We start from the raw sequence: 144,179 nt of genomic DNA, 5'->3' as shown, positions 1-144,179 counted from the left end.
TCTGCTTCTTCTAGGACTGTTGTTTAGAAGGAATTTCCTCTCCCTCCTTGGGGAGAGGAAAGTGTATGTTGTATAGGGTCCTTTGGCTGTAGTTCTGGGTGTTTTCAGTGGTAAAGATTCTTTATAAATTCCTTGGTTATATGTACCCTCTGTGTTATATCTTTTAAAAATGCTAGTTGTAATAGTGATGTACTGAGAATGAAAGCAGACTCAGTGGCTCCTATGAGGAGGGGCAAACATTTGAAGTCTCAGGAAGCTTATATCAATCCCCAGTGCTGTTCACTTGTGTCAGCACATTTTCTATTGGGTTTTGAAGATCAGTCCTCAGGCAAGTAGGTGATGCTTGCAGATAAGTCTGCTGAAGCAGACTTAGATTGGTATATGCTTGATCATTATTTATCAGGAGAATCTCCTTGTTGCTTCAAGCAATGGGCTGATGTTCAAAATGCACTGTGGTATTATCTCTCTGCTCACCCCAGGATGTGGGGAACAAGTTGGGAGGGCCAGGTGGGATAGGCCTGCCCACAGGTTCCCTATTGGCAGGTGCAAGCATCAGCTCAGTGGAAGTTTCAGGGTTATGACATGAAGTACCCAGAGATATATCTGAGCATGGAGTGGAGAAACTTCTACTGCCACAATTGTCTGCACAGAAAGGGATGGGCAGCATATCCTTCTAATCTAGAAGCATAGGTGCTCCAAATGCCTAAAGATATGTCTGGACATGCAGTGGAGAGTGTATTACTGCACCAAGTTCTCTGTGTGAAAAGAAAAGGGTAGCTCAGGCTTCTAACCCAGGTGAGCATGTGTGTTGAATGGCTGGAAATATGTCTAGTCATGGAACAAAGGAAGCACCACTGCACCAAGTTCTTTGCAAGGGAGGGAAAGTGTGGTCCAAAGTCCCAATCCAGGTGAGCAAGAGTGATATCTGCCAACCTCTTACTTCTCAGAGTAAGTTCAGCTAACTCCTCTGTTTTACCAGAGTAGCAGCCTGGAACATTCAACAATGACACATGTAGACTGCTCCCAGGTTGCAAAGCTGGACCTGGCTGCAAATCTTACCACCCAAGAGAAACCATGTCTCCAGCAGCTCTCTTCCTACGGCAGTTGTGTTATGAGAGTGAGCCCAATTTTACCCCAGTCCCAGCATATTCCATACTCACCACTCAATTCTGCCTGAGGGGGGGTCTCTTTTCTAGAGCAACTTCTCCAAACTCTGGGCCAAGGCTAAAATGCCTAAGGTGGCCACCACTCCTAGGTTCCCAAACAATGACTTACTTTGTATGAGCCTGGATGAAAAATGTCATTCTCTTTTTCATCCCTGGACTGTGAAAATGTCTTCATCTTTTCCCAGTATGTTTCACTCTCACTGTATTTCTGCCTCTCCCTAAGGCAGCTCCAAGGCTTGGGAGAAACAAGGTGCTCTCCTACGACTTAGGTTGTATAAATCAAGAGTGTAAAGGTGAATCACAGCGGGAGACTATCTGCCTCCCTCAGATCCTGGGGTTTCACTTACTCTTCTTTGCAAATTAATAAATTGTTTTTGGTTAGTTGAGATTTTCCGGCATTCTTACTCTCAGTATCTAATGGCTCAGCAAGGCATTTCTTCTGAATTCATAAGGGCTTATCCTAAGAGGAATTACAATGAGTCCATGTTTCTGTCCTGTTACACAGTAGTGCCCTCTTCTCTCTTTCAATCTTTGCTTTTTGAGATCATTATGGGCCTTGTTTTTATTTTATTTTACTGTTTTTCTCATATATATCGATGGTCCATAACTTTTTCTAAATAATAAGGCAATTTTCACTCTTTACAAAAGCGTTATAAATATATATTCTTGGCGCTTTGTTTTTGTGAGTCAGTAGATTGATTTTGGTGAATTATCACAGAGTCATGGATTAATCTACATTCCCTACTAGCCCTAAATTATGCTATTATATGACTGAAAAATGTGAAATAAAAATAAGTAAACTTTATTTCATTCTTGTCCATGTAGCTACTAAATACCATGCCACAAAATAGTATGTTCTCCAGTGACTATTGTTGACAAGAGAGTATCTGTAGTATCTTTTGTCTTTCTTCTTTTTAGTTTGTTCTGGTCTATGGTCATATCAGTGGATGGTAATTATTTCATCTTTAACTATAATAAAAAGACAGACTGAATGGAACTGTACAGCCAGTGCAGTGATAAAAAAAGTCTTTGCTTTGGATACTAATGCCTAGTACTATAGAGAGAACAGTAGTAATCAGGTATATGAGAGCAAGGGTTGCACTCCCCAGGACTTCTGTTAATTGTCCCTATATTTTTCTCAGTATTAGTCAAGGCATTTATTAATCACTGTAAACTTAGTGTTCTGTCTACTCTGGTAAAAAAAAATAATAAATGCACACTGTGGCCTCTAGTTGCTTTGTTTTCCTTTCTTTATATTTTTAGAAAGAAGTAGCTCATTTAGGCAACTGAAATTCCCCTGATCTTTATATAGTGAGCAGATGCAGTAAAGGGCAATGCAAGGATGCAGAATTCATTTTGTTATTTCTAGTCTTATTTGGGGTTCAGAAACAGTATTTTAAAAACTGCTTTAAATTACTGTGCATGTGGAAGATTAAGACCATTTACACATTGATCACCTGAGACATAAGATGGAGGTTTATTGGTCATCTAATAGATAAGCTAACAATTATTGTATGATTACCATATACCGGTGCATAACATACATTTTTAATCTATTAACCTTTGTAATAATCTATGAAGTAGGTAGTTTTATTATCCTTTATTTATAGATGAGAAATAGGCTGAGTGATTATATAAAGATTTCAAAGTGAAATGTCTCATAAGTAGCAAGCAGAGCTGGAATTCAAGTCCAGGCAGCTCTTCTCCAAAGCCTGTATAGAACACAATGGACAAATCAATTTAGCTGCTGCATTGAAACTAGTGGCAGACTGAATGAATGGGTGTGATTAGCTGATTTCTAGGTGCCTACTTCTAACCAAAGGCAATAGCCTCTAGCACTTTGTAGGCCTGCATGCAATAAGTGCTTTCTCCATGTCCAGAGGTTTTCACTACCTCAGATTGCTTTCAAAGTTTATTTAGACTGCTCTCTACTTTCTTTCCACTTCTGTCCTTCTTGGAATGAACGTCTCATGTTCAGGACTATTTTATCAGCGGCCATGCGTCCTTTCTCCCCACTGTGTGAAACCTTTGAGATATTAGGAGAAAAAGGAAGAATGTATTAGATAATACAAGCAGGGTTTTTTTTGTTTGTTTTAGATGGAGTCTCGCTCAGTTGCCTAGGCTGGAGTGCAATGGTGCGATCTCCGCTCACTGCCACTTCCGCCTTTCCTGTTCAGGTTCAGGTTCAAGTGATTCTCCCACCTCAGCCTCCCGAGTAGCTGGGATTACAAGCGTGAGCCACCATGCCCAGCTAATTTTTATATTTTTAATAGAGATGGGGTTTCACCATGTTGGCCAGGCTGGCCTCAAACTCCTGATCTCAGGTGATCCACCCACCTCAGCCTCCAAAAGTGCTGGGATTACAGGAGTGAGCCACTGTGCCCAGCCTAGAAGCAGGTTTTAATCAAAAGTAGCTGCCTTTTATTAACTTCAGTAAAAGTCTGAAAGAAAACTATGCAGTAAGTAGTCAGCAGCCCACTGGAACCAGAGCCCTGTACTTAGAAAGACCTGTGATTTCCCAATGGCTAGACTATTTTAATTGGAAGGCTTGTTCAGTGCAAATGGCTTATAGCACCCAGCTGTGCCTGAACAGCTTTGATAGATACTTGAGTTATAAGTAAATGCACTGCTTTATGTGCAAATAATTAGCTTTACTCATTATTCCTTTTGATGGCTTACATTGCCAGAAATTGTCATGTTCTATTGTATTCTTTTGTTTTTAATAATATTTTGATTTAGTTTGGTCATGAAAGCCAAAAAATGGCCATTATGCTATTATTGATTTAAATTTAACATGTCCATATTATTTGGTGGGCCTTGTTATGTTTTTGTCTGTAGACTGCAGGTCAGAATCCTTGGATATTAATTTTTCTACTAGAATTTCAAGACTTTCTAAAATCTGGAAAACATAATAATGAGTATAGAAAATAATTGGAAATGTCTGCCTTTTGTTGTTGTTGTTGTTGTTGTCAGAATAAAAATCAACAACAATTGATGCTTTTACCGTGATATTAAACAGGATTAATTGTAACTCCATCAGAAATACAGGTGAACCCCAAAACAAATGATTACTTTGATTGAATCCATTTTGCTGTTTCTCTTAAATGGGAGCAGAAGGAGCGGTGCTGGCTGTTCAGATTACTGTGATCCTTATCTGCACAAGGTAGGAAGTGGGAGAACAGAGTGGTTAGGCACACTCATGCCAAGCCATGCTGCCTCTGTTTGAATCACAGCTCTGATATACACTAACTGTAAGATCAGAGCAAATTATTTAACCTTGCTGTTTTTAGTTTTCTATTCTGTACAATCAGGGCAATAAAAGAAATACCAAATAGCATGGTTATAATAATTAAACTAGATAATTCACAAGTAATTTTCTTTAAAGAGTTCCCAGAATATTGTAAGCATGCAATAACTTTTAAGCATATAGTAATAGTATGCAGAATAGTAATACGGAAACTGTATACAGGAACTGAATTCTTATATGTGCCATCATACCAATGCAATTCTAGGTGGATGGGTACAGAAGAAAATAGGGATAATAATTGTTACATATTTATTTTTAATTTTTTGGGTACATAGTAGGTATAAATATGCACGGAGTATATGAGATATTTTGATAGTTATACAGTGCATAATTATGTTATGTAAAATGAGGTATCCATCATCTCAAGCATGTATCCTTTGTATTATAAGCAATCCAATTGTACTCTAATCCAGTGTATTCGAATACAATTTTCCTCTTTGTTTATTCCAAAATGTGTAATTAAATTATTTTTTGACTATAGTCACCCTGTTGAGCTAGCAAATACTAGGTCTTACTTATTTTTTCTCACTATTTTTTTGTATCCATTAATTCTTCCTACAGCTGCCACCCCCTCTTACCTATTACATTTCCCAGCCTCTGGTAACAATCCTTCTACTCATTGTCTTCATGAATTCAATTGTTTTAATATTTAGCTCCAACAAATATGTGAGAACATGAGATGATTGTTATTCTGTGCCTGGTTTATTTCACTTAACATAATGACCTCCAATTCCATCCATGTTCTTGCAAAGGAGAAGATCTCATTCTTTTTTATGGTTAAATAGTACTCCATTGTGTATATGTACTGCATTTTATTTATTCATTCATTTGTTGATGGACATGTAGGTTGTTTTCAAATCTTAGTTATTGTGAATAGAGCTGCAATAAACATGGGAGTGCAGATATCTCTTAGATATACTGATTTCATTTATTTGGGGTGTATGCCTAGCAGTGGTATTGCTGGATCATATGGTAGCTCTATTTTTTGTTTTTGAGGATTCTCCAAACTGTTCTTCATAGTGGTTGTACTAATTTACATTCCAAAAACCAGTGTAAAATGTTCCCTTTTCTCTGCATTCTCACCAGCATTTGCTATTGCCTGACTTTTTGATAAAAGCCATTTTAACTGGGGTGAGATAATATCTCATTGTAGTTTTGATTTGCATTTCTTTGATAATCAATGATGTTAGTACATTTTCCAATACATATTTGCCATTTGTACATCTCTTGAGAAGTGTTTATTCAGATGTTATGCACATTTTAAAATCAGGCTATTAGATTTTTTTCTATTGAGCTGACTCCCTTATAAATTCTGCTTATTAATCCCTTGTCAGATGCATAGTTTGCAAACATTTTCTCCCATTTTGTGGATTTTCTCTTTACTTTGTTGTTTACTTTGCTGTGCAGAAGCTTTTTAATTTGATGTGATCCCATTTGTCCATTTTTGCTTTGGTTGCCTTTGCTTGTGGGGTATTACTCAAGAAATCTTTGCCCACTCCAATGTCCTGGAGAGCTTCCCCAATGTTTTCTTTTAGAAGTTTCCTAATTTAAGGTCTTACACTTAAGTATTTAATACATTTTGATTTGATTTTGTATATGGTGAGACATAGGTGTCGTTTCATTCTGCATATGGATATCCAGTTTTCCCAGCACTGTTTATTGAAGAGATTTTCTTTTCCTTAATATGTATTCTTGGCACCTATGTAAAAAATAAGTTCTGGAGATGTATGGATTTATCTTTGGGTTGTCTATTCTGTTTCACTGATCTATGTGTCTGTTTTTATATGCCATTACTATGCTGTTTTGGTTACTATAGTTCTGTAGTATAGTTTGGAGTCAGATAATGTTATTCTTCCATTCTTGTTCTTTTTGCTTTGGATAGCATTAGCTATTCTGGGTCTTCTATGGTTCCATATAAATTTTAGAATTTTTTTTTCTATTTTTGTGACAAATATAATTGGTATTTTGATAAAGGATGCATTAAATTTGTAGATTGCTTTGGATTGTATGAACATTTTAACAATAGTGGTTTTTCTAATTCCCGAATATGAACTACTTTTCTATTTGTATGTGTTGTCTTCAGTTTCTTATGTCAGTGTTTTATAGTTTCCATTGTGGAGAACGTTCACTTATTTGATTCATTCCCAGGTATTTAAAATATTTTGTAGTTACTGTAAATGGAATTACTTTTTGAATCAGTTTCTACAGGGTGTGTGTGTGTGAATCCTTTAGGTTTTGTCAAATATAAGATCATATAATCTTATCATAAACAATGATAATTTGACAACCTCTTTTCCAGTTTGTATAATCTTTATTTCTTTCTCTTCTCTGATTGCTCTAGCTAGGACTTCTACTAATATGCTAAATAACAGGGGTGAAAATGGGTATCATTATTGTGTTTCTGATCTTACAGGAAAGGCTTTCAGCTTTTTCCCATTCAATATGATACTAATTATGCATCTGTCATTTATGGCTTTTATTATTTTGGGATATGTTCCATTTATATTCAGTTATTTTAAAGGATTTTTATCATGAAAGAATGTTGAATTTTATCAAATACATTTTTACTATCAATTGAAATTATGAGGTTTTGCCCTTCCTTCTGTTGATATAATGTATAAAGTTAATTGGTTTGTGTATGTTACACCATCTTTGCATTATGAATATTACTTGGTCATGATAAATGATCTTTTTAATTTTAATTTTTAATTCAATTTTATTATATTTTATGTTCTGGGGTGCATGTGCAGAACATGCAAATTTGTTACACAGGTACACATGTGCCATGGTGGTTTGCTGCATACAACACCCTGTCATCTACATTAAATATTTCTACTAATGCTATCCCTCCCCTACCCCCCCACCACCCAACAGGCACCAGTGTGTGATGTTACCCCTGTGTCCATGTGTTCTCATTGTTCAATACCCAATTATGAGTGAGAACGTGAGGTGTTTGGCTTTCTGTTCTGTGTCAGCTTGCCCAGAATGATGGGCTTTATCCTTATCTCTGCAAAGGACACGAGCACATTCTTTTTATGACTGCATTGTATTCCATGGTGTATATGTGCCACATTTTCTTTATCTTATCTGTCATTCATGAGCATTTGGGTTGGTCTCAAGTCTTTGCTATTGTGAACAGTGGCCTAATAAACATACATGTGCATGTGTCTTTATACTAGAATAATTTATAATTTTCGTGTATATATTCAGAAATGGGATTGCTGGGTCAAATGTTATTTCTAGTGCTAAATCCCTGAGAAATCACCACATTCTCTTCCAAAAAGGTTGAACTAGTTTACACTCCCAACAACAGTGTAAAAGCATTCCTATTTCTCCACTTTCTCTCCAGCATCCATCACTATCAAGTCTGCTTCATCCCTGGGATGTAAGGCTGGTTCAAAATATGCAAATATATAAATTTAATCCATCACATGAAAAGAAAAAAGACAAAAATCACATGATTGTCTCAATAGATGCAGAGAAGGCCTTCAACAAAATTCAACATCCATTTATGCTAAAAACTTTCAAAAAAACTGGGTATCAATGGAATGTATATCTAAATAATAAAAGCTATTTACTACAAACCCACAGCCAATATCATACTGAATGGGCAAAAACTGGAAGCATTTTCTTTAAAAACCGGAAGAATACAAGGATGCCTTCTCTCACTCCTATTCAACATAGTATGGAAAGTTCTGGCCAGGGCAATTAGGCAAGAAAAAGAAATAAAGTGTATTCAGTTAGGAAAAGGGGAATTTTAGTTGTCATTATTTACAGGTGACATGACTGTATATTTAGAAGACATCATTATCCCAGCCCAAAATCTCTTTAAGCTGATAAACAACTTCGGCAAGCCTCTCAGAATACAAAATTAATATGAGAAAATCATAAACATCCCTATACACTAATAATAACAGACAAACAAAGCCAAATCTTGAGTGAACTCCCATTCACAATTGCTACAAAGAGAATAAAATTCCTAGAATTACAACTAACAAGGGATATGAAGAATGTTTTTAAGGAGAAAAACCACTGCTCAAGGAAATAAGAAAGGACACAAACAGATGGAAAAACATTCCCTGCTCATGGTTAGGAAGAATCAATATCGTGAAAATGGCCATACTGCTCGAAGCAATTTATAGATTCAATGCTATCCCCATCAATCTACCATTGACTTTCTTCACAGCATTGGGAAAAATCACCTTAAATTTCATATGACACCCAAAAGAGCTCATATAGCCAAGCGTATCGTAAGCAAAAAAAAAATCTAGCAGCATTATGCTACCTGCCTTCAAACTATACTACAAGGCTACAGTAATCAAAACAGCATGGTACTGGTACCAAAACAGAGATATAGACCAATGGGACAGAACAGAGGTCTCAGAAATAATGCCACACATCTACAACCATCTGATCTTTGACAAACCTCTCAAAAACAAGCAACGGGGAAAGAATTTTCTATTTAATAAATGGTGTTGGGAAAACTGGCTAGCTATATGCAGAAAGCTGAAACTAGATCCCTTCCTTACACCTGATACAAAAATTAACTCCAGATGGATTACAGATTTAAACATAAGACCTAATACCATAAAAACCCTAGAAGATAACCTAGGCAATACCATTCAGAACATAGGCATGGGCAAGAACTTTATGACTGAGCACTAAAAGCAATGGCAACAAAAGCCAAAATAGACAAATGGGATCTAATTAAAGAGCTTCTGCATGGCAAAAGAAACTATCAGTAGAGTAAACTGGCAACCAACAGAATAGAAAAAAATTTTTTTGCAATCTACCTATCTGACAAAGGGCTAAAATCCAGAATCCACAAAGAACTTAAATTTACAAGAAGAAAATAACGCCATCAAAAAGTGGGCAAAAGATATGAACAGACACTTCTCAAAAGAAGACATTTATTCAGCCAACAAACACATGAGAAAAAGCTCATCACTGGTCATTAGAAAAATGCAAATCAAAACCACATTGAGATACCATCTCACATCAGTTTGAATGGCAATTGATAAATGATCTTTTTAATGTGTTGTTGAATTCAGTTTGCTAGGGTTTTGTTGACAATTTATGCTCAATATTTATTGGCCTGTAGTTTTTATGGTTTTTTTTTTTTTTTAAATGTATTTGTCTGGTTTTATCATCAGAGTAGTACTGGATTTGTGGAATGAGTTTGGAAGTATTTCTTCCTTTTCTATTTTTTTTGGAATAGTTTGAGTAGTATTGGTGTTAGTTCTTTACATGTTTGGTAAATTTCAACAGTGAGGCCATTGGTTCCAAGCTTTTCTTTACTGGGAGACTTATTATGGCTTCAATCTCAGTACTTGTTACAGGCCTGTTCAGATTTTCTAGTTTTTCGTGGTCCAATCTTGGTAGATTTTATGTGTCTGGGGCTGTATCTATTTCTTTTCAATTTTCCAATTTATTGGCATATTGTTGCTCATTGTAGCCACTAATGATCCTTTGAATTTCTACAATATCAGTTATAAGGTCTTTTTTTATCTCTGATTTTATTTATTAAAGTCTTCTCTCTTCTTTTCTTAGCCTACCTAAATGTTTGTCAGTTTTCAAAAAGCCAACTTTTTGTTTTATTGATCCTTTGTATTGCTTTCTTCACTTCAAATTCATTTATTTTTGCCCTGACTTATTATTACTTATTTTCTTCTACTAATTTTGGGTTTGGTTTGCTCTTGATTTATTAGCTCTTTAAGATACATTCTCAGGTTGTTATTTTAATTATTTTTTAAATGTAGGCTCTTAGAGCTGTATATTTTCTTCTTAGTATTGCTTTTGCTGTATACCATAGGTTTTGGTATGTTGTATTTTCATTATAATTAGCCTAGAGAAAACTTTCAATTTTCTTCTTAATTTGTTTATTGATCCACTTGTCATTCAGGAACATATTAATTTCTATTAGTTTGCATAGTTTCCAAAATTTCTCTTGTTAGTTATTTCTAATTTCATTCTATTTTGGTCAGAGAAGATGCTTGGTATTATTTCAGTGTTTTAAATTTTAAAAGACTTGTTTCATATCCTAATATATGATGTATTTTTTAGAATAATCCATGTGCTGAGGAAAGAAATGGGTATTCTGCAGCCACTGGATAAAACCTTCTGTAAATATCTATTAGGTCCATTTGGCCTGTAATGAAGATTACATCAGATTTTTTATTTCTAGATTTTCTCTCTGGAAGATCTTTCTAATGCTGAAAGTGGGATGCTGAAATCTCCATTTTTAAATATTGTGGCCTCTCTCTTTCTCTTTAGCTTTAATACTATTTTTCTTATATATATGGGTGCTACAGTCATGAGTGCATACATATTTAAAATTGTTATAGTCTCTAGTTGAATTGGCCCCTTTATCATTACATAGTGACCTGCTTTGTCTCTGCTTATAGTTTTTGTCTTGAAATCTATTTTGTCTGTTAGAGGTATAACTATTCCTGCCTTTTTTTTTTTTTTTTTTTTTTTTTTACCATTGATATAGGATAAAGGGTATTTTCAAATACCCTTTCTTCAAGCTCACTATTTCTTCTTCTTAATCAGTTCTAGTATAAAGACTGTAATGGATTCTCAGTATGTTGGTTGCATTTTTTTCAGCTCCAGAATTAATGCCTGATCCTTTTTTATCTCAATCTATTTGTTAAATTCATCTGTAGAATTATGAATTCCTTCTCTGTGTTATCATGAATGTCTTTGACTTTTCTCAAAACAGCTATTTTGAATTCTCTGTCTGAAAGATCACACATCTCTCTTTCTCCAGGATCTGTCCCTTGTGAAATATTTATTTGGTGAGGTTATGTTTTCCTGGATGAGTTTGAAGCTTGTGGATATTTGTCTGTGTTTGGGATTGAAGAGTTAAGTATTTGTTGTAGCGTTTGCAGTCTGGGCTTGTTTGTACCCGTTCTCCTCAGTACGGCTTTCCAGATATTTGAAAGGACTTATCTGTTCTGATATATGTCTTATCAGCATTATAGTGTACTCCAAGCCCAGTAATGCTGTGGTTGTTGCAGAATTGTAGAGATACTGCCTTGTTGGTTTTGGACAAGATCTGGTAGAATTCTCTGGGTTACCAGAAAGAGGCACTTGTTCTCTTCTTTTACTTTCATCTAAGCAAATGGAGTCTCTATGTTCTGAGTTACCTGGATCTGGGGATGGGGTGATACAAAACCCCTATGGGCACCACCACTGGGAATATGCCGGGTCAGACCTGAAGCTAACACAGCACTGAGTCTTGCCCAAGGCCTACTGTAACCACTAGCTGGCAACTGCCTATGTTCTCTCAAGGTCTTGGTGCTCCACAATCAGCAGGCAGCAGATCCAGCCAGCCTTGTGTCCTTCTCTTCAGAATGGTGAACTCCTCCAGGCCCTGGGCAGGTTCAGAGGTGCCATCCAGGAGCCAGAGACTGCCGTCAAATACCTTAGACATTTACCGGGTATTCTGTTATACTTCAGCCAAACTGTCACTCAAACTATGAGATTCAGTACTTCCTATTCTTTCCTTCCCTTTCCACAGGTAGAGAAGCTTCTTCCCATGACCCCTACCAGCAAAGTCCCATAGGGAGTACTGTAAGGCTACCACTAATATTCCCTTAAAGCACAGAGTCTCTTCAGTCATTTTGTGGCAAATGATGCCTGGCCTGGAGCTCACCCTTGAGGGCAGTGTGCTTCCCTCTGGACCGGAACAGGTCTAGAAATGCCATTCAAGAGCCAAGGCCTGGAATCAGGGACTCCAAGAGCTCACTTGGTGCTCTACCCTCCTGTGGCTGAGCTAGTACCTAAGGTACAAGACAAATTAGCCTTTTCTCTCTGCTTTTTCTTCAGGCAGAAGGAATCTCTCCCTATAGCCACCACAGCTGGGAATGTGCTGAAGTTCACCTGAAGTCAACAAGTCTCTGAGTTTCACTGAGGAGCCACAGTATACTACCTGGGTATTACTGCTGGTTATTCAGGGCTCTTTAGTCAGCAGGTGATTGGTCCTGCTAGGACTGAGTCCTTTCAAGACATTGGGTTCCCTTTGATGTAAGGTGTGTCTGGAAATGTCATCTGAGAACTAGGGCTTGGAAAGACAGCCTCATTACTCTGACTAGTGCCCTATACTGCTGTGGCAGAGCTGGTATCCAAGATGCAAGAAAAAAAAATCCTCCTTACATTTTCCTCACCTCTCAAGTGAAAGGAAGGGGTCTCTTGTAGATCCATGAGCTGTTCAGTCTGTGGTTGGGGGAGGGGTGGGGTAAGCACTCCGTTAGCCACCCAGCTAGTAACTCAGTAGGTTGAATGCCCCCCAGTTTACTGGCTTGTAGCCTAGCTCAGCAGTAGAACTTATCTAGGAGTCACAGTCCTTGTGGCCTAGACTGCCTTTTAAGTTTATTTAGGGCCCCAGGGCACTTTGGCCCACGGTGGTGAGGCTTGCTGAAACTCAAGTTCTGACCACTGGGATGGGCAATTATTTTCTGGCCAGGGCTGGTTTAAATACTTCCTCTGTGGGCAGGCATTAGCTGAACTCAGCCTGGTTTTGCTTTCTGCAGTAACAAGCCAGCACTAAGTTCTCATAATCTTGTGCTTTTCCTCTCCCAAACACACAGCTTCTCTCTCTGTACAACACGGTCACAGCCAGTGGATGATGGAGAGGTGATATCCATGATTCAAGATTGTCTTTCTTACCCTTTTCCATTGTCTCTTTCAGCAATATTAAGTTAAAACCAGGTACCGTGAGTGCTCACCTGAATTTTTATTCTTTTGAATTGCTGTGTGTCTGTGTGTGTACGTGTGTACATTTGTGTGTGTGTAGAGAGAGAGAGAGTTGTTAAATTGATGTTCATGTGGGGACAATGATTGGTGGAGCCTTCTGTTTGGCCATCTTGCTCTGCCTCTCTCTCTCAGGGCTAATACATTTGGTACACACCTTTTATTGTGATAATGTGGGTTCTAACAAACAAATATTTATCAAACTGCCTGAAGAAAGTGCAGCTAATTGGATTACCCTCAGCAGGTAGTCAGTTAACAGGTAATGTAATTCTTGTTCATTCTTTCTCTAAGTCACTGCTAAAGACAATCATATAAATGTAGTTTTTTAAAAAAAAGAATCATATATTTATTTGTTTTGAACCCTGGCTGCCCATTGGAGTTACTTGGACAACTTTTAAATCTAGCCTTTTTTTTTTATTGTACTGGGAGTGATTTTAAATTGTGTCTGGTATTGGGAATCAGCAATGTGATACATTGCAGAGCCATATCTATATAAGTCTGGGTTATCTCCAGTTTCTGTACCTGGGTGAAAACAGCAAGGGCTTTATTGTAAGAGCTTCTGTTAGGCTGTCATTTTGGGAAGCTTTTTTTGAAATTGGTACAGATGGCATTTTTAGTACATGGATAAGATTTTTTGGTTTTCAAACTTTATTTTGTTATATGTTTGTTTATTTTGGTATGTATTAGAAAAGCTAACACCAGCTTTTCAAGAATGTCATTCAATGGATAGCACTGCCTAGGAATTGATTTAAAAGTTAGTTGGTTTAAAGAAAGTATTAAGTGACAAATATTAGGTTGGTACAAAAGTAATTGCAGGTTTTGTCATTATTTTGATTAAATTACTTTTAATGACAAAAAACACAATTACTTTTGAACTAACCCAATAATATAGATGGTTGTACTGGATAATTTCCTTCCCCCAAATTCATGTCATCCCCAAAATTTCAAAATGTGACCCTATTTGGAAACAATGCCTATGTAATTGACTAAGATGAGATCTTACAGGTGGAGGGTGGGCCTTTAATCCAATAAACACTTCAAATTCAATATGTCTTTATGAGAAAAGGAGAAGAAACACAGAGATAGAGACACCAGGGGAATGTTATGTGATTAATAATAAAAGCAGAGACTGGAGTGATGACTCTAAAAGTGTAGGAAAGCCGTTTCCAACAACAAACAGAAGCTAAGAAGAGGCAAGGAAGTATCTTCCCCTAGAAATTTCAGAGACAGCATGGCTTTGCTAGCACTTTTATTTTAGATTTCTAGCCTCTGAAGCTAACAAAGAATAGCGATTTGTTGTTTCAAGCCACCCAGTTACGGTACTTTGTTAAGGCAACCTGAGAAAACTAATATAGGGACAAGGCCAAATGATAAATTAGAAATGTGAATGATTAGAATTGAGGAAACATTGTCTTAGGGTAAAGTTTAAAGATTTCATTGTGGTTTAAAAAATATCTTCATCAAGTGGCTCATGATGACTTTCCCAATTACCCCTCTTGCCATTGTTCTCTTTGCACCTTATGCTCAGCCTTACTGAGCTTCCCTCCGATTCTGAATTTCTCTACTTTGAACAGTTGACAGGTGGTATTTTCTTTCACCAATGACCAGCTGTTTGTATCTTTCTGTACCCTTCTTGTCCTGCACATACCAACTAAACATGATTTCCTCCTTAGATGTCTTCCCCAAAGCCTATACTAGGTGAATTCTCTTGTTTTCTATAGTTTTCTTGTCATTATATTCATTCCCTTTTATTGTTGATAACTAGTGAATTGTCTATTTTCCTTGCTAGGCATATTTCATGACTTTTTTCATTATCACTACTTCTCCAATACCTAATACAGTGTCAAATGTTTAGGAGACACTTAATAAATATGCCAAATGAATATTTCATGTTCCATGTAAATGTTAGGAAGAGGTATACTTACCATTGCCCTTACCATGTATTAATGTATTATTTCTCTCTTTCTCTCTCTCTCTCTCTATATATATAAATATAAATATATATATTTTATATATGTATTTATATTTATTTATTTATTTATTTATATATACACATTTTTTTTTTTTTGAGACAGAGTCTTGCTCTGTCACCAGGCACCAGGCTGGAGTACAGTGGCGTGATCTTGGCTCACTGCAACCTCCGCCTCCCGGGTTCAAGCAATTCTCCTGACCCAGCCTCCTGAGTAGCTGGGACTACAGGTGTGTACCACCACAACCAGCAAATTTTTGTAATTTTTAAAGTAGAGACTGGGTTTCATCATGTTGGCTAGGATGGTCTCCATCTCTTGACCTCGTGATCCGCCTGCCTCAGCCTCCCAAAGTTCTGGGATTACAGGCATGAGCCACCGTGCCCAGCCCAATCTCTATATTTTTTATATGGCCAAATCTGGTGTTCAAATAATATTGTTATAATCTTTACTACTTGTTATCTCCTGAGGGAGTCCTGGAGTGATAAAAAGAGGACTGGACTAAGAATCAGACAATAGCATTTCTCTTTTTTGTTCTGATACTAATTAGTTCTGTGATATTAAGCAGCTAATATGTATCTATTGTTTTCAGTTTGTAAACTGAAAGAGATGCATTGGTGATTATTAATATCCTTTTCAGATCTGTGACCATGTCTCAAGGTGGGTCCTTGTGTTCACCTTGGCTTAGAATTCTAACAATAGTTTAGCCAAAAGAGCAGCTCTGTGAATATCGAAAATTGGAGCTTAATAGACATTTCACTTCCTGAACTGCAGAGGCTGGAAAGCCATAAGTTGCATTATTCAAAGTCCCTTGCAGCTATCATAATTAATGTGGTTGGGTTTGGCTGGTTACATGAGATTTGGAAGGCAGAAGAGGGGTTGAACCTCAGAGGTGAAGTTGAATCACTGATACTTCTAGTATTTCTACTGACAAGCACAGTTGTGAAGGTTTTGTTTTCCTGAGGTGGTGTTAGCAGAGGTCCCAGTAGCCAGTCCCCAGCTTTCTTCAAAATGGAGGGCATGGGCATCCATTGTGCTTCCATACATTATGGTGAGCACAGCTCATTTCGGAGCGGGCGGCAGTGACAGTGGCTCTTTTGACAACAATGGTTTTGTGATCATGGCAGCTGGATAAGATTCTGGATCTGGAGCTTCCTGACTGTAGAAGAACCAGCAACTCTTTGGTGGGTCTGTTCTGTAATATGGGTTAGTGGGTGAATGTTGAATCTTGAGTTTGTTTCTTCAGCCTTCTCAGAAATTTGTAAGCTATAAACTCTGATACAAACATTCATATTTATAAAACTTAAAAACAAAGTAATTTCAATAAGGCCTTATAATTTAATAAGATTATTTTCCTGTCTACTCCAAGCCCACCATTAAGTCCAAGGTAGAGACTTTGCCTATAAATGGTTCATGTTAGAATCATGAGATAATTTCCAATATTTAGGTCCCTGAGAGTTTTGTGCCTTATCACTATGGCACTGATACCCTCAGACAATGAGGTACCATTCTTTTTGTTCTGTTTATAATATGTTATAGCTTGCTTGACACATTCAAATATTAACAAATCAAGGTCTGTTACTTGTTAGAGAGACCTTAGGGAATTCTATCAGTGTGAATTATAAAATAAGCAAAAGGTCATTTTTAATCTTCTTCATGAGTCACCAAAGAAATCAAAGCTATAAACTCCACTTTAAATTACTCAGCTCTATAGCAAACGTCATTGCTATGTAGTTAATGGCCTGAAAATATATTTAATAGTTCAGCTTGAGGGTTTGATACACAGGTAAAAAATCCAAATTCTGCGCTTAAGCCAATTATGTGTGATTTTTCATGTAAATAAGGAAACTTGTTAAGAGGCTCACTGGGTCAGAAGAAAAGCTCTTTGAAAATGCAGAGAACATCTTATTCTTCTCATTGACAGTGTGTTTCTGGTCAGAAGTTAGGTTTTAGCAGGGCTGGGTGCAGTGACTCACACCTGTAATCCCAAAACTTTGGGAGGCTGAGGCAGGCAGATCACCTGAGGTTGGGAGTTTGAGGCCAGTCTGACCAACATGGAGAAACCCAGTCTCTACTAAAAACACAAAAAGTTAGCTGGGCGTGGTAGCACATGCCTGTAATTCCAACTATTCAGGAGACTGAGGCAGGAGAATCACTTGAACCTGGAAGGCAGAGGTTGTGGTGAGCTGAGATCATGCCATTGCACTCTAGCCTTGGCAACAAGAGCAAAACTGTCTCAAAACAATATATACAGGTTTATCATCATAGACTCAATGGTTATGATAAAATAAAAAAAGTAGATTTTATAGTTTAGGTGTTTCTGACCTAGCCAGTATCTTCCATGACTATGTTTTTGTTTTTGTTTTTTGTTTTGTTTTGTTTTGTTTTCTCAGAACAAATTTTTGGCCCTGAGAGAAAAAAAAAACACCCAAAACTAACAAACAATTCTTTATCCAATATAAATATGAGATTGGATCACTGGAATTTGAAAATACTGTATATTATAGCCCTAGGTGTTTCCTGATAAAGACATGTGCTTTACACTATATTTAAAGTATCTAGCTTCTCTTTTATATTGATTAATATATAATGGTGATATAGTTTGGATAATGGATATTTGTCCACTCTAAGTTTCATCTTAAAATTTGATCCCAATGTTGGAAGTAGGGCCTAATGGGAGATGTTTTGGTCATGGGGGCAGATACTGCATGAATGGCTTGGTGCTGTCCTCATGATAGTGAGTGAGTTTTTGTGAGACCTGGTTGTTTAAAAGTGTGTAGGCCCCACTTCCTCTCTCTCTCTTGCTCTTACTCCAGCCATGTGGTGTGTGTGCTCCCCTTCACCTTCCACCATGATTTTAAGATTCCTGAGGCCTCCCCAGAAACCAGGTAAATGCCAGTATCATGCTTCCTGTATAACCTGTAGGATCACGAGCCAATTCAACCTCTTTCCTTTATGAATTACCCAGTCTCAGGTATTTCTTTACAGCAATATGAAAATGGACTAACATAACAAGTGACCTGGATACTTTTTTTTTTTCCTTTGCTGATGATGAAGATGAGGTAAGAAAGAAGATGTTAACAGATGTTGCTTAGGTCCCCATAATTGACAAGTAGGTCTTCTGACTCAGATCTAAGACTTTTTCTGCTAGATCTTGCCATTTTCAAACCACATTCCACTGAGGTGTCTTGGGCTGTCACAACAGGCAGTATGTTGAGTGGTAATGGGGAAATGAAAAGGGAGAGGGTCTGGAGGGAGGGCTGAGCTGATGAATACTTTACCACCTTAGAGTTCCATTACTTTCATTCATGTTAGGTTACTAGGATTCCACAAAACTTTTATTTAAAAATGATTTCAGATTAAAAAAATGTTTAGATTAGACAACACTTTTAAAATATTTCTGTTTTATCCCTTCTTGCCTTCTCTCTCCTTTTACTATAAACTTAATTTTTTTTTCTCTTTATGGAAAAATAGGCAAAGGATGCCTTGTTGTATGTGAGTGGCCACAGGCATGTGTGGATTCAGTTTAGTTTGATAGACACTGGTTCAATATTCTTTTATTCAGTACATGTTTATGGAGTTCCTCTCATGTGCCAAGTTTTGTGATTTGGGCTAGGGGCACAAACATAAATGACATGTGCCTGTCCTTACCCTTTATGTGTGAGTTTGGGGTAAGAGTAAAGGGAGGGAACTTTAAGGCTACTGGGTTAGATATTTAGATTGAACACATTTGCTGTATACATTAACCCTATGGTGATGCAAATGACGTAAAGTTTGGTTTTATTGTCTGTCCATTCCTCTGTCAGCAGCCTTGCTTCTCAGATAGTTTGGCTGAAGGACAATTCTCTTCATTTAGGACATATCTCAAGATAAAATCAGCAAAGCTGGGAAGAAGGCTGTGACTTCCTGAGTGCATCTGAGTGTTGCCAAGAGAACAGGGCTGATCTATAAGTTGGATAAAATATTCCAATTTTAAATGTTTTCTAGCCTAATGTTTCCTCAGCAAGCTGGACTGAAGTAAAACAGTCCAGCTTTTTGGGGGGGCAGGAAAATTTGTATGTGAGCACTTAGAAACTATCAATATCCAATCTGGATTCAATGTGACTGATAAGTGGCCCATTATATTCAGACAGTATGGAGAGATGGTGCATAACCACCGGAAAAAAACACATGGAGTTAATGATACATCAGAACGCTCAATGCATACATTTTCTTCAAGATGCTATTGTTTCAGTATTATTATGTAGTTTCCTGCATTTTAGAGAAAAATATAGTCTGTAACAATTGCCTGCTTTATGTTCCAAAAATGATTAAATTTATCCTGCAATGTCACTTTAAACAGACCTGAATTCTCATCCTTCAGAATACAGGGGTAGTGTTGGCTGGGCTTCTATAGACATAATTGAAATTACTAATTTTTGACAGTTCTTCAATTTCTGGTGAGAATCATATTAGTAATGAGTAGGGACCTTCTCAGCAGTATATTGGAACTACTTAAAAATCAAGTCTTTGACTCAAGGTTTTGTCTTGGGTACTATGATATTAAGTTTTGGCTAGTAATATGGTATTGATCTGTTTCTGTCCAAATCTCATGCCTAATTGTAATCTCCAGTGTTGCATATGGGGCCTGATGTGAGGCAAGTAGCTAGAAGTTATGACTTAGACATTAGGATTTAGGCTTCCTCATGTCTAAGTTATAACTTCTAGCTACTTGCAGTTCCATCCTTATCATGAGTATATTAATTTGTTAAGGCTTCCATGACAAAGTATCACAGACTGGGTGGTTTGAACAACAGAAATTTGTCTTCTCACAATTCTGGAGGTTAGAAGTCCAAGATCAATGTGTTAGCAGTGTTGGTTTCTTATGAGGGCTGTGAGGGAAGAATTTATTCCAGGCTTTTTGCCCTGGCTTATTAATGCCATCTTCTCCTTATGTCTTTTCTTGCTCTTTCCTCCATGTGTGTCTGTGTCATAAACTCTTCTGAAAATACTAGTCATATTGGACTAGAGCTCACCCCAGTGACCTTATTTTACTTCAATTACCTCTTTAAAATCCTATTTCTAAATACAGTAACAATCTGAGGTACTGGACTTCAATATGAATTTTGAGAGGACGCAATTCAGACCATAATAGTGTGATTCGGGATAAGGCATCTGGATTAAAACATTTCATGTAGATATGAATTGGTGTACTTCTTTATTTAAACTTTGGCTTTCTTAATAGCATGGGGAAAACATAAAATAAGATTTTATTTTGGTGTATTATTTTGAGACTAAACACAGGTAATAGATATGGATACATGCAAATGTATCAAGAGCCATAAAATATTATAAATGGGAAAAGGAAGGTAAACCCTTGGTTACAGAACCTTGATAAAGGACATCACACAAATGCAGAACAAGATACTTAAGAGTATTTGATTATGTAGCATGAATAAAGAAGTGATGGACACAGTAACTATTTTAAACCTCAGCAATAGGTTTACATTGAGATTATTATAAGGCATTTAAAATTGCCTCATGCTTGTTGATTTTCAGGAATTAAGTATTATTATGGTAAATCAGTTTGTAAGACTTATAGGATTTGTTGAAGCCCAGGAGCTGCTTTATATTAAGTGGTTTGAAATTCTAAACCAGATAAGTACATATATTACTACAACACATGCCCCAGGGTAAAGCTACTTTCACCCACTAAAATGCCAGCCTGTTCTCTAGACTAGTTCCAATGTTGCACACTACCTGAAATTCCAGCAAAATGAAGATTTTTCTTGTAAAGTATAAATTTATTTATTTTACCAGTAGTCATATGGCACTTGCTGTGTGCCATGTGCTATTGTAACTACTTGACATCTGTTAGCTGATTTAATCTCTCTAATCACTCTATGTGGAAGACACCACTATGTAATTATTAACTCCTGGAAAATGAAAGGAAGGGACAGGTTAAGTTACTTTTCCATAGCCACACAGCAAGTCTTAGGACCAAATGGTCTGGGCTTTTGATGACTATGCTGTGCTACTAGGAAAGTAGCGAAAATGGTGGCAGATTGTGGTACCACACAGACAAGAAGAGTGTGGTCTTAAGTAAAGTCCACCCAAGTTAGTAGAGCAAAAGAGGATATATCAAGACATTAGAACGATACCCTTCTTCCCTGGGTCAGATGCTGTTTGAACTCTCTTTCCCATACCATAGCCCTCTTGGGCTACTGGCCCATTTAGCTGTTCTCTTTTGCAGTAAACCAACTAGACAGGCCTGTTTATATTCACAGTTTTCATGTCCTCTCCTCCTGTTCTCTTCAACCCACTCTAATCTTATTTCCATTCCTTCCGCTGATGAAGGTGATCTTGCCCTTGTCCTTCCCATCTTGTGACATTCAGAGTCTAGTCAGAGTCTATTTGTTTCTTATCTTAGCACATATTCAGAAGCATGCCATACAATAAGCACTTGTTTCTTTGCTTGGAACACTTTGTTCTCTTTGTATCATAACCCTCTCCAGAGTTTAGAACAGTGCCCAGCACATAGTCCAGCACAGATTGATTGCTGGAACTTGAAAGTTACAAAGCTACAAGGCAGTCAGTAAATCACTGTTGAATAGATAATACAGCTGTTCTTTATTTACCTTTTAAACTTCATTTCATGCTATTCTTAATTAATGAACTTCTAGCCATACTTGCCGCTCTCAGAACATATGAAATACTTCTGCCTCAGGGCCTTTGCACTTGCTGTGATTTCTAAAAGGAACTCATTTCCCAATATATCTGCATGACTGGCTCTTGATTACCATTCAGTTCTAATTTCAAGTGCTGCCTTCTCAGATTGCCTACCCTGACCTCTCTCCATTCCTTTTGCTATTACATTACCTCTGTATTTAGGTATGCCAAAATTAGAGATGCCCTCATCTTTCCTGGAATAGACTGTAATGACATAGAAATTGCATGGTACTCAGAGACAGAAAATAAAGAGTTTCATTCACCATTTGCTGTCAAGGTTGGATTCTTTGATATTCTGGACAAACAGTCCTGAACTAGGATTATTTCTAGGTGGTTCACTTAGTGACAGATGAAGACACCAGGCACAGCCCATATTCAAGCCTCTATGAGAAAGCTCAGAACCTATTCAAAGAAAGAAAGTAGTAGTAGATGAACCTGTAGTAGATGCTGGAGGGTGCCACACAGATCTACCCTTCAGTGCCTACCTTCATTCTCTCAGCTGATAGAAGGACTACTGCCAACAGTCACAGTAGACTCTTTCCCCAGAAACTGTCCTCCACCAAAGGCAGCTACCTTGCTCAAATATACTCACCCTAACCATGGGAGCCCTAATTCAAAGACTGATTTTTGGAATTTGAAAGTTACAAAGATCTTATTTCCTTGTCTTAATTTGGAACTTCTCTAAAATACCATCAGCTCCACCACTCTTTATAGGCTAGGCAACTACATTGAAGTTAAACTTTTCCCTCTATCCACTTCTACTTCCTCCATTTCCTCATAGGTGCTATATCTAAGAGCTTATCAAATAATTTATGTGTGCAAATCTCCATATCAGAGTTTATTTCTGGAGCATCTTGCCTATACAAATCCTTTCATATAGCCCAGAATAGAAGCTGTGAGCCTATGGGAACATAAAATCTACATTTTCCTTTCCTTAGTAGGGTTACAAAGAGAAATGCTGTTTCTGTAATTATCAATAGACATATATATCAAGGAAGCAAGCTCCCTAAACAAAAAAGCTGTAAGCTGGGGCTTTCTTTGGGGGAAATAGACATCCTATTTTAACCTTCTTTGCTTAGGAACAGTAAAAAATGGTTGCAGTTTGTTAAGCCCGCCAATTTTCTAGGATATATAAAGAGATTATTAAATGCATGATATTAGGGGTTCGAGGCACACATAGATGATTTTCCTGAGGCTCTGCCATAATCCCCTGTTTTATTTTTTCATAGTACTTATCATTATATGACAGCATCATTTTGATTTCATTTACTTATTGTCTTTCTCCCTTCACTAGAATATAAGTCTCTGAAGGCAGAGTTTGTCTTATTTCCCACTGTAGCCCAAGCTTTTGGAATCTTAGCATGCAAAAAATCCTAAATATCTGTCAAATAAATGCTGCTCTGTGTACTTTAAAAAAATTTTCTTATGTGTAGGTGGATGGTCAGGGGTTTTTAGCCTGTTATTTAGAGCCAGTGAGAACTCTGAATCTTGCAGGCTATAGGAAATATTGATTAAAACAGATATGGGAGATAGATCTCCTGTAAGGTTCTTACAAGCTGCTAAGAACAGAGCCATGGCAGGTAAGGTCTATAGTTTATCTCCATGGGAGGTTGCTGGTCATTTGCTAGCCAGAATGAACTGAAGTTGAGAAGTCAAGACAAAATGTGGATCATGCAGAAAACAGGAGAATTCAGAAGCCAGAGAGCAAGGTCAATATACACTACAGTGCTTCTGTGCTGGAACTGAATCCCAGCTTCATTGTTTCTGTGAGACATTGGCCATGTCACTCGATGTGCATAAGTAGTCCTTTGTTTGCATATCTATCAAATAAGGCTAATAATGGCACAGAAAAACTCTTTTCAAAAAGACTAAACAAGTTAAATTTTACACCTTAAACATATAATAAATATTAGTTCTTTTTAGCAAGCAAGCCTGTTGTCTAGCAGAGGAAGATAAAGCAGGAACTAGTTAGAGAAGCAAGTCTTGGGATTGGTGCACCCTCAGAATGAGTAACCAAGGCAGTTAGATTTCTTCCCATTGCTGGCTGCTGGAGTTTGCACTTTACCCTGGTCATAGGACCTGAAATGGTGACTCTTGCAGCTGTAGTAGAATCCCGTGACCCTTACCTATGAGCTCAGGGAAAGTTAGAAAGTCCCTTGCAAGTGAAATGTTGTACTTCTTATCCTCATGATGGAGAATAATTGGACATTCAGGAGCATAAAGGCAATAGCTTTGTAAAACAGCCTGTTCTGAGATCTCTTTGATTACAGAAAAGAAACAAGAAAGCCCTCCAGGATGTAGAGCCCAGTCTGTCCTAGTCTGAGAAGTGCTCTAGTTTTAAAACATACTCAAAATTTTGAACATTTAGTACAAAAAATGATGTAATATGTCTCAATAACTTTCATATTGGCTACATTTTGACATAATACTTGAATATATTGTGTTGAATAAAATATATTATTAGATTAACAGTATTTCACTGTTTCTTTTTTTTAAACAAAGCTACTAGAAATTTTAACAGTACATACGTAGTAAATTTGTTGCTTGCATTATGTTCCCATTGGACAGTGTTGGTCTGGCATTTGCTTTGCAGAGTCAGCTCTGCAGTCAGCATATTTGAGAAATAAAAGGTTCTTGCTCTACCACTCAGTCTTCAGTGTTTACTCTTATAAGTTCCCCTTAACTTAATAGGTGAGGTTTGGACATTGATAGTTGGAGGTTTGTGATTTGTGAGCCAGCAACAAAGTACAAGCTGTTAGTTTCAATCTCTGAGAGCAAATTTAGGTAAATGTTTGTTTTCTTTTAACTATTGAAAGCAAAAACTGATCCTGTTAAATTTAATGGCAATGCGTTAAATTAGTGAGTCATCATCCCTCTAAGATGAACTAAGTGTAATGGGCCACTAAGCCTTTCTGGCAGCCTGTATTCAAAATCATGATCCAATCTCTAATGGCTAAAATGCCTGGATACTCTATGCCTGTTACCTAAGAAGGTGGAATGGATTGAGCAATATCTGAAGGGTGCTTGAGATTAGATGGAACACAATACTTTTATTAGTCTTCCTCTCCTTTAAGTGAAGTTGTGAATTTATCTAAAATTTTGAAACTGTTTTTAGAAGTTACATAATTAAATTAGTAGTAGCAACACTTGCTGAAAGGAGCCAGACACAGTCAGATAATAGAAGACTAGGAATTGGTATAAAGTATAATATTATCTTGAGAGTCAGCTTGTTTTAAAAAAAGGAGGTTTAGAGTCTCAGAGATGCCATTCAGATGACTGACTAGAGATGCCCAGCACTTATCTCCTCCATGAAAAAGGACCAAAAAAGTGAGTAAATAACCACATGTCAAATAGGGGATATAAAGGAGTGCACTGGAATTCAGCAGAACAATGACAGTGACCCTCTGAGTCACGGAAACTTGAGATGGCAGAATAGACAGAAGTAAAACAGCCAGCTGGGGTTGTTTTGGAGCCAGTAGGGACTCCTGATTGTAGGGAACGGGAAAGACAGAGATCCCCAGCAATCCAGGTTCCCACCACAGATGCCTGCAATCCTAGCTATAGGAAAGCTCCTTTGCCCACACAGGCCCTGAGGCTAATACAGGAAGCTGCCTGGAGTCCATGTGACTATATTGTCCCAGAAAGGGAGTGTACATTGGATCCTACCCACTTCCTAGGACCCAAGCTGCTGCAGGACAGTACCATTTTGAGAACAGAGCCAACAACAAATTGCATCCTTCCTGGGGGTTCCAAAACCCCTGCATCTACACATACCTAAGGTGCTGACACCCCCCAAATTTACCCCAAAGGCTGCAGCAGTGAGACACTAGTTGAACTCAGAAGCATGGCCACATCCCTGGCACCTGAGTGCCCTACAACTCAGAAAACAGGCAGTCCAGCACATTAGGGAGACTGCCCTAAGACATAGGAAACTGAAGCATGGACTCCCTAAGGCCTGAGAGCTTTCTAACTGGGGCCACCACCACATACAGACATCTTGCCCTCTTTTGCAATAGGACCACTGCACACACAATCATGACACCTGAAGACCTGCCCAGGCTGCTGCTGCCACCATAGGTGTCTGCACAAGCTACTTGGGGATGCAGGGATTGGCTTTCCCAGACCCCACTGCCACCACCATGAGGGCCTCTGTGTGCCATTGAGGAGCCAGAAGACCTTCCTGCCTGGCCTGCCACTGCCATTCCCACTATCAGCACCTGTGCATGTTATCTGGGGACACAAGTACCAGCCTTCGCAGCCTTCCTGCACATGGCACCTGGGTACCTAAAGACTGGTCTACCCAGAACTGTGACTGCCACAACTGGCACTATGGGCACCAACTGGGCCACAAAGGATCAGTCCTCTTTAGGCCCACGGTCACCACAGCTGGTACCCATGCACACCATCCAGTGACTTCAGGACCAGCCCACCCAGCACCACAATCCCCAGCAAAGCCTCACCACAGCCTCCACAAAAAAACACAGTTGCAGCCACTGAATGGCAGATACTGCCAATGTTGATTACAGCTAAAGACACCATACAGAGATTACACTATGATATCCACCCAGAATCAAGACCAAAGTGCCCTACTCAACCAACACTAAGTATACATCTACAGGAAAAAGTTTTTCCCTATGAAAGGTACTGCATACATATGGAAGAAGTGCCTGTTAGACCAGATATGCAGCTATCAATGTAAGGATATAAGAAACACGAAAAAGCAAAGAAACATGAAATCTCTGAAGGCACATAATAATTTTCCAATAACAGGCCTCCTTCACAAAAGAAAATCTATGAAAAACCTGAAAAGAAATTCAACATAATCTTTTTATACTTTTAAGTTCAGGAGTACATGCACAAATTTGTCACATAGGTAAACTTGTGTCATACAGTTTGTTGTACGGAGTATTTCATCACCCAGGTATTAAGCCTAGTACCCATAGTTATTTTCCCTGATCCTTTCTCTCCTCCCACCCTCCATTCTCTGATATGGTTCAATGTGTAATTTTCTTGTCTATGCATCCATGTGTTTTCTTCATTTAGCTCCCAGTTAAACATGAAACCACACAGTATTTGTTTTTCTGTTTCTGTGTTAGTTTGCTAAGGAGAATGACCTCTAGCCCCATTCATGTCCCTGCAAAGAACATGATCTTGTTCTTTTTTATGATGGCATGGTATTGCATGGTGCATATTTAACCACATTTTCTTTATCCACTCTATCATTGATGGACATTTAGGTTGGTTCCATGTCCTTGCTATTGTGAATAGTGTTGTAACGAATATATGCATGCGTGTGTCTTTATAATAGAAAGAAGAAAGAAGAATGAAGAAAGCCAGTGAGACATAGGACACCAGCAGTGAAGAAATATTGATACATTGAGAGTTCCAGAAGGGGAGAAGATGGAAAAAGGCATATGTGTTAGTCAGGGTTCTTTAGAGGGATAGAACTGATAGGATACATGTATATATGAAGGGAGTTTATTAAGTAGAATTGACTCACATGATTACAAGGTGAAGTACCATGATAGGCCAACTCAAAGTTGAGGATCAAGGAAGCCAGTAGTGGCTCGGTTTGAGTCCCAAAGCCTCAAAAGAAGAGAAGCTGACAGTTCAGCCAAGAGTCTGTGGCAAAAGGCCCTAAAGTTCCCAGAAAACCACTGGTTTAAGTCCAAGAATCCAAAGGCTGAAAAATCTGATGTTCAAAGGCAGAAAGCATCCAGCGCGGGAGGAAGATGAAAGCCAGTGTATTCCACTTCTTCCATCTGCTATTTCTAGCCACACTGGAAGTTAGTTGGACGGTGCCCACCCACACTGAGGGTGGGTCTTCCTTTCCTACTCTACTGACTCAAATGTCAGTTTTCTCTGGCAACACCCTCACAGACACACCCAGAAACAATCATCATATCCTTCAATCCAATCAAGTTGACACTTAATCATCACAGCATAGAAAACATATTTAATGAAATAATAGCTGAGAACTCCCCAAGTTTTTAAAGAAATAGAATCAGCCAGACTCAAGAAGTTCAAAAAGCCACAAAGAGATTTAACCCAAAAGTATCCTCTCTGATTCACATTATATTCAAACTGTCAGAAGTCAAAGACAAACAGAATTCTAAATATGGCAAAAGAAAGGCATCAAGTCACATATAAAGGATTTACTATCAGTCTAACAGCAAATTTCTATGCAGAAACCTTACAGGCCAGGAGAGAATGAAATGATATAGTCAAAGTGCTGAAAGAAGACACACTTTTTAGTCAAGAATACACCCAACAATGCTATCCTTTGGAAATGAAGGAAAAGAAATTTTTTCCCCCAGAGAAGCAAAAATGGCGAAATCATCACCACAATGTGGACTCTACAAACATGCTTCATGGAATTCTACATCTGGAAGCAAAAGGATAATATATACCATTCTGAAAACACATGTTAAGTATAAAACTCACTAGTAGAGCAGATACACAAATGAGAAAGAGAAAGAAATCAAGTATTATTATAGAAAATCATCAAGTCACACAAATAACCAATAAGAGAAAAAGAAAGTAACAAAGAATATTCAAAGCAATCATAACTAGTTAAGAAAATGACAGGAGTAAGTCCTCACCTATCAATAGCAACTTTGAATGTAAACACTTTAAATACCCCAATGTAACAAGATAGTAGCTGGACGTGGTGGTGTACACCTGTGGTCTCACAAGTTATATCACTTGTGCCTAGCAGTTTTGGCATGTAGTGCTTTTTAATTGTGCCTGAGAATAGTCACTGCACTATAGTATGGGCAACATGGTGAAATCCCCATCTCTACCAAAAAAAAAAAAGTTTTAAACTGGCTACATGGATAAAAAATAAGACCCAACTATAAACTGCCTACCAGAAACTCACTTTGCCTGTAATGACACACATTGACTGAAAGTGAAGGAATGAAAAAAAAATATTCCACATAAATAAAAACCTGAAGCATGGAGGTGTTGCTATACTTACTTCAAATAAGATAGATTTTAAGGGCAAAAACATAAAAACAGGCAAAAATATCATTATATAATGATAAAGGAATTGATTCAGCAAGAGGATTTAACAATTGCAAATATATATGCTCCCAACACTGGGGCACTTAGATATATAAAGCAAGTATTGTCAAAGCTAATGAGACAGATAAATTTCAATTAAAAAAAAGATTTGGGGACTGTGTTCATTTACTTTCCTTTTTTTTTTTTGTACTTCAGGTTCTGGGGTACAAGTGCAAATTACGCAGGATTGTTGCATAAGTACATACATGGCAAGGTGGCTTTCTGCTTCCATCCTCCTGTCACCTATATCTGGCATTTCTCCCCATGTCATCCCTTCCCAACCTCCCAACTCCCCACTCTCTAGCAATAAGGGAGTCTTGTCACAGTCTGCCAGCAGAGGCATTGCTCCACTGTTGGCAGGCTCTTCCCAGCTGTTGTGTAAACTTCCTTGCGGTTTTGTTTACAGAGGCACAGTTAGGACTGCTTTAGTAATGGCAGACTGCCTGGGTAATGGCAGACGGCCTTGGTAGTGGTTGAATTCCTTGGTAATGGCAGATGCCCTTCCCCACCACAGAGTTCCACCATCCCAGGTTAAGTTCAAATTGCTCAGCGTGGTGTGAAATTCTCAGCCAGAGCATTTCAAATTGCTGGTCTTTGTGGTGGTGGGACCCTCCAAGCCAGATTACCTGGCTCCCTGCTTTCAGCCCCCTCTGTTTCAGTTGTATGGGTGGCTCTGTCTTCCAGGTGTTCCAGGCACCAGTTGAAATGGCCTCCCAGCTTTGTGTGAGTTTTTGCACAGAAACCACAGCCACGGTGCCAACTGAAACAGTCGTGCTGGAGACTTGCGGTACTTTTTGCCTGGAAATCTCCTGGTCTGTGTGTGGTAAAAACTGCAGTAGAAGTGCATTATCTGAACTGGAGTGCGAGAGTGTATGGAAAAGCCTCTGATGGCCTCTGGTGGGTAGGGAGGGATTCTCTGGGGATTGCACTTGCTGGGTGAGGCAGTGCCCCACCCTGCCTCAGCTCACACTTCTTGGGCTACACCCACTGTGCAGTCAGTCCCATTGAGATGCACTGGTACCTTGTTTGAAAATGTGGAGGTTACTTATCCCCTGTGTAGCTCTTGCTGGAAAGTGCAATTCAGAGTTGTTCCTATTTGGCCATCTTGATTTATCCCATTTTTTTTTTTTAAACAGGTTACCTAAAACTAAATAACTTGTAAAGGAAGGAAAATTTATTTCTTACAGTTCTGGAAGTGAGGGCATCTAAGATTGAAGGAAGAATCTAGTGAAGGAATTCTTCCTGGTGGGGACTCTCTGCAGGGTCTTGTAGGGATGCAGGGTATCATTGGAGACTGAGCATGCTACTCAGGTTTTTCTTTCTCTTCTTATAAAGTCAATAGTCCCATGTCAGTAAAAATCCATTAATTTATTAACTATTAATCCAAGAATGGATTAATTCATATGACAGCAGAATCTGCATGACTCAATCACTTTATGAAGGCTGCATCTCTCAACACTGCCATATTGAGAATTAAGTAGCAACATGAGTTTTGGAGAGGACAAACATTCAAATTATGGCAGGGACTGCAACATCCCACCTTCAGCATGGAATAAATAATCTAGGAAGATCAATACAGAAACATCAAACTAAAACTGCACTATAGACCAAGTAGACCTAAGAGATATTTACAGAACATTTCACCCAACATCTCCAGAATACAATTTTTCTCATCAGCACATGGAACATTCCCCAGGATAAACAATATGTTAGAACATAAAACAAATCTCAACAATTATAAAAAAATAAAATCAACTTAAGTATCTTCTTAGTCCACAATTGAATAAAACTAAAAATTTATTATAAGAGGAACTCTGGAAAATGTACAAATACATAAAAAATTAAATAACATGTCCCTAAACAACCACTGGATCAATGAAGAAATTAAGAGTGAAATAAAATTCTGGAAATGAATGGAATTGTAAACACAACATTCCAAAACGTGGAAAGCAGTAGTAGGAGGGAATTTTATAGCAATAAATTACTATATCATAAAAGTAGAAAGATTTCAAATAAATGGCTTAACAATTCACCTCAGGGAACTAGAAAGCAAAAACAAACTAACCCCTGCATTGGTAGAAAGAAATAAATAACAAAGATTAGAGCAGACAGAAACAAAATAGAGACTAAAAAATACAAAAGATAACGAAATAAAAAGTGTTTTTCTAAAATGATAAACAAAATGAAAAGCCCTTTAAGAAGAAAAAAGGAAGACTCAAAATAAAATCAGAAAAAAGGAAGACTCAAATAAATAAAAACAAGGAGGCAATACAACTGATACCACAGAAATAGTAAGAATCATGAGACTCTTATGAACAACTATATGTCAGCAAGTTGGAAAATCTAGATGAAATGAATGTTTCTTTACATAAATGATCTACCAAGATTTAACCAAGAAGAAATATAAAACAAACAAACCAGTAATGAGTTTTTTTTTTTTGTTTGTTTTTTTTTTTTTTTTTTTGAGACGGAGTTTCACTACTGTTACCCAGGCTGGAGTGCAATGGCGTGATCTCGGCTCACTGCAACCTCCGCCTCCTGGGTTCAGGCAATTCTCCTGCCTCAGCCTCCTGAGTAGCTGGGACTACAGGCACGCGCCACCATGCCCAGCTAATTTTTTGTAGTTTTTAGTAGAGACGGGGTTTCACCATGTTGACCAGGATGGTCTTGATCTCTTGACCTCGTGATCCACTCGCCTCGGCCTCCCAAAGTGCTGGGATTACAGGCGTGAGCCACCGCGCTCGGCACAAACCAGTAATGAGTAATGAGATTGAATCAGTAATAAAAATTCTTCTAGCAAAGAAAAGCCCAGGATTGGATGGCTATACTGCTGAATTCTAACAAACTTTTAAAGAACTGACACTAGCTCTTCTCAAAGGATTCCAAAAGTTAAAGAGGAGAGAATTCTGTCTAACTCATTTTACCAGGTCAGCATTACCAAGATACGAAAGTTAGACAAGGACACACACACCTATACACACACACACACACACACACACACACACACACAACACACAAACTACAGGCCAGTATTCGTGATTAAAATAAATGCAAAAATCCTCAATGAAATACTAGTAATGTGACTCCAGCAACATATTAAAAAGATACTACACTATGATAAAGTGAGATTTATCCCAGGAATGCATGATTGTTCAACACAGGCAATCAATTAATGTGATAAATCACATTAACAGAATAAAGACAAATGCCATATAATTATTTCATCATATGCAGAAAAAGTATTTGATAAAATCCAACATCTGTTTATGATAAAAATTCTGAACAAATTAGGTATAGAATAAATGTACCTCAACACAATAAATTCCATAAGAAAAATGCCTGCAGCTAACATCACACTTAATGGGAAAAAGCTGAAAGCATTTTCTGTAAAAACAGGAAAAAGACCAGACTGCCAACTTGTATTACTCTTATTGAACACAGTACCTGATGTCCTAGCCAAAACAATTAGGCAAGAGAAAAAAAACAAAGGACATACAAATTTGAAAGGATAATCTCAAATTGTTCCTTTTTTCAGGTGACATGATCTTATGTAGAGGAAAATCTAAGGACTCTATCAAAAAGCTCTTTAAGCTGCTAAGCAAATTCAACAAATTTGAAAGATACAAAATTAATATATAAAAATCAGTAGCATTTCTCCACACGTATAATGAACTAGTTGAAAAAGAAATAAAGTAACTCTATTTACAATAGCTATAAAAATCCCATCCAGAAATAAATTTAACAAAAGAGATGAAAGCTTTATCTGCAATGAAAGCGACAAAACACTGATGAAAGAAATTGAGGAACATACAAAAAATGGAAAGATATTTTGTACTCATAGATTAGAAGAATTAATATTATAAAAATGACTGATGAGGTTTGGATTTGTGTCCCCACCCAAATCTGAAGTCAAATTGTGATCTCCAGTGTTGGAGGCAGGGCCTGGTGGGAGGTAATTGGATCATAAAGGTGTTTCTCATGAATGGTTTTGCACCATCCTCTTGGTGCTATTCTTATGATAGTGAGAGAGTTCTTTTGAGATTAGGCTGTTTAAAAGTGTGTAGCACCCCCTCCTCTCTCTTGCTCCTGCTTCTACCATGTGAGACACTGTGCTCCCCTTTGCCTTCTGCCATGATTGGAAGTGGGGAAAGGACACCGTTTTCCAGAAATGGTGCTGGGATAATTCGCTAGTCACATGTAGGAGAATGAAACTTGATCCTCATCTCTCACCTTACACAAAAATCAACTCAAGATGGATCAAAGACTTAAATCTTAGGCTGAAACTAAAAAATGCTAGAAGATAACATCAAAAGTTTCTTCTAGACATTGGCTTCGGTAAGAATTTCATGACCAAGTACCCAAAAGCAAATGCAATAAATCAAAGATAAATAGCTGGGACTTAATCAAACTAAAGAGCATTTTTACAGCAAAAGTAACAGTCAGCAGAGTAAACAGACAACTCACAGAGTGAGAGAACATATTCACAATCTATACATCTGAAAAGGGATTAATATCCAGAATCTACAATAAACTCAAACAAATTAGCAAGAAAAAAAAATCTTATCCAAAAGCGTGCTAAGGACATGAGTAGAAAATTCTCAACAGATGATATAGAAATGACCAACAAACAAATGAGAAAATGCTCAACATCACTAATTATCAGGGAAATAAAAATCAAAAGCACAATGTGATACTACCTTACTCTTACAAGAATGGCCATAATAAAAAAATAATAGATGTTGGCATGGATATGGTGAACAGGGAACACTTCTACACTGCTGGTGGGAAAGTAAAGTAATACAAACAGTATGGGAAACAGTGTGGAGATTCCTTAAAGAATTACAAGTAGAACTACCATTTGATTCAGCAATCGCAGTACTGGGTATTTACCCAGAGGAAAAGAAGTCATTATATCAAAATGATACTTGTACATGCATGCTTACAGCAGCACACGTTGCAATTGCAAAATCTTGGAGCCAACCCAAATGCCTATCAATCAATGAGTGGATAAAGAAAGTTTGGGGTGTGTGTGTGTGTGTGTGTGATGGAATGCACTCAGTCATAAAAAGGAATAAATTAATGGCATTTGCAGCAACTTGGATGAGATTGGAGACTATTATTCCAAGTGAAGTAACTCAGGAATAGAAAACCAAACATCATATGTTCTCACTCATAAGTGGAAGCTAAGTTATGAGGATGTAAAGGCATAAGAATGACACAATGGACTTTGGAAACTCAGGGGGAAAGTGTGGGAAGTGAGTGAGGGATAAAAGACTACAAATTGGGTTCAGTGTTTACTGCTTAGGGTGATAAGTGCGCCAAAATTCTACAAATCACCACTAAAGAAGTTAGTCATATAACCAAACACCACCTGTTCCCCAAAAACCTATGGCAGTAAAAAAATTTAAAAAAAAAAAAAAAAAACACTGTGGAAAGTACTGACCTAGTATAATCTCTTTTAAAGTTTCAATATTTAAATATATAAGACAGTCAAACTAGCTTTATGGAAGTAACTGAGATAAAACTTGTTTTTCCCCCCAATTTTAAATTTTTATGTGTTTTTGTTGTAGTGTATATATTTATGGCGTATATGAGATATTTTAATACAGGTGTAAAATGTATTAAAACAATCACATCATGGCCTATTGGGCATCCATTACCTTAAGCATTCATCATTTCTTCATCGTATGAACATTCCAATTATACTTCCTCAGTTATTCTAAAATGTAGAACAAATAATTGCTGTAGTCCCTATTGAAAGTATGTGCATTTTCATTTGATTATCCCCAGTCACATATTGTTTACCCTTTGCTTCTTGTGTCTACATATAGATTATATTTGCTTAGTGTATCAGTTTGCTAGGTCTGCCATAACAAAGTACTACAGATTGGGTGGTTTAAACAATGGAAATTAATTTTCTCTCAATTCTACAAACTGGAAGTTTGAGATTAAGGTGTGAGCAGGCTTGATTGCTTCACTCCCGGTTTCCTTTGAGGTCTCTCCTTTTGGCTTATAGATGGTTGCCTTTTCACTGCATTCTCATATAGCCCTTTATATGTGTGTGCCCAATCCTGGTGTCACTACTTCTTCCTACAAGGACAAGTTCTATTGGATTAAGGATCAGTTCTATTGGTTTAAAGCATCATTCCTATAACCTTGTTTTACTTTAACTACCTTCTTAAAGCCCCCATCTCCAAATGCAGTCATACTGGGAATTAGGGCTTCAATATATGTGTTTTGGGGGTATATGATTCAGTCCATAATACTCTGTAAGATTATAAACTGCACCAAGGATATATATTTCCTTTGCAACCACACTAGGAAAGCTGGTAAAATCTATAATAAAGGATAGTCACTGAACACAAACAAATGAACTATTGAGATGAGGGTGGAGTTGGAAGATAGCATGTTTTTTTCAGAATAAGTCATTCTTATCTAACACATTGGCATCCTTTGAAGAAATGAATATCTAGATAAAGAATGTGTGTAAATAACAGAGTTGCAAGGAGCCGTGAAGATCGTCTAGTTCATCCTCTTGTTTTTCCAGTGAGTGCATTGATTGCTAGAAGACCATGGGCTTTGCATGGGATCACACTGCTGGTTACAGGCAGAGTTGAGAAGAGGTTGCAACCACTTACCCTCCCATAATATGCTACCTCTAAATACACTGATGAATTAGGAGGACTGATGAATGTAATCTACTCAGATTTTCAAAAAGTGTTTGTCAACTTTTAATCTTAAAGTTACTAAAACAAAGAGCTTCAGGGAGTCAGTTTTATTGAACTGTAAAACCAAAGAGTACAAAAATTAAAAGAAAGAAATGGACATTTATCATATTAAATATTTACATTATTTAGTAGATATCTATTATGTCCAGTAGGCCATGTGGTAGCTGGGCTTTTAAAATATAAACATTTTTAAAATTTATTTTTTAACAATTATTTTATATTTTATGGTACATGTAAAGGTTTGTTAGTAAATAAACTCGTCATGGGGGTTTGTTGTACAGATTATTAATCTGTACAGATTAATGAGAATTGGCTGCTCATTCTGATCATAAGATGGAGTAGATGGCTAGTCTTGATGTAGCTAGTATAAATAGAAGGCCTATGTTAAAATTAATTAGGGGGCCTGGTATGGGGAGAGGAGTTTATAAGAGGAGGACAATGGAAAGGGCTAAGGTTAGAGCAATAATGTGAAGGGTTATGGTAGATGTTGAGGGACTTAGAGGTTCTTTGATGAAAAATTGTATTGCATCAGCACATGATTGGAGCACTCTGCAGGAGCCTACCATGTTAGGTCCTTTGCATGGCTGTATGTAGCCTAAGATTTTTTGTTAAATGAGTGTTATAAATGCTATAGCAATTATAGTTGGAATAATTAGTAGGAGAATGTTAATTATAGGCATACTGTTAAGAAGAGGAGTTGAACCTCTGATTATAAAGTTTTAAGTTTTATGCAATTACTGGGCTCTGCCATCTTAAAAAGCCCTGTTCTTGGGCAGGATACGTAGCGGTTTGTTAGATTGAGATGATGTCATCCATTGGATGAGGGCGCTTTATAAAGTGGGCCCTATTTGTCTTGTGCTTTCAGACTGGGAGAAATATTGGATAGAAACTGACCTGGATTTCTCTGGTCTGAACTCAGATCACATAGGACTTTAATCATTCAACAAACAAACCCTTAATAGCAGCTGCACCATTAGGATGTCCTGATGGAACATTCAGGTCGTAAACCCTATTGTCGATATGAACTCTAGAATAGGATTGCACTGTTAACCCTAGAGTAACTTGCTCTGTTGATCAAATTATTGATCAGTGTGTGCTAGTTCACTTAGACTGGTGTGGTCTTAGTCTAGGTTGTTCAGAGGTTGAATTATACTCCGAGGCCACCCCAACCCAAATTTTTAATGCAGGGGTAGTAGGTTAGTGCCTTTAGGTCTTTTTGAGTATCATTTGCATTAATGAATTGAAGCTCCATAGGGTCTTCTTGTCTTATTTTTGTCTGCCTCTTCACAGTTAGATTAATTTCACTGATTAAAAGTAACAGACAGCTAAACCCTCTTGTGGCCATTCATGAAAGTAACAGACAGCTAAGCCATCTTGTGGCCATTCCTATTCAGTCCCTATTTAGGGAACAAGTGATTACATATGCTACTTTTGCATGGTCAGGGTACCGCAGCCATTGAACATATGTCACTGGGCAGGAAGTGACTCTAATACTGGTAGTGCTAAAGGTGATGTTTTTGGTAAACAGGCATGGCAAGGTTTGCTGAATTCCTTTTACTTCTTGTAGTCTTTCCTTACAGCATGCCTGTGTTAACAGTGTAAACAGTAGGATATTTAGTACACAGTTTATTAATATTGGGCTGTTAAACTGTCAGTGGTTATTCCAGTCTGATATAAGCTTATGCAATGGAGAATATTTTCATGTTACTTATATTAACATTGTTGCTTCTACTGAGTAATAGATTAGTCCAATGTAATGTTGGGAGTCAGTAAGGTGGATAAAGTTAAAAACAGATATTGAGCTTGAACGCTTTCTTAATTGGTGACTACTTTTAGGCCAATGATGATAATATCTTTTTTTTTTTTTTTTTTTTTTTTTTTTTGAGACGGAGTTTCACTCTTGTTACCCAGGCTGGAGTGCAATGGCGCGATCTTGGCTCACTGCAACCTTTGCCTCCTGGGTTCAGGCAATTCTCCTGCCTCAGCCTCCTGAGTAGCTGGGATTACAGGCACGCGCCACCATGCCCAGCTAATTTTTTGTATTTTTAGTAGAGACGGGGTTTCACCACGCTGACCAGGATTGTCTCGATCTCTTGACCTCGTGATCCACCCGCCTCGGCCTCCCAAAGTGCTGGGATTACAGGCGTGAGCCACTGCGCCCGGCCGATAATATCATTTTTTACTCTCTGGGAAAAGGTTGTTTCCTAGGGTCTAAAGAGCTGTCCCTCTTTAGACAAACAGTTAAACTTACAGAGGGATTAAGTAGTTCTGTGGGTAAGTTTAAAATTGAACTAAGATTCTGTATTGGACAACCAGCAATCACCAGCCTCTATAGGTTTGTTGCCACTACTCATAGATTTTTCTCACTATTTTGCCATATAGATGGGTGTGCTCTTCTAGCTATCCTTGAGTAGCTCATCTGGTTTTGGGGGACATTGCTATGGTTCTCTATGTAAAGTTATTTCTAGTTAGTACACTATGCAGAAAGTAAAAGGATTTATCTTTGCTTTTTAATGCTTGATTTAGTTCTTTCATCTTTCCCTTAGAGTACTGTATCTATTGTGCTGCGGTACAAATTTCTATCACCTATGCTTTTATTTAGGGTAAATGGTTTGCTTGAAATAACTTGTTAATATTATTTATAGGATTAAGGGCTAGAGATAGCTCAAAGTGATCAGGTTGTGATGAAATCTTCTGGGTGTAAGCTGGTTGCTTTAGGTTAAGCTACACTTTGTTTTGTCCAAGCTCACTTTCCAGTACACTTACCATGTTATGACTTATATATGAGTAATATAATCTTAGTAATATAATCTTAGTATTATAATCTCTAGAAAAATATTTGAGGAGAGTGATGGATAGTGTATGCATGCTTCATGGCCTTATTCAACCAAGCAGTAAATCTTGGTTTACTGCTAAATCCTCCTTGGGTCTTTAGATTTCATAAAGGTTATCATGAGATTTTCTAAGTGATAGAAAATGTAGCCCATTTCTTGCCACTTCATGAGCTACATAATGTTTTTATGTATATACATACACTTACTTTGTTAGGGTTTGCTGAAGATGATGGTATATAGGCTGAGGGCAAGAGGTGATGAGGTATATCAGGGTCTATCAATTATAGAATAGGCTCCTCTAGAGGGATATAAAGCACCGCCAAGTCTTTTGAGTTTTAAGCTGTTGCTTGTAGTGTTCTAGTGAATGGTTTTGTTAGTGTAACCATTAAAGTTTAGGGCTAAGCATAATGGGACATCTAATTCCAGTTTGGTTCTTAGCTATTATGTCTTCAGGGAACTAAAGCCACTTTCATAGAATATTTTATTTTAGCTGGGGTTTTTCACAACTTAGATGGAGATTAGCTTTATTGAGAATAGGCCTTAAACACTCTTTACACTGAGTTCTATTATCTGTAGTTAATCGTATGGCTTCAGTCGCTGGCACAAAATTGACCCACTTTATAGATTAGTGTAGCTTAGTTGAACTTTCATTTATTGCTAAGTTTTGTCACTGCTGTTTCCCGTGGGGTCATGGCTGAGTAAAGTGTTTTGAGCTGAATTTGTGTACTTGCTCCTTTTGTTTTGGGCAACCTAGAGGACATTTTCATTGGGGTGGGGATGCTTGCATGTGTAATCTCACTGAAAGTTAATAGAAAGGCCAGGATCAAACCTATCTATTTATGGGGTTGTGTGAACCCATCTAGACATTTTCAGTGTCTTGCTTTGAAGGGTTAAGCTACATTAACTTTGTAGGTGTATGAAAATGAAGTTGCAATAGGAGGAGAAAATATTGTAGGTGGTTATTTATGGGGGCTTCGACTTGCAGGTTGGAAGTTGAGTCAGCAGAGATTTGGTTAAGAGGACTATTTAAAATTGGGGTGTAGTTGCTTTACAGTATGAGATATAGGTGTATTTCTGAAGAGTTCTATATAAGGTGTGACAGTAGTATTAAATAGTGGCTGAGTTGTATCTGTTGTGAAAAGTGGAGTATTGGTTTAGTGGGGTTAGGAAAAACTAAAAAAAATAGCATCAATTGAGGGATAGCTGTTGAGATTGGCCACATCTAAAATAGAATTTTCAGACTTTTCTAGGCTGTATCTAGTCTCTTGTTTTTGACAGTGAAGTGAAAGTACTTTTTCCCTGATTGTCCTGGAAAGAAGGATTCTCTATTTCTGTTTTATAAGACCAGAGTATTGAACTATACTACAAGGACATTTTTATTTAAATACAATTGTTTTCTATTAGAGTGGTGAGTGGTATAAGGGTGAGGATAATTGGAGGTCCACCAGTCGATTATCTCTTTATTATCATCAGTTTGACCCTCAAACTAGATCAGCTACTAGAATTCAGAATAAGCATTGACTTAGTGGTCAGAATATTGTGCTTTGTTGTTTCGATATATGAAGTGTGAGAATAATTTCTAGGATGAGGATGGAGGGTATGAGGGCTAGGACACCTCCTAGTTTGTTGGGGGATGGATCATAGGATTGTGTATGCAAGTAAGAAATACCATTCTGGTTTAATGTGGGGTGTTGAGAGAGTTAGCTAGGATATAATTATCTGGTTCACTCAGAAGGTTGTGTGAGAATAGTACAAAGCTTACTAAAAGGAGGAGAAGAAAAATTAATCCTAGAATGTCTTTAGTTGTGTAATAGGGGTGAAAAATGATTTTTGTTAGGGTCTGATGAAATTAATGAGGGGTTCTTTGACCCTGTTTCATGTAAGAATAAGAGGTGAACAGTTGCTAAAGTGGCAGTGATGAAAGGTAAGATGAAGTGGAAGGTGAAAAATTATGTGTAGGTTGGTTTGTTGACTGAGAATCAGCCTCAGATTTATTGTACAAGATCGGAACCAATGTATGGGATGACTGCTAATATATTTGTAATTACCATAGTGTCTCAATATGATATTTGGCCTCATGGGAGTACATAGCCTATAAATGCTGGTGCTATAGTTGTGAATAAGAGAATAATACCAATGTTTCAGGTTTCTAGAAATAAAAATGACCCATAATATAAGCCTTGGTCAATGTGTAGGAAAAGTCAAATAAAAAATATTGACATGTCATTGGCATGGAAATAGTGGATTATCCAACCATAGTATACATTTTGGTTGATATGGGCAACTGAAGAGAAGGCAGCCAAAGTGTCTGATGTGTAGTGCATGGCTAGGAATAGTCCTGTGGTGATTTGGAGAATTAGGCAGGCACTGAGAAGTGAGTCAAAATTCTATCATCTAAAGATGTTGGATGGTGTGCGAAGATCGATACAGGAATGGTTGATAATTTTTTTTAGTGGATGTGTTTTGTGGGTATTGATCTTTAGTATTCTTACAGTTGAAATATAACAATGGTTTTTCATATCATTTGTCATGATTATAGCCCACTTGGGAATAATGACATGTGCTTTATTTTCATTAAATATTCTTTTAGTAATAGGATTTATAGGTTTTTCTTTAAAGCCTTCTCCTATTTATGGGGGTTTAGGGTTGATTATTAGTGGTGCTGTGGGTTGTGGCATTGTATTGAATTTTGGTGGGGCTTTTGTAGGGCTTATAATCTTGATTTATTTAGGTGGTAGGATGGTTGCTTTTGGTTACACTGTGGCAATGGCTAAGGATTCATTTGGTGAATGGATGAATATGAAGGGATGGTAATTACAATTAATTTTAATGGCATGGCGAGTTGAATAATTCTTGAGGGTAATGGGCTGGGGTTGATCCATGAGGATTCTACAGGTGCAGCTGCTTTGTATAGTTATGGGGTTTGATGGATGGTGGTTACTTGTTGATCATTATTTGTAAGTATTCTTACTGCAATTGAACTTACTGGAGGTGTAGGTTAGAAAATCAACAATAAAGTTAGAATAGGTGGAATAGAGAAAGAGAGAAAACAAAGTTTAACTAGGCCTTTTTGAGTGGATGTAATGATGGAGGCAGAAATTTGGGTTTGTGAAATTTTTTTTGGTATAGACTTTTCTAATAAATTAGATCTAGTAAAAGTGAAGCCAGATTTTGGCTTGTGTGTAGGCTTGAGTAAGGGGTTAAACGGTGGATTGCGGTTGGGTAAAATCCTAGTATATTAGAAAAGTTCACGTTTTAATTGGAAAACTTAGTTTGAGGTTACTAGTTATGGGATTAAGTTCTATTGCTAGCAATAGGCCCAAGGTGGTTAAGCCTAGGGATGTGAGTTTAAGGTAGATTGGTATGGTTATTTCAGGAGGTGAAGTGGGAGAAATACTGTTGGAAATGAGAAATACAGTGAAGATACTACAGATGGCTAGGCATTTGTTTGAGTTAATTAGAAATGGGTTGTTTTCATTAATAGTAATAAGGGTTATGGAGCGAGGTTGTCCTATTAGAGCAAATAAAATAATGCTGCTGTACAGGTATTAATCCCAGTACCCAATTGTTATCTTTTCTGCTCCTCTCCCTCCTCTCATCCTTAACTCTCAAGTAGACCCCAGTGTCTGTTGTTCCCTTCTTTGTATTCATGAGTTCTTATCATTTAGCTCCCACTTAGAAGTGAGAACATGCAATCTTTGGTTTTCTGTTTCTGCCTTTAATAAATGGTCTAAAAAAAGTGATCATTTCAATAAATCAGCATTTGACAAAGAGGGATAGTAGTAAGGATTATGAGGGAAAAGGCTATAGGCAAAAATATGTTTTGAAACACTGAGTTACAGTAAAAATAATTTCTTTGGTGTCGAACTTCTCTGAGCCATTGCTACAATAATTAAAAATGAGAAGTTGATATATTCCTAAGCTTCTTTGACCAGAAAAGCTTCCTTTTATAGACTTCCTTATGAGAATTCTGTAAAGTAATTCTTTGAGAAAAATATACCAATTCAGTGAGAATAAAAGGTAGGAAGAGTCTGGGTGGCTAAAAACTTATTATTTATAAAATATACTTTAGTGTGCTTCATAGTCTTGTTACCGTCCTTTTCCCGTTAGTAGTCTCATCTATGGATTTTGTACAAATTTCTACCTAAGGTGAAAGGCCTATTTTCTATTTCTTTCACATTACTTGCAGTTTCTAGTACAGTGCTCTGCACATGTTAGGTGTTTTGTGGATGCTTGTTAATTGTCCATTTAACTTTGGTAGAGCAGGTTCAATGGTAATAACTCAGGGGTAATGCATTTAAAAAAACAAAACAAAGCTATTTGTTGTAGGCACAAAAATTACTCCACACACAAGACATGTCACATTACGTTTTTTTCTTTTTTTCCTTTCATACCTAGTCCTGCAGAAAATGTCACATTTAAAATTTTTCTTACTATCAACATAATTTGGACTTTGAGTTCTGTTCTTAGCTATCAATGTGATTTACTTCCCCTTTTGATGCTGCGCAAGAATCCCATGACTTACGAGATATATGGAGATTGGAGAAATTGAATCTCCAGTTCATCATGATAACCCCTGATGCCTTCATTTGCAAGACTGGATTTTCCAGATGAGTGCAATGTAATCACAGGTGTCCTTATAAGAGAGAGGTAAGAAGGTCGGAGTTAAAGGGGAGATGTGACAAGGGAAGCAGAGCTTGGAGAAAGAGGGAAGATTGAGAATGCTATGCTGTTAGCTTTGAATATGGAGGAAGGGGCCATGAGGCAAGGAAGAGGGTGCCAGGAGCCAAACAATAAAGGTGACATTTATTTATTTATTTATTTATTTTATTTCTTTTTTCTTTCCCATTTATTTATTTTATTGCATTTTAGGTTTTGGGGTACGTGTGAAGAACATGCAAAATTGTTGCATAGGTACACACGTGGCAGTGTGGTTTGCAGCCTTCCTTGTCCCGATCACCTACATCTGGCATTTCTCCCCTTGCTATCTCTCCCCAGCTCCCCACCCCCCACCGTCCCTCCCCTATTTCCCCCCAACTGACCCCAGTGTGTAGTGCTCCCCTCCCTGTGTCCATGTGTTCTCATTGTTCAACACCCACCTATGAGTGAGAACATGCGGTGTTTGATCTTCTGCTCTTGTGTCAGTTTGCTGAATGATGGTTTCCAGGTTCATCCATGTCCCTACAAAGGACCCAAACTCATTGTTTTTGATGGCTGCATAATATTCCATGGTGTATATGTGCCACATTTTCCCTATCCAGTCTATCGTCGATGGGCATTTGGGTTGGTTCCTGGTCTTTGCTATTGTAAACAGTGCTGCAATGAACATTCGTGTGCATGTGTCCTTACAGTAGAATGATTTGTAATCCTTTGGATATATACCCAGTAATGGGATTGCTGGCTCGAATGGAATTTCTATTTCTAGGTCCTTGAGGAATCGCCACACTGTCTTCCACAATGGTAGAACTAATTCACACTCCCACCAACAGTGTAAAAGTGTTCCTATTTCTCCACATCCTCTCCAGCATCTGTTGTCTCCAGATTTTTTAATGATCGCCATTCTAACTGGCGTGAGATGGTATCTCAATGTTGTTTTGATTTGCATTTCTTTGATGACCAGTGATGATGAGCATTTTTTCATATGTTTGTTGGCCTCATGTATGTCTTCTTTTGTAAATTGTCTGTTCATATCCTTTGCCCACTTTTGAATGGGCTTGTTAGTTTTTTTCTTGTAAATCTGTTTCAGTTCTTTTAAATTCTGGATATCAGTCCTTTGTCAGATGGGTGAACTGCAAAAAATTTTTCCCATTCCTTCGGTTGCCGATTCACTCTAATGATTGTTTCTTTTGCTGTGCAGAAGCTGTGGAGTTTGATTAGGTCCCATTTGTCTATTTTGGCTTTTGTTGTCAATGCTTTTGGTGTTTTGGTCATGAAGTCCTTGCCTACACCTATGTCTTAAATGGTTTTGCCTAGATTTTCTTCTAGGGCTTTTATGGTGTTAGGTCTTATGTTTAAGTCTTTAATCCATCTGGAGTTAATTTTAGTGTAAGGTGTCAGGAAGGGGTCCAGTTTCTGCTTTCTGCACATGGCTAACCAGCTTTCCCAACACCATTTATTTAACAGGGAATCCTTTCCCCATTGCTTGTTTTTGTCTGGTTTGTCAAAGATCAGATGGTTGTAGATATGTTGTGTTGCCTCCGAGACCTCTGTTCTGTTCCATTGGTCTATATCTCTGTTTTGATACCAGTACCATGCTGTTTTGATTACTGTATCCTTGTAATATAGTTTGAAGTCCGGTAGTGTGATGGCCCCCGCTTTGTTGTTTTTGCTTAGAATTGACTTGGCTATGCGGGCTCTCTTTTGGTTCCATATGAAGTTTAAGGTGGTTTTTTCCAGTTCTGCAAAGAAGGTCATTGGTAGCTTGATGGGGATAGCATTGAATCTGTAAATTACTTTGGGCAGTATGGCCATTTTCACGATATTGATTCTTCCTAACCATGAACATGGAATGTTTCTCCATCTGTTTGTGTCCTCTCTTATTTCGTTGAGCAGTGGCTTGTAGTTCTCCTTGAAGAGGTCCTTTACGTTCCTTGTTAGTTGTATTCCTAGGTATTTTATTCTCTTTGTGGCAATTGTGAATGGAAGTTTGTTCTTGATTTGGCTCTCTTTAAGTCTGTTATTGGTGTATAGGAATGCATGTGATTTTTGCACATTGATTTTGTATCCTGAGACTTTGCTGAACTTGCTTATCAGTTTCAGGAGGTTTGGGGCTGAGACGATGGGGTCTTCTAGATATACAATCATGTCGTCTGCAAATAGAGACAATTTGACTTCCTCCTTTCCTATTTGAATGCCCTTTATTTCTTTTTCTTGCCTGATTGCTCTGGCTAGAACTTCTAATACTATATTGAATAGCAGTGGTGAGAGCGGGCATCCTTGTCTGGTGCCACATTTCAAGGGGAATGCTTCCAGTTTTTGACATTCAGCATGATATTGGCTGTTGATTTGTCATAAATAGCTTTTATTATTTTGAAATACGTTCCATCAATACCTAGCTTATTGAGGGTTTTTAGCATAAAGGGCTGTTGAATTTTGTCAAAGACCTTCTCTGCATCAACTGAGATAATCATGTGGTTTTTGTCTTTGATTCTGTTTATGTGGTGAATTACGTTTATAGACTTGCGTATGTTGAACCAGCCTTGCATCCTCGGGATGAAGCCTACTTGATCATGGTGGATAAGCTTTTTGATGTGCTGTTGCAATCGGCTTGTCAGTATTTTATTGAAGATTTTTGCATCTATGTTCATCATGGATATTGGCCTAAAGTTTTCTTTTCTTGTTGAGTCTCTGCCAGGTTTTGGAATCAGGATGATGTTGGTGTCATAAAATGATTTGGGAAGAATTCCCTCTTTTTGTATTGTTTGGAATAGTTTCAGAAGGAATGGTACCAGCTCCTCTTTGTATGTATGGTAGCATTCAGCTGTGAACCCATCTGGACCTGGGCTTTTTTTTGGTTGTAAGCTCTTAATTGCTGCCTCAACTTCAGACCTCGTTATGGGTCTGTTCAGGATTTCGGCTTCTTCCTGGTTTAGGCTTGGGAGGAGGCAAGTGTCCAGGAATTCATCCATTTCTTCCATGTTTATTAGTTTGTGTGCATAGAGTTGTTTGTAATAATCTCTGATAATGGTTTGAATTTCTGTGGAATCTGTGGTGATATCCCCTTTATCATTTTTTATTGCATCAATTTGGTTATTCTCTCTTTTCTTTTTTATTAATCTGGCTAGTGGTCTGTCTATTTTGTTGATCTTTTCAAAAAACCAGCTCCTGGATTTATTGATTTTTTGAAGGGTTTTTTTGTGTCTCTATCTCCTTCTGTTCTGCTCTGATCTTAGCTATGTCTTGTCTTCTGCTAGACTTTGAGTTTTTTTGATCTTGCTCCTCTAACTCTTTCAGTTTTGACGATAGGGTGTCAATTTTTGATCTCTCCTTGCTTCTCATGTGGGCACTTATTGCTATATATTTTCCTCTTGAGACTGCTTTAAATGTGTCCCAGAGATTCTGGTATGTTGTGTCTTCATTCTCGCTGGTTTTGAAGAACATCTTTATTTCTGTCTTCATTTCATTGTTTATCCAGTCAACATTCAAGAGCAAGTTGTTCAGTTTCCATGAAGCTGTGCGGTTCTGAGTCAGTTTTTGAATTCGGAGTTCTAACTTGATTGCACTGTGGTCTGAGAGACTGTTTGTTACGATTTCCGTTCTTTTGCATTTGCTGAGGAGTGATTTACTCCCAATTATGTGGTCAATTTTAGAGTAGGTGTGATGTGGTGCTGAGAAGAATGTATATTCTGTGGATTTAGGGTGGAGAGTTCTGTAAATGTCTATTAGGTTTGCTTGTTCCAGGTCTGAGTTCAAGTCCTGGATATCCTTGTTAATTTTCTGTCTGGTTGATCTGTCTAATATTGACAATGGGGTGTAAAAGTCTCCCACTATAATTGTGTGGGAGTCTAAGTCTCTTTGTAAGTCATTAAGAACTTGCCTTATGTATCTGGGTGCTCCTGTATTGGGTGCGTATATATTTAGGATCGTTAGCTCTTCTTGTTGCATTGATCCTTTTACCATTATGTAATGTCCCTCTTTGTCTCTTATGATCTTTGTTGCTTTAAAGTCTAATTTATCAGAGATGAGAATTGCAACTCCTGCTTTTTTTTGCTCTCCATTTGCTTGGTAAATCTTCCTCCATCCCTTTATTTTGAGCCTTTGTGTGTCCTTGCATGTGAGATTGGTTTCCTGGATACAGCACACCGATGGGTTTTGTCTTTTTATCCAATTTGCCAGTCTGTGTCTTTTGATTGGGGCATTTAGTCCATTTACATTTAGGGTTAATATTGTTATATGTGAATTTGATACTGCCATTTTGGTGCTAGCTGGGTGTTTTGCTCTTTAGTTGAGCTGGTACTTGTTGTTCCTTTATATGTGTAGAGCCTCTTTCAGGAGCTCTTGTAGAGCTGGCCTGGTGGTGACGAAATCTCTGAGTACTTGCATGTTCCCAAAGGATTTTATTTTTCCTTCACTTATGAAGCTTAGTTTGGCTGGATAGGAGATTTTGGGTTGAAAGTCCTTTTCTTTAAGGATGTTGAATATTGGCCCCCACTCTCTTCTGGCTTGTAGGGTTTCTGCTGAGAGATCTGCTGTGAGTCTGATGGGCTTCCCTTTGTGGGTAACCCGACCTTTCTCTCTGGCTGCCCTTAGTAGTTTCTCCTTCATTTCAACCCTGGTGAATCTGACGATTATGTGCCTTGGGGTTGCTCTTCTTGACGAATATCTTTGTGGTGTTCTCTGTATTTACTGGAGTTGAATGTTTGCCTGCCTTGCAAGGTTGGGGAAGTTTTCCTGGATAATATCCTGAAGAGTATTTTCCAGCTTGGATTCATTCTCTTCGTCGCATTCGGGTACACCTATCAAATGTAGATTAGGTCTTTTCACATAGTCTCACATTTCTTGGAGACTTTGTTCATTCCTTTTTACCCTTTTTTCTCCAGTCTTGCCTTCCCGTTTTATTTCATTGAGTTGATCTTCGGCCTCTGATATCCTTTCTTCTGCTTGGTCCATTCGGCTGTTGATACTTGTGCATGCTTCACGAAGTTCTCGTGTTGCGTTTTTCCACTCCATCAATTCACTTATATTCCTTTCTATTTTGTCCATTCTCGTTAGCATTTCGTCAAATCTTTTTTCAAGGTTCTTAGTTTCTTTGCATTTGGTTAGAACATGTTCTATAAGTTCACAGAAGTTTCTTACTACCCACCTTCTGAAGTCTGATTCTGTCATTTCATCACACTCGTTCTCCTTCCATCCTTGTTCCCTTGCTGGTGAGGAGTTGTGATCCCTTGTAGGAGGAGAGGTGTTCTGGTTTCGGGTGTTTTCATCCTTTTTGCGCTGGTTTCTTCCCATCTTTAAGGATTTATCCATCTGTCGACTCTGTAGTTGCTGGCTTTCAGATTGGGTCTCAAATCTTTCAGATTGACTGTTTGTTGATGATGTTCTGTTTGTTGATGATGAGGTTATTTCTGTTTCTTGGTTTTCCTTCTGACAGTCTGGCCCGTCTGCTGTAGGTCTACTGAGGTTCATTCCAGGCCCTGCTTGCCTGGGGTTCACCTGCAGCAGCTGCTGAACAGCAAGGGTTGTTACCAGTTTTCTTCTTCTGCTATCTTTGTCCCAGAAGGATACCCGCCTAGTGTCAATCTGATCTCTCTTTTATGAGGTGTCTCTTTGGATATGTAGGGGTCAGGGAGCTGCTTGAGGAGACGGTCTCTTCTTTATGGGAGCTCAAATGGTGAGCTGTGAGCTCTGTTGTTGTTCATTCAGAGCTGCTGGGCAGGTACCTTTAGGTGTGCTGCAGCAGAACTCATAAACTGCTTTTTGTTCCCAGGTGCTCTGTCCCAGGGATTTACGGCTTTATTTATGAGTTTCCGTTATGCTGCCGCCTTCTTTTTATTTTATTTTTTTCCTTCAGAGCTGCCCTGCCCAGCAAGGAGGCAGCCTAGTCACTGTCGGCCTATAGAGGCTTTGCTGAGCTGCTGTGGGCTCCGCCCCGCTGCCGAGTGAACTTCCCTGCAGTCCTGTTTATATGGGTGTAGTTAGAACTGCTTTGGCGATGCTGGCCCGCCTCTGTTATGGCGGAGTCTGTCTGCTGTGGCGGGTTGCCTTGGCAACGGCGAGCTGCCTCATCAATGGCGGGTTGCTTTGGCAACGGCGGGCTGCCTCAGCATTGGCCGAGTGTGTCCTGGTGGGCTGCCTTGGTAATGTCGGACGCCCCTACCCCACAGAGCTGGACTGTCCTGGGTTCAGCTGCGCTTGCTGTGAAAGTCTCAATCCAGAGTTTCTGGTTGCTGTTCTTTTGTGGGTGTGGGACCAGCTGAGCCTGATTGCCTGGCTCCCTGCCTCAGAGCCTTTTTTAAGTTGGTGTTCCAGTCGCCTGTTGAAGAGGCTCCAGGGTCTGTTTGTTTTCCCCTGCGGCCACTCACTGCGCTGGCTTAAACAGCGGCACTGAGGTTTGTGGCGCTTTTTTTTTTTTTTTGCCCGGGAATCTACTGTCCTGGTTCTCTGCTCAGTCCTCTTTTTGAACCAGTGAATGGGCGACTTCCCATGGCTCCAATCGCCAGCCAAAAGGGCACCCAGACCGGTGTATTTTGTATGGAGAACTGCTGCTCCAGGGTGCCGACAAAGCAGCCGCGGGGGGCAAAGCAGCGGCGCTGGCCGGCACAGCCTCGCTGGCCAAAACAGCCGCGCTGGCGACCATGGAGCTCCTCTGCCTGGGAATTTCCTAGTCTGTGGGCAATAAAAACGGGGCGTCCACTCACCCTCTTCACTTTCACTGGGAGCTGTAATCCTGAGCTGTTCCTAAATGGCCATCTTGGATCCGACCCAAAGGTGACATTTAATAGCTAGAAAGGTGAAGGAAATAGATTCTCTTCTCAAGCCTCCAGAAAAAATGCATTCCTTTTCTTCTGACATCTTGATTTTAGGGAAGTAAAACCCATTTTGAATTTCTGATCCCAGAACTGTAAGATAATACATTTGTGTGTGTGTGTGTGTGTGTGTGTGTGTGTGTGTGTGTGTGTGTGTGTATGTGTTTTGAGATGGAGTCTTGCTCTGTCACCCAGGCTGGAGTGCAGTGGCATGGTCTTGGCTCACTGCAACCTCCACTTCCTGCGTTTAAACAATTCTTCAACCTCAGCCTCCCAGGTAGCTGGGATTACAAGTATGGGTCACCACACCCAGCTAATTTTTGGATTTTTCATAGAGATAGAGTTTTACCATGTTGGCCAGGCTGCTCTCAAACTCCTGACCTCAAGTGATCTGCCCTCCTCAGCCTCCAAAAGTGTGGGATTACAGGCATGAGGCACTGCTCCTGGCCAATATTTGTGTTTTAAACTATAAAGTTTGTGCTAATTTTTTATAGCAGCAATAGAGAAACTAATACAGGTTTTCAGTATCTTGAAGCTTTGTGTTCTGCTATTTTCTTTCTAAACAGGTGTATGGTGGGCCTGGGGTTGTTGCATGGTGTCACTGCCCTTTGCCTTATCTCTGAGGTATTGCTTGGAACAGGAACTACTCTATGAATCTACAATGATGCTTTTCCATTTCCCCCTCTCCAATTCTACCTCTTTCCTCTGCTCTCATCAGAATAAAATCTGTTTATTCATCTCAAAATTATAAGGAGAGGCCTCCTTGGAATGGAGAAGGAAAAATTCTGTTTGAACAAATCACACAATAGCTCAATAAACCATCCTACCAAATGCACTTAGAGATAATAATTTCTAAGCTGTGTGTTTTGATCCAGAAAAGAATCTTAGAGACCTTCAACTGTTGGATTGATCAGTTTTTGTTGATTTACTTCTTGCCTTTCTCTTGCTCTTCAGTGAACTAAAAACTCCTTATCTACTACCCTTTATATGTGTATGCATGTGTGTATACATATGTGTATGTCAAGTTACTAAATATTACTATATATAAAATTTATAACATTGTAATGCAGCACATTAATTCATAAAAAGAAATGAAGATTTAGAATTTTTAATTTAGGATTTTTTTTTTAATTTTTCAAATTATATATTTGTATATGTGTGTGTGTGTGTGTGTGTGTGTGTGTGTGTATATCTCTTATTGCACTTTAGGTTCTGGGGTACATGTGCAGATCATGCAGGATTGTTGCATAGGTACATACATGGCAATGTGGTTTGCTGCCTCCATCCCCCTGTCACCTATATCTGGCATTTCTCCCCATGTTATCCCTTCCCAAAATCTCTACCCCCACTGGTCCTCCCCTATTCCCCCCAACAGACCCCAGTATGTAATGCTCCCCTCCCTGTGTCCATATGTTCTCATTGTTCAACACCCGCCTATGAGTGGGAACATGTGGTATTTGATTTTCTGTTCTTGTGTCAGTTTGCTAAGAATTATGATTTCTAGGTTCATCCATGTTCCTACAAAGGACACGAACTCATCGTTTTTGATGGCTGCATAATATTCCATGGTGTATATGTGCCACATTTTCCCTGACCAGTCTATCATCGATGGGCATTTGGGTTGGTTGCAGGCCTTTGCTATTGTGAACAGTACTGCAATGAACATATGTGTGTATGTGTCTTTGTAATAGAATGATTTATAATCCTTCCAGAAAATATTAGATATTGGTTGCTCTAGGAAAAGAGGGATGGAGTTAATATTTACTAAAAATATGTCCGGGTTTTATTCTAAGTGCTTATTCTTAGAAATAGTACATTTGTATAATCTAACTTGTGAAAACAGAAAGTTTGTGCTTAGTTTGAATCCTAATGAGATTCTTGGTTCTTTTCAAAGCCATTAATGATATGATTTTAATTTTCTCTGGAACTAGCTAATATATATTTTTATATATTAATAAAAATTTAAAAATGTATATATTTTTCTTTTTTTGAGGCATGACTGATACAATGAGCAGTTAAAAAAAGAGATCTGAATCAAATTTTAAACTGGAATTAGCCATACTGATTTTCTGAATCTTGAACTGAACTCAAATATTAATCTTGTATTAAATTAAAAATGTATCAGTTTTCTTCCCAAGAAAAGAACCAGTTTGAGCCAGAACTATGCCCGTTTATATTTTTTCCTTCAAATCATTGAATTGGAAGACTGCTGAAATGTCAGAATATACCTTGAACAAAAGTTGAGCAAAATTATATCATTTTAGTCTGAATCCTCAATAAAATGGGAATTCTGTCTCAATATGCTTGTTTTCTTCTCTGTCTTTCCTGTACTTTTTAGGTGTAACAAGCATGATCTCATTTTCTAGGAGCTTTGGCAACCATAATTGTCATACTAAAAATGTCATTCAGAGTTCCAAGGAATATTACCAAAAGGAATTAGCAAACAGCTCACTATTATGTAGGCAAACAAAGAGGCTAGTGAATGGACAACAGGAGGCCTACCAATGATTGGAGAACTAGGTGGAAATACAATGTTAATTGGTCCTTCACCACTTTTATTTTTTTAAGAAAAATGCATTCATATGTTGGTATTCCCATTGCATTAAGGTCCTAATTTTTCAGAGACCTTGAAAATTATTTTGAGTTGTAGCTATCTACTATTTCTCTGAATGAAAATAAGCAGCCTGACTTCAGGAACCACAGTTTGGGAGGCTGTCTCTGCAGGTCACCAGGATTACCACAGCCAATCTTTCTGCAGAGACTTAGGTCTATTTCTGGACATATATCAGGGCCTGCATTCCTCCAGGTTGGAAGTCTAGAAACTCAGAAAACTCTATAGGTTTTGGATTAGAGGAAGGAATGGAGGTGCAGATGGAGGTTGTCTTACTGGAGAACAACTAGGAGACTTGCCAATATTAGGTTTCTTCTTAGCTCTTCTTCTGAGTCAGTCTGTAGATGGAAACCATTTCTACATAATAAATTATGTTTTATTATAAAATCTGCAGCAGAAGGTGAAGACCTTTAAAACTATGTAACATGTCCCTCCAATAATAAAAGTCAGTTTTCCAGAATACTTTTTGGCATTTTTTATGATCGGCTGAAGAAAAGAAACCCAATCCATATAGACATGTAGAGTAATTCTCAATAGGGGTTATTTTTTGCACCCACACAATTCCCAATAAAATAAATTGCTATTATCTTAAGTTAAACTGCTATTGATTCTACCCATTATTGTGTTTGACCCTTTATACCAGGTTATCACCTCCACTCTCCTACTCTTGGACATTTATCATCAAATATTTCTTTCCTCAGTATTTGACTTACAAAGACCTCATTCTTAAATAATATTTCTCTTTATCAGTTTACTACTATATGACCTTGTTAGTTGTTAAAATAAACTTATAACAGCTCACTATGTTTTTCATTTTGTAAATGCTTTTCTAAATGTATGTTTTGTATTTTTAATTTCTGATGATGTTTCCCATATGATTGTGTAGATAAAGCATTAGAAATTTAGTGTAGCTACAGTTTTACAGCTAAAATAATTATGAAACAGAGTAACAACTAATTTAGTAAATTATGTATATTCATATTGCTCTATGAGGGATGCATAGACCACAATAGATTTTAATAGCTATTTACAGGATAAAGTAGATTTATTGTTGATTATTTGAAGAACAGTGATTTTTAACTTGCAAGTTGCTATTGTATACATGATCTCATTTTGTCTTGACCACAACCTCAGAAATGAGGCAGAGGAGAAACCACTATTTGTAGATCTGAAGAGGATAATCATCTATCCTAAGGATAAAAAGTCATAGTGGAAGGGTATAACTGGTTTCTATTTCTTTCAACAATTAATTTGTGTTTTTCCCATTACCCGTTGTTTCTTCCTGAACTTTTTGCAAACATTTCTCAATTTCATATTTGTTTAGTTTTACAAAAGTGATAGTTTTTCTCTGCTTTGATCTGATTGATCCTCCAGGTTTAAGCAGTTTAAAAAGGTCTGAGAAACAACTTTCAGGTGAAATTTATTCTATATTTGTAGAGAAAAATATATATCTCCTTTAGGATTACATAAACCACATAACTTATTTCCACTGAAACTCTGACCAAAGATTTTTATTTTTCCTCTAATTAGATGCCAGTTTATTTCCTGTATTTAGTAAAAGTTACATGTAAAATTTAAAATAAAGTTATATTTGGGCTTATCAGCATACAGTAACTTTAAAGATTTAGGAAGAATTAAGGCCAGGGAGGCATACAGCAAAAACCCTGACCTAAGTAGGAGGAGACCAGTATTCCAGTTCCGTGTCTACCACTGATTCCTTATGCCCAACTGAGTCTCAGTTTATTAGTCTGTAACATGAGATAGTAAGACTGGCTGATCTTTGAGGTTCCTCTTTCTACCTGTAATATTATAAAATCCTAAACATCAAATTGTTGATTTCTGATTATGCCAGAATCTCCAAACCTGTCTTCTCCTAATAAGCTCATTGATGTTTTATCTAATAGGATAATGAAATTTATATTTTTAAAATGATATAATGGGAGCAATGTGAGAGTTGTGTATGACAGAGGCTGTAATGTATTTACCAAAACTCATTTTCTTTATCTCCTGGTACATAGCAGGTACCAGCAGGTGATTGAGTTCTGGCCTCTGGAATATGGGCAGAATGTGGGTACTTTAATGTCTGATTTAAAACCACTCCTGCCACATAAACATATCTTTCTCTTTTTTTGACATCTGGCTAGATGCTAGAGACTTCCCAGTCTTAGGTAATAGAGGAAACACAAGGTAGAAGGAGAGACTCTCTGCATGGAAGTTCACTTGTTAAACATATGATTAGACTACACATAAATGTAGAAATGAACTTCTATAAGTCCACTGAGTTTAACTTTACTGCAGCTGGTACCAGGTAGAGTGCTGTCAAAATACAGAAAGTAAAAATATGTATTATTGTCTTGGTGATCAGGTGGTGGAAAACAAAACAAAATTTAAAAAACCACCCAGCTATGTAGAAGGCCGAAGAGCTCTGTTGTACCATGCCAAAATACTTGGTGAAAATATCTGTGATAACTTAGAAAGCATACATGTATATTCCTAGAATCCTGTAGCTCTGAAATGAGAAAGGTTCCCTCATTCTCATCCCAGGGCATGCAATGGAGGTGTGGCTCACTTTTTCAGTCTCTTGCTGCTCCAACCCCTAGGGGAGCATACAGATAGGTATGCTATGGGGATCTAACCCCATAGCAGTGTCTAGGGGTGAGTGTTTACAGCTCCTGAAGCCCCAGTGAGCATGTGTTACAGGGTGTTTTTTTTAGTATGCCTATAGTTGTCTTATGATAACTAGCTCAATTACACCCCCTTCCTTATCACAAAACAGGAATTTCTGTAGCCCGAGTTCTTGCCTTGGTATGCTGGAAATAACGGATCATATGTGGCCTTGGAGAATGAGTACAACGTTTTATTGAGTGGAATTAGCTCTCATCTGATGAGGGAGCCAGAAGGGAGATGGTGTTCCCCTGGCATTGGGCCACTCCATGGCCTCGGCTCTCCTCCAACTGTTTCAGCCAAACTCTGCCTGATCTGTCTTTGTCAGTGTGCTCTTTTGCTAGAGTGCTCCACCCAATGGCCTCTTTATGACCACCCACTTACATCTTCTTCTGCTGATGTGTTCCTCCTGATATCCAGTTGCTTGTGTGTGTGACTGCTAGGGTCTTAGGTTTTTATAGGCCCAGGGTAGGGGCATGGCAGGCCAGAGTGGTCTTGGGAAATTCAGCATTTGGGCAGGAAATGCCTGTCCTTATCTAGGTCCATCGGGGTGGAGCTCTAGCCAGGGACCACACTATCTTCTACCTAGCTCTTTCCTCCCTGCCACCCTATCTGTATTTAAAGGGATTGTGCTTTTCCCAGCACTCTTGTATCATTTCCCCCCTTTGAAGAGATACATCTAACTGCCATGAGAATAGAGAAGATGACAAGTCTTAGCTGTTTCCTGCTGACAGGGGGCTTTGTTTTTTGGGGAAAAAAATAACAGTAGTGAGATTTCTCCCAGAGGTCTATGTAAGAGTTTCTAGAAAATAGGAGTAATCATCTGAGGCTCTGTTTGTCTGACTATTTGGAATTTGATGGCTTCTAGGCATGACAGAAAAAAAAAGTTTTATAAGGTTAAATATGCGTGGGTTAAACATGTGTATTATACAAGGAAAGAATTTAGTGCCAAAGATTACAGAAATAAGAAATAAAATATACTAACAGCAACTTTGTATCCCAAGCTATTTCACCCTGGTGAAAGAAATTAAACCTTGTGTTGGAGCAAATAAACTTTTAGAAGAGAGATAGCTATTCTTGTCACATCTTTAGCAATTAACAGGTGCACCTTGAGAATTCTGGGGTTTGTGGACTTGCCTAGTTGCCACTAAAGCTTCTGTCTCTTTCCTGTATCTTCTCTTTTTCCTGGGCCTCCATCTCTCTATTATAAAAGACCAAGGTAGCCACTTTCAGGAGATCCTCTAATGTACTTTCTGGTTCCAGGACCTGTTTTTGTAGCTTCCTCCTGATATCAGGAGCTGTCTGAGTAATACATTTATCCTTTAGGATTAGCTGTCCCTCAGCTGAATTAGAAAATAGAAAGGTATGCTTTTACCAAGGCCTCTCTTAGACTTTCCAGGAAGGCAGTGGGATTTTTATGAAATCCCTTGTCAATCATGGACAACTTTGTATAATTGAGAGGTTTAGTCCTAGTTCTATGTAAACCTTTCCATTATGGACACCTGAAAGTGCCTTCTCTTCCAGTCTTCCACCTCATCATTGGAATCCTATTTAGGGTCATCCATTGGTACTGCTTTTCTTCTGGTTGGTTAGTTTTCACCCCCTTTCCTGATTCTATGTGTGATACAAAGCTCATCCCCAAATCCCTCTGCAACAGGCAGAGCAGACTACTTCTCAATGTCCATCAGAGTCTGATTCAAAGGTAACATAATATTTCTCCAGGAGAGTTCAAATATTTGAGTGAAATTCTGGAAAGCCTCTATATATCTATCAGGATGATCTGAAAACTTGCCAAGATCCCCTTTAATTTGCTTTAAGTAGGGAGAAGGAAACTGGACCTCACTGGACCCAATTGCACTGGGCATCTCTTGGAGGGGAAGGAGTGAGACTGGGACTTGGTTAGATTGTGGATTTTTAGAAGGGAGCAAGTGAGAGGCTGAAGCTGTACAGGGAGGTCAGGATGGACCTGGAGGAGAAGGGCTTGAGAGATCTGGATTCTCTGCTGGGAGTGCCTCTGGGACTTGTATCTTTACTTTCCTGGGCTTGCCCCTTGCAGCCATCTCTAAGATGGCAAACAGGGTGGCTGGATCAATCCTACATTGTCAACAAAGGTCTGGATTGCCTTCAAAGTATAGAAAGCCTGCAAATATGGTGCCTCAGACCATCTGTCCTCACATCTACAGAAAAGTTCCAATTGTTAGATGGTAATGAAATGAATGGTTCTTTCTTGAGGCCAAGCCAGTCCTTTATAGTTTGGCCAAACCATTGTGCAGAGAGCTACGTGGTGTTTTTCCTCCAGATTCTGAGGGTCAAAGTAGTCCCAATGGTTCAAGATATACATCAAAAGAGTATAGGCTGGGGGTGGTGAAGAGAACTGGTTTCCCAGTCTGAAAGACAAGGAATAGAGGCATCCCTTATCCCTTCCTTCTTTCAGTGAAAACTCAGGGTGTGATGGAGAGAGAAAGCAAGTGTCCTTACACTTTCTACTCCTTATCCTCGGCCATAGGTACAACTGAGGTATGTACCCATGAAGCAGGGAAAACCTGGAGAATAGGAATTAACTACCCTTACCTGTGCCTCCATTTCCCCCTGCTGTCAGCAAACTTTGAGTTCTCTGGGCCTGTTTATGCCATGAAGCATAGCCTCCTTCCATGGGGTAGAGGGTTCAGTCAGCAGGAATTGGTTCAGCCCATTTACATAGTGCCTGGCTTTGGATCCCTCAGACGTGGTTTTTCTTTCTAGGGCCACTGACTGAAGTTTGGAATTGAGTTTGGGACTGAAAAGGCATTTTAAAGGCTGTTAATATCTGTTTAGAGTATCTCAAATGTGTCCTGTTGAATTTGCAGTTCTCAGCCAACAGGGGCCATTCCTCTGTTGACTACCCTACAAAAAACAGAGTTGGGATGAGGGCCCTCTCACTAAGAAAAGGAAAACAATAGAAAAACAGTGTAAGGGGAAAAAATAGAGGAAGATTCTGTGGGAAGAACACCTTGCTTAGTGCAAGTGGTCCCTGCCTAACCTTCATATCTTTCCCCCATTTCAGACCAGGTTTGATTCCTTGGCCAGGGAAAGAAAGGATCCATCAGTATGGTGGGCAATAAGTGCCCTCCATTGGCCCTGTGGAGTCTCAGCTACCACTGTGGATTTCTCCCACCCCCTTTGTGGCTGTTGGGTGTGGACTTTGCCTGCTGCAGGCATGCCTAGGTACCTGAGCTGGGAGGGGAAAGGGTAAGAAGAGGTGCCCTGAGCCATGCGTACTTGGGACTGTTGAGATGGAGTCATACATGAGTCCTCTAGGAAAAATTGGTATAATTTGCATCTTTGGTGATTGAGGCAAATGTTCATTTTACTTAGTAACTTTGCTATAGTCTGTTGCAAAACTCTTAACATTATAAGGAAAAAGATAAGAGCCATTTCAAACCAGTGAGAGAAAATATACAAAGTCTGGGGGTTTTAACTGGCCCAGTTAGGGAGGTTTAAGACTCTGTGAAGGGAAACAGACTCTTACTCATAGGAAAGAGAGAGGTGGCAGGGTTTTGGAAGAGAGACAGACCTGACAGTTTTGCATTAAATCACACTGACCTTCTAGGATCCTGGGTGAAGCACAGTTAAAACAGGAAAGGTTTCCTCATCCCCCTCTCAGGGCATGTGATAGGGATGTGGCTCACTTCTTCAGTGCCCCACTATTCAAACCTCTAGGGGAGCATACAGATTGGCAAGCTGTGGGGCTCCAACCCACCCCATGGCAGTGTCTAGGGGTAAATGTTTACACTTCCTGAAGCCCTAGTGGATATGTGATACAGGGTGCTCTTTTAGTTTGCCTGTAGGTGGATTGTGTTAAGCAGCTCAGTTAGACCTCCTTCCTTATCACAAGGACAGAGGGATTTTCGTAGCCTGGGTTTACCTTGGTGTAATGGAAAAATTAGATCACATGTGAGCTTAGAGAATGAGTGCAAAGTTTTATTCAGTGGAAGTAGCTCTCAGCCAATGAAAAACCAGAAGGGAGATGGTTTTCCCCTGGAGTTGGGCCACTCAGTGACACGGCTCTCCTTCAACTGCCCTGGCCAAACTCCACATCGTCCAGCAAGTCGATGGTCTGTTGGCATGCCCATCTCTGTGGGTGTGCTCTTTTGCTGGAGTGCTCCTCTTGAAGTCCTCTCGATGACTGGCTACTTACATCTTCTTCCACTGATGTGTTCCTCACAATGTCCAGCTGCTTGTGTGTCCTCCGCAAGGGTCTTGGGTTTTTATAGGCCCAGGATGGGGATGTGGCAGGCCAGGGTGGTTGGAAAATGCAGCGTTTGGGCAGGAAATGCCTGACCTCACATAGGTCTGTGGGGTTTGAGTCCTAGCTAGGAACCATGCTCTCCCATACCTCACCTTTTCTTCCCCACTTTCATATCACTTAAAGGGACCATGCTTTTCCTTTCCTGGCACTCCCATGTCAGCTCTATCAGAATGACAGTCACTGTGATTATGTTGACTGTTATTTGCTATTCTGAGAAAAGTATTATAATAAAGAGATAAAGATTTGGCCAGTTTTTGAGCAGAGGATCAAGGGAATGGAGAATTTCTAGATTTCTAGGGCCTTACAGGTTGGAAAAAGTCAACCACTTCTGGACTCTGAATAGTAACATTTAAGACTTAAAAGCCCGGATTGAAAAAGATGAATAGGATCTCTTAGCAAAACAAAATAAGTCAGATTAACAGTATTGCTATTTCATCATATTCTCTTATTTCAGACAGCATCAATGTAGCCACAGTAAAATTGAGAGAAAGGGGCAGGCGGGGGGAGAGAAAGAGATTTTGCAGGGGAGACAGAGACACAGAGAGAAAGAGAGAGACAGGAGCATGGAGTAAAGACATTAAGAAGGAATACAAGTTTAGAAACTATGTCTGATGAAGTTCAGTTGTGGTTATTGGCACTTACAACTGACTGGAAGTGGCCTTTGGCCTAAAAAATATTGGGGGAAATCTATTGCCAGGGTAAGTATGAAACTGTTATAAGCTTGGGACTATTTAGAGATCTTAAAAGAAACTTTGGCATGGAATGCGCTATAAAAAGCCTACAAATGTCCATTTCGGATATGGTCTTTGAGGTTACTGAACAAGGAAGAAACTCTTAGAAGGTAGTATCTGTGGCCATGGAAACTACTGGACAAACAAGTGGCAGATAGCAGAATCAGTGTGTAGCAAAGCACAGACGAGTGCTCCAGAGAGCAGAATCAGTAGGTAAGCAAAGTACTTCACAACTCCATGGGGCGGAGCCTTCAGGGGCTACTCAACAGGACTGCACTGTTTCCATTGGCCAGGGGAAGCTTATGTGCTGTTTTGAGTAGAATATTTTGTTATAATCTTTCTTCACCACTGTATATTGGATATTTGTGAAGGGTGGAAACATAACTTGATATTTTATTCTAAAATCACTAGTTGTTTCACATCTTAGCTACCAGGCTACAAGGAGCCACCTTTGGACCTGACAGTCACTGGATGTAGTGACTTCATGGGGCTTTGGATATACCTTTCATCTGAGGGAAGAGGACCTGGTAAATGTGTTCTATAGATAACAGGAAGTATAAAATAGGCATTTGGTGACTAGAAGGGTGGACCATGAATAATTGTTATGTGTTAACACGTCAATATCTCTTGGCAAGCAGTGGGGTACATTTTCCACTCCTGCTTTGTGTGACTGAAGTCTGACCACGTTATGTCTGCCTCTTCCAGGCCAGGTCCAGGTACACTTGGTACACACACACACCCCTATGTTGTCTCTTTCCTGCCAGTTGGTTAGAAGGAAAGCACTCTGAGGTTCTAGGGTGGCAGCTGGCAAACTGTAGCCTTTGTGTGAAATCTAATCTACCATCGGCTTTCATAAAAAAACTTATCCTAAAACATAGTCCTGCTTGTTAATTAAGGTATTATCTATGATTTTTTTTTATTGCATTTTAGGTTTTGGGGTACATGTGAAGAACATGCAAGATTGTTGCATAGGTACACACATGGCACTGTGATTTGCTGCCTTCCTCCCCTTCACCTATATCTGGCGTTTCTTCCCATGCTATCTCTCCCCAACTCCCCACCCCCCACTATCCCTCCACAATTTCCCCCCAACTGACCCCAGTGTGTAGTGCTACCCTCCCTGTGTCCATGTGTTCTCATTGTTCAACACCCACCTATGAGTGAGAACATGTGGTGTTTGACTTTCTGCTCTTGTGTCAGTTTGCTGAGAATGATGGTTTCCAGGTTCATCCATGTCCCTACAGAGGACACGAACTCATCGTTTTTGATGGCTGCATAATATTCCATGGTGTATATGTGCCACATTTTCCCTGTCCAGTCTATCATTGATGAGCATTTGGGTTGGTTCCATGTCTTTGCTATTGTAAACAATGCTGTAATGAACATTCGTGTGCATGTGTCCTTATAGTAGAACAATTTATAACCCTTTGGATATATACCCAGTAATGGGATTGCTGGGTCAAATGGAATTTCTATTTCTAGGTCCTTAAGGAATCACCACACTGTCTTCCAAAATGGTTGAACCAATTTAGACTCCCAGCAACAGTGTAAAAGTGTTCCTATTTCTCAACATCCTCTCCAGCATCTGTTGTCTCTAGATTTTTTTAATGATCGCCATTCGAACTGGCATGAGATGGTATCTCAATGTAGTTTTGATTTGCATTTCTCTAATGACCAGTGATGATGAGTATCTTTTCATATGTTTGTTGGCCTTATGTACGTCTTCTTTTGTGAAGTGTCTGTTCATATCCTTCGACCACTTTTGAATGGGCTTGTTTGTTTTTTTTCTTGTAAATCTGTTTTAGTTCTTTGTAAATTCTGGATATCAGTCCTTTGTCAGATGGGTAGGCTGCAAAAAATTTTTCCCATTCCTTCGGTTGCCGATTCACTCTAATGACTGTTTCTTTTGCTGTGCAGAAGCTGTGGAGTTTGATTAGGTCCCACTTGTCTATTTTGGCTTTTGTTGCCAATGCTTTTGGTGTTCTGGTCATGAAGTCCTTGCCTATGCCTATGTCCTGAATGGTTTTGCCTAGATTTTCTTCTAGGGTTTTTATGGTGTTTGGTCTTATGTTTAAGTGTTTAATCCATCTGGAGTTAATTTGAGTGTAAGGTGTCAGGAAGGAATCCAGTTTCTGTTTTCTGCACATGGCTAACCAGCTTTCCCAACACCATTTATTAAACAGGGAATTCTTTCCCCATTGCTTGTTTTTGTCAGGTTTGTTAGAGATCATGTGGTTGTAGATACATTGTGTTGCCTCCAAGGCCTCTGTTCTGTTCCATTGGTCTATATCTCTGTTTTGGTACCAGTACCATGCTGTTTTGATTACTGTGGCATTGTAGTATAGTTTGAAGTCTAGTAGTGTGATGCCTTCCGCTTTGTTCTTTTTGCTTAGAATTGACTTGGCTATGTGGGCTCTCTTTTGGTTCCATATGAAGTTTAAGGTGTTTTTTTTCCAGTTCTGTGAAGAAGGATGTTGGTAGCTTGATGGGGATAGCATTGAATCTGTAAATTACTTTGGGCAGTATGGCCATTTTCACAATATTGATTCTTCCTAACCATGAACATAGGATGTTTCTCCATCTGTGTCCTCTCTTATTTCGTTGAGCAGTGGCTTGTAGTTCTCCTAGAAGAGGTCCTTTATGTTACTTGTTAGTTGTATTCCTAGGTATTTTATTCTCTTTGTAGCAATTGTGAATGGCAGTTTGTTCTTGATTTGGTTCTCTTTAAGTCTGTTATTGGTGTATGGGAATGCTTGTGATTTTTGCACATTGATTTTGTATTCTGAGACTTTGCTGAAGTTGCTATTCAGTTGCAGTAGATTTTGGGCTGAGATAATGGGGTCTTCTAGATATACAATCATGTCATCTGCAAATAGAGACAATTTGACTTCCTCCTTTCCTATTTGAATGCCCTTTATTTCTTTTTCTTGCCTGATTGCTCTGGCTAGAACTTCCAGCACTATCTTGAATAGGAGTGGTAAGAGAGGGCATCCTTGTGTAGTGCCAGATTTCAAGTGGAATGCTTCCAGTTTTTGCCCATTCAGTATGATATTGGCTGTTGGTTTGTCATAAATAGCTTTTATTATTTTGAGATATGTTTTGTCAATACCTAGTTTATTGAGGTTTTTTAGCATAAAGCGCTGTTGAATTTTATCAAAGGCCTTCTCTGCATCAATTGAGATAATCATGTGGTTTTTGTCTTTGGTTCTGTTTATGTGGTGAATTATGTTTACGGACTTGCATATGTTGAACCAGTCTTGCATCCCTGGGATGAATCCTACTTGATCATGGTGGATAAGCTTTTTGATGTGCTGTTGCAATCAGCTTGCCAGTATTTTATTGAAGATTTTTCATCTATGTTCATCATGGATATTGGCCTGAAGTCTTCTTTTCTTGTTGAGTCTCTGCTGGGTTTTGGTATCAGGATGATGTTGGTCTCATAAAATGATTTGGGAAGGATTCCCTCTTTTTGTATTGTTTGGAATAGTTTCAGAAGGAATGGTACCACCTCCTCTTTGTATGTCTGGTAGAATTTGGCTGTGAACCCATCTGGACCTGGGCTTTTTTTGGGTGGTAGTCTCTTAATTGCTGCCTCAACTTCAGACCTTGTTATTGGTCTATTCAGGGTTTCGACTTCTTCCTGGTGTAGGCTTGGGAGGAGGCAAGTGTCCAGCAATCTATCCATTTCTTCCAGGTTTACTAGTTTATGTGCATAGAGTTGTTTGTAATAATCTCTGATGATGGTTTGAATTTCTGTGGAATCTGTGGTGATATCCCCTTTATCGTTTTTTATTGCATCAATTTGGTTATTCTCTCTTTTCTTTTTTATTAATCTGGCTAGTGGTCTATTTTGTTGGTCTTTTCAAAAAACCAGCTCCTGGATTTATTGATTTTTTGAAGGTTTTTTTTGTGTGTGTCTATCTCCTTCAGTTCTGCTCTGATCTTAGTTATTTCTTGTCTTCTGCTGGGTTTTGAGTTTTTCTGATCTTGATCCTCTAGCTCTTTCAATTTTGATGCTAGGGTGTCAATTTTAGATCTCTTCTAGCTTCTCATGTGGGCACTTATTGCTATATATTTTCCTTTAGAGACTGCTTATATGTGTCCCAGAGATTCTGGTATGTTGTGTCTTTGGTCTCGTTGGTTTCAAAGAACATCTTTATTTCTCTCTTCATTTCATTGTATATCCAGTCAACATTCAAGAGCAAGTTGTTCAGTTTCCATGAAGCTGTGCAGTTTTGAGTTAGTTTCTGCATTCTGAGTTCTAACTCGAGTGCACTGCGGTCTGTGATACTGTTTGTTATGATTTCCGTCCTTTTGCATTTGCTGAGGAATTATTTGCTTCCAATTATGTGGTCAGTTTTAGAGTAGGTGTGATGTGGTACTGAGAAGAATGTATATTCTGTGGATTTGGGGGTGGAGGGTTGTGTAAATGTCTATTAGGTTTGCTAGTTTCAGGTCTGAGTTCAAGTCCTGGATATCCTTGTTAATTTTCTGTCTGGTTGATCTGTCTAATATTGACATTGGGGTGTTAAAGTCTCTCACTGTTATTGTGTGGGAGTCTAAGTCTCTTTGTAAGTCATTAAGAACTTGCCTTATGTATCTGGGTGCTCCTGTATTGGGTGCGTATATATTTAGGATCGTTAGCTCTTCTTGTTGCATTGATCCTTTTATCATTATGTAATGTCCTTCTTTGTCTCTTTGGATCTTTGTTGCTTTAAAGTCTAATTTATCAGAGATGAGACTTGTAACTCCTACTCTTTTTTGCTCTCCATTTGCTTGGTAAATCTTCCTCCATCCCTTTATTTTGAGCCTTTGTGTGTCCTTGCATGTGAGATTGGTTTCCTGGATACAGCACACCGATGGGTTTTGTCTTTTTATCCAATTTGCCAGTCTGTGTCTTTTGATTGGGGCATTTAGTCCATTTACATTTAGGTTTAATATTGTTATATGTGAATTTGATACTGCCATTTTGATGCTAGCTGGCTGTTTTGCCCATTAGTTGATGCAGATTCTTGATTGTGTTGATGTTGTTTACCATTTGGTATGTCTTTGGAGTGGCTGGTTCTGGTTGTTCCTTTATATGTGTAGAGCCTCTTTCAGGAGCTCTTGTAAGGCAGGTCTGGTGGTGATGAAATCTATGAGTACTTGTTTGTTCACAAAGGATTTTATTTTTCCTTCACTTATGAAGCTCTGTTTGGCTGAGTTGAGATTCTGGGTTGAAAGTTCTTTTCTTTAAGGATGTTGAATATTGGCCCCCACTCTCTTCTGGCTTGTAGGGTTTCTGCTGAGAGATCTGCTGTGAGTCTGATGGGCTTCCCTTTGTGGGTAACCCGACCTTTCTCTCTGGCTGCCCTTAGTATTTTCTCCTTCATTTCAACCCTGGTGAATCTGATGATTATGTGCCTTGGGGTTGCTCTTTTTGAGGAATATCTTTGTTGTGTTTTCTGTATTTCCTGGAATTGAATATTTGCCTGCCTTTCTAGGTTGAGGAAGTTTTCCTGGATAATATTCTGAAGAGTATTTTCCAGGTTGGATTCATTCTCTTCGTCACATTCAGGTACACCTATCAAACGTAGACTAGGTCCTTTCACATAGTCCCACATTTCTTAGAGACTTTGTTCATTCCTTTTTACCCTTTTTTCTCTATTCTTGCCTTATCGTTTTATTTCATTGAGTTGATCTTCGGCCTCTGATATCCTTTCTTCTGCTTGGTCAATTGGGCTGTTGAAACTTGTGCATGCTTCACAAAGTTCTCATGTTGTGTTTTTCAGCTCCACCAATTCACTTATATTCCTCTCTATGTTGTCCATTCTCATTAGCATTTCATGAAATCTTTTTTCAAAGTTCTTAGTTTCTTTACATTGGGTTAGAACATGTTCTTTTAGTTCACGGACGTTTCTTATTACCCGCCTTCTGAAGTCTGGTTCTGTCATTTCATCACACTCCTTCTCCATCCAGCCTTATTCCCTTGCTGAAGAGTAGTTGTGATCCCTTGTAGGAGGAGAGGTGTTCTGGTTTCGGGTGTTTTCATCCTTTTTGCACTGGTGTCTTCCCATCTTTGTGGATTTATCCACCTGTTGTCTTTGTAGTTGCTGTTATCCAATTGAGTCTCTGAGTGGGCTTCTGGTTTGTGGATGATGAAGTTATTTCTGTTTCTTAGTTTTTGTCTGACAGTCTGGCCCCTGTGCTGTAGGACTGCTGAGATTCACTCCAGGCCCTGGTTGCCTTGGGATCACCTGCAGCAGCTACAGAACAGTAAGTGTTGCTACCAGTTTCTTCTTCTGCTGTCTTTGTCCCAGAAGGATACCCGCCAAATGTCAGTCTGTTCTCTCCTTTATGAGGTGACTCTTTGGATATACAGGGGTCAGGGAGCTGCTTGAGGAGACAGTCTGTCCTTTATTGGAGCTCAAGTGCTGAGCTGTGAGCTCCGTTGTTCATTCAGAATTTCTGGGCAGGTACATTTAGGTCTACTGCAGCAGAACTCATAAACTCCTTTTTTTTCCCCAGGTGCTCTGTCACAGAAAGTTACGGCTTTATTTATGAGTTTCCGTTGTGCTGCTGCCTTTTTTCTTTTTCTTTCCAGGGCTGCCCTGCCTAGCAAGGAGGCAGCCTAGTCACTGTCTGCCTGCAGAAGCTTTGCTGAGTTGCTGTGGGCTCCGCCCAGCTGCCGTTTGATCTTCCCTGCAGTCCTGTTTATATGGGTGTAGTTAGAACTGCCTCGGCAATGGTGGCCGGCAGACTCTTTCTGTAGTGACAGGTTGCCTCAGCAACGGTGGGCTGCCTCAGTGATGGCAGACTGCCTCTGTAGTGGTTGAGTGCCTCAGTAATGGCAGATGCGCCTCCTCCACAGAGCTGGACCGTCCCGGGTTCAGCTGTGCTTGCTGTGAAACTTTCAACCCAGCGCGTTTTCAGTTACTGTTTTTTTGTTGTTGTTGGGGGGTGGGACCAGCCGAGCCTGATCAGCTGGCTCCCTGACTCAGAGTCCTTTTTTTTTTTTTTTTGCTCCCAGGTGTTCCAGTCACCTGTTGAAAAGGTGCCAGGATCTATGTGATTTCCCGTGCAGAGACTCACTGTGCCGGCTGAAACAGCAGCGCTGAGATTCCTGGCAGGTTTTTTTGCCCAGGAATCTCCTGGCCTGGCTCCCTATTTCAGTCTCCTTTTAAATCAGATGAATGGGTGATCTGCCTTCCCGGGGCTCCAATTGTCAGCTAAGAGGGCACCCAGACCAGTGTATTTTGTATGGAGAATCGCTGTGCCAGGGCGCCGGCAAAGCAGCCGCACTGGCCAAAACAGCTGTGTTGGTCAAAATAGCCACGCCAGTCAAAACAGCTGCACTGGTGACCCATGGGGCTTCTCCACCTGGGAATCTCCTGGTCTGTGGGCAATAAAAATCCATTTGGAAATGCGACATCCACTCACCTTCTGTGCTTTCACTGGGAGCTGCAATCCTGAGCTGTTCCTAGTTAGCCATCTTCCTCGACTCCAGCCGACTATTTTCAAGTGACAACAGCAAACTTGAATAGTTTCAACAGGCATTGGCTGGCTCACTATGCCTATTATATTTCTAGCTCTTCTTTACAGCAAAAGTTTGATGATGTCTGTTAAAGAGAAGGGTGAATGGAAGGATCTTGGTTTGCTGTATCACTGTAAAAAACCATCTATAGCATGCCATACTTAGATTTTATTAAATTTGATTGTGCTAGGGATTGAGATTTTTGGGATTTTTCTTTATAGCTGCTAGAACTGCCTTAATTAATCTGCTGTAATTTAGATATGGAATGACCTGCCCTGTCTTATGATCAAGGTATCAGTGTAAGATTTGTGTCTATAAACAGTAAAAATGGACCAGATATTTCAAAAGCAAGTTGTGCTCTAATTAGAAAGATTAATGTATTCTTCCAGGAGAATTTTGTGTACACCTGTCCTTTTAAGGATTAACTTTTAAAGAAGGAGAATTGTTCTCTGATTTACTTTGAGCTCATTTGTGGTCACAAGAAAATTAAAACCTGAAACACATGCTCTAGCTGCCCTTTAAATATTTGTTCTTACAAGTGCCTAGTCCCAAACTCTCAGGCTAAGAGCAAAAGCTATGTTTTGCCATTAAATGGTGTCAAGCAGAGCATCTGTCTGTCTGACATTCCTTGCTTCTTTCAAGAAATGGGCATTTATAAAAAATGTTCAAAAATATAATTAGTAAGAAATTAATTCTATATTAATTGTTAGCTTTGGAAAGAATGCTATAGAAGTTAAATAATTAAAGCTTGTCTTTAGAAAGATTTACAATTCGAAAATAGCACCTGTTGCACTTTAACCTCTCTAATAAACCCAGAAGTTAGTAGATTATATGGTATAATCAACAAAGGTTTGCTGGGAAGTCTTAGTTTGGGAATTCAAGGAGTGGGAGGTCAGGTTTTCCCTAATTAACAGTGTGATCTTAGACAAGTCATATGCTTTCCTGAGCCTCAGTTTCTCATTGATACATATTCTCCAAGGTTTCTTTTACCTTTGTGTTGAATGGAATCACTTGGATAAGGTGTCATTTTCATTGCTTGTTGCTCCTTAGCTTCCAAGCCTTAATTAAAAGTGAAATTTTCTAAGAACCTTTCCAAAACTGTACTTTGTGGATTTAACATTTGTTCCTTTAAACATGCTGTTCCTGCTACATCTAAAGATGAAAGGTGCCTGACTTTCACTGGTTTTCTCACATCCTTTAGTAGCTAAGTAGAAAACTTGAGAATCTAGCCAATTTTATGTTTCTTTGGCTTTTTTTGTACAATCAGGAAAGCTTTCAGGGCCCTATCCCTTTTATTTGATAAACACTATTCCTTACAACATACCTGGGTTTATTAAGAAGTTGTATGGCAGGTTTCAGTTATTATTTACCAGCCCTGCCCTGGAAAAAATAAGTTGGTATTATATAAATGAGCTAAAGATGGCCTCTGTGTGTTAAAACCCTAAGTTGTTTATTTCTTCACTGAAGGCTGAGACCTGTTAGCTCAAAAGCTTGCTGGCACCAAACTCAAATTGATCTCATTCGAAAAAGCCACTTGCACACACATTTATAGCAGCACAATTTACAATTGCAAAATCATGGAACCAACCCAAATGCCCATCAATCAACGAGTGGATTAAAAACTGGGGTATATGTGTATGTGTGTGTATACATAATATATATATATATATATATATATATATATATATATATATATATTTACTTTGATGTGTATATATATATATACACACACATCATATATATATATATATATGATGGAATACATATATATGTATGTATTTATGTAACCATAAAAAGCATAAAAGGGAATGAATTAATGATATTTGCAGTGACCTGGATGAGATTGGAGACTATTTTTCTTTGTGAAGTAACTCAGGAATGGAAAACCAAACATCATATATTCTCAGCAATATTTGGCAGCTAAGGTATGAGGATGCAAAGGTGTAAGAATGATACAATGGACTTTGGGGACTTGAGAGGAAGAGTGAGATCAGGATAAGGGTAAAAGACTACAAATATGGTGCAGTGTATGCTGCTTGAGTAATGGGTGCACCCAAATCTTGTAAATTAGCACTAAAAAGCTTACCTATGTAACCAAATACACCTGTACCCCAATAACTTATGAAAAAATAAAAATAATAAATAGGTGTATGGTGAATCCTAGGTAGAATCTTGTCTTTGAGAGGGTGATGATTTAAATTCCAAAAGCTGACAAGGGTGCTGATATTCTCCTGAAATTTCCATTGACAGTTTTCTACTACCTATGTATATCCTTCTACCAAATATTTTTTCTTTTTTTTTAAGATGGAGTCCCACTCTGTCTCCAGGCTGGAGTGCAGTGGTGCAATCTCAGCTCACTGAAACCTCTGCCTCCCAGGTTCAAGCAATTCTTCTGTGTCAGCCTCCTGAGTAGCTGGGACTGCAGGCCTGCGCCATGATGCCCAGCAATTTTTGTATTTTTTGTAGAGACGGGGTTTCACCACGTTGGCCAGGATGGTCTCAATTTCCTGACCTCATGATTCTCCCACCTCAGCCTCCCAAAATGCTGAGATTATAGGCATGAGCCACTGTGCCCGGTCATCTTTTTTTTTTTTTCTTTTTACAAAGTTTTCCTAATTAGCAAATAATTAGACTAACATGTACACTAATGTTTTTATTCCATGCTCTCTTTAGTGTTCAATTATTTTATCCTTCACAATTGTGTTACTTACACTGGAGGAGAGTTTAAGCATTGAGTTAGATTTAAGCATTGAGTTAGCAAAAAATTTGATTGCCCTAAGTTTAGAAATTATACTCCTAAAAATTAACTGACAACATGAATGCTGGGTGGTAATGATAAATGAAGAAAATCTATTTATTTCAGTGAAACTTTGCATGTATAAAGATTTTGTTAACTAGGATCTTCAAGATTCTAGAGGTTTTGTGAGTGTGTGGAAAAAGTAATCTGTCAACACCAGCATTTAAAGGTGTTAAAATGTAGTTCACAAAGTAACTGTAAATTAGTTAAATTGTAGTTTACAAAGTAAGTACAATTTTATTGTGAAATTCTCACGGATGAAAAATTAAGGCCAGGTAGAGTGCCTCATGCCTGTAATCCCAGCACTTTGGAAAGCCAAGGTGGGTGGGTCACTTGAGGCCACGAGTTCAAGACCAGTCTGGCAAACACGGTGAAAACCCACGGTTGTGGGCACCTGTAATTCCTTCTACTTGGAAGGCTGAGGCAGAAGGATTACTTGAATCCAGGAGATTGAGGTTGCCATGAGCAGAGACTGTGCCACTGCACTCCAGCCTGGACAACAGAGTGAGACTCTGTCTCAATAAAACAAACAAGTATGTTTATTCTGTGCATTTTATTTTACAGCAATCTTACCACTTGTTTTTGTATCATGTATTCCAGTTGTCTCTTAGTGAAAAATGTAAATGCCTATTAATTTTTGGCTTGTTTTAAGCTTAATTTTTAAAATTAAATTAAGGACCCTACAATAAATTGTGTTGCCAGCAGCTATATCTCAATCCTCTGTGTGAAGAATGTTTTGGTTGCCGCTTCAACCTAAGGAAACAACTTTGACCTCAGTCACCTAAAATGCCAGTGTTAACAGATTACATTTTCCACACATACTCACAAAACTCCTAGAACCTTGAAGATCCTAGTTAATAAAATCTTTATACATGCAAAATTTCACTGAAATAAATAGATTTTCTTCATTTATCATTACCACCCAGCATTCATGTTTTCAGTTAATTTTTAGGAGTATAATTTCTAAACTTAGGGCAATCAAATTTTCTGCTAACTCAATGCTTAAACTTAGTTCCTCCAATGTAAGTAATACAATTGTGAAAGATAAAATAATTGAACACTAGAGCATGGAAGAAAAATGTTAGTATACATGTTAGTCTAATTATTTGCTAATTAGGAAAAGTATGCTGCTTTCCACCTCTACCATAGATGCATTGATGAACTGCTGATCAACGAATGGTGTTCAGAAAGATCAGAAATAATAGGCTAGATAGCATACATCCTAAACTTGTGTTCCATACAACTTGAGCTCCCAGAAACACTAAGTTTGGTTAAATCCCTACATAGCACTGAAGCCTCTCTAGGTCATTTACTGGGTGTTTTATCTACAAAGCAAATATTACATAGTGCCCTATATTTTTGAATAGTGCTGCAGTAGACATACACATGCCTGTGTCTTTATGATAGAATGATTTATATTTATTTGGGTATATACCCAGTGACAGGATTGCGGGGTTGAATGGTAGTTCTGTCTTTAGGTCTTTGAGGATTGTCACACTGCTTTCCACATGGCTGAACTAATTTACACTACCACTAACAGTGTATAAGCCTTTCTTTTTCTTTCCAACCTTGTCAGCATCTGTTATTTTTTTGACTTTTTAGTAATAGTCATTCTGACTGGTGTGAGAGGAAATATCATTGTGGTTTGTATTTGCATTTCTCTAAGGATTAGTGATGTTGAGCTTTATTCCATATGCTTATTGGGATCAAGAATGTCTTCTTTTGAAAAGTGTCTGTTTATGTCACCCACTTTTTAATGGGGTCATATTTTTCTTGTAAATTTGCTTAAGTTTCTTATAGATACTGGATATTAGATCTTTGTGAGATGCATAGTTTGCAAGTCTTCTCCTATTCTGTAGGTTGTCTATTCACTCTGAGTTTATTTGGCTGAGCAGAAGCTCTTTTGTTTAATTAGATCCCATTATAAGTACATTATTTGTTAAACATATTTTTAGTTGTTTTGTATGTAGTATGCAATAAATCACAACATTTTGCAGCCACAAATTATATGCAAAGTGTAAAGAAACCATTAAATAAATGGTGTAATTTTTCCATATACAATTCTTCAAGGAAGAACTAGCAAATCAGATCTACATGTAGCATCTGTATACATGGAAATGACAGACTGCTTTTGCCGTTTGATACAAAATGGCTGAACTTCATTTTTAGAAGATTAAACCTGACATCTAAACATGCCAATATAAACATCAAAAAATACATACTCTAACTTTACAAGAGAAACTGTGGAACATAGTCTGATACTAGGAAACTAGCAAGGATTACATGCAGTATTTTATAAAGCAGCACACAAAAGTTTCAAAGTTTTCTGAAACTGAAATTAGCTATCTTGAGTCAAGATAATAAAAAAAATGTTAGTATTGACTATTTACAACGTCTGACATTTGTAGAGATGGAAAGAATATGTTGTAGAGAAGGTACATACAATAAAAATCAGGCAATTTTTTTTTTTTTTGCATTTGGGTTTAGATTGCAAATTTATTGTTGTGAGAAAAGAACAGAAGCAATTTTTAGCATCAACCTTCACCTGACTGCTTGACCAAAGTGGTCTAAATTTTAAAATTGGACTTCTTTGCATCATCAGTTGCTGCTCCAGTACCATTTGCTCTTTAATCTCAGCTGCCATTGTGATGAAAGTCTTTTCTACATTTGCTGTGTTCTTAGCACCAGTTTCCAAAAATTGAATTCCAAGGGAATCAGCAAATTCCTTTGTTGTTGTGTAGTCTACTTTTTTTGTGGGATGATCACATTTGTTTCCTACCAACAATTTATTGACATCTTCATTGGCAAAGTGATCAGTTTCCTGCAGCCATTGTTTATCATTATTGAAGGACTCTTGATCTGTTATATTATACACAACTACAATGCCATGGATTCCTGTGCAATAACTGGAAGTGATCAAAGTCTCTGCCTGTTGTGTCTCCTAGTTGAAGCTTGATTGTTTTGCCATTTAATATTACAGTTGTTATTTTGAAATCTCCACTAATTGTGCTGATGTAGTTTTCTGTACATGTTATCACCTGTAAACTTAAGAAGGAAGCAAGACTTTCCAACCCCAGAATTGTCAATTAGAAGTCACTTGAATAATTAACCATATTAGATATTCTTGCTGGTGATGTCATTGCAGCCGCTGCCTGCACCACCGTGACTCTGAGCCATGAATAACTGAAGAAATGGAATGAGATAGGCTGTTCTGGGACAGCAAACATCTTTTCCCACTCTGTCTCCTACAATACAATCAATTGGCATCCATCACCGCTTAGCTACCACTTCCACCGAAAAATCCAAAATCTTAACTGGATTTCCAACTCCTTATAGATTTTTTCTTCACTTTAGGAGCAATAAAATTTGCACTAGATAGATCCAGGTTGAAAGAATTTCATGAAAAAACAATTTTTTAAAGTCTCCATTTAGAGCATAAAGAGGGCTTATTAATGTCACAGATCTAAATCCCTGAGAAATGTGACATTCCACACTTTAGTGGTGAAAATACAGCACTTTTCTACTTTGGTTAGAACTGCTTAAGTGCTCCTTTCTTAAATCTCTTCTCCTTCTCTTCACCCCTATAAGTAGCACTTGCAGTCCCTGGGGAGGGAAAAATTGGGCTGTCAATGCACCTTACCCCATGTTGTCTTAACGAGACTAGGTTCTGTCTGTGCTCTCTCCAGTCTGTTTCTTAGTGTTACTTGTCCTCCTTTCCTACCAGTCTGTATGCCCTGGGCAAAAGGGATTAAGCTCCCATCTTAGCTGTCTCTCCACATTTAGCAAATTTCTTGGCTCGTTGAAAGTTTTCAGTAAATGTTCATTGAACAAGTGCTTAGTCTGAAACAAGTAGAATTGGAGCTCATGATGATTAATTTTGAGTGTTAACTTAATTGTATCAAAGGATGCAAAGTACTGTACCTGGGTATATCTGTGAGGGTGTTGCCAAAGGAGATTAACATGTGCGTCAGGAGACTGGGAGAGGCAGACTCACCCTCAATCTAGGTGGGAGCCATCTAATCAGCTGCCAGCAGTGCTAGAATAAAGCAGGCAGAGGAATGCAAAAGAATTAGACTTGCAGACTCTTCTGGCCTTCATCTTTCTCCCATGCTGGGTGCTTCCCGCCCTTGAACATTGGACTCCAAGTTCTTCAGTTTTTGGACTCTTGGACTTATACCAGTGGTTTGCCTAGGGGTCTCAGTCATTTGGCCACAGACTGAAGGCTGCACTGTTGGTTTTTCTACTTTTGAGGTTTTGGTACTCAGACTGGCTTTCTTGCTCCTCAGCTTGCAGATGGCTTATTGTGGTACTTCACCTTGTGATCATGTGAGTCAATACTGCTTAATAAAACTCCCTTTCATATACACATCTATTCTATTAGTCCTGTCCTGCTAGAGAACCCTGACAAATACAGAGAGTGTTTAAAAAAAAGTGTTGGTGAGCCTTTCGTTATTGATATATATTTCTAACCTGTGGCTCTTCTCTTTTTCTACTTAGCCAGGTTTTCTGAATTTATTGCCTTCACTTATTTAGGAATGGGGTAACACATGGAAATAGGGAAAAAAGAAACAAAACCTTGAGTCAGTATTTTGCCTTCGGAGTTTCATAAAACCTATACCTGAAGAAGGGGGAAGAGGAGAGATCTTGACACATAGAAGAAAAGTCTCATGAGGAACACATAGCTTCTTCTCCACTGCTGAGATCAGAAGGGATTCTTTGGGCTGGTTGGACCAGGGATCAAGGAGCCTCAATGGAGGAACAGGCTGACTAGGGGCAGCACCAGAATCCAGGTCTTGAGCAACCTCCAGCCATGGTCTACACAAGACCTGTATCTTTTCTACTTCCTCTCTGTTCAGGTGAGGCTATCCTTCCCTGTCAGCCAATGGGTTACTACTGATCATGCAGAAGCATCTGTACCCATTTGTGCCATAAGATCTGCAGGGATGCTGCCTGAGTCACAAGTCCATTCCAGCAGCCTGCAGGGTCCTAAAGGTTGAGGCTTAACTACTTCTCTGACTTCATTGCCTACAGTTCACTCTTTGCTCACTGCACTGCAGTCACACTGGCTTCTTGCTCTTCCTTGGGAATCCCAGGCACATTGCTTTTGCACTGGCTGTTCCTCATGCCTACAGGACTCTTCCCCCAGAAATTCACCTGAGAATTTGGAAATTCTCAAATGTGACTCCTTTAAGAGATCTTCACTGACTGTCCTGCCTGAAACTGCAGCCCAGCCCCAACCCATGCCTGACTCTCCTGACCCCTCCTACCTTGCTCACCTTGCTCTGTTTCCCACAGCACTTGCCATACTCTAGCAAATCATGTGCCTTACTCATGTTTTAGGTCTGTTGTTTATTGTTTGTCTCTCTCTGATAGATTACAAGCTCCACAGGGGAAGGGATTTCTGCTTTACTCACAAATATATTCAAACATCTGGAGCAGTGTCTCACATACAGTGAATTCTCAAGAAATATTTTGAAATGCATGAATACTTAAGAGAATATTTATTACTTTACAATATCTCAGGACTTTCCAAATCACTTGAGATAAAGAGTGGAGTCTAGGTTGTGTGTATGTAAGGCAAAGCCCCCTACTTACATCTATGGTTGGGTGAGACTGAAGAGCACGAATGAGTCTTGCCTTCTACCTGGCTTCCTATCAGGCGGGCACAGTGTTATCTCTGTTATATAAAGAATCCTGATTTCATTAACAAAAGCTGTAATAGCTTTTAAATGGCAATACAGTTTTTGAAAGGGCATCTATTAGTTTGGTGTTTATAAATAAAAGCAAATTTTTCTTTAAACTCATTATTGTGAAAGGAGGTTCCATTCTTAGCCTAAATGGGTGTAACTCATAAGTGTATCTATAGCATTATTTTCTTCCTGTCCTATTCTTTCTGTCCATTGTTTTCTGATGAATGATCGCATGGAAACCTATTGGCTCAGGGTAGCCTTCTCACTTCTAGGCCTCTGGGTGGCTGGTTACTGGCTTCAATGCAGAACAGGCCATTGCAGAACAGATATAAAGAACATTTATATGAAGAGCACTAATAAAAATGATTATTTATTGAATAAGTCAGGAAGCATGACAAGAAAGCTATGAGACATTTTGAAGATGAGGAAATGGAAATTTTAGGAAAGGCAGGTTCACACATTTTGTAAGAGGCTGAGGTGAAATTTGAGCCTTATTCTGTGCAATGTAAACTTGCTGTTCTTATACTACATGGTGGACTAATTGTTGATATTTCTTTAGCACTTTCAACTTTTCCAAGCAATGTCTCATCAACAATCTCATATAGTGCTTGAAAAATGCTTTTGAGGATCCATGAACTGCATGGGGAAGGACAGCCAGAAAATGTTTTCTACTGTGTGAAGGGCTGAATCAATTGGATTCCTCTGCTCAGAGCTGTGGCACCGTGCTTGTGAAAGGCACTTTGTTTGAGAATCTCTCAGGGCATCAGGGTACTGCTGTATTGTTACTCTTGTACAAAGAAAAGGGATATCTGGCCATGGGCTTGCCTCTGACATAACCACATAAAACCTTTACTATCCACACCTGCAGAAACCTAAAATATGTAATTGATCTACAAGATGAGAACATTTCTCTGGGACCAAGCACCTGTGTCACACTGATCACAAGCATGTCTTTCTTTTGTTATTTTAAAAAATGGTCTTTCTCATTGAGCAGAATTACACCTTGCAAACCTTGAAATTACAAATTAGGCCACACATTGCAGTGGTTATTGACGTTGGTGGAGCTTTTGTTCGTTTGTTTTTTGTTTGTTTGTTTGTTTTTGAGAGTTTAACCTTATACTTTCTCTCTAGGAAATATGTAGTTATAAGCATATCAAATCTTTCTATATTTAGAAAATGTTCTTAGAACTTCAGTTCAGAACCTTGTAGCAAGGGGTAGGACACTTGAATTTTAAATATGTATCCTTTCTCCATTCATTATCTCATGTCCACCCCAAAATATCCTAAAATAAACATGTTTTACAAAGCAATGGGGTGGTAGGAGTCTCCTTTGTAGAATCTTCCTCGCACTTTATTCTTTAAAGTTATTGATTCTACTTATTTCCTAGGGAAATTGGTTGAATTAAAACAACTATCAGTTTTCTAAAAGGCTGTTTCTCATCAGAGGTGGAGACTGCATCATTCTAGTGGTTATCTGTTGCATGCAGCTGACACTGTAGTCCACCACAGAGTGGTTTGCGAACTCCCAGTGACATAGAGTTCAATTGCTCCAGAGTGGTTGTCTTCATTCTTCAAGGCAGAAAGTGCTTATCTGTTTAAAATTCCATCATATGTATGGCACAAGGTTAGTTAAACTTCCATGGTGTGAAACTTTTAAAAGGTGATTCTCAGTCTTTCTCAAATTGTGAAATTTTCTTGCAAGTGACAGATTAAAAAAAAAATCTCCAAGAGATGTACATATTTACAAAATAAATGCCTTTAAAATAACTTTCATTTTGAAAACCCCTGAGATTTTCAGAGCATCTGGGTAGGTAACTGGAGAGAACTGATATATCATGAAATACATTTCAGGCTTTCAGGAGCAGTAAGAGCACTGTTATATGTGGAAGTATAACTGATGCACCATTATGCAGAACCCCAGTTAAGTTCTACATCTATCCTATTAGGCAAATGTGTCAATGAATTAGAAATGTACATTATATTAGTAAACAGAGCTTTCAATACTCCAGGGGCCATTAGAAACCATTGACTGATGAACACTGTAATTGAATAGATTATTTCCCTTTTTAACTATGAGTGTCAAGATCATGTACTAATTCACCTAGAAATGCCATTTTAAAAATAATATCTTTTAAAGTCAGGGTCTGAAATATTCTTTCCTCGGGTTTTTAACAGTGTGACTGATACTTTACTAAATGTCTTCTAATTTATGCCTTGAGTTAGAAAAGACATTTTGGGAAGCATATTTCCTTCCAGTTGTATTCCTTGTTTTATTTTGTTTGTTTTTCCCCCCATGTGTTGACAGAATCTCTATACAATTTGGATAGCTGTCTATCAACCTTTCTGTAATGATTATTTAGCATTTTGAAAATAACAGAAATGATTTGTAGAAAATGATGCAACAAGGACCAGGAGTTTAATATTCTTTCTTTCTTTTTTTTTTTTTGAGATGGAATCTCGCTCTGTTGCCCAGGCTGGAGTGCAGTAGCACAATCTCAGCTCATTGCAACCTACACCGCCTGGGTTCAATTGATTCTCCTGCCTCAGCCTCCCAAGTAGCTGGGACTACAGGCACATGGCACCATGCTGGCTATTTTGTGTGTGTGTGTTTTTAGTACAGACAGGGTTTCACTGTGTTAGCCAGGTTGGTCTCAATCTCCTGACCTAGGGATCCACCCACCTCTACCTCCCAAAGTGCTGGGATTATAAGCCTGAGCCACCACACCTGGCTGTTTAATATGTTTTACTTATTAAACATATTTGCTTCAGCAGACTTTAAATTTATCAATCACATGTTGGAGTTCTGATACTAACTTCCAGTATATTCCTATTGAAAATATCAGTGGAAATGCTCAATCAAATTACCTCTGCCATAGGCCAGGATGACTTTCTTTTGCTGTTGCCAAGCTTCTTTTACTCCATATCATTCTTGTCATGGGTTTTCTGGCAGAAATACTGCTTTCATAATTCATGCTCTTTCTACTATTTATTAATTTTTAAAATCTGCAGATGTTTAAAGTTCACATTAGAATAATTCTAATGCATTGAATTGCTAATTAGGGTTATTTTCTCCCATATTCTCCCATGTACAAAATATCTGCTACTAATTCTCTATGAACACAGGAATGCCTTTTATGGCTGAAGGTCTTCTAAATGGGGTTCTCTGTATCATACTAGCTCCTGGCTCCAGAATCTCCAGTCTCTGTTCGTTTGTAGGCAAGCAAAAGGAGCAGTGAGAAAAGAGACTGGATTTCCCAAGGTATATTTTGCCATTTATAAAAAGCTTTTCATATTAGAAACTTTAGCATTCTACTGATCCTAGATGTATCTTCTAAAATTATGACTAGTCTCAGTTCTCATCATTGAATCACACACATTAACCCCTTTTACAGCACTAGAGCCTATTTTTTAAGCTTATTAGCAATAATTATTTAATTTTTTAAATGTATTTTTCTATAAGCTGTGGAGGTGCAGGTGGTATTTGGTTACATGATTCAGCTCTTTAGTGGTGATTTGTGAGATTTTGATGCACCTATCACTCGAGCATTATATACTGCATCATATTTGTAGTCTTTTATCCCTTGCCTCCTGCCCTCACTTCCCCCAGAAAAGTCCATCATCTCATTCTTATGCATTTGCATCCTCCTAGCTTAGGTTTCCCTTATCAGTGAGAACATAACAATGTTTGGTTTTCCATTCCTGAGTTACTTCACATAGAATAATAGTCTCCAGTCTCATCCAGGTCACTGCAAATACCATTAATTAATTCCTTTTTATGGCTCAGTAGTATTCCATTGTATAAATATCCCACGGTTTCTGTATCTACTCATTGATTGATGGGCATTTGGGTTGGTTCCACCATTTTGCAATTGTGTATCATGCTGCTACAAACATGAGTGTGCAAGTATCTTTTTTTGTATAATAATTTCTTTTCCTCTGGGTAGATACCCAGTAGTGGAATTGCTGGATCAAATGGTAGCTCTATTTGTAGTTCTTAAAGGAATCACCTCATTGTTTTCCATAGAGATTGCATTAGTTTACATTCCCACCACAGCCTCTTAAGTGTTCCCTCTTCACCGCATCCATGCCAATGTCTACCATTTGTAATTTTTTTTGATTATGGCCATTCTTGAAGGAGTAAGTTGATATCACACTGTTGTTTTGATTTGCATTTCCCTGATAATTAGTGATGTTGAGCTCTTTTTCATATATTTGTTGACCATTTGTATATATTCTGTGGAGAATTGTCTATTCATGTCCTTAGCTCACTTTGTGTTTTTCTTACTGATTTGTTTGAGTTTGCTATAGATTCTGGATCTGAGTCATCTGGCAAATGTATAGATTGTGAAGATTTTCTTTCACTCTGTGAGCTGTCTGTTTACTCTGCTGATGGTTACCTTTGCCCTGCAAAAGTTCTTTAGTTTAATTAGATCCCAGCTATTTGTCTTTGTTTTTATTGCATTTACTCTCAGGTTCTTGGTCATAAAATATTTGCCTAAGCCAATGTCTAAAAGGGTTTTTCCAATGTTATCTTCTAGAATGTTTATAGTTTCAGGTCTTAGATTTAAAACCTTAAGCCATCTTGAGTTGATTTTTGTATAAGGTGACAGATGAGGATCCAGTTTAATTCACCTGTATGTGCCTTATCCCCATTATGTTTTTGTTTATTTTGTCAAAGATTGGTTGGCTATAAGTAATTGAGTTTATTTCCAGTTTCTCTATTCTGTTGCATTGGTTAATGTGCCTACTTCTATACCAGCACCACATTGTTTTTGTGACTATGGCCTTATAGTATAATTTGAAATCAGATAATGTGATACCTCCAGATTTGTTCTTTTTGCTTAGCCTTGCTTTGGCTATGTGGGCTCTTTTGTGGTTCCATGTGAGTTTTAGAATTGTTTTTTCTAATTCTTGAAGAATGATGGTGGTATTCTGATGGGGATTGCACTGAATTTATATATTGCTTTTGGCAGTAAGGTCATTTTCACAATATTGATTCTGTGCATCCATGAGCATGGAATGTGTGTTCATTTGTTTGACTCATCTATGATTTCTTTCACAAAGTTTGGTAGTTTTCCTTGTAGAGATCTTTTGCCTTTTTGGTTAGGCATAGTGCTAAGTATTTTTTTAATTATTCATTTTTTCAGTTATTGTAAAATGGATTGAGTTCTTAATTTGATTCTCCACTTGGTCGCTGTTGGTGTATAGAAGTGCTACTGATTTGTGTACCTTAATCTTGTATCTGGAAACTTTGTTGAATTATTTAATCAAATCTAGGAGCTTTCTGAAAGAGTCTTTAGAATTTTCAAGGTAAGCAATCATATCATCAGCAAACAGTGACAGTTTGACTCTCTCTTTACTGATTAGGATGGCTTTTATTTTTTTCTCTTCAGATTACTCTGGCTAGGATTTTCAGTACTATGTTGAAGGGGAGTGGTGAGAGTGGGCATCTTAGTCATGTTCCAGTTCTCAAAGGGAATGCTTTCAGCGTTCCCTCATTTGGTATTAGGCTGGCAATGGGTTTTTCAAAAATGTATTTTATTACATTGAGGGATGTCCCTTATATGCCAATTAAGCTGATTTAATTATTTAGAAATGCTGGATTTCATCCAATGATTTTTCTACATTATAGAGATTATATGATTTTTGTTTTTAATTCTGTTTACATGGTGTATCACATTTATTAACTTGCATATGTTAAATCATCCTGGCATTCCTAGTATGAAACCCACTTGATTATGGTGGATTATCTTTTTGATATGTTGTTGGATTCAGTTAGCTAGTATTTTGTTAAGGATTTTGGCATCTATGTTCATCAAGGATATGAGAATGTAGTTTTCTTTTTTGGTTATGTCCTTTCCTGGTTTGGGTATTAGGGTGATGCGGCATCATAGAATGAATTAGGGAGGGTGCCTTCTTTCTCTATCTTATGGAATAGTGTCAAAAGGGTTGGTATCAATTGTTCTTTGAATGTCTGGTAGAATTCAGCTGTAAATCCATCTGACCCTGAACTTAAATTGTTGGTGATTTTTAAATTACCATTTCAATATCATTGCTTCTTATTTGTCTGTTTATGGCATCTAATTCTTCCTGATTTAAGCTAGGAGGGTTGTATTTTTCCAGGAATTTATCCATCTCTTCTAGGTTTTCTAGTTTATGTAGGTAAAGGTGTTCATAGTGCCCTTGAACAATCTTTTGTATTTCAGAGGTATCAGCTGTAATATCTCCCGTTTCATTTCTTAGTGAGGTTATTTGGACTTTCTCTCTTCTTGATTCATCTTGCCAATGGTCTATGAATTTTATTCATCATTTTAAAGAACCAGCTTTGGTTTTATTTTGTATTTTTTGTTTGTTTCAATTTCATGTAGTTCTGCTCTGATTTTAGTTATTTCTTTACTCCTGCTGGGTTTGGTTTTGGTTTGTTCTTGTTTTTCTAGTTCTTTGAGGTGTGTCATAGTGTCAGTTTGGGCTCTTTCAGTGTCTTTGATCTAGGAATTTAGGGCTGTTAAATTTCCTCTTAGCACCATAATTTGATACAGAGGTTTATCAAAACCTCTGTAGATACAGAGGTTTTGTATCTCAGAGGTTGTGATAAGTTGTGTTATGATTGTCATTCAGCTCAAGTAATTATTTTTATTTTTTAAATTGTACTTTAGGTTCTGGGGTACATGTGCAGATCATGGTGGGTTGTTGCATAGGTACATACATGGCAAGGTGGTTTGCTGCCTCCATGCCCCCATCATCTATATTTGGCTTTTCTCCTCACATTATCCCTCCTGACCCTCCCTACCCCACACTGTCCCTCCCCAAGGCACTCCCAACTGACCCAGTGTGTGATGCTCCTCTCCATGTGGCCATGTGTTCTCATTGTTCAACAACTATGAGTAAAAAATGCGGTGTTTGATTTTCTGTTCTTGTGTCAGCTTGCTGAGAATAATGGTTTCCAGATTCATCCATGTCCCTACAAAGGAAACAAACTCATCATTTTTTATGGCTGTATAATATTCCATGTTGTATATGTGCCACATTTTCTTTGTCTAATCTATCATTAATGTGCATTTGGGTTGATTCCAGGTCTTTGCTATTGTAAACAGTGTCACAGTGAACATACATGTGCCTGTGTCTTTATAATAGAAGAATTTATAATCATTTGGGTATATACCCAGTAATGGAATTGCTGGGTCAAATGGAATTTTTATTTCCAGATCCTTGAAAATCGCCACACTGTCTTCCACAATGGTTAAACTAACTTACACCTCCACCCACAGTGTAAAAGTGTTCCTATTTCTCCACATCCTCTCCAGCATCTGTTGTTTACAGATTTTTTAATGATCACCATTTTAACTGGCATGAGATGGTATCTCAAATGGTTTTGATTTGCTTTTCTCTAATGACCAGTGATGATGAGCATTTTTTCATACGTTTGTTAGCCTCATATATGTCTTCTTTTGAAAAGCGTCTGTTCATAACTTTCACCCACTTTTGAATGGGTTTGTTTTTTTCTTATAAATCTGTTTTAGTTTTTTGTAGATTCTGGATATTAGCCCTTTGTCAGATGGGTGGATTGCAAAAATTGTTTCCCATTCTGTTGGTTGCCAGTGCACTCTAATGATAGTTTCTTTTGCTGTGAAGAAACTCTGAAGTTTAATTAGATCCCATTTGTCTATTTTGACTTTTGTTGCCATTGTTTTTGTGTTTTAGTCATGAAGTCCTTGCCTATGCCTATGTCCTGAATGGTTTTGCCTAGGTTTTTTTCTAGGATTTTTATGTGTTAGGTCTTATGTTTAAGTCTTTAATCCATCTGGAGTTAATTTTAGTGTAAGGTGTCAGGAAGGGGCCCAGTTTCTGCTTTCTGCACGTGGCTACCCAGTTATCCCAACACCATTTATTTAAACAGGGACTCCTTTCCCCATTGCTTGTTTTTGTCAGGTTTGTCAAAGATCAGATTGTTGTAGATGTGTAGTATTGTTTACAAGGCCGCTGTTCTGTTCCATTGGTCTATGTCTCTGTGTTGTTACTAGTACGATGCTGTTTTGAATACTTGAGCCTCCTGGTTTAGTTTGAAGTCAGGCAGTGTGATGCCTCCAGCTGTGTTCTTTTTACTTAGGATTGTTTCGGCTATGTGGGCTCTCTTTTGGTTTCATACGAAATTTAAAGTGGTTTTTTCCAGTTCTGTGAAGAAGGTCGTAGGTAGTTTGATGGGGATAGTGTTGAATCTATAAATTACTTTGGGCAGTATGGCCATTTTCACAATATTGATTCTCCCTAACCATGAGCTGGAATGTTTTTCCATATGTTTTTGTCCTCTCTTATTTCCTTGAGCAGTGGTTTGTAGTTCTCCTTGAAGAGGTCCTTTACATCCTTTGTTAGTTTTATTCCTAGGTATTTTATAATCTTTGTAGCAACTGTGAATGGGAGTTCACTCTTGATTTGGCTCTCTGTTAGTGTATTATTTGTGTATAGGAATGCCTGTGATTTCTACACATAGATTTTGTAACCTGAGATTTTGCTGAAGTTGCTTATCAGTTTCAGGAGACTTTGGGCTGAGACAATGGGATCTTCTAAATATACAATCATGTTCTACAAATAGAGACAATTTGACTTCTTCTTTCCTAGTGGAATACACTTTATTTTTATTTCTTGCCTGATTGCTCTAGCTAGAACTTCCTATGCTATATTGAATAGGAGTAGTGAAAGAGGGCATCCTTGTCTAGTACCAGACTTCAAAGGGAATGCTTCCAGTTTTTGCCCATTCAGTATGATATTGGCTGTGGGTTTGTCATAAATAGCTTTTATTATTTTGAGGTACATTCCATCAATACCTAGTTTATTGAGAGTTTTTAGAATAAAAGTCTGTGAATTTTATTGAAGGCCTTCTCTGCATCTATTGAGATAATCATGTGTTTTTTGTCTTTGGTTCTGTTTATGTGATGGATTACATTTATACACTTGTGTATGTTGAACCTGCCTTGCATCCCTGGGATGAAGCCTACTTGATTGTGATGAATAAGGTTTTTGATGTCCTTTTCTATTTTGTTTGCCAGTATTTTATTGAAGATTTTTTGTCAATGTTTATCATGGATATTGGCCTGAAGTTTTCATTTTGAGTCTCTGCCAGGTTTTGGCATCACGATGATGTTGGTCTCAAAAAATGAGTTAGGGAGGATTCCCTCTTTTTGTATTGTTTTGAATTGTATCAGAATGAATGGTACCAGCTCCTATTTGTATGTCTGGTAGACTTTGGCTATCAATCCATCTGGACCTGGACTTTTTTTGTTTGGTAGGCTATTAATTTCTGCCTCAACTTTAGCCCTTGTCATTGGTCTATTCTGGGTTTCAGCTTCTTCCATATTTTGTCTTGAGAGAGTGCAAGTATCCAGGAATTTATCCATTTCTTACAGGTTTACTGGTGTGTGCATTGTGTTTTTTGTAGTGATCTCTGATGACAGTTTGTATTTCTGTGAAATTGGTAATATTCCCTTTATCATTTTTTATTGCATCTATTTGATTCTTCTCTTTGCTTTTTTATTAGTCTGCCTAGCAGTCTGTCTATTTTGTTGATCTTTTTAAAAAACCAGCTCCTGGATTTATTGATTTTTTTTTGACAGTTTTTTTTTTTTTTTTTGATCTTTATCTCTTTCAGTTCTGCTCTGATCTTAGTTATTTGTCGTCTGCTAGCTTTTGAGGTTTTTTGATCTTGCTCCTCTATCTCTTTTAATTTTGATGATAGCATGTCAATTTTAGCTCTTTCCTTGCTTCTCATGTGGGCATTTATTGCTATAAAGTTCCCTCTAGGCTCTGCTTTAAATGTGTCCCAGAGATTCTTGTATGTTGTGTCTCTGTTCTTGTTGGTTTCAAAGAACATCTTTATTTCTGCCTTCATTTCATCATTTATCCAGTTGACATTCAGGATCCAGTTTTTCAGTTTCCATGAAGTTGTGTGGTTTTAAGTCAGTTTCTTAATCCTGAGTTCTAATATGATTGTGCTGTGGTCTGACTGTTAGGCTTTCCATTCTTTTGCCTTTGCTGAGGAGTTATTTACTTCTGATTATGTGGTCTATTTTAGAGTAAGTGTGATGTGGTGCTGAGAAGAATGTATATTCTGTGGATTTGGGGTGGAGAGTTTTGTAGATGTCTATTAGGTTTGCTTGGTCCAGAGCTCAGTTCAAGTCCTTGATATCCATGTTAATTTTCTCTCTCATTGATAGGTCTAATATTGGTAGTGGAGTGTTAAACTCTTCCACTGTTTTTGCATGGGAGTCTAAGTCTCTTTATAGGTCATTAAGAACTTGCTCTATATATCTGGGTGCTCCTGTATTGGGTGCATATATGTTTAGGATAGTTGGCTCTTCTTTTCGTATTGATCCTTTTACTATTATACGATGCTCTTCTTTGTCTCTTTTGATCTTTGTTGGTTTAAATTTCATTATATCAGAGACTAGGATTGCAACCTCTAAGTTTTTTGCTCTCCATTTGCTTGGTAAATCTTCCTCCATCCCTTTATTTTGAGTCTACTTGTGTCTTTGCACGTGAGATGGGTCTCCTGAATACAGCACACAGATGGCTAGTGACTTTTTATCCAGTTTGCCAGTGTGTGTCTTTTGATTGGGGCATTTTGTTCATTTATATTTAACATTAATATTGTTATGTGTGAATTTGATCCTTCCATTTTGTTACTGGTTGGATGTTTTGCCCTTTGGTTGGTGCAGTTTCTTCATTGTGTCATTGGTCTTTACTACATGGTTCTCTTTTGCAGTGGCTGGTACTGGTCGTTCCTTTCCGTGTTTAGTGCTTCCTTCAGGAACTCTTGCAAGGCAGGTCTGGTGGCAATGAAATCTCTAAGCAATTGCTTGTCCGTAAAGAATTTTATTTCTTCTTCACTATGAAGCTTAGTTTTTCTGGATTTGAAATTCTGGGTTGAAATTTCTTTTCTTTAAAGATGTTGAATATTGGCACCCACTCTCTTCTGGCTTGTAGGGTTTCTGCCAAGAGATCTACTGTTAGTGTGATGCACTTCCCTTTGTGGGTGGCCTGACCTTTCTCTCTGGCTGACCTTAGCATTTTCTTCTTCATTTCAACCCTGGTGAATCTGATGATTATGTGCCTTGGGGTTGCTCTTCTTGAGGAGTATCTTTGTGGTGTTCTCTGTATTTCCTGGACTTGAATGTTGGCCTGCATTGCTAGGTTGGGAAAGTTCTCCTGGATAATAACCTGAAGAGTGTTTTCCAGCTTGGATTCATTCTTCCTGTCACATTCAGGTACACCTATCAAGCATAGATTAGGTCTTTTCACATAATCCCATATTTCTTGGAGGCTTTGTTCATTTCTTTTCACTCTTTTTTTCTCTTTTCCTGCCTTCTCATTTTGTTCCATTGAGTTGATCTTCTAACTTTCATACCTTTTCTTCTGCTTGATTGGTTCAGCTATTGAAACTTGGGTATGCTTCACAAAGTTCTTGTGCTGTGTTTTTCAGCTCTGTCAAGTTGTTTATGTTTTTCTCTATGTTTGTTATTCTAGTTAGCATTTTGTCTAACCTTTTTTCAAGGTTTTTAGTTTCCTTGCATTAGGTTAGAACATGTTTCTTTAGCTCAGAGAAGTTTGTTATTAGTCATCTTCTGAAGCCTGCTTCTGTCAATTCATCTAATTCATTCTCCATCCTATTTTGTTCCCTTTCTCTTGAGGAGTTGTGTCTTTGATGGCTTCATCTTTTTGGGCTGGTTTCTTCCCATCTTCTTGGATTTATCTAGCTTTGATTTCAGGTAGCTGCTTGGGAAGGTGGCCTTTCCTTTGTCTCCCTGCAGAGGTGCTGCTGGGCTGCCATGGATTCAGTGGAGCTGCTGAGTAGATTTCCTGTGTCTTTTGTTTACTTAGGAAGATTAGGCCCACCTCTGCAATGGCGGCTGCACTTCCACTGGCTGACCTGGATTGTTCCTTGTTGTGCTCTAACTGTTGTGTTGGCTGTGATACTGTGAAGTGAGAAGGCTTCAGCCTGCTGGGCTTTGTGGGGGAGGGATCCTCCCAGCTGTATTGCCTGATTCCCTGCTTTGAGTTCCCTTTCTGGGGTCAGGTGGGGGAGCTGTGTCCCAAGGGCTTTCTTGGCATCAGCTAGTACTTCTGCCTAGATCTGTGCTGACAACTCTGTCACTACCAGAGTTGCTGCTCAGCCCTGTTTGGGCAGCTTGCAGTGGCTTTTCAGCCCAGCAAAGATCTCCTGTTCTGTGGGTTGTGGAGGGCTTGGGTAAAGCACAGTATCTAAATTGAAGTCCCAGAGAGGGAGAGTCCCTGATCTTCTGGTCAGTTGCATGCACCCCCAGGTGGGGCAGTGCCCCACCCTGCCTCAACTTGCCCTCTTTGATTTATAACCACTGTACAACCAGACCCACAAAATGAACCTGGTACCTTGCTTGGAACTGTGGAGACCACTCGGCTTCTACATCTTTCTCTCTGGGAACTGCATTCTGGAGCTGCCTCTATTTGGCCATCTTGGAAACCAACCAGTTGAAATAATTTTGTATTTTCCATGCTGATTTTGACCCAATGCTCATTCAGTAGCAGGTTATTTAATTTCCATGTATTTGTATGATTTTGAATCCTCCTTGTGGAGTTGATTTTCAGTTTCATTCCACTGTGGTCTGAGACAGTGCTTGACATAATTTTGATTCTCTTAAATTTATTAAGACTTGTTTTATGGCCTGTCATATAGTTTATTTTGAAGAAAGTTCCATGCACTGTTGAATAGAATGTGTATTCTATGGTTGGATGAAATGTTCTGTATATATGTATATACCTGTTAAGTCCATTTGTTCCAAGGTACAATTTAAATTTATTATTTCTTTGTTGACTTTCTGTCTTGATTAACTTTGTATTAGTTAACTCAGTGGAGTATTGACGTTTTCCACTATTATTGTATTGCTATTTCATGTCTTAAGTCTATTAGTAATTTGTTTTATAAATTTGGAAGCTCCACTATTAGGTGTATATATGTTTAGGATTGTGATACTTTCCTGTTGAATAAGGCCTTTTACTATTTTAACTGCTGTTTTGAAGTTTGTTTTGTCATAAGAATAGCTATCCCTGTTCACTTTTCGTGTCCATTTGCATAAAATGCTCTTTTCCATCCCTTAAGTTTATGTGAGTCCTTATGTGTTAGGTGAGTGTCTTGAAGGCATCAGATAGTTGTTTGGTGAGTTCTTATCCATTCTTTGGCTCTGTGTCTTTTAAGTGAAGCATTTAGGCCATTTATTCACATTTATTGTGTATTAAAATGTTTGGTACCCTTGTATTCTTCATCTATTTTTTGCCTGAGTACTTTGGGTTTTTTTTTGTTTGTTTTTGCTTTTAACTTGTATTTTTGTTCTATAGGTTCTTTGTAATTTATACTTTAAAGAGGTTCTGTTTTTATGTGCTTCCAAAACTAGTTTCAAGATGTAGAGCCCCATTTAGCAGTTCTTGTAGTGGTGGCTTGATAATGGTGAATTCTCTCAGCATTTGTTTTTCTGAAAAAGACTATCTCTCCCTCTTATATGATGCTTAGTTTTGCTGGATACAAAATTCTTGGCTCATAATTGTTTTGTTTATGGAGGCTAAAGATAGGACCCCAATCCCTTCTAACCCATAGAGTTTTTGCAATAAATCTGCTGTTAATCTGATAGGTTTCCCTTTATATGTTACCCGGTACCTCTGTCTCACAGCTCTTTAGATTTTTTTCCTTTGTCTTACCTTTAGATAATCCAGTGACAATGTACCTAGGTAATGATCTTTTTCTATGAATTTCCCAGGTTTTCTTTATGCTTCTTGTATCTGAATGTCTATGTGTCTAGCAAGACTGGGGAAGTTTTCCTTGATTATTTCCTCAAATATGTTTTCCAAATTTTAGTTTTTTCTTCTTCCTCAGGAACATCGATGATTATTAGGTTTGCATATTTAACATAATCACAGACTTGTTGTGGGGACTGCTCATATTTTCTTATTCTTTTTTCTTTGTCTTTATTGTATCGGGTTAATTTGAAGATCTTGTCTTCAAGCTCTAAATTTCTTGCCTCTACTTGTTTAGTTCTACTGCTGAGACTTTCCAGAGCATTTTACATTTCTGTAAGTGTTCACAGTGTTTTCTGAGGTTGTTTTTTCTTTACGCTGTCTATTTCCTTCAATATTTCTCCCTTCACCTCTTGTATTATATTTTGAATTTTCTTGCATTGGGCTTCGTCTTTCTGATTGGCTTATTAACCAAGTTTCTGAATTCTTTTTCAGCTAAATCAAGAATTTCTTCTTGATCTGGATCCATTGCTAGTAAACTAGTGTGATTTTTGGGGGCAGGTTGAAGAACCTTGTTTTGTCATATTACCAGATATGGTTTTCTGGTTCCTTCTCATTTGGGTAGGTGCTTTCAGAGGGAATGTCTGGGGCTGAAGGCTGTTATTCAGATTTTTTTGTCCCACGGGGTGTTCCCTTGATGTAGTACTCTCCCCATTTTTTTTAGGGATTTGGCTTCCTGTGAGCTGAACTGCAGTGATTGATTATTGTCTCTCTTCTGGGCCTAGCCACTGGGTAAGTCTACCTGGCTCTGGGCTGGTATTAGGGGTTGTCTGCATGGAGTCCTGTGAGGTGAACCATCTATGGGTTGTTTAGCTGTGGATACCAATATCTCTTCTGGTGGAGATGATGGGAGGGTAAAATGGACTTTGAGGTTCTTAGCCTTGTTCTTTTAATGCTCTGTTTTTGTGTTGGTTGGCATCCTGCAAGGAGGTGGCATTTTTCAGAGAGTATCAGCTATGGTAGTGTGGAGAGGGTTAGGCAGTTGGTGGGGTCCTAGAATTCCCAAGAATATGTGCCCTTTGTTTTCTGCTACCAGGGTGGTTAGGTATGGCCCATCAGGCAGAGGAAAGGCTAGTGGTGTCTGAACTCAGGCTGTCTTTGGGTGGATCTTGTTCCTGGTGGTATGCAGGATGGGGCTCTAAGGTACCTAGGAAGGTTATGGCTGCCTCTGCTGAGTCATGCAGGTTGTCAGGGAAGTGGGGGAAAGCTGGCAGTCACAGGGCTCACCTGGCTCCCACACAAACCAGAGGGCTGGTCTCACTCCTACTGCACACTTCCTAACAGCCCTGAGTCTGTTTCCAGGTAGTAGGTGAGCTGGGCTTGAGAACTTTCTCCAGGCTACCCACCTCCCAGCTGTGAAAGAAAAGGGCTTGCTAGTTCCCCTGCCTGAGGAGTCTGCACACCAGATTCATGCTCCACCCCCTGCCCGCTCCCCCTAGTTCTGGCCAGGAGTGTTCTTGCATGGTTCAAGTTGTTCAGCTGGAGATTTCCTTCTCACTGTGGTGTTTTCCCCCACTTATCTGGTTGGTCTTATGATGGATCTCTATCTTGCCAGGCAGGAATGGCCTACTCGGGGATCCAGCAAGCTCCCAGATTCTTTCTCTCTACTTTCTCTACCCCAATATTTTGCTTGGCTCTCTAAATTGAGTCAGCTCCAGATAAGATTGGAAACTTCTCCTGCAAACAGACCTTCAGTTTTCTCCTGTGGGGGTGTGCATTTGGGATAGGAGGATCTTCCTTTCCCACTGCTGCAATTGGGGCACTCACAGTATTTGCAGTGTCTCCGTCTCCAAGGTTCTAGAGGAGCAGTTGCTTCCTTCAGAGGGCCTGTGGGTCCTCTTGGATTGCTGGATTATTCTTGGGGTGATACTAGAACTAAAATTCACAAGGCAAGCCTCTGCACACTGCTCTGAGTCAGAGCTGCAATCTGGTCCTGCTTTCCATCCACTATGGTAATCCCATATAGCCTATTGATGCAAATAATGAATGTGAAACATGAAGGTTAAAAATTAATTTGTAATGATGGCGAAAACAACATGCCTATTGTTTAGTATTGGGAAGATAGAGATACATAAATGATAAGCTAAAAATAATTTTACCACCCCAAAATTCTTATGTTAATCTGGTATGTCTTTTTCCTTCTATTGTTTTTTCTATAGTTTTAAAATATTGTTTATAAAGTTTTAAATTGTATTTTCTAAGTAAAAAGTGAGTTTACAAATTCAGTCTCTTTATTAAAATCTGATAATATACCTATTTTGCTCCTTACTAATTCTAGTGATTAGTACCTACCTTAGTTTGGTAGAATTTTATGATGATGCTCAATATCATATCATTTCTATAAAGTACATAGTGGGGAATTTCAAAAATGCTTTGCTATAGAGCTGTGCTGAATGTTAGTAAGTTTCAGAATAAAACCTTGTGTTCTGCTCTTCTTGAGGCCTGCTTGAAATTCTTGAAATTCATTCTTCATACTTGGATGAAGAGGCAAGCAGTGAGCAGTGATTATATCCAAATACAGCAAAGGAAATTTCCATTTGTTTATTGTATTCTCTCACAATAACATATCTCTGACAAATTTTAGGACCCCACTTCTTGGCCAGTATATGACTAGGCAGGCAGGTCCTGGATTAATTATAGTTTAGGTAGTTAGCAGGCAGCCATGGCCAATGCTTCAAGTGAATCTGTTGTATCTTAACCAGCATCTTCCTATGTGGCATGAATGAGGTAAAGGATCATTCTCTCTTTTCTGTACTCCTTTAAAAAATTTTAATCAATATATGGCCCCATACAACCAAAATAAATATTTCCGGGATGCCTATGCAATCTTTAGGCCTATCCTAATTATGTATAGTTATTGCAAAGATACAGAGAAGATTTGAGAGCCTCACCATTAATTGAGAGTATTGCTTCTCAAAGAGTGAAGTTAGTTGAACTTCACATCAAATTTCAATGAAACTGTCGCCTCAGCCTTATAGTTACACAGACCCTGAACATTAAGGAATTGGTTCCCAAGAAGATGTAGACAAAAAAACTCACCGTAGATTTGCAATCATCTGGAGCAACTATAATTGATGTTGCTCAGATTATGGTTAGAGACTAGGATCCACTTGTAATTTCAACACCTGAAAAATGACATAAAAGAGGTTCAGAGAAGAAAAGCCTGACATATTCTGGCATTTTAAATTGCTACTTTTACTATTTTAGTTTTTAAAATAATCCCCCTAAAAGCAAATAATTAGCAAAAAATGCAGTTTGAATATAGGCCTCCTTTAGCGATGTAAATTAAATTTTAAAAAGTTAATGTAAACTATAAAAATATTTATAACTAACATATGTGAGTGACATAAAATATGATGAAATGAACACCGTTAGCTCATTTGCCACACAAGGCTGTTCAGATAATCTGTCTGCTATATTATCAGAAATGGAAGTTGGCTTCTTAAATTTTTTTCTGAGTCTTTATCTTCTCTGCAAAGTAGGGAGAATGCTCCCTGATTCATTGTTTGTGAATTTAGAAGGATTCACAAACCATGGATTGCTGTGAATGTTAGAAGCAGATTGTATAAAAACAGCAAGATGAGCAACTGCTAAGGAGTGGTCCTCCTCACTGCCTGTAACCTCATAGCACATTTGCTCCTCAAGCTAGTACTCCCTTGCCTCTGCTCAGCCCATCCCTAGAAACCAGGTTCATGAAGAACAGAGAGCAATCCAAGCTTCTTGGTTACCAACACTGATTTCAGAACAGCCTTTGTTTCTTTTCACCAATCCCCAGTTCTGGAAGGTCCCTTTGCTGTTTTTGGTGCAGTGCTACTTGCTACTCACTCTGTTTTCTTATTACTGTTTTGATTAGTCCTCTTCATTCTCCTTCTAAAACTCCTCTTCTAAATACCAGTATCCTCCAGGCATTTGTCCTTAGTCTCCTTTTGTTTTCCCTCTACACAGTCTCTCTGGGAAATTTATTCATTCCATGTATAAACAATGACAGTACTTAAGGCTGGTAATATTTATCTCCTTTGCCAGGCAGAAGTTTCTCCTGTTCTTCAAATTTATCAATCAGTTTCTTGGTGTTTTCCATTCAAATAACCAATAACATCTTCAAAACAAAAGTCATCATCAAGCATTCATTTCATGTACATTAATTGGGTGCCTCCAATAGCCCAGGCCATGCCCTGTTCTTCAATTCCATCTCTAGTCTACTCTTCAGCTGATGCCCTGCCTTACAGTAATATGGCACTGTGGAGTCCCTTAAATATATTATGTTCCCTGTGTTTTTGTGCATAGAAAAATAGATGAGTCATATAATCCTAAACAAATAGAGAAAATTACCTGGGGTCCTAATTTGCCAGAACCTCATCCCTGTTACTCTTCCAATAAAAATCCCTTTAAGGTTGAAGAATTTGGATATATTTTGTCATTAAGATCATGGAGTTTTAAACAAATGGGCCTTTGCATGGATGAAGATATTGGAATGTGGTTCCAATAAGTTAATCTGTTACTGTAGGAAATGTAACAAAGAGTCTATGAAGAGTAGCATGGCTGCCAATTATTTTCCTTTACTACTCTAATTATGATCAATTTTTATTTCATTTTCCTCCTCACACCAACCTTAATGTAAAACACAATTTTTGCATTACTATCTCAAATTTAGCAAGGATTCCCTGGAGGTTATGGAGAAGAGAACCTGCTGCATCTCACTATAAGGTGTTTATGGACTAGTCTCTTCTCCTAAGTCTGTCTTTTGACTGATCAGCTGCCATATCCCACATTTCTCCAAATCTTACCTGCATCATTTACATCTTCGTAGGCCTCTCAACTTCTTGCCCTTTCTTTGGCAGAGTATTTCCACTCTTTCCAGGGTGTGAAAAAATGCCTCAATATTAATTTCTAAGATTTTGTTTCTGTTAATTTCATTTTCCTTCCCCCACCATTTAGGGGAGGCTTTGATTTTGGCTTACTCCTTCAGGTGTAGTTATAGCAGGTGTACATGAGGAAAAGGAAGGCAGTTGTTTGAGCTTCTAAGTAGAATTTTGAACAACCCAATCCAAAAGTAGAAGGAGGTGTTTAAGCTGTAAAAGTCAAAGTTTGTAGTATAAATAATACATTTGGGAAGGATGATGATTTCAGAACCCATTTCCTGAACTAAATTTGTTCAAGTGTAGAAAGATGGAGAAGAGATAAAAGTCAATAGACTCCTGACAATTAGCTTGTACCCTACCCTCTCTATTACCATCCCTTGGCCAATATTATGTAATTTTGATGACCTGAGGTCAGAGGGGATCTGTGCTTGATGTCTGGGTGTGGGCCAGACAAACAAACCAAGGATCTAGAGATCCTTGCACTGCATTGGCAGAATGACATGCTGCCTAAAGTGTCTAGAGGGCTGGAGGCAGTCCTCAGCCTACCATAGTGCCCTAGTTACTGGAAATCATCAAAAAGGACACGGAAATGCCTGAGCAAAGCTGGTAGAACTAAAGGGACATCATAGACTAGGTAAGAGGACATGAATGGCGGGTAATAACGATCTAGACTATGAGCATCAGCCATTGTGGATGGGGGACAATGGCTAAGAACCAGTAACTTCTCCCATGAAAAAGCATGACAAGAGGCACCAGAAGAGAAAGAAGGGGCTCATGGGGGTGAGGTGCTTGGTTTTCCATGATGGTCTTTCAAGTAGCAATGATAGAGTAGATCTATAACAGAAAAGTAACCTAAACTCAAATTGTTACTGAAATTGTGTTGAAAGTTTCTGATGGAAAATATAAAGACTGAGGCTGTGTTGGGGTTAGGAGAACGTTTTTAAAACAATAGGGATATTTAGATGGGACTGCCGATAGGAAAGGCAGGACAAACAGACTAAAGCCAAATACCCAGCTGAGGCGGAAAGAGACTTCAGGAAATTATGAACAGTGGACTTGGGGAAGGTATGGGCATCCTCTGGGGAAAGAGAAATCAGGTAAATAAACTTCAAAGTGCATGGGTGGTTACAAATTCATTAAAACTTGCATATTACAGAAAACAGTGACTTCCTACTAACACTTAAAATGGAAAGAAATGCACGAGATAAATTAGGGTTTTAACTTTTTTTTTTTTTCCAATATAGACATAAACAACTTTAACCAATCAAAGTCTTATTAGGTTGTCACTTTACCCATGTCACAAGAATGCTGTGCTTCTAACTCTGGTGGCACAATTCAATGCCAGGGGACCTTAAAAATATGTTGATGCCCAGGCCTCCCTCCCAAAGTTCTGATTAAATTGGGTTGAGGCATTGTTTGTTTTCAAAAGCTCCCCAGGTGTTTCTAATGCATAGCCAAGGCTATGAACTGCTATAGTTAGGGCTTTAGTTCATTTTATGCAGTTTTCCAGAAAACCCTCTTTTATAACATCTGTGTCCATTTAAATAGGACACAGCCTATTAAACAAGATTCTAAAATCACCAATAACGATCAAAATAATTGAAGATAAAATAGAAAGCTATATATTGTTTATCTGTTTTGTTTCTTGGTTTTCCTACCTCTGATCTTTCAGCTTATGAATTACCCAGGCTCTTTCTTTCTTGTCTATTTCTCTTTCGTGATCTACCTTCTGGACATTTCATTTTCTTCAGCTCCTTTAAAAGAAGATGAGTGAATAAATTCATTAGAGTCTATTTTGCTGCTTGTTTGAATAAAATGTTTGAGTGGCCAAAATTAGAAACTATTGACTTTCTTGAGATTGGAAGATAGGGTACGAATTTGATTGACCTATATTTTGAACAAATATGAGGGATAGGAAAGCTTTGTTATGCTTTCTCATCTTCCACATTTTCCAATTTAATTTAGAAATGAAACAGTAAAGCATCAATTCTTCATCTTTTTAGAATTAAAATTACCTAATAGACATTTGTTTGATATCATTACCTGTCCCACCAATCCTGACCCACCAGCCTCAAAGATACTGCATAAGATAGACTTGATTTAAAATAAATAAGATGAACTCTCCTTGGAACATGACTGGAAATTGTTGGCACCATAGCTGAAGTTTCTGTGACTGCTTATGTCTGGCACTCTCCTTTTCACTATATGGGTAGGAAGATTGGATCTCATCTTTTATATTTTTGCTGTCATGTACAACTCTTTTTTAAAATTTTACTTTAAGTTCTGTGATATACGTGCAGAATATGCAGGTGTGTTACATAGGTATACATATCCTATGGTGGATTTCTGCACCTCTCAACCCATTATCTATGTTTTAAGCCCCACATGCATTAGGTATTTCTCCTAAAGCTCTCCCTCCCCTCCCCTCAACCCGACAGGCCCCAGTGTGTGATGTTTCCCTCCCTGTGTCCATGTGATCTCCTTGCGTGTACAACTCTTTACTACTGAGTACTTTGGGTGGAAAAAGTTTGATGTCATTCTAATATTCTCATAGTGGGAGAAAACACTTGGCAATTAAAAATATTCTAGAGTTAAAATTTCTTTTATTACTCTTTCATAGCAATTAGCTGCCAGCTAAGCTCAAGTCTTATTCTCAAGAAAATTAGAAATAAGGAATAATATGGCAATGTTCCTTAACGCTTACTTTTTAGTCCTCATTTTAGGTAGTTCACATAATGCTCTTTAAATCCCTGGAGCCTCTTTATGGCTTTTGGTTGTAATCTTAAAAGCATAACCTTTGAATGAAAGTCAATATTGAGTATTCAATTTTTCAACATGCTCCAATATAAGAAAATGTCAAGAGATTACAGAGCACTGGTTTGTAATGTGGGTAATATGGTCATTTTCATCAAACTGCTTATGTTTAAACAATAGATACATCTTCATTAGCTTTTTATATGGAGAAGCTAAAATTCCCAACAATGTAATCAAATTCAGAGTTACTCTTAGGTTTATTATCTAATTTTACCTTATAAAGGCTTATATTATTAGAAACGTAAACAAAATCCGAAGGTAGTTTGTGGTTTTTTTTCCCTATTCTTTGATGGATTTTATTTTTTAGTCATAAGAAAATATAATATTATGGGCTACCAAAGCTGGTGAAGGCAAGAAGTCTGCACAGGCACACTATAAGGTGACAGAGAAAATTTAGGTAAGTCTTTTAGAAAGCAATGCATATTGACGTATTTGAATTGTTCATACTATTTGATGCAGGGATTTTGCTTTATGAATATATATAAATCACCCTAAAATATTTGTAACTGCTCCATGTACAATGATATTTATCAAAATGTTATTCAGGATATAAGAAAATTAGAAGCAACATTAACATTCAATGATAAAGGAAAGGCTAAGTAACTATAGAATACCCACTGGATGTAATGATACACTACCATTTAAAAGAGACTATACAGGCAAGATGACCAAATAGGAACAACTCCAGTGTGCAGCTCCCAGCCAGATCAACACAGAAGGTGGGTGATTTCCACATTTTCAACTGAGGTACCTGGTTTATCTCATTGGGCCTGGTTGAACAGGAGGTGCAGCTCAAGGAGGGCAAGCTGAAGCAGGGTGAGGTATTGCCTCATCTGGGAAGCACAAGGGCCTGGAAAACTCCCTCTTCTACCCAAGGGAAGCCATTAGGGACTGTCCCCTGAACTATAGTCCAGATACTGTGCTTATCCCATGGTCTTCACAACATGCAGACCAGGAGATTCCCTCTGGTAACACAACCACTAGGGCCCTGGGTATCCAGCACAAAACTGGACAGTCATTTGGGCAGAAACTGAGCTATCCACAGCAGTTTTTTTTTCATACCCCAGTGGTGCCTGGAATGCCAGAGATATAGAACTGTTCACTTCCCTGGAAAGGGGGCTGAAGCCACGGAAACAAGTGGTCTGGCTCAGTGGATCCCAGCCCCACAAAGACCAGCAAGCTAAGATCCACTGGCTTGAAATTCTTGCAGCCGGCACAACAGTGTGAGCTTGACCTGGGTCATTCGAGCTCAGGGGGGAGGGCTGTCTGCCATTGCTGAGGCTCAACTAGGTGGTTTCAACCCCATAGCATAAGCAAAGTTGCCAGGAAGATCAAACTGGGCAGAGCCTAACATGGCTCAGCAGCTGCAGGCACATTGTCTCACTAGATGTCCTTGCTCAGCAGAGCATCTCTGAAAAAAGGCAGCAGATTGTCAGAGACTTACAAATAAAGCATCCAGCTTCCTGAGACAGAGCAACTGAGAAAAGCGGTGGTAGTGGGAACAGCTAAAGCAGGCCTAAACCTCTCTGTCTGGCAGCTCTGAAGAGAGCAGCAGATATCCCAACATAGCACTCAAGCTCTGATAAGGGACAGACTGCCTCCTCAAGTGGCTCCCTGACTCCTGTGTATCCTGGCTAGGAGACATCTCCCAGTAGGGGCCAATACAATCCTCATATAGGAAAGCTCTGGCTGGCATCTGGTGGGTACTCCAATGGAACAAACTACCAGAGGAAGGAATAGGCAACAAATTTTGCTGTTCTGCAGCCTCCTCTGGTGAATCCCAGGAAGGCAGGGTGTGTAGTGGACCTCCAGCAAACTCCAGGAGACACACACAGAAGGGCCTGAGTGTTAGAAGGAAAACTAACCAACAAAAAGGACATCAACTCAGAGACTCAATCCAATGGTTACTGATCTCAAAGACCAAAGGTAAATAAATCCACAAATATGGGAAGAAACCAGTGCAAAAAGGCTGAAAACTCCAAAAATTAGAATACTTCTTCTCCTTTAAGGGATCATAGCTCTTCACCAGCAAGGGAACAAAACTAGATACAGACTGAGTTTAACAAATTTACAGAAGCAGGCTTCAGAAGGTGGGTAAAAATGAACATGTCCGAGCTAAAGGAGCATGTTCTAACCCAATGCAAGGAAGCTAAGAATACTGAAAAAAGGTTAAATGGAATGCTAACTAGAATAAACAGCTTAGAGACGAACATAAATGACCTGATGGAGCTGAAAAACACAGCACAAGAACTGTGTGAAGCATAAACAAGTTACAATAGCTGGATTGATCAAGCAGAAGAAAGCATATCAGAGATTGAAGATCAACTCAATGAAATAAAGCAAGAAGACAAGATTAGAGAAAAAAGAGTAAAAAGAAATGAACAAAACCTCCAAGAAATATGGGATTACATGAAAAGACCAAATCTAGGTTTGAACAGTGTACCTGAAAGTGAAGAGGAGAATGAAACCAAGTTGAAAAACACTCTTCAGGAAATTATCCCGGAGAACTTCCCCAACCTAGCAAGGCACGCCAACATTCAAGTCAAGGAAATGCAGAGAACACAGCAAAGATACTCCGCGAGAAGAGCAACTCCAAGACACATAATCATCAGATTCACCCAGGTTGAAATGGGGGAAAAATGCTAATGGCAGCCAGAGAGAAAGGTTGGGTTACCCACAAAGGTAAGCCCATCAGACTCACAGCAGATCTCTCATCAGAAACCCTGCAAGTCAGAAGAGTGTGGGGACCAATATTCAACATCCTTAAAGAAAAGAATTTTCAACCCAGAATTTCATATCCAGCCAAATGAAACTTCATAAGCAAAGGACAAATAAAATCCTTTACAGATAAGCAAATGCTGAGACAATTTATCACCACCAGGCCTGTCCTACAAGACCTCCTGACAGAGGCACTAAACATGGAAAGGAACAACAGTACCAGACAATGCAAAAACATACCAAATTGTAAAGCCCATCAATGCTAGCAAGAAACTGGATCAATTAACAGGCAAAACAACCAACCAGCATCATATAGGCAAGATCAAATTCACACATAACAATAACAACCTTAAGTGTAAATGGGATAAATGTTCCAATCAAAATATGCACACTGTGAAATTGGATAGAGTCAGGACCCATCAGTGTGTTGTATTCAGGAGACCCATATCATGTGCAAAGACATTCATAGGCTCAAAGTAAAAGGATGGAGGAGGATTTACCAAGAAAATGGAAAGCAAAAAACAATCAGGGATTACAATCCTAGTCTCTGATAACACAGACTTTAAACCATCACAGATCAAAAGAGATAAAGAAGGGCATTATATAATGATAAAGGGATCAATGCAGCAAGAAAAGCTACATATCCTAAATATATATGCACCCAATGCAGGAGCACTCAGATTCATAAAGCAAGTTCTTAAAGACCTAGAAAAAGACTTAGACCCCTACACAATTATAGTAGAAGATTTTAACACTCCATTGTCAATATTAGATCAACAAAGTAGAAAGATTAACAAGGATATCCAGGACTTGAGGAAAGTCCTCAATTAACAAGGATATCCAGGACTTGGCCCACTCTGGGCCAAGTGGACCTAATAGACATCTACAGAACCCTCCACCCCAAATCAACAAAATATACATTCTTCTCAGCACCACATTGCACCTATTTTAAAATAGACAACATAATTGGAAGTAAAACACTCCTCAGCAAATGATAAAAAAGGGAAATCATAATAAGCAGTCTCTCATATCACAGTGCAATCAAATTAGAGCTCAGGATTAAGAAACTCAAAATTTCACAACTATGTGGAAACTGAATAACCTGCTCCTAAATGACTAATGGATAAATAACAAAATAAAAGCAGAAATAAAGATGTTCTTTGAGACCAATGAGGATGAAGATACAACATGCCAGAATCTCTAGGACACATTTAAAGCAGTGTGTAAAAGGAAATTTATAGCACCTAACGTCCAAAAGAGAAAGCAGGAAAGATCTAAAATTGATACCCTGATTCACAATTAAAAGAACTAGAGAAGAAGGAATGAAGAAATTCAAAAGCCAGCAGGACACAAGAAATAAATAAGACCAGAGAAGAACTGAAGGAGATAGAGACACAAAAAAATTCTTCAAAAATCAAAGATTTCTTCTTCATTAGTCTGGTTAGCAAAGAGAGAAGAATCAATTGGATGCAATAAAAAATAATAAAGGGAATATTATCACCGATCCCATAGAAATACAAACTACCACTAGAGAATAATATAAGCACCTCTATGCAAATAAACCAGAAATCAGAAGAAATGGATAAATTCCTGGAAACTTACAACCTCCCAAGACTAAACCAGAAAGAAGCCAGATCCCTGAATAGACTAATAACAAAATCTGAAACTGACACAGCAATTAATAGCCTACCAACAGGAAAAATTCCAGGACCAGACAATCTCACAGCCAAATTCTACCAGAGGTACAAAGAGGAGTTTGTACCATTTGTTCTGAAACTATTCCAAACAATAGAAAAAGAGGGAATCCTCCCTAACTTATTTTATAAGGCCAGCATCATCCTGATACAAAAACATGGCAGAGATACAACTAAAAAAAAGAAAATTTCAGGCCAAAATCCCTCATAAACATCAATACAGAAATCCTCAATAAAATACTGGCAAACTGAATCCAACATCACATCAAGAAGCTCATTTATCATGATCAAGTTGGCTTCATCCCTGGGATGCAAGGCTGGTTCAACATATGCAAATCAATAAATGTAATCCATCACATAAACAGAACCAAAGACAAAAACCACATGATTATCTCAACAGATGCAGAGACGGCCTTTGATAAAATTCAATAACACTTCATGCTAAAAACTCTCAATAAACAAGGTATCAATGGAACGTATCTCATAATAAGAGCTATTTATAAGAAACCCACACCCAATATAATATGGAATGGGTGAAAACTGGAAGCATTCCCTTTAAAAAGAAACCAATGCACGAAGGATGAAAACACCCAAAACCAGAACACCTCTCCTCCTACAAGGGTTCACAACTCCTCACCAGCAAGGTAACAAGGCTGGATGGAGAATGAGTGTGATGAAAAGACAGAATCAGAATTCAGAAGGTGGGTAATAAGGAAATTCCGTGAGCTCAAAGAACATGTTCTAACCCAATGCAAAGAAACTAAGAACCTTGAAAAAATATTTGATGAAATGCTAACGAGAATGGACAACATAGAGAGGAATATAAGTGAACTGATGGAGCTGAAAAACACAACATGAAAACTTCACAAAGCATGCACAAGTTTCAACAGCCAAATTGACCAAGCAGAAGAAAGGATATTAGAGGCCGAAGATCAACTCAATGAAATAAAATAAGAAGGCAAGATTAGAGAAAAAGGGGTAAAAAGGAAAGAAAAAAGTCTACAAGAAATGTGGGACTATGTGTAAAGACCTAATCTACATTTGATAGGTGTACCTGAATGTGACGAAGAGAATGAATCCAAGCTGGAAAATACTCTTCAGGATGTTATCAAGGAAAACTTCCCCAACCTAGCAAGGCAGGCAAATATTCAAGTCCAGGAAATACAGAGAACACCACAAAGATATTCCTCAAGAAGAGCAACCCCAAGGCACATAATTGTCAGATTCACCAGGGTTGAAATGAAGGAGAAGATGCTAAGGACAGCCAGAGAGAAAGGTCGGGTTACCCACAAAGGGAAGCCCATCAGACTCACAGCAGATCTCTCAGCAGAAACCCTACAAGCCAGAAGAGAGTGGAGGCCAATATTCAACATCCTTAAAGAAAAGAACTTTCATCCCAGAATTACATATCCAGCCAAACTAAGCTTCATAAGTGAAGGAAATATAAAATCATTTGCGAACAAGCAAGTTCACAGAGATTTCACCACCACGAGGCCTGCATTACAGAAGCTCCTGAAAGAGGCTCTATACATAGAAAGGAACAACCAGTACCAGCCACCCCAAAAGTAAACCAAATGGTAAAGAGCATCAACACAATGAAGAATCTATATCAACTAATGGGCAAAACAGCCAGCTAGCATCAAAATGGCAGTATCAAATTCACACATAACAATATTAACCCTAAATGTAAATGGACTAAATGCCCCAATCAAAAGACACAGACTGGCAAATTGGATAAAAAGACAAAACCGATCAGTGTCCTGTATCCAGGAAACCCATCTCACATGCAAGGATACACAAAGGCTCAAAGTAAAGGGATGGAGGAAGATTTACCCAGCAAATGAAGAGCAAAAATAAGCAGGAGTTGCAACTCTCATCTCTGATAAAATAGACTTTAAACCAACAAAGATTAAAAGAGACAAAAAAGGACACTACATAATGCTAAAAGGATCAATGCAACAAGAAGAGCTAATGATCCTAAATATACACGCACCCAATACAGGAACACCCAGATACATAAGGCAACTTCTTAATGACTTACAAAGAGACTTAGACTCTCACACAATAATAGTGGGAGACTTTAACACCCCATTGTCAATATTAGACAGATCAACCAGACAGAAATTAACAAGGATATCCAGGACTTGAACTCAGACCTGGACCAAGCAAACCTAATAGACATTTACAGAACTCTCCACCCCAAATCCACAGAATATACATTCTTCTCAGCACCACATCACACCTACTCTAAAATTGGCCACATAATTGGAAGTAAATCACTCCTCAGCAAAAGCAAAAGAACGGAAATCATAACAAACAGTCTCTTAGACCACAGTTCAATCAAGTTAGAACTCAGAACCCAAAAATGAACTCAGAACCGCACAGCTTCATGGAAACTGAACAACATGCTCTTGAATGTTGCCTGGAGAAACAATGAAATGAAGGCAGAAATAAAGATGTTCTTCGAAACCAAGGAGAATGAAGACACAACTTACCAGAATCTCTGGGACACATTTAAAGCAGTCTCTAGAGGAAAATATATAGCAATAAGTGCCCACATGAGAAGAAAGGAGAGATCTAAAATTGACACCCTAGCATCAAAACTGAAAGAGCTAGAGGAGCAAGATAAAAAAACAACTCAAAACCTAGCAGAAGACAAGAAATAGCTAAGATCAGAGCAGAACTGAAGGAGATAGAGAAACAAAAAACTCTTCAAAAAATCAATAAATTCAAGAGCTGGCTTTTCAAAAAGATCAACAAAATAGACAGACCACTAGCCACATTAATAAAAAAGAAAAGAGAGAATAAAAAAATTGATGCAATAAAAAATGATAAAGGGGATATCACCACAGATTCCACAAACATTAAAACCATCATGAGATTATTACAAACAACTCTATGGACATAAACTAGTAAACCTGAAAGATATTGATAAATTCCTGGACACTTGCCTCCTCCCAAGTCTAAACCAGGAAGAAGTCCAAACCCTGAATAGACCCATAACAAGGTCTGAAGCTGAAGCAGCAATTAAGAGCCTATCACCCAAAAAAATCCCAGGTCCAGATGGGTTCACAGCCGAATTCTACCAGACATACAAAGAGGAGCTGGTACCATTCCTTCTGAAACTATTCCAAATAACCCCAAAAAAGGGAATCCTTCCCAAATCATTTTATGAGACCAACATTATCCTGATACCAAAACACAGCAGAGACTCGACAAAAAAAAGAAATTCAGACCAATATCCATGATGAACATAGATGCAAAAATTTTCAATAAAATACTGACAAGTTGATTGCAACAGCACATCAAAAAGCTTATCCATCATGATCAAGTAGGATTCATCGCAGGGATGCAAGGCTGGTTCAACATACGTAAGGCCATAAACGTAATTCACCACATAAATAGAACCAAAGACAAAAACCACATGATTATCTCAATTGATGCAGAGAAGGCCTTTGACAAAATTCAACAGCCCTTTATGCTAAAAACCCTCAATAAACTAGGTATTGACGGAATGCATCTCAAAACAATAAATGCTATTTCTGACAAACCAACAGCCAATATCATACTGAATGGGCAAAAACTGGAAGCATTCCCTTTGAAATCTGGCACTAGACAAGGATGCCCTCTCTCACCACTCCTGTTCAATGTAGTACCAGAAGTTCTAGCCAGAGCAATCAGGCAAGAAAAAGAAATAAAGGGTATTCAATTAGGAAAGGAGGAAGTCAAATTGTCTCTATTTGCAGATGACATGATTGTATATCTAGAAGACCCCATCGTCACAGCCCAAAGTCTCCTGAAACTGATAAGCAAGTTCAGCAAAGTCTCAGGATACAAAATCAATGTGCAAAAATCACAAGCATTCCTATACACCAATAACAGACTTCAAGAGAGCCAATTCAAGAATGAACTGCCATTCACAATTGCTACAAAGAGAATAAAATACCTAGGAATACAGCTAACAAGGAATGTAAAGGACCTCTTCAAAGAGAACTACACAGCACTGCTCAACGAAATAAGAGAGGTCAGAAACAGATGGAGAAACCTTCCATGTTCATGGTTAGGAAGAATCAATATCATGAAAATGTCCATACTGCCCAAAGTAATTTACAGATTCAATGCTATCCCCATCAAGCTGCCAATGACCTTCTTCACAGAACTTGAAAAAAACACCTTAAACTTCATATGGAATGAAAAGAGAGCCCGCATAGCCAAGTCAATTCTAAGCAAAGAGAAGAAAGCAGGAGGCATCACACTACCAGACTTCGAAGTATACTACAAGGCTACAGTAATCAAAACAGCATGGTACTGGTACCAAAACCGAGATACAGACCAAAACAGAACAGAGGCTTCGGAGGCAACACAACATATCTACAATCATCCAATCTTTGACAAGCCTGGCAAAAACAAGCAATGGGGAAAGGATTCTCTGTTTAATAAATTGTGTTGGGACAACTGGCTAGCCATGTGCAGAAAGCAGAAACTGGACCCCTTCCTGACACCTTACACTAAAATTAACTCCAGATGGATTAAAGAATTAAACATAAGACCTAATACCATAAAAACCCTAGAAGAAAATCTAGGCAAAACCATTCAGGACATAGGCATAGGCAAGGACTTCATGACCAAAACGCCAAAAGCATTGGCAACAAAAGCCAAAATAGACAAGTGGGACCTAATCAAACTCCACAGCTTCTGCACAGCAAAAGAAACAGTCATTAGAGTGAATCGGCAACCAACAGAATGGGCAGAAATTTTTGCAGTTTTCCCATCTGACAAAGGACTGATATCCAGAATTTACAAAGAACTAAAACTGATTTACAAGAAAAAAACAAACATGTCCATTCAAAAGTGGGCAAAGGATATGAACAGGCACTTTACAAAAGAAGACGTACATGAGGCCAACAAACATATGAAAAAATGCTCATTATCACTGGTCATTAGAGAAATGCAAATCAAAACTACATTGAGATACTGTCTCATGCCAGTTAGAATGGTGATCATTAAAAAACCTGGAGACAACAGATGCTGGAGAGGATGTGGAGAAATAGGAACACTTTTACACTGCTGGTGGGAGTGTGAATTAGTTCAACCATTGTGGAAGACAGTGTGGTGATTCCTCAATGACCTAGAAATAGAAATTCCATTTGACCCAGCAATACCATTACTGGGTATATATCCAAAGGATTATAAATCATTCTACTATAAGGACACATGCACACGAATGTTCATTGCAGCACTGTTTACAATAGCAAAGACCTGGAACCAACCCAAATGCCCATCAATGATAGACTGGATAGGGAAGATGTGGCACATACACACCATGGAATATTACACAGCCTTCAAAAACGATGAGTTTGTGTCCTTTGTAGGGACATGGATGAACCTGGAAACCATCATTCTCAGCAAACTGACACAAGAGCAGAAGATCAAACACCGCATGTTCTCACTCATAGGCGGGTGTTGAACAATGAGAACACATGGACACAGGGAGGGGAGCACTACACACTGGGGTCTGTTCAGGGGAAATAGGGGAAGGACAGTGGGGGTGGGGAGTTGGGGAGAGATAGCATGGGGAGAAATGCCAAATATGGGTGATGGGGAGGAAGGCAGCAGATCAGGCTGCCATGTGTGTACCTATGCAACAATCTTGCATATCCTTCACATGTACCCTAAAACCTAAAATGCAATAAAATAAATTTAAAAAAGAGAAAAAAGACCTAAATGTAACACCTGAAACTGTAAAACTACTAGAAGACAACATGGGGGAAAATTTCCACAACACTGGTGTGGGGCAAATTTTTTTGGATATAACCCAAAAGCAAAAGCAACAAAATCAAAAATAGATGAATGATACTGCATCAAACTATAATGTTTCTGCACAGCAAAGGATGCAATTAACAAAGTGAAGAGACAGCCTATGAAATGGGAGAATATGTTTGCAAACCATTCAGCTAATTAAGAATTAATGTCTAAAGCATATGAGGAACTCAAACAACTCGATAGTGAGAAAACAAATAACCAATTAAAAAATGGGCAAAGGAACAAAAGAGACATTTCTTATAAGAAGACATACAAATGGTCAACAGGTATATTAAAAAATGCAGAGCGTCACAAATTATCAGGAAAATGCCAATTAAAGTCACAATGAGCTATTACCTCACACGTGTTAGAGTGGCTAATATAAAAAAGATAAAAGATAATAAGTGTTGGTGCATATGTGGAGGAAAGGGAACCCTGCACACTGTTGGAGAGTATATAAATTAGTACAGTCATTATGGAGAAAAGTACGGAGGCCCCTCAAAAAAACCCAAAAGTGAATTATCATATGATCCAGCAATCTCACTTCTGGCTATATATCCAAAAGAATGGTAATCAGCATGTTAAAGAGCTATCTACATTGCCATGTTTGTTGCAATATTATTCACAATACCCAAGACATGACATCAACCTAAGGGTCCAAAAATATCAATCAATTTTTTAAAATGTGACACATTTACACAATGGAATACTATTCAGCCTTAGAAAAGAAAATCTTCTCATTTCAACAACATGAATGAACCTGGAGAACATTATGCTAAGTGAAATAAGCCAGACACACAAAGATGAATACTGCACAATTCACTCATGCAGTAAGTGAAAGTGATTTTTTGGATTCCACATTCAAAACGTCAAATGTATTAAAGTAGAAAGTAGAATGGTTGTTACTGGAGGCCTGAGGAAAGGCTGATGAGAAGTTGACCAAAGCGTACAAAATTCCAGTTAGACAGGAGGGATAAGTTTTCAAGATCTATGCACAGTAAGCTAACCATAGTTAATAATAATGTATTTCATATTTCAAAATTGCTAAAAGAATAGATTTTCAATATTCACATTACAAAAAAAGTATGTGAGGTGATAGTTTTTAAATATTCTCACTGTAAAAAAAGTATGTGAGGTGATAGATATGTAAATCGGCTTCATTTAATTATTCCACAAGTATATGCATATGAAAACATCACCCTGTAATTCATAAATATATGTAATTATTTTTATTTTTATTTATCCACCACATCCTCCTAATTTTTGTATTTTTGTTAAAACAGGGTTTCACCATGTTGGCCGGGCTGATTTCGAACTCCTCACCTCAAGTGATCCTCCCACTTCAGACTCCCAAAGTACTGTGCTTACAGGCATGAGCCAATATGCCTGGGCTATGAAATTATTGTCAATTTAAAAAAAAATTGTAAATAAGACGGCACCTGTGAAAACAATTTTAGTTGAGATTAAACTTTGTGTAAGTTAATGGTGGGAGATAGCTGTAACAAAGCTGATATACTAATCACATTAATAAAAATAGATGATGTCTCAAAGGAAGTTCAATTATTATTACATCCCATGATGACCAGATTATGCCAAAAGCACTGTCTAAATTTCCTGTGTAGCACGCTTTAACATCAGCAAATTTAAAGAGGCCTAGAAGACAGCAATAAAGATGGCAAAGGAAGCTTGAGAACATACCACAAGATGAAGAACAAAAAGAAACTGAGATAGTAAGTCCTGGAGGAGAGAAAGTTTATGAGGTACATCATGGTGATTTTAAATATGTGAGAAGCTGTGGGAGAAAGTATACTTTCTCTGAATGACTATGTGGTTCTCTGTGAAGAAACATTAAGTTATTATGTAGCAAGGGCCAATATCTATGTCTGAGCTATTTAGCCTGATAAATACCAGAATATGACTAAATTCCTTCTTTTCTCAGCCTTGTATGGGGAAAAGCAATGCAAGTCTTAAAGAATCATTTTTATTGTCATCTTTTTGGTGATGTATATCCATGATAATAGATATCTAGATATTAGTGTTCTATCTTACTTTCAGACTGAAAATTTACAAACCATACAATTCAGGATTGCCATAGAACATCTGAGTTCCTACATGATAAGCCACTACCTAATACACAGATTTGTGTTTTGCTTAGCTCACTTGAGTAATTCATATTTTCCTCTGGTGCAATGACAAGTCAGGCTTCTTGACAGTTCCCTTGAGGTACTCAGTATGGTACAAATATTGGACATTAGAATCTTTTACTTTGGCTTTCATAAATGAGAGTCACAGTGGGGAGGTGGCTTGTGCTATTGTTTGAATGTGTCCCCTAAAGTTCATGTGTTGGACACTTAATCCCCAGTGTAACAGTGTTGAAAGGTGGGGCCTAATGGGTTGTATTTATGTCATAAGGGCTCCGCCTTCATGAATAGATTAATGCTGATTACAAAATGGTTTGAGGTTGTGAGTTCAATCTCTTGTTCTCTCCCACCCTTTTGCTTGCCTTCTGCCTTCTGTTAAGAGATGATGTAGCATGAAAGCCTTCACAAGAGGAAGTCCCTCAGTTTTGGACTTCTCGGCCTCCAGAATCATGAACCAAATGAAATATTGTTTATAAATTACCGCTAGTTTGTGGTATTCTGTTATAGCACAAAATGGGCTAAGACAGCTTGTGAGAGCATTTTGTGCTTTCAATCTAGAATTAAATGCCAATTAGTGTGATATAAGAACTGCATTGCTAAATGTGGAAGTATGTCAGTCCTAGAGGAATGAAGTAATTAATTATTCACCATTTGGCTGTATATAACTAGAATACTCTACCAAGTCAGACTCCAATCTGTTAAAAATAAGTATTATGGGTGACATACAAAGACATCGTAACCTGTTCTCTTTCCTGCAAACTTTTTTTTTTTTAAAGTCAGGATAGGCAAAACCAATCAGGACATACGCATAGGCAAGGACTTCATGACTAAAACACCAAAAGCAAGGGCAACAAATGCCAAAATATACAAATGGTATCTAATTAAAATCCAGAGCTTCTGTAGAGCAAAGGAAGCAATCATTAGAGTGAACTGGCAACCAACAGAATGGGAAAAAAATTTTTGCAATCTACCCATCTGACAAATGGCTAATATCCAGAATTTACAAAGAACTAAAACAGATTTATAAGAAAAAAATAAACCCATTTAAAAGTGGTCAAAGGATATGAACAGACACTTTACAAAAGAAGATATCTGTGAGGCCAACAAACATATGAAAAAATGCTCATCATCACTGGTCATTAGAGAAATGCGAATTAAAACCACATTGAGATACCATCTCACACCAGTTAGAAGGGCGATCATTAAAAATCTGTAGACAACAGATGCTGGAGAGGATGTAGAGAAATAGGATCACTTTTACACTGTTGGGAGTGCAAATTAGTGCAACCATTGTGGAAGACAGTGTGGCAATTCCTCAAGGATCTAGAAATAGAAACTCCATTTGACCCAGCAATCCCATTACTGGGTATATACCCAAACAATTATAAATTGTTCTATTATAAGGACATGTGCACATGTATGTTCATTGTGGCACCATTTACAATAGCAAAGACCAGGAACCAAACCAAATGCCCATCAAAGACAGACTGGATAAAGAAAATGGTGGCACATCTACATGATGGGATACAGTGCAGCCATAAAAAACGATGAGTTCATGTCCTTCATAGGGACATGGATGAATCTGGAAACCATCATTCTCAGCAAACTGATACAAGAGTGGTCAGTTGGGGGAGGGTTAGGGGAAGGACAATGCAGGGTAGGGAGGGATATCAAGGGAGAAATACTAGATATAGGTGATGGGGGAATGAAGGCAGCAAACCACCTTGCCATGTATGTACCTATGCAGCAATCCTGCATGATCTGCACATGTATCCCAGAACCTAAAGTACAATTAAAAAAAAAGTCAGGATATTCTAGTATTAGTTAGAATATTAAGAATTATGAGAAAATCTTAAATAAGCTTAAATTTATGAAATACAAATTATTTCATGCCGATCTTCTGTAGAAATACAGTCGTACAAAGCTGTATATATATATATTGGAATTTACAAAAACAGTTTCTGTAAACACAACACAGTTCTCTAATTGGTCCAGATTTAAGACTTAAAATTTTATATAAATTATTTAGGGTATTTTGCCTAATACAAAATCTTTTTAGGCTTATTGCTAATATTTTTGTTACTAAAAATAAAAAGTAATATTTGTAGATGGCAGTTGTTATATTTCAGAAATGTGACCTGGCTAGGAGTATTCACAAATCTAGCAATTGTGAATCATATTTTTATGACTCCAATAGGCATAATGGTAAAAACAAGTATTAGTGCTATTCAGGGCTATGTAATTGTGACTTATATATTGCTTATCACTTTCTAAAATTTATTATCTCATCTGATCCTAACACTTGAGATTTGTTTATTTTTATCATTATTTGTACTTTTATCCATGAAGAAACAGATTTAAAAAGCACATAGAACATGTTCAAATACAGTTAGAAACTTGCACATGTGAAATTTAAATTCTATTAAATTTAAATTTAGGATTACAAATTCTATGTTTATTCTATTTTGCCAAGCCACAGAAAATGCATCTCAAAGAAGGAGTTCAGGTTGCTGAGGCACCTGATGGAGGAACATCACCATACATAGCTCTCACTGGGAAAAACCTATACTTGAAGGAAATAAGAACATTTTGTCAAATAGTATAGAACATGCTAACAATAGTGGTATTTATAATAATTAGAGAACTCTATTTTTATCACCAAAGTTAGGAAGGAAGCCTGCATTCTTTTGTTGAGAATTGTAAAGGCTGTACTTTTAAGGAGGGTCATAGATTACACATCTTAAAGAAGCTGTGAAAAACATTGGGATAGAAACACATTTTGTTAAAATCTGTATGATTGCTCAGGCAACATAAGAGGTCAAGTGCCTTAATTTGATTGTTGAGTTTGGAAGCAAAAACTGGGAGAATGTAGTCCAAATATTCCTTCTCGCTTCCACATCTTGAGAGCTGACTTCCTCACAAAGCCTGTGTCTTGTTCTGCTTCTTCAGACTGCAAGTTTTACACATGCAAGCATCATACTGAAGTTTAACAGATGCAGGCATGAAACACAATTTTATGAATGCAGGCATCACTTGTGGAGTGTACAGATGCAGTCATTGCACATGAAATGTTAAAGATACAGGTGTCACATGTGGAAACCATTGGTGACAGGTATGTGGCTTTGCCTAATTCTGAGGCTTGCACTACTGATGAAAGCCACATTCTTGAATATCACTTGACCAGTAAGAAAGATAATATCTTGCCCCCTTATCTGCCTTGCACTTTTATAGTTCATTTGGCAAAAAAATCTTAGAGAATGGAGGTGAAAATTTATTGGGCCTCTTCAAATTTCAGCATTTAAGTTAGATATTTGGAGTGTCCCTGAGCTTTTCTCTCTTTTATGATTATAGATATTTTGAACAATAGTCAATTATTTCATTAAGTGACATATTTTAGTATTTAAAAATATGCGCTCTAGAGCCAGACTGCATATTTCCAATTACCTATAAACTGGGAATAGTAATAATGCCTGTTTTTTAGGGTTGCAATGTGTAACTTAATGCATGTGAAATACCGAGAACAACATTTGAAATGTAGTAAGCACCCAACAATTGTTAGAAATCATTTGGTAAATCCACACCAGTGACCAGGTGATTGACTGAGGTGAAAGTTAGGGGTTTGTGATGAAAGCCTTTTTTATTCTTGAAGAAACACTCCAAATAGTGAAACAATGTCAGCACCTTTGGAAACAATAGGCACCATATTATTTAATTTGTGATTAATATGAATCATGTTTTAACACAAACTTTGTTATTCATCTTACATGTTCTCTTAATTTTTAGCTTTTTAAAAAAAACAAATCAGGACACTTTTTTTAAATGCTAAGTTTATATGCTTATGGTTTATTTCTTAAACCATTTCTAATCACACCTCAAATATATAGGAAGGGAAATCTACATTCATTTGCAGGTAAAGCTTTTATTGAAATGACAGGGATTAAATGACAAATTAAGGGGCCATTTTCTTATATGCTGTTCAAGGAGATATAGGAATTTTTGTAGGTGGAAATTCAAGATATTGGGGAAAAAAAAGGGTGTTCATTATTGTTTTCTAGTTATAAAAGAACAATAAAATAAAAAACTATAATTTAACAGAAATCAATAGGACACTATTTTTTATGTACAAAATATATGACAGTTGATAAAGAGGATACAAATCCTCTCTGTCAGATGTTTCAAATAATATAAAATGGGAGAAATGAAGTCATTAAATATAATTTGTAAGATCATAGTAGGCCTTAGTGATGGGATATGGAATGACAAATTTTAGTGGGAGACTGAATCAGACACTTTGACTCTAGTGATAGGAAGAATTTGTGTTCTTTGAGAAGTCAGGCCTCAGGTCATTCCCCAGGGGGTTAATGAGTACAGCTGATATAAAAACTAAAAGAGGGGGACGATCCAATATGGCCGTTTAGGAACAGCTCAGGATTGCCGCTCCCAGTGAAAGCGCAGAGGATGAGTGGACGCCGCGTTTTTATTACCCATAGACTAGGAAATTCCCGGGCGGAGGAGCTCCACAGGTCGCCAGCGCGGCTGTGCCGGCCGGCTTTGCCCCACGCGGCTGCCCCGGAGCCGCGGTTCTCCGTACAAAATACACTGGTCCGGGGGCCCTTTTGGCTGGCGATTGGAGCCACAGGAAGTCGCCCATTCGCCAGTTCAAAAAGGGGACTGAGCAGAGAACCAGGACAGTAGATTCCAGGGCAAAAAAAAAAAAAAAGAGCCACAAACCTCAGTGCCGCTGTTTAAGCCAGCGCAGTGAGTGGCCACAGGGGAAAACAAACAGACCCCGGAGCCTCTTCAACAGGCGACTGGAACACCAACTTAAAAAGGGCTCTGAGGCAGCCAGCCAGGCGATCAGGCTCGGCTGGTCCCACCCCCACAAAAGAACAGCAACCAGAAACTCTGGATTGAGACTTTCACAGCAAGCACAGCTGAACCCAGGACGGTCCAACTCTGTGGGGGAGGGGCGTCCGCCATTACCGAGGCAGCCCGCCGTTGTCAAGGCAACCCGCCATTGCTGAGGCAGCCCGCCGTTGCCAAGGCAACCTGCCATTGCTGGGGCAGCCCGCCGTTGTCAAGGCAACCTGCCATTGCTGTGGCAGACCGCCGTTGCCAAGGCAACCAACCACAGCAAAGAGACTCCGCCCCAACAGAGGCGGGCCACCATCACCAAAGCAGTTCTAACTACACCCATATAAACAGGACTGCAGGGAAGTTCACTCGGCAGCGGGGCGGAGCCCACAGCAGCTCAGCAAAGCTCCTATAGGCCAACAGTGACTAGGCTGCCTCCTTGCTGGGCTGGGCAGGTCTGAAGGAAAAAAAAAAAAAAAAAAAAAAAAAAGAAGGCAGCAGCATAACGGAAACTCATAAATAAAGCCCTAAATCCCTGGGACAGAGCACCTGGGAACAAAAAGCAGTTTATGAGTTCTGCTGCAGCAGACCTAAAAGTACCTGCCCAGCAGCTCTGAATGAACAACAACAGAGCTGACAGCTCACCATTTGAGCTCCTATATAGAAGAGACCGTCTCCTCAAGGAGCTCCCTGACCCCTATATATCCAAAAAGACACCTCATAAAAGAGAGATCAGTTTGACACTAGGCGGGTATCCGTCTGGGACAAAGATAGCAGAAGAAGAAAACTGGTAACAACCCTTGCTGTTCAGCAGCTGCTGCAGGTGAACCCCAGGCAAGCAGGGCCTGGAGTGAACCTCAGCAGACCTACAGCAGGGGGGCCAGACTGTCAGAAGGAAAACCAAGAAACAGAAATAACCTCATCATCAACAAACAGAACGTCAATCTGAAAGATTTGAGACCCAATCTGAAAGCCAGCAACTACAAAGTCGACAGGTGGATAAATCTTTAAAGATGGGAAGAAACCAGCGCAAAAAGGATGAAAACACCCGAAACCAGAACACCTCTCCTCCTAAAAGGGATCACAACTCCTCACCAGCAAGGGAACAAGGTTGGATGGAGAACGAGTGTGATGAAATGACAGAATCAGACTTCAGAAGGTGGGTAGTAAGAAACTTCTGTGAACTTAAAGAACATGTTCTAACCAAATGCAAAGAAACTAAGAACCTTGAAAAAAGATTTGACGAAATGCTAACAAGAATGGACAAAATAGAAAGGAATATAAGTGAATTGATGGAGCTGAAAAACGCAACACGAGAACTTCGTGAAGCATGCACAAGTATCAACAGCCGAATTGACCAAGTAGAAGAAAGGATATCAGAGGTCGAAGATCAACTCAATGAAATAAAACAGGAAGGCAAGACTGGAGAAAAAAGGGTAAAAAGGAATGAACAAAGTCTCCAAGAAATGTGGGACTATGTAAAAAGACCTAATCTACGTTTGATAGGCGTACCTGAATGCGACGAAGAGAATGAATCCAAGCTGGAAAATACTCTTCAGGATATTATCCAGGAAAACTTCCCTAACCAAGCAAGGTAGGCAAACATTCAAGTCCAGGAAATACAGAGAACACCACAAAGATATTCGTCAAGAGGAGCAACCCCAAGACACATAATCGTCAGATTCACCAGGGTTGAAATGAAGGAGAAAATACTAAGGACAGCCAGAGAGAAAGGTCGGGTTACCCATTAAGGGAAGACCATCAGACTCACAGCAGATCTCTCAGCAGAAACCCTACAAGCCAGAAGAGAGTGGGGGCCAATATTCAACATCCTTAAAGAAAAGAACTTCCAACCCAGAATCTCCTATCCAGCCAAACTAAGATTCATAAGTGAAGGAAAAATAAAATCCTTTGGGAACATGCAAGTACTCAGAGATTTCGTCACCACCAGGCCAGCTCTACAAGAGCTCCTGAAAGAGGCTCTACACATATAAAGGAACAAGTACAAGCTCAACTAAAGGGCAAAACAGCCAGCTAGCACCAAAATGGCAGTATCAAATTCACACATAACAATATTAACCCTAAATGTAAATGGACTAAATGCCCCAATCAAAAGACACAGACTGGCAAATTGGATAAAAAGACAAAACCCATCGGTGTGCTGTATCCAGGAAACCCATCTCACATGCAAGGATACACAAAGGCTCAAAATAAAGGGAAGGAGGAAGATTTACCAAGCAAATGGAGAGCAAAAAAAAAGCAGGAGTTGCAATTCTCATCTCTGATAAATTAGACTTTAAAGCAACAAAGATCATAAGAGACAAAGAGGGACATTACATAATGGTAAAAGGATCAATGCAACAAGAAGAGCTAATGATCCTAAATATATACGCACCCAATACAGGAGCACCCAGATACATAAGGCAACTTCTTAATGACCTACAAAGAGACTTAGACTCCCACACAATAATAGTGGGAGACTTTAACACCCCATTGTCAATATTAGACAGATCAACCAGACAGAAAATTAACAAGGATATCCAGGACTTGAACTCGGACCTGGACCAAGCAAACCTAATAGACATTTACAGAATTCTCCACCCCAAATCCACAGAATATACATTCTTCTCAGCACCACATCACACCTACTCTAAAATTGACCACATAATTGGGAGTAAATCACTCCTCAGCAAACGCAAAAGAACGGAAATCATAACAAACAGTCTCTCAGACCACAGTGCAATCAAGTTAGAAGTCAGAATTCAAAAACTGACTCAGAACCACACAGCTTCATGGAAACTGAACAACTTGCTCTTGAATGTTGACTGGATAAACAATGAAATGAAGACAGAAATAAAGATGTTCTTCAAAACCAAAGAGAATGAATACACAACATACCAGAATCTCTGGGACACATTTAAAGCTGTCTCAAGAGGAAAATATATAGCAATAAGTGCCCACATGAGAAGCAAGGAGAGATCAAAAATTGACACCCTATCGTCAAAACAGAAAGAGTTAGAGGAGCAAGATCAAAAAAACTCAAAGTCTAGCAGAAGACAAGACATAGCTAAGATCAGAGCAGAGCTGAAGGAGATAGAGACACAAAAAACCCTTCAAAAAATCAATAAATCCAGGAGCTGGTTTTTTGAAAAGATCAACAAAATAGACAGACCACTAGCCAGATTAATAAAAAAGAAAAGAGAGAATAACCAAATTGATGCAATAAAAAACGATAAAGGGGATATCACCACAGATTCTACAGAAATTCAAACCATCATCAGAGATTATTACAAACAACTCTCTGCACACAAACTAATAAACCTGGAAGAAATGGATAAATTCCAGGACACTTGCCTCCTGCCAAGCCTAAACCAGGAAGAAGCCGAAACCCTGAACAGACCCATAACAAGGTCTGAAGTTGAGGCAGCAATTAAGAGCTTACCACCCAAAAAAAGCCCAGGTCCAGACGGGTTCACAGCCGAATTCTACCAGACATACAAAGAGGAGCTGGTACCAATCCTTCTGAAACTATTCCAAACAATACAAAAAGAGGGAATTCTTCCCAAATCGTTTTATGAGACCAACATCATCCTGATTCCAAAACACAGCAGAGACTCAACAAGAAAAGAAAACTTCAGGCCAATATCCATGACAAACATAGATGCAAATATCTTCAATAAAATACTGACAAGCTGATTGCAACAGCACATCAAAAAGCTTATCCACCATGATCAAGTAGGCTTCATCCCGGGGATGCAAGGCTGGTTCAACATATGCAAATCTATAAATGTAATTCACCACATAAACAGAACCAAAGACAAAAACCACATGATTATCTCAATTGATGCAGAGAAGGCCTTTGACAAAATTCAACAGCCCTTTATGCTAAAAACACTCAATAAGCTAGGTATCGATGGAACGTATCTCAAAATAATAAAAGCTATTTATGACAAACTAACAGCCAATATCATACTGAATGGGCAAAAACTGGAAGCATTCCCCTTGAAATGTGGCACCAGACAAGGATGCCCGCTCTCACCACTGCTATTCAATATAGTATTAGAAGTTCTAGCCACAGCAATCAGGCAAAAAAAAGAAATAAAGGGCATTCAAATAGGAAAGGAGGAAGTCAAATTGTCTCTATTTGCAGACGACATGATTGTATATCTAGAAGACACCATCGTCTCATCCCCAAACCTCCTGAAACTGATAAGCAAGTTCAGCAAAGTCTCAGGATACAAAATCAATGTGCAAAAATCAAATGCATTCCTATACACCAATAACAGACTTAAAGAGAGCCAAATCAAGAACAAACTTCCATTCACAATTGCCACAAAGAGAATAAAATACCTAGGAATACAACTAACAAGGAATGTAAAGGACCTCTTCAAGGAGAACTACAAGCCACTGCTCAACGAAATAAGAGAGGACACAAACAGATGGAGAAACATTCCATGTTCATGGTTAGGAAGAATCAATATCGTGAAAATGGCCATATTGCCCAAAGTAATTTACAGATTCAATGCTATCCCCATCAAGCTACCAATGACCTTCTTCGCAGAACTGGAAAAAACCACCTTAAACTTCATATGGAACCAAAAGAGAGCCCGCATAGCCAAGTCAATTCTAAGCAAAAACAACAAAGCGGGGGCCATCACACTACCGGACTTCAAACTATACTACAAGTCTACAGTAATCAAAACAGCATGGTACTGGTACCTAAACAGAGATATAGACCAATGGAACAGAACAGAGGTCTTGGAGGCAGCACAACATATCTACAACCATCTGATCTTTGACAAACCAGACAAAAACAAGCAATGGGGAAAGGATTCCCTGTTTAATAAATGGTGTTGGGAAAGCTGGCTAGCCATGTGCAGAAAGCAGAAACTGGACCCCTTCCTGACACCTTACACTAAAATTAACTCCAGATGGATTAAAGACTTAAACATAAGACCTAACACCATAAAAACCCTAGAAGAAAATCTAGGCAAAACCATTCAGGACGTAGGTGTAGGCAAGGACTTCATGGCCAAAACGCCAAAAGCATTGACAACAAAAGCCAAAATAGACAAATGGGACCTAATCAAACTCCACAGCTTCTGCACAGCAAAAGAAACAATGATTAGAGGGAATCGGCAACCAACAGATTGGGAAAAAATTTTTGCAGTTTACCCATCTGACAAAGGGCTGATATCCAAAATTTACAAAGAACTAAAGCAGATCTACAAGAAAAAAGCTAACAAGCCCATTCAAAAGTGGGCAAAGGATATGAACAGACACTTTACAAAAGAAGACATACGTGAGGCCAACAAACATATGAAAAAATGCTCATCATCACTGGTCATCAGAGAAATGCAAATCAAAACTACATTGAGATACCATCTCACGCCAGTTAGAATGGCAATCATTAAAAAATCTGGAGACAACAGATGCTAGAGAGGATGTGGAGAAATAGGAACACTTTTGCACTGTTGGTGGGAGTGTAATTTAGTTCAACCATTGTGGAAGACAGTGTGGCGATTCCTCAAGGACCTAGAAATAGAAATTCCATTTGACCCAGCAATCCCATTACTGGGTATATATCCAAAGGATTACAAATCATTCTACTATAAGGACACGTGTACCCGAATGTTCATTGCAGCACTGTTTACAATAGCAAAGACCTGGAACCAGTCCAAATGCCCATCGACGATAGACTGGATAGGGAAAATGTGGCACATATATACCATGGAATATTATGCAGCCATCAAAAACGATGAGTTTGTGTCCTTTGTAGGGACATGGATGAACCTGGAAACCATCATTCTCAGCAAACTGACAGAAGAGCAGAAGATCAAACACCGCATGTTCTCACTCATAGGTGGGTGTTGAACAATGAGAACACATGGACACAGGGAGGGTAGCACTACACACTGGGGTCAGTTGGGGGGAAATAAGCGTGGGACGGTGGGGTGTGGGAAGCTTGGGAGAGATAGCAAGGGGAGCAATGCCAGATGTAGGTGATGGGGAGGAAGAGAGCAAATCACACTGCCACGTGTGTTCCTATGCAACAATTTTGCATGTTCTTCACATGTACCCCAAAACCTAAAATGCAATAAAATAATGGAAAAAAAATTATATACCTGTAATAGACTGAAGAACTCTTACAACTCAATAATAAAAAGACAACCCAGTTAACACACATGCAAAAGATCTGAGGAGACATTTCTCTAAGATACACAAATGGCCAATAAGCTCAAGAAGACAGATTCAGGATTAGTCATCAGGGGAATGTAAATCTTACCGCAGGAAGATACTACTTCTACTGGATGGTTAAAATTGAGATTAAAAACGAGTTTGGGCAAAAATGTGGAGAAATCAAGACACTCATACACTGCCTGTAGGAATAGGAAATGGTACAACCATTTTAAAAAGCAATCGGCAATTTTTCAAATTGTTAAATATGTAATTATGTTATTTAGCAATTCCATATCTATGAGTATATCCAAAAGAAATGGAATACACATGTCCACACAAAATCTTGTATAAGAATGTTTATAGCAGCATTTTTTCAAAAGCCAAAAGATTAAAACAACTGAAATGTTCAACTAATGAATGAACAAAATGTGGTATATACATACAATGGAATAATACTGTTATTAAAACAAATGAAGTACTGATACATGCCTCAACATGGCTGAACTTTGAAAACATTAGATGACATCAAAGAAGCCAGACCCAAGAAGTAATACATTGTATGATTCTGTAATATGAAATTCTGTGAAAAGGCAAATCGATGGAGACAGAAAATAGATTAATTATTACTTATGGCTGAGGGTAATGGAGAAAATATAGAGGATGGTAGCTAAATGATAAAGTTTCTTTCTGAGGTGATAAAAACTCTATAAAATTTTTGCATGTTGATTTTGTATCTTGAGACTTTACTGAAGTGGCTTATCAGGTTAAGGAGATTTGGGGCAGAGACTATGGGATGTTTTAAATATACAATCATGTAGTAAGCAAATAGAGACAATTTTACTTCCTCTTTTTCTAATTGAGTACCATTTATTTATTTATTTATTATACTTTAAGTTCTGTGGTACATGTGCAGATCATGAAGGTTTGTTACATAGGGTATACACATGCCATGGTAGTGATTTCCTTCATCCATTGCCCCATCATTTGCATTAGGTATTTCTTCTAATGCTATCCCTCCCCAATCTCCCCATCCCCTGCTATTCCTTCCCTAGCCCCCCACACCCCAAGCTCCAGTGTGTGATATTCCCCTCCCTGTGTCCATGTGTTCTCATTGCTCAACACTATTTATTTTTCTTGCCTGATTGCCCTGGCCAGAATTTTCAACACTATGTTGAATAGGAGTGGTGAGAGAGGGCATCCTTGTCTTGTGCAAGTTTTCAAAGGGAATGCTTCTAGTTTTTGCCCATTCAGTAAGGTATTGGCTGTGGGTTTGTCATAAATAGCTTTTATTATTTTGAGATATGTTCCATCAATTCCTAGTTTATTGATAGTTTTTATCACAAAGCGCTGTTGAATTTTGTTGAAGACCTTCTCTGCATCTATTGAGATAATCATGTGGTTTCTGTCTTTGGTTGTTTATGTGATAGATTATGTTTATTGATTTGTGTATGTTGAACTAGCCTTGCATCCCAGGGATGAAGCTGAGTTGATCATGATGGATAAGCTTTTGAATGTGCTATTGGATTTGGTTTGTCAGTATTTTACTGAAGATTTATGCATCAATGTTCATCATGGATATTGGCCTGAAATTTTCTTTTTCAGTCATGTCTCTGCCAGGTTTTGGTATCAGGATAATGTTGGTCTCATAAAGTAAGTTAGGGAGGATTCCTCCCTTTTCTATTGTTTGGAAGAGTTTAAGAAAAAATGGTACCAGCTCCTCTTTGTACCTCTGGTAGAATTCAGTTGTGAACCCATCTAGTCCTGGACAGTTTTTGGTTGGTAGGCTATTAATTGTTGGCTCAATTTCAGACCTTGTGATTGGTCTATTCAGGGATTAAATTTCTTTCTGGTTTAGTCTTGGGAGGGTGTAAGTGTCCATGAATGTGTTCATTTCTTCTAGATTTTCTGGTTTATTTGCATACAGTTGTTTATAGTATTCTCTGATGGTATTTTGTATTTCTGTGAGATCAGTGATGATATACCCTTTGTTATTTTTTATTGCATCTATTTGATTCTTCTCTCTTTTCTTCTTTATTAATCTGTCTAGTGGTCTATTTTGTTGATCTTTTCAGAAAACCAGCTCATAAATTCACTAATTTTTTGAAAAGATTTTGCGTGTCTGTCTCCTTCAGTTCTGCTCTGATCTTAGTTATTTCTTGTCTTCTGCTATACACCAATAACAGACAGAGAGCCAAATCATGAGTGAGCTCCAATTCACAATTGCTACAAAGAGAATAAAAAGCCTAGAAATACAACTAACAAGGTAGGTGAAGGACCTCTTCCAGGAGAACTACAAACCACTGCTCAAGGAAATAAGAGAAGACACAAACAGATGGGAAAACACTCCATGCTCATGGTTCGAAAGAATCAATGTCATGAAAATGACCATATTACCCAAAGTAATCTATACATTCAATGCTATCCCATCAAGCTGTCATTGACTTTCTTCACAGAATTGGAAAAAAAACAAAACAAAACCAAACAAAAAACCTTAAACTTCATGTGGAACCAAGAAAAGCCCACATAGCCAAGACAATCCTAAGCACAAAAAGCTGGAGGCATCATGCTACCTGACTTCAAACTATATTACAAGGCTATTGTAACATAAACAGCATGTTTCTGGTACCAAAACACAGATAGAGACTATTAGAGACAACAGATGCTGGAAAGGATGTGGATAAATAGGAACAGTTTTACACTGTTGGTGGGAGTGTAAATTAGTTCAATCATTGTGGAAGACAGTGTGGTGATTCCTCAAGGATCTAGAAATAGAAATACCATTTGACCCAGCAATCCCATTACTGGGTATATATAGAAAGGATTATAAATCATTCTATTATAAAGACACATGTACATGTATGTTTGCCAGGGCACTGTTCACGATAGTGAAGACTTGGAACCAAACCAAATGCTCATCAGTGATAGACTAGATAAAGAAAATGTGGCACATATACACCATGAAATACCATGCAGCCATACAAAGGATGAGTTCATGTCATTTGCAGGGACATGGACTAAGCTGGAAATCATCATTCTCAGCAAACTGACACAGAACAGAAAACCAAACACTGCATGTTCTCACTCATAAGTAGGTGTTGAACAATAAGAACACATGGACACAGGGAGGGGAACATCACACACTGGGGCCTGTCAAGGGGTGGGGGGCTCAGGGAGGGATAGCATTAGGAGAAATACCTAATATAGATAATAAGGTGATGGATGCAGCAAACCACTATGGCACATGTATACCTAGGTAATGAAGCTGCATGATCTGCACATGTACCCCAGCACTTAAAGTATAGTAATATAAAAATAAATAGATAGATAGATAGATAGATAGATAGGAAATGCTCTAAAACTGACCTGACTGTGGTCCAACATTTATCTGTGTATACACTGAAAACATTGACTCGTATTTGGGAGTATTGTATGGTCTGTGAACTATATCTCAACAATGCAACTGAAGATAAAATAGAAATTTTTAAAACATGAATAACAAAGGCGTATATTTAGAGTTTTGAAAATACTTTGATCCCTTAATTCCAGACTTTCCTTTTATTTTCTAGCGTCTGCCTTGTATGCCTATCTCTGAAAACACAAATTACATTGTGTGGCCAATAGAAGGTTAGCCCATGGGACCTCTTGATTTCCTCATTCTGAATAATTATCTTAGAAAACTCCCTCCTATGCACAAGCCTCTGAGTTCAACTTCCACGAAGCCAAATTAGATTTTTAGAAATTGAAAAATAAAAGTTACTACCACTTACAGAATTTAGCTTTGGTCACATTTGGTGGTTTTTTATTTTCAGAGAAATTTTTCTTTCCTGAGGAATGTTTCACTCAAATTTTTTTCTAAGCACCAAAGACCAAAGCAGCCAGGTTAACATGATTTACAAAGCCAATGTGAGCATTGCTGTGTGTGTGTTCATTGCACTCTGAGACGCTAGTCATTGGAAGAAAAGAACTGTCCGTCAAGTACCAATTATAGACATTGTGGATTCCCCCACTGGACTGAGGCTGAAGGTTTAAGCTGAAAGTGGCTTAAAGGCATAAAGGGAAACATGTGCTCTTTCCAGTGGGCTGTCTCAAGTTAGAGTGCCTTTTAGGTGTGTGGAGTAAAGAGGAAGTCAGTTGGAAAAGACAAACTAATTTGTATAGTCTCTGTCTTTGATTGGTTCCTGTGATGAGAGAAACTAAAAACATAGTGATGAATTTAAATAACGAGTTGGATGAGACTAAAAAAAATAGGAATTCTGGAAATGAGAATTTGGAAGAGCCTCTGGCAGCTTTCAGAGCATTTGAAATTCTTTACAAGCCTTGGGTTAAATAGCTTGTGCCTGAATCCAACTGAAAATATCTGAAAAGGAAGACCTAGAATTATGCCTTTCTGGCTGTTTTCTTTTGTAGATTATTTAGTTCAAGATAACCAGAATATTGGTAAAAGCAACCCTATTTAAGGGAGAGATTCAAGTATTTCCCCTGCACATACCCTAGGATAATCAAATGGCTGATGAGAGAAGTTTTCCTATCTAAAAATAGTTCAGTTTGTAAATAAAGGAGGAATAATAGTCAGAATATCACATTTTGCAACCATTAATTAATTTATGAATACAGGAAATACTCTTTAACAGCTGCAAACATCATAGAAAGAGGCAATCAGATATGCACCTTCTGATGCAATAACTCACTACCACATAGGAAACTGTCTTGCCCCCCAAATTGAACCTGAATCCAATCCCTCATCTGTATCTAACTACCAACTTATAGGAAATGCAGAGGACAAAGGAACATGTCAAATGTTATGATGAGAATGCAATTGGAAAATAATCCAAACTGTAGGATGTTCTATAGGACAGATAACCCAGTTGCTTTCACAAATTATACGAATGAATATGGTAGGAAGAACCTATATATTAAAAGAGATTTACGAGAAATGTTAAACAATTAGCATGTATAAACCTTGTTACGCTCCATTCAAATAAATGGTAAAAGAGAAGATAAGGCATAAAAGCCATCGATAAGACAATTCTTAACATCAACAATACAATGTTAAAATTATTTTTAATTTGGGAGATATGATGATGGTTTTGTGGTTATATGTCTTTGGAAGATACAAACAAAATACTTAAAGGTGAAGTGATATATGAAATTTGCTACACAATACTGCAGGTAGGGAAGTGGATGTATGTAGAGGAAACAATATTGATAATTATTGAAGCTCGTTGATGAGGACTTGGACGTTCATTAAACTATTCTACTTTTTTTATATTTGATGTTTCTATAACAAAAAAATAAAAATAAGGTGACACCATCAGCCAGGAGAAGGAGAAAAAAAATTTTAGAATCGAATATGTATTTGTTATTCTAGGAATTTTCTTACTCATATAAGAGGTCCTAAATGGTGAACTTAACATTTTCTCTAGGTTTAAAAAAAATGCTTGTTTATTAAAATATAATGCATTCTCTAATTGTATCAACTTCACAATGAAAATGTATTTTTCAGTTCTGTGTGGTAGCATTTTGAAATTATTAATCTGTAAGTTATGTAAAAGAAAAATAAATGACATGATTCTAAAGTAGTATCTCTATGTAAACAATAATATTAGTAAAAGGATCTTTAATGTCCCTATTTGCAGATGACATGATCATATATTTAGAAGACCCCATCGTCCCAGCCCAAAACCTCCTTAAACTGATAAGTAACTTTGGCAAAGTCTCAGCATACAAAATTAATGTGCAGAAATCACAAGCATTTCTCTACACCAGTAACAGACAAGAGAGCCAAATCATGAGCAAATTCCCATTTACAATTGCTACAAAGAGAATAAAATAACTAGGAATACAACTAACAAAGGATGTAAAAGACCTCTTCAAGTAGAACTACAAACCACTGCTCAAGGAAATAAGAGAGGACATAAACAGATGGAAAAGCATTCCATGCCCATGGTTAGGAAGAATCAATATTGTGAAAATGGCCATACTGCCCAAAATAATTTATAGATGCAATACTATCCCCATCAAGCTACTTCACAGAACTGAAAAAAAGCACTTTAAACTTCATATGGAACCAAAAGAGAGCCTGCATAGCCAAGACAATCCTAAGCAAAAAGAACAAAGCTGAAGGCATCACACTACCTGACTTCAAACTATACTACAAGGCTACAGTATCAAAACAGCATGGTACTGGTACTGAAACACAGATATAGACCAATGAAACAGAACAGAGGCCTTGGAGGCAATACCACACATCTACAACCATCTGATCTTTGACAAACCTGACAAAAGCAAACAATGGGGAAATGATTCCATGTTTAATAAATGGTATTGGGAAAACAGGCCAGCCATATGCAGGAAGCTGAAAGTGGACCCCTTCCTTACACTTTATACAAAAATTAACTCCAGATAGATTAAAGATTTAAACATAATAACTAACATCATAAAAATCCTAGATGAAAACCTAGGGAACACCATTCAGGACATAGGCAAAGGCAAGAACTTCATGGCTAAAACACCAAAAGCAATGGCAACAAAAGCCAAAATAGACAAATGGGATCTAATTAAACTTAAAGCTTCTGCACAGCAAAATAAACAATCATTAGAGTGAACCAGCAACCAATAGAATGGGAAAAAAATTTTGCAATCTACCCATCTGACAAAGGGCTAATATCCAGAATCTACAAAGAACTAAAACAGATTTACAAGAAAAAAACAAACCCATTCAAAAGTGGGTAAAGGACATGAACAGACACTTTTCAAAAGAAGACAGATATGAGGACAACAAACATGAAAAAATGCTCATCATCACTGGTCAGTAGAAAAATGCAAATCAAAATCACATTGAGATACCATCTCACGCCAGTTATAATGGCAATTAAAAAATATGGAGACAACAGATGCTAGAGAGGATGTGGAGAAATAGGAACACTTGTACACTGTCGAAGGGAGTACCAATTAGCTCCACCATTATGGAAGACAGTGTGGCGATTTCTCAAGGATCTAGAAATAGAAATTCCATTTGACCCATCAATCCTATTACTGGGTATACACCCATAGGATTATAAGTCATTCTATTATAAAGACACATGCACACGTATGTTCGTTGCGACGTTGTTTATAATAGCAAAGACCTGGAACCAAACCAAATGCCCATCAATGATAGAATGGACAAAGAAAATGTGGCACATCTATACCATGGAATACAATGCAGCCATTAAAAAAAGATGAGTTCGTTTCCTTTGTAGAGACATGGATGAATCTGGAAACTATCATTCTCAGCAAACTGGCACAAGAACAGAACACCAAAGACTGCATGTTTTTACTCATAGGTAGGTGATGAACAATGAGAACACTTGAGCACAAGGAAGGGAACAACACTCACAGGACTAGGTCAGGGGTGGAGGGGAGGGGAAGGGAGGGACAGCAGGTGGGCAAGGAGGATAGGGAGGGATAACACAAGGAGAAATGCCTGATGTAGGCGATGGTGGAGGGGATGGAGACAGCAAACCACATGGCATGTATGTACATATGCAACAATCCTGCAGGATGCAGGATGTGCACCTGTACCCCAGAGCCCAAAGTACAATTTAAAAAAAAAGGCAAACAAGAAAATAAAGTATAAAAGAAAAAAAAATATTTTGAACTTTTTCCTGAATAAATATTCTTTTCCCTCTCTCCAAAAACCTTAATCATGCTCATTATTCAGGTTCTTTTGCTTATTTATTAAAATGGTTTGAACCAATATGCCTTGCATTTTCACCTGAATATTAAGTTTTTTAAACATGGAGATGGTTATAGAGGAAAAACCATAACCCCTACAGGTTCTTAGTTAGAACAGGGCCTCCTGTTACAAAAGACAGATTAACAAGAGAAAAGCAAGCAGAAGTTTATTTACATGAGTTTGAGGAAATAATGACAATAAACTTGCCAAAATTTTTTTAAAAGTACTTCATCTTGAAGGTGTTCAAAGAATAGCTAATAGAATAGGTAAGGGCAAGTCCACACATTTTCACAGAAGTGAAATTTAATGAATCACAGGTTAGAATCCTAAATGTTTCTAGATAGAAAGAAAATTGTAGCTGTAGGAAAACAATAGTATTACCTGAATCACAGAGAGAATAATAAATAGTAGTGACTGGTAGAGATGTGAGGATTCTGCCAGCTGCTGAGTATATCTATTCTAATTATGCATTCCAGAACTAGAGAAATAACCATAGGATTGGTTCAAGTACCCACTGCCACTGTGAAATGGACCTGAGCTAAAACTCCATTCATCACCTGATCTCATAGGTCAATTCAGAGACAGCATTCATAGTTATTTTTTTTAACATGCCTTTTTTCCATTCCTCAATAGTCACCCTGGTAAAAGCCCCTATGGTGCTTTAAGGAAGGCTGGGAGAAAAACTAACAGTATAAATTGCGGTAGTACAGCAGGGTCCTTCCACAAGGGAGCTTATCCCCTTCTTTACTCAAAGAGTTTTGAGTCTGTAAACTGGTTCAAGTCTAGAAATTGATTGAGGGTTCATGACTCTCTGTTTTCATGATTCAGGTCACACTGTTCACTTGACCTAGAACTTTTTAGCTTATGCAAATCAAGTAAATGTTTAGTAGGCATACTATCTATTTCACTCCTAGAGACACCATGATCAACTACTGTGGTGCTGTCCATTATGGTAACCATACCTACCTTGTCTTTGGTGATTTAGTGCCAATACTTGGCCCCTGACATCCTGAAATCCAATTACTCTCTTATTACATTTAGATGTCCCAGTCCAGTGACCACAGTTCTCACTTATAAGGTTTGTCCCTCAGTAAAAAAGTGATCATAGAGCCCTTCAAGGATACTGGGACTTCTCTCACAAATTTGTTTTTCACAATTGTGGTGAAAGATGTGTCTCTGGACCCATTCGGGGTGGATGATTAGATCTTAAATTACAAATCAAATCTGACGTTCCAGTCTTTCTACACCTTTCAATGCCTTCCTCTACATCAAACAAAGGCAGGTCTGGCATTTTCAACTGACTCGCTGTGGGCCATATTTTGATTCATGCTTCAGCCAACCAACCAAATTGTTAAAGCCCTTTCTAATTCCCTGAGCAACAGTGCTAAATACAGTATATCTACTTTGTAAGCCAATATCAACAAATTCATCCTGATCCAACTTTATGTTTCTGTACCATTATCCCACATGTATGTTACCTAACGTATATCTGTATAAATTTGAACACTTAAGTCATTCTTTCAGAATATAGCACATCTCATCATGAATTTCATTTTCTCCCTCACCTAGCTTTAGGTGCCTGCTGTAACTGGGGTCTAATGACAGATCTAGAAGCAAAGACAGGTGATGGTGTTTGGTTTTAAGAAGACTCAGCTATATCTTGAATGTCAACTGCCTTAGGGGAGGCTATTACAAGTTCCTTTGGAAATGCAGGGTTAATCCTCCCAGACAGAGATAGAGAAGCCACTGTCATTGAAGGTGGGGTGGTTGCTTCCACTAAGGGTAGAGAGCCTGATTCTCTTGGGGATGGGGAGGCCTGTTCCACTGGCAAAGGTTAATCAGAATTTAGGGGGGGTCAGCATCCCCAGCTTTATTAGGGTTGCCTTACACTTACCCATACTACCATGATCTCATTTCTTCCTAATCAATGCCCTTACTTTAAAAGTAGACATTTTATGATACTGGGAGTTTATCTTGCATTGTAATTCAGCCAGTTGTAATAGATCAATATGAGTTTGATTTTTTCAGCAATTTTGAGCCTGATGCAATAGGAGAGCTCCTTCAGGGCTCACATAGAAGATTTTAGGTCATTTACGTGGTGCTTGAACTGGCAATATGTATTTCTGAGTTTGCCTGAGCTTTGCTTTTCCCATTTTTTTTATAGCAACATTACCTGTTTTTGCTTCTAGATCCACGACCCAGCTTTGCTTCTAGATCTATAACGAGACTCTTTACATTTATTAGTTTGCCAAATATGTTCAAAAATGTCATATACACAGTCTCCTAGCTCTTGGCTTCTTATAAGTGGTTGATAAGGAATAACAAATGGAGATATTTTGCATATCTCTATTGCCAGATCACACTATGGACTGTCAGTGCTCTCTTTTCTACTGAATTTAGAGTCATTAGTGTCTTTAATCAGATTATAGATTTAATCACAGAAACTTTAGAGTCAGTTTAGATAACTTATTCTTAAAATTCTATTCATCTAGGACTGTTCTTGGTTCCAAAATATGTATTAGTCTGGGTTCTCCAGAGAAATAAAAGTGATAGGGTGGGTGGGTGGGTGTGTGTGTGTGTGTGTGTGTGTGTGTGTGTGTGTATCTATATCTTGCTATATATGTACATAGGAAGCTGGAGACCCAGGAGAGCTGATGGTTCTAGTATGAACATTTCCTGCAGGAAATCCAGTAAGCTTGAGGCCCAAGAAGAGCTTATGTTGGGTTCCAGAGACAGGAGCAGACTGATGTTCCTGCTCAAAGTGGTCAGGCAGTAGAAGTTCATTGTCACTCTTGGGAAGGTGAGCCTTTTTGTTGTATACTTTCAACCCTTCAGTTGGTTTGATGGAGTTCATCCACATTAAGGAGGGCAATCTGCTTTACTAGGGCTACAATCCAAATGTTAATCTCATTCAAAAACACTTTCACAGACCCACCATATAATATTTGACCAAATATATGGCACCCTATGGCCCATTCAAATTGACACACAGAATTAACCATCACACATAGTATCAATAATATATGAGTTTCAGTTGCTTCAAATCCTAACACTTGGTAAAGTCAGTGTTTTTACTATAAACCATTCTAGTGAGTATGTAGTAGTATCTTATTGTGGTTTTAATTTGCATTTTACTGATAACTAATTATATTTATCACTTTTTTGTACTTATTTTTCTTTACATACTTTCATTTGTGAAGTATCTGTTCTAATCTTTTGCCCTTCTTTCGGTTGCTGTCTTATTATTGTTGGGTTGTATATATTCTGGGTACAAGTCCTTTGTAAAACATGCACATTATGAATATTTCATCCATATCTGTGGCTTGCCTTATCTGGATATGTGTCTCTGTATATGTATACTTCTAAATATTGGTGTATATGTGTATCTAGAAATATATGTATATTTATGTATGTAAATATAGTTCTTTTACTCTAATTTTAGTGGCATTTTGGAAGATAGCAGTGAATAAAAGCATAAGTTTAGTTTAACATATTTTGTTCAAAGTTTATAATTGATTCTTCATCTGAGCTTTCTAAGTGTTCTTTATGACCTCTTTAGAATATATGCTACATTATAGTATATAAACATCTGTTTACATGTTTTCCTGCATTCCTTGCTGGACTTTAGGCTCATTGAGGGTGAGGTCAGGTATTCATCTTTGTACTCCCAGTGACTAGCATAGTCCTTGGCATGTATTATATACTTCAGTATATTGAAAAATGGACACTATTTATCTTGGGAGAAGTTTGGGTTGCTATGGTTCTGTCTAGGACTCTTTGCTCCTTCTTTTGTCATGTATCAGTGTGTACTTTTTTGGAAACTTCAACTGGAAATGTCAAGTATAAAAAGTCTGAGTGTATTTTATAAAGTCTTCTGTAAATTATAATAGGCATTAAATTAGAGCGAGGATCATCAAACTTGCTGTAAAGGGCCAGAGAATAAATACTTTCAGCTTTGTGGACAACATGGTCTCCTATGCAACTTTGCTGCCGTAGCATGAAAGTAGCCTTAGACAATACATAAATGAATGAACATGGCTGTGTTCAAATAAAACCTCATTTAAAAACAGGCAGCCATAAAAAAGAATGAGATCATGTCCTTTTCAGGGACATGGATGAAGCTGCAAGCCATCAGTCTCAGCAAACTAACACAGGAACAGAAAACCAAACTGCATGTTGTCACTCATAAGTGGGAGTTGAATAATAAGAACACATGGACACAGGGAAGGAAACAACACACACTTGGGCCTATTAGGGTGGGGGCAAAGAAAGGGAGAGCATTAGGACAAATACCTAATGTATTCAGGGTTTAAAGCCTGAATGCGTTGATAGGTGCAACAAACCACCATGGCACATATATACCTATGTAATGAACCTGCACATTCTGCACACGTATTCCAGAACTGAAAGTAAAATAAAATAATAATAATAAAGCCAATGTGCTGCATTTGGTTTACAGACTGTAGTTTACCAAGACTATAGTTTACCAATCCGTAAACCAAAGGAACCCAGGAATCTAAATAGGTGTGAATTCTAATTTAGGTATTTTTTCCTCTAGGATATACTTAGTTTAACTACTTCATTCCTATGTACACTGGGAGGAATGTATTTTTCCCACATGTTTACAGTGTTTTGTCTGTTTGGTGGCCATGAAAATCTGCCTCTCAGACCTCTGACTGAGAACATTATTGACCAATGGCCCTAGATAGTACAGTCTGAAATTTACTACCACATTGCTTCCAGTAGGCTGATGGCAGACAATGACTGACCAGGGTAAGGATAGCAAGCCAGATCCATGCCTTGGATATGTGGGACACTATTGACTAGTGAATGTGGCCAACCTGCCTTCCTTCCATCTCCTCTTGACCTGCACATTGCAGTTTGATGGCTCTCCCACCTTCTTCCAGCTCCTTCCACATTTTCTTTCCTTTTTTTTTTTTTTTTTTTTGGAGATAGAGTCTTTCTCTGTTTCCCATGCTGGAGTGCAATGGTGCAATCTTGGCTCACTGCAACCTCTACCTACCCCCTGAGGTTCAAGTGATTCTTCTGCCTCAGCTTCCTGAGTAGATGAGACTACAGGTGCCTGCCACTACGCCTGGATAATTTTTGTATATTAGTAGACATGGTGTTGTGCCATGTTGGCCAGGCTGGTCTTGAACTCTTGACCTCAGGCAATCTGTCCTCTTGACCTCCCAAAGTGCTGGGATTACAAGCATAAGCCACCGCACCCAGCCGCACATTTTTGTTTTTTTTCTTTTCCCTGAAATAGGCACTTACTTCCACGTTTTCTCTCATAGGTGTGTGCCTGAACTTGGCATCTGCCTTTAGAACATTCAGACTAACACACATTGTTGATTTTGTGATTTGCAGACTCAGTTATAAAGGAATAGATAGAAATATGGTATAGTTTAATAAAGGAAATATGGGAGAAAGCAATACTGAAACAGAAATGCCAAAAAAAAAAAAAAACCTTTAAAGGTGAGGAGTGGACAGCGGGATAATAATTCACTTGGTAGAGCAGAGAAGGTTTCAATCTAAGTGTCTGCAGACAGGATTTATGAAGATAAGCAACACAGGAGCCTAAAAAAGCATGGGACTTGAAGGTAAGTGGAAGGCAAATCTGAAGTTCAAATCAAAGGCAATAATATTCAAAAGTCCCTGGACTCAAGAAATATCAGGTGCAGTGGAGGATGGGGGTAAAGTGATGGACTCAAGGGGGTTAAGGGAGAGTCTGCACACTGATTGGTGAGATATCCAGCCCTTATTCTTTGCTTTACTTCTCCTAGGTCACTGCCTAATCAACCCAAAGAATAGATAAGTCTGGAGAAATTTATTCATCCCAGACTGAAGGTATATTTGGAGATTTCAGTTAAAAATATGATTTGTATGCTGGGCATGGTAGCTGATGCCTGTAATCCCAGCACTTGTGAGGCCAGGGTGGGAAAACTGCCTGAGGTCAGGAGTTCATTAACAGCCTTGGCAGCACAGTGAGACCCTGTCTCTACATTTTTTAAAAAAATTAGCCAGACACAGTGGCATGGACCTATAGTCCCAGCTACTCTGGAGGCTGAGGTGAGAGGATTGTTCAAACACAGGAGTTTGAGGCTGCAGTGAGCTGTAATTGCAGCACTGCACTCAAGCCTGGGTGACAGGGCAAGACTGTCTCAAAACCAAACCAAATCAAACAAAAAACCAAAACAGCCTGGTTTGTTGCCTTCTATAGATATTCCAAAGCTCTGCTCATTTCAATCACCTTTCCATGTCTTAGTTGGAAATAAGACCTGACAGACAAGAATTATCCGACATTTTGGTAAAGCTTCTCATATATAAGCACAAAGGCAACTAACTAGCTAAGTAGCTCACCTAATGATAAAGCATGTGACCAAAAAAAAAAAAAAAAAAAAAAAAGATAAATTTGAGAGCAGAATAACCTTTACAAAAAAAAAAAAAGATATTACTTCTATGAAACAGGACCTGCTTTATGCAGAAGAAAAAAATCAAAATTATTTTCAAGAAAAAGCTTTTCCTTCAAAAAAAAATAAACACACTGTTAAAGGATTAGAAGACAATATCAAAGACATTATTTAGAAAATAGAACTAATAGAAAGATGAACAGATATTCAAGTACTGACTAACTGGAATGTTGGAAAGATGGAACATGTAAAATTATGGAAATTATCAAACAAGTGACAAAAGGCATTTCAATGATGAAACGACTGAGTCTAAAGCAGACAATAAAAAGACTCTAAGGCATATATCATGAAACTTCAAAACCCCAAAATTCTAAATAAGAACTCCTTTAGACACCAAAATGAGAAACGAGGTCACCATCAAAAGTTTAGGTTGAGTATCAGTGTAGTACTGGATTCTGAGGCAGCAAATCTAGATACTAAAACACAATGAAGCTCTGCAAAGAAATCATGGTAAAATAATCTTCCTGATATTTAATATTGGTCATCACACCTTGTTTAAATTTTTCAATCATTTCTCATAATGAGGGGTTAGGATCTAGGAATGATGTGTCACCTCACTCACAGGCTGAAACCACGTCTTTCCCATGATTCTCATCACTCTTCACATAAAAAATTAAGATTGTTATAGAAGGCAAGCTATTTACCCAATGTTTCCCTGAGTATTTTGTACATGTCCATGTCTTTTGCCTCAGTGTAAGCCTCAGAGAAAGACACCGAGTCTTACATTCTTTTTCTAAGGATTCCACACGCAGCTCAAAAGTCCTCTCCTCCTTCAAGTCTTCCCCACCCCTCCTCTCACCTATGTCAAGAATAATTAATCACTCTGTTGTGCTTCCATGATTTACAAATAAAATAAGAAAAGTTTTTCTATCCAATATCATCACATTATAACATAATAATTAGAACATGATTTTTACCTACCCCTCACAATTTTGAGCCTCTTGTGAGTATGGCTCATGTTTTTGCTTCACTATATAATTACATATTTAAATTTGGTTTTACATACAAAAGATAACAGCCAAGAAGGTTAGCCATAATTTCAAATTTTAGTACCGGCCACTTGTGCTATTTTTTCACATTTGAAAATATTTACTCTATTTACTTCAAACAATGATCTACAACTTTGTTTAGACAATAATAATTAAGAGCTTTTTTCTTCAGGATAAAAAAATATTAAATGATGCATTGAAGATACTACTAAAGAAACTACTTTTTGTTTATAGTCTCTGCATTGAAGACCAACAGGAATTTTTCTAATCTTCAAATTATTCCACAACTGCTTTGTTCAAAGAAATACCACCTTGGAAATCATTTGGTGAAAGATTTACAAATCAAAGGTTGACTCACAGATGATGCTACCAAAATCACTTATTTTAACAAGTCTCCTAAGTATTTTCTGTATCAGTTTTCTTGATTATAAAATGTCAATAATATGAACATAATCATAATGTAACAGAATATTTAATTATATCAGTTTCCCAACAACCCACCAAAGTCATATTATAATTATATTGGTTGTTTCCACTGATTGGCAGGAGGCTCTTTCACTAAAGCCTCCATGGTTTCCACTGCATCATTTTTCTCACCAGACTTAGTTCATTTTCAACTTGATAAATTGCCTCTTCTATTTGGCCAACTCGAAGTTGGTCTTCTAATTTTTTAACATCTGGTTCCACTTTAAGCATAGCCAGCTTCTCATTTGTAATCTGTTCTGTATACTTTTTATATGCTTCATTTTTAGGGTTTGCTCAAGAATATCAAGGGTCTTTTTGTGCAATATTCTTAGCCTCTCATGTGGACTGTCGCATACAGCCAATCCCACAGGACCAGTAGTCTTCTTCAGCACACCCTGACCCATATGTAATTATTATTTGCATCACAGTGCCTGGCTTCATGTCTACATAAAGTGATACTCAGTAAATATCTGTTAAATTGAAATGATTCAATAAACATTATAAACTAAAAACCAAAACACTACAGCCAGAGTAGGGCTTATAGGACATGTCTGAAGTCTACTCAACATTCAACTAGTGGTTGCTTGGTAGATTGATATAGAAATTCATTTATTCTCTGACCTGTGAACACAACATTTCTTTTACCCATTAGCCAAATGTACTGTATCAACTAATTAGGGTGGGGCAATTTCTCTCTTCTAATATATGTTCACTTACCCCCATCAATATAGGGTGCTAAAATATTTTCATATTATCTTTTTGTTTCTTATCCTCCTAGAAAAGTCATTGTCTGAGGAGAACAAGGATGCAAGAATGAAATCAGTTAAGTAAAAACAGGGTCAGTTCTTGGAAATTTTATAAAAACAGTGTAATTTTCTTTTGTTTGGGAAAAGTTATAATTCTGCCATCACAGATATCATAGAATTTATAAAAGAATAGGTGCATTTATTTGGGGCAATGCTCTAAAATTTCAAATGATAGGAAACATGTCAACCTCTAGCATGAATAAACTTTTATCAAAATGTGCTGCATATTTCAGCTTTCTAAATCTGGAATTAAAAAAAAGAGGGACCATTTTCTTCAAATGTTGAATAGCATCATGTTTGAGAGAAGACAGTCAATTTAAAACATTAGGGGAAAATTGGTGGAGTTGTTAATGGAAAATGGAAGATTACAGCTTTTAGTGACATGTTAGACAAGCACATTTAAACAATTTAAAAGTGCTTTTCCCCCACAGGATCACTTATGTCTCATTTCTGAGTTGTCAGTGTCTCTAATTCATTCCAGCTGCTTCTGATTAATTCATCTTTTTGAAGCAATGCAGTTTCATTGTGATAAGAGAGCTGTATTTTTTCTTATGCATACACATAGAAAGCTCTCAGCAGTACCCATCAGAGGCCCTTATGATGATCTAAGCTACATTTCAAATATAAGAGTCTGACCAAATAGCCAGGGCATCAGAGATGAAATTTTCAAATGACCAAGCACTTGAGAACTCCATGCAATCCACATCTTAGAAAGCTTCAGGATTTTGCCTAGAAAAGTCTAATCCATGCATCAATCAGAAACAAAATAAACAGACAAAAAGGTGTGTATGTCTCTGTGTGTGTGTCTGTTGTGTTTTAAAGCAAGGAATATGTGACTCATATCTTATTTTATACTAAAGTTACTGTGTCATCTCAAAAGAAAGAGGGGTTTCAAGCTGCTGGAGTGGACCCAGACAAAGAGAGTTGGTGGGTGAATGTCTTCTCGTTTGGAACTGAACAAGAAGAAGGTAGTGAGTTTGAATGTTAGGTACCTAAAGGCTATAATGTATAAGGACAGAGCTTTAAATCAGAGCTGCAGAACTCAGTTTCACTGGGTAAGTTTGTCAGTATAGGCCTCACAGAATCCATCCTGAAGGAAATCACAGGTGGCTTCTAGGAGGTGGTTGTACTCCTATACAATCTGACATGAAATTTTGGACAAAAGTTGTCTCTAGAGAGAAAGGTGAATTCTCAGAGCTAGTGGGGCTAACAAAGGCAACATCAGATCCTCCAAAATACAGCCAAAATCGTTGTCCCATTCTGTCAACTGTTAGCATTACTGCCCTATCCAAAAACTCTGTCATTGCATACCTGGGAAGTGTAAATACATTTACAACCACATTTCTATACTTCCTTTCTTACTTCCTTAAAATATTTATTTCCTCACAGTAATCAGAGGGATCTTCCTAATAAGAACTCAAATTGTGTTAATTACCTGCTTAAAAGTCCTCCAGGGCCTTTCCATTTCACTTAGAATAAAATCTAGCGCCTTGTGGTAGTCTTCAAAATCCTCTGTGACTTGGCTCCTTCTACCTCTTCGACATTATCTTCTGCCAATCTCTCCTTTGGTCACAAAATCTTTCTTGCTGCTCCTCTCTAGCACACTGGAATTTGTTGTCCCCTCTGCCTGCAACACTCTTATTTCGAAACCTCTCATATTTGGGTTCTTCCTTTTGTCGTTTAGGTTTTAACTTAAATATCTTGATTCAATCTAAATTACATAACTTCATCTTCCTCTATCACAGCACCCTTTATATTTTTACAGCATCTATCATATTTGTTATTATACTTTTGTTTATTTGCTATTTTCATGTCTGTCTTCCTTTTCCACCTACTAGAATGTAAATCTTATCTAAGTTTTGAAATAATGAGGCTATTACAAAAGCAATTGTGGTTTTTGCCATTAAAAGTAATGGCAAAAGCCACAATTACTTCTGCACCAACCTAATATTTGTCAAGCTCTCCTTAGCTCCCAAACACCACTAGCCTCAGAGTAGACAGACAATAATAAACAAATGACTGTTTGTGATATTTCACAGAATAATATAGGCATTCTGTTGATGTCTGACTGCTCTTAAAAAGAATCCTAATCAAGAGCCAAATCAAGAACGAATTGCCATTCACAATTGCTACAAAGAGAATAAAACACCTAGGAATACAACTAACAAGGAACGTAAAGGACCTCTTCAAGGAGAACTACAAACCACTGCTCAACGAAATAAGAGAAGACACAAACAGATGGAGAAACATTCCATGTTCATGGTTAGGAAGAATCAACATCGTGAAAATGGCCATAGTGTACAAAGTAATTTACAGATTCAATGCTATCCCCATCAAGCTACCAATGACCTTCTTCACAGAACTGGAAAAAACCACTTTAAACTTCATATGGAACCAAAAGAAAGCCCGCATAGCCAAGACAATTCTAAGAAAAAAGAACAAAGCAGTTGGCATCACACTACCAGACTTCAAACTATACTACAAGGCTACAGTAATCAAAACAGCATATTACTGGTACCAAAACAGAGATATAGACCCATGGAACAGAACAGAGGCCTCAGAGGCAACACAACATTTCTACAACCATACGATCTTTGACAAACCTGACAAAAACAAGCAATGGGAAACGGAGTCCCTGTTTAATAAATGGTATTGGGAAAACTGGCTAGCCATGTGCAGAAAGCAGAAACCGGACCCCTTCCTGACACCTTACACTAAAATTAACTCCAGATGGATTAAAGACTTAAACATAAGACCTAACACCATAAAAAACCTAGAAGAAAATCTAGGCAAAACCATTCAGGACGTAGGTGTAGGCAAGGAATTCATGGCCAAAACACCAAAAGCATTGGCAACAAAAGCCAAAATAGACAAAAGGGACCAAATCAAACTCCACAGCTTCTGCACAGCAAAAGAAACAGTCATTAGAGTTATTTGGCAACCAGCAGAATGGGAAAAAATTTTTGCAGTCTACCCGTCTGACAAAGGGCTGATATCCAGAATTTATAAAGAACTAAAACAGATTTACAAGAAAAAAAAACAAGCCCATTCAAAAGTGGATGAAGGATATGAATACTTTACAAAAGACATACATGAGGCCAACAAACATATGAAAAAATGCTCATCATCACTGGTGATTAGAGAAATGTAAATCGAAACCACATTGAGATACCATCTCACGCCAGGTAGAATGGTGATCATTAAAAAAATCTGGAGACAACAGATGCTGGAGAGGCTGTGGAGAAATGGGAACACCTTTATACTGTTGGTGGGAGTATAAATCAGTTCAACCATTGTGGAAGACTGTGTGGTGATTTCTCAAGGACCTAGAAATAGAAATTCCATTTGACCCAGCAATCCAATTACCGGGTATGTATCCAAAGGATTATAAATCGTTCTATTATAAGGACACATGCAGCACTGTTTACAATAGCAAAGACCTGAAACCAACCCCAATGCCCATCAATGATAGACTGGACAGGGACAATGTGGCACATATAGACCATGGAATATTATGCAGCCATAAAAACTGATGAGTTCATGTCCTTTGTATGGACATGGACGAACCTCAAAACCATTATCCTCAGCAAACTGACACAAGAACAGAAAATCAAACACCGCATGTTCTCACTCAAAGGCAGGTGTTGAACAATGAGAACACATGGACACAGGGAGGGGAGCATCACACACTGGAGTCTGTTGAGGGGAAATAGGGGAGGGAAAGTGGGGGGTGGGGAGTTTGGGAGAGATAGCATGGGGAGAAATGCCAGATATAGGTGAAGGGGAAGAAGGCAGCAAATCACACTGCCATGTGTTTACCTATGCAACACTCTTGCATGTTCTTCACATGTACCCCAAAACCTAAAATGTGATTTAAAAAACCAACAAACAAAAGAAAGAAAGAAAAATATTTTTTTCTCTTTTGGGAATAGTAAAATTAGGATATAATTTTTTCTGCAAGAGCACAAAAAAAGAAAAGAATAAAGAATCCTGACAACATTAATTAATTCTACAAAAGGAAAGGCCTCTCTGCCCTCTCCTCATGTCAGTCTGAACTTACAGCATTCCCTATTAATCTCTCTAATCTATACCATCACTCTCATGTCACCTACACTCTGTTGATAAAACTTTTGCACCCTCCTGATCAGATGTGGCTGACCCTGTGTTTTTAGTGACTCACACACAGCTAGACCAAATCTACCTGCATCACTGGGTGAGAACAAACATGCATGTGGAGTGGTGAGAGCTATAACCCTTTCTATCCCTGGGCAAGGCTGACCTCTTTCCTCCTTACTGGATCTGGGAAGGCAGGGAGGCAAGTGTGTCTTCTCTCTGTGTGGGATGACTTGGCTAGAAAACCAGCTCTGTTTCACCCTCAGAACTAGAGGATGAGTCTCCAACAAGATTACAACATTGGGCAAAAGTTTGAAACTATTATTAAGTATATTGATTATATATTTAAAACATTTTCTATTGGTGCTTCTTAAAAGTTAATCCTATTGAAGAACCAGACACCTAGTGGCCTTGGCAGAGGTGGAGGCATTAGTAGAGGGTCAGAAGCATTTCTTATTGAGTGACCGACATGTACTTTAGAGAAGCAGCCAGTAGAGCCTGATCTTGAGGTGATTTATCCAACAACATAGAGAAAATGCCTACTGCTCACTAACCTAGGAAATCAAATGCTAAACCCCATGCAGAACATACAACCCTTTCAAAAAGTGATAAAGTATGCATATATGGAAGATCAGAAGCTCAGTATCTCTGCATTTGTGAGGCTATGTCAATCATTTTTCTTCTCCCTTTTCTAAAACTCATAACACAAGTGGAGGAGAATCTGTCATTATAGAAATGGTTAGAGATTGACTACTGGAAGCGCAGATGAGGTTTAATTTTCCAGTATAACTTTTCCTTTGGGGTGCAATTTGGAAAATTGTTCGCATAACTGTGCCTGCTATAAAATGACAACTTTTACATTTCTTAATGTCTGTTGACCTGCTGATTTTACAGCAATCATAGGAGGTTTTTGTTATTAATATAGTAATAGTTCATGATAGATTTCTCCCAGAAAAGCTACTGTTGTTTACATTGCTAGATGGTGTTGTCACTACTCCACTTTGTCTAATGGGAGACTTATGTAGAGCTCTTTGTCTAGACGAAGACACCTGTTTTTTACATCTTCCTGTCCCAAGTACTAATTTTTCATTTGCTATACTACATACCTTTCTCTAGTGTTATATTAATACCATTCTAACTGGGCATCATATTTAGGCTACTAGGCTTTAAATAATTAAAACGTATGTGCTCTAAGTTGACAGTAAAATTAGTTTTTCCAAAGCTAAAGTACATAGTATATTTGCACCACCCAGAGATTTAACTTACGATCATTGATCCTTAGATTCCAAAAAATTGGAAATAGTCAAGCATCAGGACCATTTCAAAGGTTGACAATGAAGACATAAAAAATGTTTAGCACTTAGAAAGCACTGGAACTGGGGTGTACCTTGACATCCTGAAAAAAAAAAAAAAAAAAAAAGATAATGACAGAGCTTGGTCAGCATGTTCCAGGACATCTGACCAAGTTGGGTTTCTTTGGATGTGTATAGCATTCCTTATCATGACTCCAATTTTTATGATTTCTCCAGACTTGGTAGCAATAAATATTTCTGCATAGAAGATGCTTGGTTCCTGACCAGGAAATAAAACATTTATCAGTGTAAAAGAATTGTTAGCCAAAATATGAAAATGGTCCATGACTGCATAGGTACTGGAGTTTAAACTCAGGAGTGTTTGACTCCAAGCCTCAATTTTTGTACCCTATTTTCTGCTGCTTCTTTAATGATATGCCTGAAGTGCTTGCCATGACTCAAAAAATAAATGATAACCATGGAGAGGGACAGGGCAACAACCAGAGGGATTGACAGGCTGCTACAATTGTGATTTGTCAGATGCTGGTTTCTCTGTGGTGCTTAGATAGAATGCAGCTGGGGGGCTCTGGATAAATGCAGTCTTCACTGTTAGCTACAGCTCACTGTCTATAATTTCTATATAGTTGTTTTCTGTAATGAGATGAGCTGAGGAATAAAAACTCTACAAAAATCATTTTGCCTCCTTTCTTTAAAGGTTAGGAAAGAGCTGGCCTAAGTGGTCCATTATGCTTCCTGTTACCAGAACTTGAATCCGATCCCACTCAATCATTAGAGCTGAGGGGTTCTTCCAAATGAAAGGCACAGCCCTGCTATTCAGTAGTGAACTGCAAAAGAAAAGAAATGTAAAAAGGGTAGTTGCAGTAGTTGGGAAAGAGTTTGTCTGCCGTTTCTACTCAATGCTCCATCCCACTACTCTATCAGGTATTACTTATAATACTTGATACAATGTAAATGCTATGTAAATAGTTATTACACTATTTGGAGGGTCAGTTGTATTCTGACACTTATGTACTTTCTCCAGGCATCCAGAGCATTTGCTACTCATTGCTCCCCAGGTCCAACTGGCATGATATCAATATGTGCATCAGTGGGATGTGCAGCAGCATGCTTGGCTGACCAAAAGTTTTGCAGACTATAT

At 38.3% G+C, this 144,179-nt stretch overlaps 1 long non-coding RNA gene and 2 pseudogenes across 1 annotated transcript; 1 reads left to right on the top strand and 2 right to left on the bottom strand.

The window, feature by feature from the left end:
* The first annotated feature begins 37,359 nt into the window (after positions 1-37,359).
* On the top strand, positions 37,360-57,919 carry LOC116549077. Its single transcript, XR_004267702.1, has 4 exons — positions 37,360-37,448; positions 45,127-45,138; positions 46,937-46,941; positions 57,907-57,919. It is a non-coding gene; the product is annotated as an uncharacterized LOC116549077 (long non-coding RNA).
* Positions 57,920-73,132: 15,213 nt separating this feature from the next.
* LOC116549113 lies at positions 73,133-73,775 on the bottom strand (annotated as a pseudogene).
* A 63,086-nt stretch (positions 73,776-136,861) lies between these two features.
* Positions 136,862-137,532, bottom strand: LOC116549111 (annotated as a pseudogene).
* Between the last annotated feature and the right edge of the window lie 6,647 nt (positions 137,533-144,179).

Source organism: Sapajus apella, unplaced genomic scaffold (genome assembly GCF_009761245.1).
Source record: "Sapajus apella isolate SASKATOON/1434 unplaced genomic scaffold, GSC_monkey_1.0 scaffold6, whole genome shotgun sequence".
In the NCBI taxonomy this organism is placed as follows: domain Eukaryota; kingdom Metazoa; phylum Chordata; class Mammalia; order Primates; family Cebidae; genus Sapajus; species Sapajus apella.
Note: the sequence above shows the minus strand (reverse complement) of the source record. Positions and strands in the feature narration are given on the sequence as shown.